We start from the raw sequence: 144,179 nt of genomic DNA on the forward strand, positions 1-144,179 counted from the left end.
GTTAATTCCATTGAGTTTTTTTTAGGATATTGTTGGCGGCTATTTTGTTCCCCATGCTTCTTCCCTTTATTTTCTTTGGTGATCTTCTGACTTCCCTCTCCTTTACTGGATTTACCCTTTTCGTCTTTTTGAATGATTTTTTTCCTCGGTGCTGCCAATATCTATGGCCCATATTCTTTTGACTTTTTTTGCTTATCTATTCCTTGTTGCGAAATATATTCCTCTGTTGGTATGTTTTCTTTGCTTGCCTCCCTGCTTAGCCTATCTAGCGATGTTGCAGTTGTTTCCGTAGCACCTAGACTTAGCGCGGAATTTTTTGTTGCTTAAACCATTCTAATCGGAGACAAGCCTATTTCCTTTCTATCCCTACATTGTTCCTTAGTATGCCCTATTCTTCCACATTCAAAACAAAGAAGATGAATTTTTTCGTATTCTATTCTTTGCCAAGCTTTGCCTACCAAACCTTAGTAATCAAAGGTTTATTCAGTTTGATTTCTATGCAAACGCGAGCATATATGCATTTGCTAATTTTGTCCGTCGAGTAATCGACTCGAATTGGTTTGCCAACTACCCTTGCGATTTTGTACAAGGCTTCTTTCTTATAGTATTCCACCAGAAGCTCTGGAAAACGAATCCAAACTGACATACTATGAAAACTCTCTGTTGATGGTCTGAAATTTGGCCTCCATTTAGACAACATGAGATAGTGATCAAGAAGAAACCATGGACCCCCAAATAAGGCTTTCTCTTGTAAGCTAAATCTAAAGAGATATACTCCTTTCTCCATTTCTATTGTTTCCAACCCCCCTTTTGGATTCCACATTCTATGAACCCTTTGTGTCATGAATTCTGCTCGAACATTAATTCTCAGGCATTTTTTTTTTTTTATCAATGTTAGTTCCCATGGCTTACGCAACTCTCTTTTCTTTTGGGAACTTCACTGAATTTTCGTGATTCGTATTATCATCCTCCTCATCCCATTCTAATGAATTGATCATGATTTTTCTTGCCTCTGGAAACCATTGCGATGATTTAACAACTGCCTTTCTAAAGCTATTGACCTTTGCTTCTTTCTGTACCTGGCTTAGAGACTCACCCCTCTATTTTGAGCCAGTTCCAATTGCTACAAGATTTTGGTTATCTATTATCCTCGTGTCTTGAGCTTCCCCTTCTACTCCTTTCTGCGTGAAGTTGCTCAGTTCTGCTTCCTTTAGGTGGAGTAATTCCTTACTCTGCTCGGATTCTTCTTCCTTCTCCATTTCAATATCCCTTACCCTTTGTATCGACTCTTCAATCAAGCTGCTGTCCCCTGGACTTGGACTTAAATGAGATGAGTCAACCTGCTGATCATCTAACTTCTTAACTGACCTCTGAACTAAATCTAGTTCTTCAGTCGATTCTATCTCCATATTTGATGAAGAATTCATTGACCTAGCTAACTGAACCTAATGATTACTACTTGGCGACTTAAACTTGACCTTGACGAACGACTTTAAAACCCAGCTAATGCAAATGCATTAGGATGGAAAAGCTAAAAAAGAAAGAAAACGCTCGCTCTCAATTAGAAGGAAGCTCTCGGAGCCCCAATCACCAAGGTGACGGGGTTATTCTTCGATGACTAAGCTTCTAGAGAGGGAGAAAAAACGAGTTAAAATGTATTGTAGTTAAGCATGATTGGAATATAGCAATAAGTTTATTAAATTTGTGTTCATAATATCAACCTTATTTTAATAAGTGTCATAATTGTCCATTGAATCAAATTATGGCACTTATTTAAATTAAAGTTGATATCATGGGCTTTTTATCATATACGTAATACATTAGTAAAAACATGGATTTGATAATTCCAAGATCCATTTTAGTGCTTAAACATAACCAAAATAATGGGGTCAGGTTAGTTTGGGTTTTGGATCTGTATTTCGTTTACATTGGTCATTAGTTTTGGTTCAATGGATATTTCAAGTTTTCTAGAAATCATAAAGTTTTCGACAAATTGGATTTATTGAAGAAACTCGTGGTCTTATGGGCTTTATCATGGACAAGCACAATTCTCATGACCCCATTTATAATCTTTTTTTCCCCCTCAATTTGTGCCTCCACCGTAATCAAATTATGTTGGGTTGTGTCTGTGTTTGGGTTTGCTCTAAACGGATTAACTATCCTCCAACTTGAATTGACTTGTTTAGCGCTTGTTTGACATTACTTTTGGTTTTCAGTTTTCTGTTTTTTGAAAATTAAAAACGAAAAACAGGAAACAAGAAAAAGGTGTTTCCACTTTTCTGTTATCAGTTTTCAAAATTATCTTGATTTTAATATGTTACAATAATTTTTGATTCATTATGTGACATATATCATATACTTTTATAAAATAGAATACAGAAAAACAGAAAACCACAACAATGCCACACAAACCCTTAAGTTTTCGGGTTGTTGTTTGTTTGTTTTCGGGTATAGATTGACCTGATTAACCCAAAGCTTTTTAAATGATATTTTTGAAGTATTAAATGGGTTTAACTTGAATTCGTTGGACTTGTTATTTTTGAGTTGAATTGAATTTATGGGAAAAAGAGGACTATGAAGGTGGTGAAGAGCAGTAGCGAGGATACGAAAAGAAGCACAACGACTAAACACTGCCATGAAGTGAGAAAATAGAGGTTAAAAAAAAATTTAAAAAATCAGAACAACCGTTACAAACCTAGGTTATTTGGATGTAATTAATTTTCGAAGGCAAGTTAAATTGAGAACAATTTTAAATCGGCTAGGTGATTAATGATTTAAGTTGAAAATCTTAAGATTATCAGTTTTAGGTCTGGTTCAAGTTGACCCTATTAAAAAATTAGATTGCAAAGAACAACTCAAATTTGTTATTTTCAAATTAGTCTTATAATCCAATAGGATCAACTTTTTCCACCCTTATTATGCTACATCTTAGGACTAAGAGGTTAATTACATGATATCTCAACATCAATATCCAATGGTTAATTAATAACTTGTTATTTTAGAGGTTAATTACATAATATTTCGATACCATTATCCTACACTCAACAAACAAACAAGTCGTCCTCAAGAACAACTTTGGTCTTATTTCCTCAATTAAACTGATATATTTTTTTTCTACAATTACTGTTTATTCATCTTTTTTGTTCGAGCTTAAAGACAATTTAAATATGTGATCTATTGTACGAATGACCTTAATCTCAAGCATTGGACAAAAGTCTCTTATTGGTATTTAATTACTCGTTTGACAGAATATTAAATCAAACTTAACTTCGAAGTTTAAGCACTACATTCTAGAAATTTGCTTCTAAAATAAAATGGTGGCAAACATATCACATGTGGAACCAAATTATTCATTCCCTTAGTGGGGGAAGAGATTTTTTAGTCTTCGAAATGATCAATTTTTTTTTTATCATAAATATGAATTAGATTGTATGACTTCAAATTAATCCTTTCTATTTTTGAAAGCTAGTCAAATCCTTAAGCTTTTCAACCAAGATTTAATTATAATTAAGATAATGAAAAAAAATTTAGGCAGTCCAAATTATGCATGAAACCTTCAACGACTGCCATATCACACCACTCATTTGTTTACATGTGTCCCATCTCATTCCTTGAAGCAACATACCATATTTGGATTTGCCGTCATTAAGTTTTTCTTTGGGATCAAATTAATTAGACATTAATTGTTAAGATTTAACATGATAATTATAGCCGTTTAAAGACAAATTAGAGTGTCATTTTCATTGGTAACTGCAAGTATTTAACCGCACTTTACCATATTCTTAGATTTATTTATTATTTATTATTTATTTATTTTTTTTATTTTTTAAAAAAGTACAAATTTCTTTAAAATTGATGGCATAGTCTTCAGGATTTCGACAGACAAGGTTAAAGTACTTGTCCATATTATAAGATATAAATAAAAATGATAAAGACATTGTTTGAAAATATGGTGGGGTACACAACGCTTTTCTTTTTGCCTAACTTGTCTTTTTATCAAGCAATTTCACTTTAGTTAGTACAACTTTTATTCTCTATTAAGTGTCAATGAATTTATGATTTTTTCTATCTTGTCATTTACCAACAAAAATGAGAACCCTAATTACCTAGGGCCCAAAACCTTGGAAAAAAAGAAGTTTCTTCATGAATTATGACAAGTTGACAACTAGATTGAAGTACAAATTTACCAATGGAATATATATGATCGTTTGTGTTTTATGGAAGATTTAAGTATGTACCCCTTGTATGATGTGTGCATGTGTTATGCCATCGTGCGACCGTAGGTGTATAATAGAATTTGCATAATACTCCCTCAAAAACAAATTGAATCTCCTTAATTAATGAAACTTAATAGGAAAATAAATTCACTTGAAAATTCGGCAAAGTTGGTGTTGTGTTGAGATAACTATTTTAAAGATTAAATTTTTGAATAGTAGGGTTCAAGCTTAACTAATTGAGCGAGGATTATGAAGTAGAGGGACAAACTGTCCCTCCATCTCCCCCAAGAGTGACATGAGTTCGATCCTCACCCCACCCTTCATGTGATAGGGGGGGCACCGCCGGTATCTTATACTGTGTAAAAAAAATTAAAACTCGTAATAATTAATAAGCACTCTATTAGTCTAGTATTATTCTGATTTTATCATATTATTCTTACATTAACTCTTCCTTACGGCAATTTCTTTTGTACGCATGCATGGTATTCTAGGTTGTGTACTTTTTATGTTATTTCGATGTAAACTTCTTATTATTTCAATTTGTATAACACCAAGTTTAAGCAAAATAACCTCATACTTAGAAAGACCGAGTTAGTCTTAAGTACTCCTTGAGTACCATGGCATGGTACTCCTTGGGTACCATACTATCATGTTATACGCGTTATTATGTTAGAATCATGAGTTATTTGGATTGAATTTATAATATTTTGCTTAACTATAATGTTATTTGCTTAAACATTGTGTTATTTATTATATTAGCCTTTTGTTATTTTGTTTAAACATTGTACTATTTTAGTTTAAATCATATAATCTTTCAACAAGATAGGATGGTACTCCAGGAGTACCTTGTAAGGGTTTCTTAAAATCACTGAAAATAAATTACACTCATTTGACAAATCATTTATATACTTTGTACGTATTACTATATTAGTTGATCCGAGTCAAGTTGTGCTGAATTATTTAAGGGCTCCTTTATTTGCTCTGAATTTTTTATCATCCCCTTTCCGAAAATAATTCGAAGTATATCAAATTATTTCTCATCATGTCTACTGTATAAGGAGCAAAGAGGTACTTAATGGTCAATTGACTAATTTATAAATTTAAAGAGGTCACTTGAGTTGGGTCATCGTTAACTTCAATTGAGTAAATTAGTAATTTTTAGGTGAGTAAAATTGTAATTTGTCCTTTTTTTTTTTTTTTTTTTTTTTTTTTTTTTTTAATCACGCCAATTTTATAAGAAATATAATTAAATATTACAATTATTTGCTGATAATATATTTGAGAGGATTCATTATAAAAAAGAAAATTCTAATAGTAAAATAAAATGGCGAATAAAAGATACTCAAGATTTAGTATTAAATCTCATTATAAAAAAGAAAATCCTAGTAGTAAAATAAAATGGCAAATAAAAGATAATCAAGATTTCATTATAAAAAAGAAAATCCTAGTAGTAAATAAGGTAAATGAGATCATTGAGATTTCATTATAAAAAAGAAAATCCTAGTAGTAAATAAGGTAAATGAGATCATTGTCACCTAAACTAGGTTAATTAAATAAGATAATATCTACTAGTATACACTAAGAATCCTCAAGCTATGAATTCCCTTATCCATTAGGAAATACAACTATGTGGAATATTCATGAAGTGAAATCTTCAATTTAATTTGTTCTATTCAATCAAAACAACTAAATTCAAGAAATGGCCCAATCAAATTGGAACATCTTTAATTTTTTTTCCTTTTTTTGTCAAGAAGATAGAGACATGTATGATGTACTAATCCTTTGGGCAACTCCAAGCTAATTGACACAATATTGTACTAACTAAAGAATTGGTCCAAATGGTCCCAACCCACCATGATGTAATCCAACATAACATTTTATAATTACAAAATTATATTTTTTAAATTGGAAGGACAAACATGCATCTCATTTAGTCATTTTCTCATATTAAAAGCAAAATAATGTTTCTAATTTAGTTTAAGAAAAGGGACATGACAAAATTTAAGTCAAATACAAAGAAAAAATTCACACAATTTTTTTTTTCAAATCAAACCTTAGAAAAAAGTTTTTTCAAGAATATAATTTGAGAAATTTTACATTATTAGTATATTATTATTTATTACACGTACAATTCACAAAGAAAAACAAAAACTTTCCTTCTTTTCTCTCTTATTATATCCTTTCTTATTTGGATTTATTAGGCGAAAATGATAGTCCTCTCACTTTCATAAAGCCACTTGTTTATTCAGCGTCTCATAATTCTTTTAATTATTCCCCTTTTGAGTTCTTATCTGTGCTTAATTTGTAGTAAAGGCAAATGATGTTAGTATCCACTTGGTCACCTCCACCTTAGTTTGTCCGAATGAAACACTCAAAAACTTCTACTTTAAGTTGGAGAAACACGATTAAGCTAGCTAACAATTTGAGGATTAACTTCTTGTTACTTGTAACATTAGTGTTAGCATTTTTGAGGTCTAATTAAAAGTTGATATGTTAAAGCAAAGGAATTTGGCTTTGAGTATCTTCTTGTTTGCTTGTTACACGAAAGTTAAGATAAGTTGCTAATGTGAAAAATAAAATTGAAAGTGGATATAAGGAAAGAAATGTTGTAACCTAAGATGCGGGAAATCATAAGAGAAATACGAAGTAATAATATTAACGTGATGACGATAAAAAAAAATAAAAAATAAAAAAAAATAAAAATCTAGCATTTATGAAGGCTTTAATTATTTTTTTATTTTTTATTATTATTTTGACATGAACCTAACTTTTAGTAGGTTAACGAAGGGATATCTTCATCAACTCGCTCCTTCTCTCTTACAACCAACGATTATATTATAGGATAAATTATCTTCAATTCACTTCACTTGTTTCATCTGTAATGGTAATAATTAGTTGTCTTAAAAAAAATATGGTAAAATTGATACTTTGACTGATAACATTGAGTACTTAAATAGTTGGATATCATGTTTTTGGTTGTTTAACCACGTGATCAAAAGCAGAAGCGAAGGCCAATTAATTAACCTTACAAAGTATGAATTACCAACATAGGTCGGAACCTTGAGTAATGGCATAATATTCCCATTACATGCCATAAGCTCATTAGATATTTGGAGAACTCCACTCCATAAACAAGTATATACAATAATACATCATAATATCTACTATCAAGTAGCTCAACATGCATTGAATATTCAAGCATCAAAATCTAAATGTTCCAAAAAGGTCCAAATAATGTCACCTAGCTCATCCAAATAGCATATAATTATATTAATAATAATATACTAAAATTAAGAGTACTAAAAAAAAGCACCAACTCATCACAATGTTGTTTGTCACCTAGCTTAAACATTACTCATCCATAAGTTTTGTTAAATCTAGTAATAATAACGACTGGTCATCTCACCAAGAAATGACATATATAAACTTGATCCAACAATTATTTAATTTAATTAAGTGATAAATTATAAATCCACGTCATTCTCGTAATATGGAAATAATGAACCAATTGATATTATAAAGATCTAGTGGATGGAAATTAATCTGGTGGACCAACTTTAATGTTAAGTTTCAGCCGTATTAATAGTTACAAAATTGAAAAATTAAGATTCTCGACAAACTATGCTATTGCCAGCAATGGAGTAGTAATGTAGTATAAAGTTTTACAGATTTTTGTGTGCTCAATTGATAAATTTCCTAAGGTGATGTATGTACTTCGTGTTTAATACATTTGGTTTCAAATCTTTCAATACCTATCTGTATAAATGGACCTTTGCATTTACTCGTACTATTTAATAAGTTGATAGGGCCATGTATGCACGAGAATTTCGTGCTTAATACTAATCCTTATTAAATTTGCAACTCGGGGTTGATTTTCAATCGAGTAACTTCGAGTTATATAGTTTTGGCCCTTTTGAGTTGTAGAGCCAATTTGAGTTAATTTAAATCAAGTGCGTTGAGTATGAATCAACTTTGTAAAGTGTGATGCCATTAGAAGCAAAGTTTGCAAAATTAGCTTGATGAGCTCTTAGACTTGTCTCGATCAAAGTTTAGCTCAAACTTTTATTGACCAATTTAAAGATCTTGTTTTGAGTTAGAAATTGATTTGAAATGAGAAGATCTCGAAACGTCTATCTCTATTAAATAACTTATTGATTCTTATATTTCATTTATTTATTTTCACTACAAACATATTTAAGCATAAACAAAATTAATATACATGTTAAAAAAAAACGACTTAGCTAAGCTCAAGCTCGAACTGTCTAGGCTTACAAAACTACTAAGCTTAGCTTGAAAATGAGCTTAAAACCTTGGGTCATTCATACTCGTTAATTGAAGTGGAAAGTTACACATGGGTTGTGCATTTGGTCACTCCCATTCATAGCTTTGTGGAAGAAACGAAAATGTGTACCATAAAGCCACAAGTGATCCGCAAGAACAGGCAATGTGATCGACTGAAATTGCTTGTATCGCGATCACTTTTGGCCTCTTCTGCGGCCGATTTTTTGATTCAATGAATTTCAATCACCAGGACCACCCACCACCTGTTAGCTTTTCGAAACTATTACCAAAAGAAACCACACTTGACAATACCACATAATGTTTATCAAGATGAAAATGACTTGTTACCTTGAGTACAAAACACAATGTCAAATACAAGCACAAAATATAAAATGTAATTGTAAACCAAGATTGATGAAAAAGGGGCCGGGGTAGGGAGAGCGTATCATCTAATCTCGAAATCGTGTAGGCTAAACCCATTGCTGACTCAAGGACCCCTTCTCAGCTCATGCCACTACCTCAAAGTAAATATGTTCAAATTTAATCTCAATTTAAACCCTGCTTCTTTTTAAGTTTGGACGTCTCACAAAGATATATAAATCAGTTAGGTGGTATAATTATAGGTATTGAGACATAAGATGTAACAAAGTGGCCTGAATATAAGATATCAACTGCTAAAGGATAGTGTTTAACAGAATTAACACAGTTATCTGTTATCTCTATTCAAATATGTTTGCGACACACACGTTGACTAGCACACTTTTATTTGTAACATTTAGCTAGAAAGCAGAGACATTAACTCACCTTTGGCCATAACAAGTAAAAAAAAATGCACATACCAAAATCTTTTCCTTTAAACAATCTCGTCTTATGCACAGTAAATCGAAGTGACAATGGTGGTTAAATTGTGGGCGCTTTAGAGTAGAGTAGACGAGGTAAATAGAGAATGGACCAACTGCTGCACTATGAGAGGTTCAGAGACGAAGATATTTAGACGCTAAAATCTCATTCCTGTCTTTTTCATATGAAAACTCCCAAAACCATAACCATCCTATTATGGTGGGTCTGCTTTCAACAAGCAAAAATACCTGCACCCATAATAGCCGTTGAACGTATTCAAAAAGCTAATACAGCTGCAACTCGATCTGCCAATACGATAAAAATAAAAAATGACATTATACTTCATCCGTTTTGAAATAATTGACATAGTTACATCAATCAATCTCACACATGCTGACTATAAGGTTGACCAGTAATACATAAAAATAAACATAAGTAATTAAGTAAAAATAACAAAAAGATGGTAATAATACAGAGTATGTATTAATACTAATTTCTTGTCCAAAAAAAAAGTATTAATACTAATTTAATAACATTTTACATGATAACAATTGTGGGTTTTTTATAGTAGTTGCAAGAAGATTATATAGATTTGTCATTTGTACATATATATGATATACTCTACAAATGAGTGAGAAAGCTTCCTACGATAACTGGCCCCATTGGGTTTAGATAAGCCATCATTAAAAACCTTCTATTAGCATGAAAGTGACCATAATAATACTTTTTTTTTACATGACTGACTATATATCCCCAAACATGTCCTCTTATACAAGACTAAAAAATATTCAATTCATATATGATCATAAGTACTTGGAGTCGAGAGTGGAGTTGTTTTCACTTATTAAAAGAAAGATGATGATGCAAGGAAGAGAGCCCTCCCCAGAAGCAACAGAAGCTGATATCGAGGTCGAGCCCTTAAGTGGCGAAGAAGAGCTACCAACTGCAAGGAAGAGAAGGAGTAGGAACAAGAGGAGGTTTAGCGACGAGCAAGTTAAGTCACTTGAAACTATATTTGAATCGGAAACAAAGCTTGAGCCGAGGAAGAAGATGCAAGTGGCTCGAGAGTTGGGGCTGCAGCCTCGGCAGGTGGCTATATGGTTTCAAAACAAACGAGCTAGGTGGAAGTCGAAGCAAATTGAGAAGAACTACAGAGTACTCAAATCCAACTATGATAATCTAAAAGTTCGCTTAGAAGGCATCAAAAAAGAAAGAGAGTCCTTGCTAGAACAGGTATCTTTGCTTCTACTATCTAAATTTTCAGGTATATTCTGCAGTAGAATATGCAGGACTAACAGTTTAATTTTCAACAGTTGCAGGAACTACGTAGTGTATTAGAAAAATCGCATGACAGAAAGAATGGATGCAAGGATTTTGAAGCCAACGACCAAGATATGAGCAAAGAAAATGGTGAAATTGTTGCAGGGATAACAGCAAGATCAAGTAGCTTACAGGAAGAAATGGACAACCAAGGGGCACTTTACTCTGACGATGATAAAAGTGGAAACATAGCGTATTTGGGACAGGAGGAGCCTGAACTGCTGAAAGTAAGCGAGCACATAGATGGTTCATTGATATCACCAATGAAATGGTGCAGCTTTGATGCCGGGAGTCTCTTTGACCCGACAAGTACCACTTCCCACTGGTGGGATACCTGGACCTGATGCATCTGTTAAAAAAAAAAGTGACAGGAAATGAATGTGTTGAAAAACTTGCTCCTTTGATTGGAGATGATAACAACGAAAGTTCAGATGGCATTCAACCAAGGCCCTGATTCTTAGAAGGTAACAAGGGATTACTTACCTATAGGTAGCTTGGCGATGCCACTGACAATGACAAAAATAAGTGCAGTGTTTTGTTATTTATGTGATTGCATGATTGTGTGAGCATCTCGATGTCTGACTGAGATGAGAGCTAGTTTGTAGAAAACATTTAGAATTCAGTATGTATAGATTGTAAATTAGTTATATGTTTTTAGACAATAATTCACCAATTTTAGCATGCATCTATAAGTTTCTTATTTATTTGCAACAGTTTAAGATACAGAGATGATACTATACCTCAAAGTTCACAGAATTCTCAGTTTAGTCCACAATATTCAAGTTTCTAATGCAAATAGAGCTTACTTATCACAGTCATCAGGAGCCTCACGTACAGACGACTAAGAAAGTTAGCACAAAAGTGAAGCACAAAGTGAGACATATCTTAGATTCCTGATCAATCTACTAGGAAATTTATTTTATTAAAAGACAACATGATCACACAATCGCGAATAGGGAAAAAAAAAAAAAAGTACTTTAATGAATATCATGAATATCTTCTCTAAGGAGAGTACTAAATAAAATAACCCATAGACACTAAAGAGCACTTAAGGTCTTTCTCTTCAAAATTTGTCAAAAAGTTTCCTCAAAACATTAACCTCCGATTTTTATGGATTTCAAGCAACTGAAGCAGAACAGAGGACTTTTAGTCAATGTATGATATCTTCATGATCTCATCATGATTTGTATGTCATTCATTTCACATTTTCACAGTCCTCAGAGCCTGGGTGTGCCTATACCAGAAATTAATATCATTGATCACATTAAGGCGGGAACTAGGATTCGAGCAAAAATGAATGAAGTGTGCTATAAATGCATGCTGGTAGAGGACTAATTCCTAGAAACTCAGCAAGTAGCCAACTACTTATGAAAGTTTGAATAGTAGTATGCAAGATACCGCGAAACACCAAGATCGTGCCTCCATATAGTAACACAGGAAGGCATATTCCAAAAGCAGTATCATGTCGCAGCATCTTTCTAGTGCAAGCATATAAAAAGCTAAATAAACACCAACTAGCAGGATCAAGCAATTTTCTATATCTATAACTTCAACTTGCAATATTCTACTCTAGAATTTCAATTTATTAATGTGACCTTTCTATACATAGACACATAGTCTGAAAATGATCAACTTTAGGATCCTTAGTCAATTTAATATAAACTATGTCAAATTTACACACTCAACTTCTGATATAAGAATTCTATAAGGTTATTTGTAGCTAAATCAGATCCATTCGAATATTAAGAAGTAATACAATCTCTAACAACAGAAAAACGGATTTTATATCTTTGCAATAATGAACTTCAGCTAGATGAATGGCATACAACAATGCAGGAGGTAAATCAATAGTAGCACCAAGCTAAAAAAAATACTTGTATGAAAAACGGGAATAAAGATTTCTCATAACATTTCATAGGTAAAGTTCTTTATAAACCTATCTATAATTCAGCATAATGAGATGATGCAAGCTTAAATTAGCTCAATTTACCAATAATATGAAATTATGAACTCCAATTTTGTTACAATACTAAATTATACCTACCCATGTTATGAATTTATGATTCAAAACTTAAAAGTTCCCAAATCATCTTAATAAGACAACACGTATTTAAGTGGTCCGATAGATATTCAGGATCAACCATCTAAAATACTACCTCTGTTACATATTATATACAACTTTTGAATATTTAATTTCTCACAAATAATACCCAAAAGTTACAAATAATATGTAACGGAGGTAGTATTACGTCTTACCACAATTGTTTGAGTTACCACCCGAAGTAAATAAAATAACAAGATACACTGCAATCATCTAAAATACCACCACAATTCCGGATTTATTTTTCCCACCTCCCCATTTAAAAAAAAAAAAACTCCAAACCCATGACCCATCCCCCAATTGATAATTAAGTGCTGGAATTCATACGTTGAAACTTACCTATACTAAATATAACTAAACTCAAGAAATTGATCAAAATAAAGGGACCCAAAAGCACTGACAAATCAAAATAGTAAACACACAATGGATTAGGTAATATGGGGTCCTTAAGAAATTAAAATCCAATACTCGACTAATTAAAGGGGCCAAAAAGCAATTAAGGGGTACAAACACAAATTAAAAAAGTGAAAGCTAAAAATAAACGTCATTAGAATCAAGCAAGTGGGCAATTAATTAAAGTTACTGTAAATTTAAGATTAAACAATTGACCAACATTATTATCAATATTAAAGCAAGATTAGGTTTGGAATAGCAAGAAACAACAAACAAATTGTTAAAAATTAACAAAGGAAAAATAAATACCTTTGAAATTGATAATGTTGTGTTGGCAAGATGATAGTGACTGCAGTTTACTGTAATTTAAGATGATAATTTGCACCACATAATTTGAGACAAAATACGGAGTACTTCATTTCATCTTCTCACTGTCGGTGGAATCTTTCAAAATTAGAACCTCAATATTTAAACAAAGTACATATTCATATAATTGTAATTATAATCATACATCAGACAGTTTGGCCGAGTGGTCTAAGGCGCCAGATTTAGGCTCTGGTCCGAAAGGGCGTGGGTTCAAATCCCACAGCTGTCAATTTTTTTTTCCCTTATATATTTCATTATGGGATATTTACATGGAATATTTCAACATATAAGCCCAAACCCATACTATACATAATAAGACTAAAAAAAAAAAAGAATCCATACCATAATCATTTAATGGATCACTATATTGTGTGACAAATTATTATATATACTCACATATCAATTGTACTTAAGGTCCATACAAAGCTAGTGCGAAGGAGATGGTACAAAATTTATCTTGGGATTTTGTGGCCTGGTCAATATGCTCATATGTTCGGGACTTCGGATTTTTGTATAGTTGGATAGCCTTACATAGTTATATAATATAACGAAACATAAATGTAAGAATAGTATAAAAGTCAAACTAAATGACTAAATCAAATAAAAATAACAGAGGAAGAAGTTTATATTATCAAGTTTACAAAAATAATTGTACTAAACCATTTGTTGGGCTTGATCCATTATAGAGGATAAAGTCAACCTGTCCAGTTGACTTGGGAGGCCCAAAACCTCTCTTCGACATGTGGAACGTTGAACCTCCTATAGACTATACTCAATAGTTTACCAAAACAACAAAAGCGATATTTTTAGAGTGTACATTGCAAATTTACAATTTCTTGAGTTTTACTAAAATGTTAGCTAAAATTTACAACAACTGTCAACAAAACCATAGAAAATTGCATGGTTTACCTTTAACTTGCTAAAATTGAAGTTTTAAGTAACTTTGAGACATGAAAGTCTTAAAAAAAAAAAAAAAAAAAAAAAAAACTTGCAAAAATTGCAAGTATTATTTAAGACATAAAAGAGACAATGGTTTGCCTTCAAAAACTTACTAAAATTGTGTTTCAAAATAAAAAAAAAAAAAAAAAAAAAATATTGCTAAAATTGCAGAGTGTATTATTTAAAACATAAAAGAGACAACGGTTTGCCTTCAAAAACTTGTTAAACTTGCGTTCTAATTATGCTTTATACTTCGTATATGATTACTAACTCGTATAATTATCAACATATTTATTACTCACACTTAGGAATACAATTAATACACATACATACCCGCATTCTACTTTGTATAAAGATCATAAATAGTAAATAGTATAGTTGTACTCCGTAACATTTTTTTTTCTTGGCATATCAAATCATAATTATTATAAGACCTAAAGATTTTTTATCCAGATAAATTTAGCTTTCACATTCCCTCTAATTATTAAAATTGAGTTAACTTTTCTGATGAATAAATGTAGAAGGACCTGAATTATTAGCTCACTCTAACTTACCAAATATATACTTCAACTTTTGGTAGGTTAATGAAGAAATCTTCATCAATTTGCTTCTTCTCTTTGGCAAACAACGAAAGTACAAATTATATTCGATTCACTACACTCGTTTTATCTGCAATTGTAATAATTAGTTGTTTTACAAAGATATGTGGTAAAATTACTAATCAACCGTAAAGTCTAATATGACGTTTTTAAAATTACTAATATCACACCTAAAGATGCTAATTACACACTTATACATAAGGTGACGCTGTATATAAACCGTAACAATGCAAGCAACAACTACCTGGATCTGCTTCTTCTCCCTCGATCTCTCACTTTCTCTCTTTCTCAGTTTCTCCTCCAAAATATCAGAGTTCTAGAGAGAAACAAACCACGTACACTAAAAGCATAATCACACTTAAAACTCGGCACGCGAAATTCTTTTTTCTTGTCAAAAGAATACAACACTATATATTATGGTAAATTTTCTGGTTCTTATTTATGTTTTAAAGATTTGATGGTATATAATATGATAGATCAAATTGTGATGAATTTGAAATGACTTTTTTTAGTTCATGCATGATCAAGTCAATATAATGTTAATTAGGGCATGGAACAAAGTGGGAAATATTTTTAAATTATCTAAATGTATGGCCAATCAGAAGAATACACATCATCTTGTACATATTTTTAATCATATCATGCATGGGTAATGAAAAGGAATTTAGTATTGGAGAGTGACTGTGAAACTCTAATCATATCATGCATGGGTAGTGAAAGATTTTAACGACAGTACAATATATATACGTAAAACATTATGCAATATAATATTCCATCTAACAAATTATAATCACTCTCCACTACTAAACTCCTCGCATCACATTGTACTGCTAATTTGAGACCAAGAGCCATATCCATCACATTATATATGTACATTATTATTTACATACAGTATTATTTCTTAAAACAACTAGTTTATAAATATTTGTATTTTTAGAAATGAGCTTCTTCACTAATACTGCGGCCACCCTTGCAATGATCATGGCTCAGTTAATTCTAGCCATGATTGCCCTATTATATGCGTACATCGCGGAGAAGAACTTTGAGTTACGGGATATGGTTGCATATTGTATGATTATTGCAACCATATTCCTAGTACCATCGGCTATCATTTCTGAATGGTAAAAACATTTCAAACTTTCTTTTAATCTACTTTCATTTTGTATATTTATTAAGAGTATTCTATCATTAATTTTTATTTCTTTTTTGTTGCAAATTTTCTTTTTCCGTAGGAGAAAGAATCCCCAAGATCGATCTAAACTCACTTGGAAAGTGATGGGATTAGGTTTCATATGCGGCTTGCTTGGGTAAGTTGGTTTATCTCTTTTATACAATTGTGTGTGTATATATATATGGTTATACAAAATAAGCAAAAAAGGGATGTGTATATATGTCAAAAAAGGCCCAACATGCATATGAGCATATCTTAATTATTTTTTAATAAAATTGGTTTCAAAAAATAAAATTATTTTTTAAATTAAATTTTGGGTCATAATCCAATTTTATTTACATACCCAATCACGTAAATAAGAAGAATAAAGTAATACATTAAGAGAAACGCGAATGAGTAAATTACAAATTCTATATACAATTATAATATCAATAAAAAGAATTCGATCGACTAACAACATTTGTAAGCCAAATTTTACAACATTTTTTTTAATACATTGAAGGGCGTGAGGTATCATCATTTAATTATTTTTGCAAGTTCGTTGTTCAAACAACTGAAAGTTTAGAAATAAGATATACTTGTAATCGATTAAATTAGCAAATATACATTTCTCTAATACAAATATATATTTGTCGTGAATTTTCATAGGCGGTCAATAAGTTATAATACTTATGTGAATGAGCTTGAAGATGGTTTCAAGTACTAGCACAATTGCAGTATTAAACTTGTACCCCCGCCGTTACATTTGTAATGGCAGTTCTAATTAGGTATCATAATTTAGTTAGGTTCCTCTTTTAACTTTTGCTTAATTTGATCCCTCTTTTAGTTATTATGATCATGCATGTTGAATAATAAATTATAATGACATCCTTTTTGTTTGTTTGTAAATATATAGGGTAGAAAATTTACAGCTTCAAACTTGGGTAGGTCGATCAAAAATCGTCTGGATTTTGATCGCCGTATCTAGAACCATGATCCTAAGCTTTTGCAAGGGTCATGTAATCCAGATTTGGCCCTCCGCGGTTCAACACAGTGAACACCCTCGAAGTGATCATAGTCCCCTGCACCGAAGCGCTCATGCTGGTCAAGGAGTCAAGGAGATGCGGGACATTAATATTGGGTAGAAAAGTGAATTATTTGCTGATTTCCTTCCTGCAGATATTTTACAAGTGACTGATTCCTTTGAACTTACAACTATCTTAATTATAAAGTGTATATAATCATACAGTGTTATTTGTTGGTTAGATGAGCTTACTATGTATGTATAAAGTAAAGTCATACAAAGAACTCCCTATATTACTTTTTGGTCAGATGAACTTGTTATATACTCCGTATTACGTATATTTTGTTTATCTAACTTGAAATCAAACTTTTGTTTATCTATATGACTATATCTATCTATGAAATTTGTTGAATCCCATTGTAGCCCACTTATGAGTGTCCCACATTGGAGAAAGAGGAGAGGTGGTTCCACTTTATAAGGTAGAGGAGTAACTCCTACTATTGCCAATTGGTTTTAGTATGGAAGCTCCAAAGCCTTGTATGTGGATGATAGAGTATAAAACATATTCTTGGGCCTCAACCATCAGCTTAAGCTTTTGGTTGAGATGGTCCTCTAACATGGTATCAAGAGCCAGCGTGACACAAAAGGTCACGGGTTCGAATCTCATCCACCCCCCACTTTCAAGTGGAATATTAAGTGTTGGGTATGAGGGAGACCCATGCTGCATCCACACTTCTAGCCCAAACGGGCTCTCGTGTGAGGGGGCGTGATAGAGTATAAAACATATTCTTGGGCCTCAACCATGGAGTTGTTCCCCGACCAACTGAGCAAGTAGCATTGATGCTGTTTAGATACAAGGATCTTCAAACATAACACTCTAATCCTTATTATACTATTTGTGGTAATTAAATTTTTTTTAAAGGCAATTTTAAGTAATTAAATCTAATTATACTTCGTATTTCATTACTAATTTAATATTCTTTGTTTTTTTGACAAAATAATTTATAGGGGGTTTTTGGATCTGGAATAACAATGGTAATTACAAATTGGTGTATAAATAAAGAAAAAAGGGCCATTTTTTGTTTCCATTTTTTCTCCGGTCACACTCTTCGTCGTGGGCTTTTTTAGTCCTCTCATCCTGGATCAGAAATTATACATTGGAAGGTATGTTTACACATATACTAAAATTTATCTCATTTTTTAATTTATGTATTTTAATTGTTAATTGTAAATTTCTTATTTATAGCAAACTAATCATCTAAAATTAATATTTTGCAGCTTCATGGGGGCCATAATAACTGTTGGTGGCGTTTACATTGTCCTGTGGGCTAAAAATAAGGAAGAAGCTGATCAAAGTGATTTGGAAGTTTAGGAATTGAAATCTCGAATTTATTTAGTTTTGGTACTTTAATGTAATTTAGAGATGTATTTTAGGCCCCGAAATCATGAGGATATGTTTTTATTTGGTGAATGTCTGCATAACCTTTGTTCTTAGAATAGATCCCAAGGAGTGCCTAAAAGTTATTATTGACTTAGCATTAGTGTTATATTAGACACAAAAGAGAGTAGAACGAACAAACATTAATGGAATGAATGCATTGTCAAGTTGTGTTGTATAAGCATCAAGCAAGCCACTTGCTATCACCAACAAGAGAAGTAATAAGCTCCAATTCTTCACAATTTTTCAATCACTCAATTAGCAAATCTGGTATGGTTATTACTTATTAGTACTTTAGTAGGTCCACGCATTGTCAAAGATTGATTAATAACAGCTTATCTTCTTTTTTTTTATTTTTTTTATTTTTTTTGTGTGTGTTCTCACCTAATTCAATCCATTGGGCTAATCCAGATTTGGGGTTTTAGTTTGGGTGGTTAGGTTATTATCCCCTCCCAATTGTTGTTGTGGCCTTGTGGAGGATCGAACTCGAAGTCCTTCATACCAAGTACAACTCCAATTACCATTGCACCAACAAAGCAACAACCAATTGGTATAAGTGTTTCATAGCTTATCTTGTAACCTTATTAACAATACAAAATCAATACAAACTAGTATGTATCCAATAATCCAACATATGCAAGAAGCCGAGAAGCGGGAGGAGAAAAGAGCACTGAAAGAATCTGATCAAAACATTGGGCTTAAAATATTTGGGGTCCTTTTTTTTTTTTTTACAAAAATATTTGGGCCTTGTTTTAGATATATAATAAAAACTTGCGTGTAAATCTATCTATACTTTATTTGGGGCCTTTTCCTCAAGAAAAAAAAAAAAAAAAAACTTTGGTCTCTAAAATTTTTGGGGCCTTCTTTTAGACATATAAGCTTGCATGTTGAAAATTTAGAGGTGCCGGGCCGAGTTCTTCATATCTTGTATTCAAATCGGAAAAAAAAAATAGCAGGCTTTTTGGGCTTTAACAAAAAAAATGAGTTTTTAGGCTTGCTCAAGCCTGTTCTATTTTCGGATCAAATTAACAGGTCGTACCGACGTTAATCACCTCTACAAAAACTGTACTTTTTATTTATTTTATATTTTAAAAAGTGATTTAAAAATGTTTATGTTTATGTGACACCCTCGCTACGTCATCTTTCAGTTATGAGCATATTCTAGTAAAAAATGTTTATCACGATATTTATACTCATAAATCACAACCACTATAATAATATGCATTAGAAGTCTTACCATCTCATCTATTAATTAGTTATACTTTTATACTCAACTCATAAATTTATATATCGACTGGAAATCAAAAATATAATAAAGAATTAACCAATCTATTTAATTACAAGTGTTCAAAGTTACAACCCGGGGCCACACACTAGTTAAGCTTCATACTCCGGATATTTTTTGGATGGTAATAAGGAGAGTGATCCTATCAGGCTAGAATTCTTTCACAGGTCCTTTCAGTCTGAGTTAGTGAGCTAGATACTTTAAAGTAAGGGGGAAGAATAAAGGAATCTCCTAATCCCCCCCCCCCAAAAAAAAGTGTCTCTAGTTGAGTTTGTTCCGCTCCAAAGTGCATCTAGAGAAAGGGAATATCAATGAAGAGGTTGTCATGTTGTGGGATCAAACTTCACAACATTATTACATATTATTAAATTTTCTTTATTGTCCTATTTAAATAACGAGATCTTGTTTGTGTATGTGAATGATAATTACATATTATGAATTGATATTGAAACCTAAAATATTTTGAAATATTAGTTGATTTTTGTTAATCTATGATGTTCTAATATGAAATATGTAAAGCAATTATATATTCTTTACTAATGTCATACTACTATAAACTTTGTATTAGGAGCTATTAATAGTTCAAGGAAAAATAGCAATATATACATGCGATAATTTTAAAAATAATTTACACTTACTATTTGATACAATATCACTAAACGCATACAATGATGAGAAAAAATAATTGAGTTAAGCATAAAAGAAGGACCTTATTTTTCATATTTTTCACAAGGACCTCTCACTTTTTTTTTTTTCACCTTTAAGGACCTAACATTTACTTTTCGATAACAATTAACAACAGTTAACCCAAGTTGAGTTAAGCCTTGGTTAATTGAACACATATACCCCACGTTTTTCTTCCTCACTATTTCTCTCTCCTCTTCCTAAACCCCTTCTCCTCTGTTTTTTTTTTAATTATTATTTATTTATTTATTTTTAATTCACAACTTTGTTTTTCATTTTAACTTTCAATCTTTCATTGCTTTATTTATGGGTAGCAGAATTTATTGCCTGTCTTTGATTCTTCAATCTTCATTAATAACTTTTCAATTCTTTCGACCGTTTGTAAACTAATTGAAAAAAAATAAGTAAATTTTGTGAAAAACTACCTGTTATAGTCCAGAATTTGCGAGAAACTACCTATTAAAAAAATGTTGTAATTGACTACCTAATTTTTGAAAAATGTTGTAATTTACTACCTTAGGCCGGAATATGAAATTTGACCAAAATTGTCCGCGTTGACTATACTCGAGGATTCTATCAAGTGAATATCTCCCAATTCTCGAGGATAAGATTACATTAATAAAATCCTCGAGTAAAGTTAGAAATTCAAAAAAAATAAATAATTAAAAAAATTTAAGACAATGACCATCAATCTGTTCATCATTGAAGAGAGACTGGATGTTCTTGTTTGCTTATGAATCCTTGTACATTACTGGCATAAATTTTAATGTCCTTAGACTCCTCACTAAACAAGGCTGCTAATCTTAATCTTCATTGTTTGACCAATCAGGAAAAAGAATTTTATTGAAGGTTCAAAGTCTTCAGTCTTCACATTATTGTGAAACCAATAAACCAAATTATATGGATGTCATAATCTGCAGGTTTATCAGCTAGCAAAGAAGACTTGCATTTTGATGTCAAAAGCAGAAACTTGGAGATTGTTGTGGGATGTCTCTTCAAAATCATCTGTCATCTGATTGTGTGTTTTGTTAATGCAGTAAGCACTAAATAACATGATAGTTACCCAGATATTTAGAATTCATAGCTTAAAGGCAATTATGGAGTAAACTTGAATCAGTATTTTGTATACCAGTATATGTATTCATTCATCTTACAACTTGATTTTTATTACAGTCTCAGGTATTAATCGTACCATAAATTATTTTCTACAGATTCAAGAAGGCTTTCAGCCTTGTATAAATAAGTATTTCATAAGAGTAATGAAAATTTTATTTGAGTTTATTTTAATTGTTACATCTTGCAAACTACTGCCCGTCCATTCACCCCACTAGCACAATTCATGCTAGCAAGATCCATGGTCTGGATGGAAGTCCCTTCCTGACCGTCGTAAAACCTTGAAGCCAAACAATCAGTGGCAAAAATGCTACTACTTGTATACTCCTTGTCTCCTCCCATAATTGGCAGGCTACTCCCATTTCCACTCGACTCACGTAATCAACTAATCATCCCTATAAGTTTTTCCTAACACACCATCAACCCTGTTAGTCAATGAATAGAATTTGAATCCAAGGTCAAGATGAGCATAGCAATCCTCATCGGTTATGTCATATTGTGTTTGCCTACCCTTCACTTCCTCTTTGAAATGTATTGTTGCATGCTTTACTCATTGCTAATACATTTCATCTCACTAAAGCATAACTCAAGGCACATATATATGCAAGATGGTGCTTCTCCATCAAGTTTTCCACCTACATGCATTTGATGCAATCTACCACCTCCAACTCTTTGGACTTTAAGACCACCTAAAGCCTACTAAAGAAATCAAGAAAGTCAAGAAGGAAATCTCAAATTGCTGAACAAAATCAATCGTCACTTATTTCATTATCCTTTTCATTTTACTACAATAATTATTATTACTAACAATACTAATCATACTCGGCTAATAAGTGATTTGGGGAGATTAACCCAACAAAACTTACTTCTACTGTTACCGATGTAATGTAATTAGTGTGGCGTTAGCAATTGTGGTGTAACATATATGCAATACAAGTAATCAGGTATGCATTGTATATAATTTAGTGGGCATTGCTAAGCTTTGTATATGGTTTTGCTAAGCTTTGTATATGGCCTTTAGTTATTATGTGTGTTAACCTTTATTTTTTTGGTAAATGAGGCAAAAAGTATGGTATTCTTTCAAGAACAGTGGAGGATCAGTGCTCTAATTGTAACAAATGGGGTCATTCACTGTATATTATTTACACTCATCATAAACAAGGGTCGATTGCCTTACACATGGGTCTTCAACGCTAATGATTGTCTAGATTTGATTTGGCAGATCATACTATTTGCGATAATTATTACTATAAACTTTTGTGCGAAAAAATTAAGTAAAATATCTATTTATTTATTTATTTTGGAGGAAAAGTAAAATAAATTTTTAAAGTAACTATGTCTAAATATTTTTCATTATTAATTCTATTTTTTTTTATAGGAGGTATTCGGATTGGAAATAAATATGGTCATTACATATTGATGTATCAAGAAAACATGACCATTTTTTGTTTCCATTTTTGGTCTGGTTACTCTCTATGTTGTAGCCTTTTCCCGCCCTCTCATCCTAGATGAGATATTATAAATGGAAGGTATATATATATATGGTCATTACAAATTTGGTTGATAATACTATTTGCGAATTATTATTATTTATTTTTGTGTGAAAAAGTTCAAGTATAATAAATTATTAAAGTAACTATATCTAAATATATTTAATTATTTTTCTATTTTTTTTATAGGAGGTATATTTGGATTGAAATAAATATGTTTATTACAAATTGGTGTATCAAGCAAAAAGTAAGGACCCTTTTTTGTTTCCATTTTTGGTCCGGTTACACTATTTGTTGTAGCCTTTTTAGCCCTCTCATCCTAAATGAGATATTATATATCGGAAGGTATATATATACTACTACTATCTATATCATTTTTTATATTTTCTAATTATTGTAAATTTCTTATATATAACTACTTTTTTTTTTTTTATGCAGTGTCATAGAAGCGATAATAATTGTTGGCGGCGTGTACTTAGTTTTGTGGGATAAAAATAAGAAAGAGGTTTATCAGAATGATTTTGAATGATTAGTTTAGGAATTGAAACTGTAGCCTGTTCAAACGAAGAAATGTGTTTTATGAAACTATTAAAAAATTAATTAACTTATTTTTAACATGTAATTAATTGTATTGTTACTCTGTATTTAAAGAGTGAAGGACCTAAATTATTTTTAACTCACTTTTATTGAATGAATTAGTAGCACCAATGTGTAATTAATTAGTTGCTCTATTTGTAATCATGAAATTTTAAAATGGTACGGATAAATAAGCAGCATGTATGTAGATAATTAAGAGTATCCTCAATCTATACTCTCATTTTCTCAAACTCTCTACCAATATGAGCATCTTTATGGGCTACTACATTTCTTCATCTACATATATGTAAAAAGGAAAATTGAGAACAACAAAGGCTTGCTAAGTGGAAATATCACTCACAATATATCCAAAACCAAGTTTTCCTGTTTCAATCAAATAAGAAAAAAGCTTAGGGTATGTTTTGTTCACCGACCATAAAATGTTTTCCTTTAAAAACTTGAATGACATGCATACGCATATATATCACGCATTAATTCCACAAGAATAAAATAAAATGATATGTACAATATGTGTGCAATATATGTGCATTATGAGTATATATATATATAATTTAACGCTTGTTTATGTTTTGGTGATTTTAGTAAATCCTACCCAGTGATATGATTGAAAAAGCAACAACCATTTAACAGTGATTTTATATATTGATTTTTGGGTAAACATACTTGTTCTTTGTTGTGCCCCTTGTCTTACAAATATCACCCTTTTCTACGTCTCTCATTGAATTGAGGCCACCTCCGTAGACAACAATAGCTAGACTTGGGTTTAGTGGTTCCCAAGAATTGTATGTAAAAAGGGACATCCACAAGAACCCTAAGCATCTTTATAAACATTAAACTACCAAAAAAAACCCTAAGCATCTTTATAAACATTAAACACCACTAACCACCTTATAAACAACCCCAAACATCTTGACAAAACCCCTTAATACCCTAAAACAAACCAATAGAGAGAGAAGAGAGTTGGTAGCGGTTTTCCCCTTTTCATACCTCTAATTGAAAACCTAAATTAAGGTAAATAAAAAAAAATGAGGAAATTAACAATCAAGTTCATTAATTTTAACAACTTAACTGCCTCAAAATTAGGTTAATTGAGGTTTTTTGCAGCAATTTGAGCAAAAGAAGGGAGTTTACCCCTTCAATTGATCGAAGGTTGCTAGGAACAATAGAGGAGAGAGAAAGTCTAAATAGAGGGGATAGGGGAAAAAAAGAAAGAAAGGGGTTTTTTCAGGTGGGTGGTAATGGAAGGTAGGTTTTTTCAGGTGGCTGTGATGACATTTGGGGTTGGCTAGGTGGTTATGAGGAGAGGGAAAGAATAAAGGAAAGGTGGGTTTTAATTCTGAGCGAACATGTGACCCTCTTGTGAGGGTCAACGTCGAAAAATCAGATCAATCTCATAAAACTAACCTAAGGTGTTATTATCTCACAAAAAAAATTATAAGCTGATTTTTCACAACAAAAGTGTTTTAAAAGATGTTTTTTAACCCCTTTTTTTTTATAAAAAAAAAAGTGATTTTTTTAACAAATTTTCCTTTTATTTACTCCCTATTTTTAATTTTTATCTCATTCCATTCCGACTTTTAATGATCTCAATCCTAATTCTCAACGGCTCATCTTTTCTATCCTCAATTTCCCACCACATAGTCATACATACTTGGCAAGAAGAAGAAAACAACAATGGCACTCTGTAGTCACTCCACACTAACAGCATCAGCAGCAAAGATTCACACCAGATGTTTCAGCGCTTCAAAAGAAACCAACCTTTCAAAACCCTCTTTGAAGCTTCCCCTTTTCTGGCCATGGCAAAAGGTAACTTCTAATCTAACTCTTTAATCATTCAGACCCACCAAGTGTTTGATTAAATGCCTAAGAGAATTTTATTTTCCATTTTTCTATGAAATCTAGGTCAAAGTGGGCCCTCTTAGTGTTTCTCCAATGGGGTTTGGTACCTGGGCATGGGGGAATCAACTCTTGTGGGGTTACCAAGAATCAATGGACGATGAGCTTCAACAGGTTTTCAATCTTGCTGTTGATAATGGCATCAATCTTTTTGATACTGCTGATTCTTATGGAACTGGGAAATTAAATGGGCAAAGTGAGAAGCTTTTGGGCAAATTTATTCGTGAATATAAAGGTAAGTTTGTTTATGTTTTACATTCTTCTTGTTGGGGTTTGCCCATTTATGTGGATGCTTTAATTGCATTTGTTTTCGATGGGACTCGATAATATCTACGAGAATGTTGTGCATTGAAAGATTATGTGGTTATATTGATGTTATATCAGTGCTAAAATGAAGAAAAATCTGTGTGTATGCAATATTATGGATATGATGCATCCCTTTGAGATCATCAGCTTACCACAGGATTGAATGAGGATATTGCTAATTGTGTTTCGAAACTTAACCGGAGAAGGCCCTGGAAGCCCACCTGCTTGCTATGACAATGGGCCAGCTTGCACTTGCAATTAGATAGGAGTATCATACAAAAATGATGTCGTATAGTTTGAAGTTGAGGCTCTATGGAAGGCATAGAAAACTTGTAATTATGCAAGTGAAAACGGGGATTGATTGAATTGGTGCTGTTAAAGGTTAGATAAGGAAGTTGCATGACATACTAGTATGTTAAAGCCACACTTGTATGTGATATTCGTATATCTCATAAATCATCAGTGATTTTTTCAGGATGATGTGGGAATAATCAATATAAATAAGATCAGTCATACTATAATGTAGACACAAGAAATCTTTAATGTATTGAATAGACCATTTAAAGGTTGCTGGAAAGTTGTATCTATTTCATTGAAGAATGACTAGAGTTTGCAATTGGCTTGTTTTTAGTCCCCACTTTAGGCATTTTCTTAATTATACAGGGAGGATTTGAGTCATTTGACATACATGAAACACACTGCTCTTGGGAGAAAATTTACAAACCATGATAAAGCCTATCAAGAGGGGGGAAACTCATCAATTGTGAGATAAAATTACCTAGTAATCATTAGCTTATAAATCAAGTAAATTTATGCTGAAATCAAAAAAAGAAACTAGTAAGTTATGTCACCAAAGTAGCTGATAGAAGCCCAAAGTAACCTGGAATAGAAGCCTTCAAGGAGATAGAAAACAACTAGGGTGTTTCTAAAGGAAATTTCACAAGATACCACTTTTATGTTTGCAAAATACACAAGTTACTCATCATATTTTACTTAATGTAGTATATAATCCTACTTATAAATCATGCAAAATGCATGACAAAACGTGACTATCTATTTGCATTATTTATCTTTTTTGAAATAAATCTATATGCATTCTATGTTACTTGGACTCTTCATTTTACTTTAAGTACCCGTGTTGGACCCTCGACACTCAAACATGGGTAGGACACTTCATTTTAGTTCAAAATTATGTAAATTGTTCCTTGAGTAGCCGTGTTGGACTCTTGGACACGTACCCATGGCTATCCGAGTCCGAGTATCATATTATGCATTAATTATTTTATTTGAAACAAATCTATATGCATTATTTGATAGAAATGAAAATTAAATATTAAATTTATAGTCAGATGTGTGTCACACCACTAACTTGATAGTTTAACTTATTCCGCATCATTATTAATTGATAGAAGTTTGTATATGTATGTGTAAATTTTGATAGTAGAGGGGGTGTATAAGCATTGGTGCACAAAGCTAGAACATGAAGTATATCCTGTGAATAATGTGAACTTATTCATGAAATCTCTCTGTTTTGAACATTGTGTTCATGTACAATGCAATTTCGTCTTTTAATATGCCATGGATTGTTACAGTATTGTTGTCTTTACATTAATTAATATTTGAATTTTAAATCTGATAACTCCCCAAAGTAATTAGGTCACTTCATAAGGTTAGTGATTTAGTGAATGGACTAAATGAGCATAGATGTATTAAACAGAATCAATCAAGATATATATATATATATATATATATATATATATATATATATATATATATATATATATATATATATATATATATATATATATATCTTCGTGGGTTAGATTATTTGATTGACAAAGAAAAAAACATCAATCAATCAATCAATCAATCAATCAAAGCCTTAATCCCAAAAGTGGGGTCGGCTAACATGAACCAAATTTGATTATTCCGTGTAGTCATCAACATAAATCTTTCTCCTCCATCCCTTACGATCCAAAACTTCATCCTCACGTAAATCCATGCACTTCATATCCTTCCTCACTCCTTCCAACCAAGTCATCTTTGGTCTCCCTCTTCCTCGTTTAATCCCTCCATGGTCCCACTCTTCCACTCTTCGCACCGGTGCACCCTCGGGTCTCCGTCTTACATGTCCAAACCAACGCAGACGATTTTCCCTTAATTTATCTACAATGCCCGCCACACCTACTTTCTTGCGAATAACCTCATTTCTGATTCTATCTCTTAAAGTGTTTCCACACATCCACCTTAACATGCGCATTTCCGTAACCTCCATCTTTTTAATATGCTCTTTCTTAGAAGCCCAACATTCTGTACCATAGAGCAACACTGGTCTTATGGCAGTCCTGTAGAATTTTCCCTTCAACTTTAAGGGAATGCTGCGGTCGCATAACACTCCCGTGGCCGCTCTCCATTTAAGCCACCCTGACTTAATCCTGTGGGTCACGTCTTGATCAATGTCACCATTCTTCTGGATGATCGACCCTAGGTACTTAAAACATTCACTCATGGTCAAATCCTTTCCATCCAAACTCACCACTTCATTGCTTGTCCCCCTCTGAGTGCCAAAACGACATACCAAATATTCAGTCTTACTCCGACTTAGCTTAAACCCTCTAGATTCCAACCTTTGCCTCCATTGCTCCAACTTGACATTAACCCCATCCTTAGTCTCATCCACCAAAACGATATCATCTGCGAACAGCATACACCATGGAACCTCATCTTGAATTGGTCTAGTTAATTCATCTAGAACCGTTGCAAAAAGAAAAGGGCTTAATGCAGACCCTTGATGCAATCCGATTGTAATAGGGAAATCTTTTGTCAACCCTCCGCATGTCCTCACATTTGTTGACACATCCCGATACATATCCTTAACTAGGTCTACATACCTTCGTGGGATACCTTTCTTCAACATTGCCCACCAAAGTATCTCTCTTGGCACCTTGTCATATGCCTTCTCTAAATCAATAAAGACCATATGAAGATCTTTCTTCTTTACCCTATAAAACTCCATCATTTGTCTTATCAAATGGATTGCCTCCATAGTAGATCTCCCAGGCATAAAACCAAATTGGTTATCTGAAATGCTTGTGCATGCCCTCAACCTTTGTTCAATCACCCTTTCCCACAACTTCATAGTATGGCTCATAAGCTTAATTCCTCGATAGTTAGAACAATCTTGAGCGTCTCCTTTGTTTTTATAAACCGGGACCAAGGTGCTCTTCCTCCAATCTTGTGGGATCCTTGTAGCCGTCCATATCTTGTTGAAAAGGTTTGTTAACCAATCAATACCAATCTTACCCAAACACCTCCACACCTCTATCGGTACCCCATCAGGGCCAACCGCCTTCTTAGGTTTCATCTTCCTCAGAAAATTTAAGACTCGACCAATGATGAAAATTCATTTTCAAAACATCTTTCATGGCCGGTGATATGCTTTCTATCTATCTACTATTATTAAAATGGAATGGACTAAAAGCTAAACATAAATATAATACACTTAGCATGTTAAAAATGAGGTTTAATGTTAAAGTTTCAACTATTCCAAATTTCCAATAAAATATCATTAACAAAAATATAGATAAATAAATAAATAGCTACAGAAAAGAAAAACTAAATCAAAGGGGAAGGAAGTCCTTGGTTCCCAAATGATGTGATGAATAAAATTGTTCTTCACTCCCACAATTAACCCTCAAAATATATTCATTTATCTTTCTCAAATATATCTTCCCAAACCCTCCCTTCCCCTAATTTTTCCCCTTGGTCCCAATATTCCTGCTTATGAATTGAATATTTCCTATCATCTAGGAAAGAGGAATTATAAGGAGAGCAAGTACACTATAAATCTTTAGTGTTAATCGTCTAATGGTTAATTATTAGCTGAGTTTTTCTTTCTACCATCTTTGCACAAGGAATTATTTTCAAGATAAGAGAAATATAAAGATTTCTAGTATTATAGAACTGAATAATTTTTCTTTCTATCATTTAGCAAAGAGGAATTGTTAAAAGGGTAAGAACACTATATTGTTTTCTTAGTCATTTAGTTGTCTATAGGATTAACAAGCTAAGTTAAAAACGATTACTCCAAACTCTCAAGATAGAAAACATATACAGTAGTTGTACAAGTCGTATAGGATTACTAGAGACATTGATTGGTGAGATAGTGGCTGCCTACCTATATGAAAAGACTAGACTGCCATGCATCGAGTACTCGTTCATTCAGTTGTATTGTGGACCCAATAATTGATTTGTGAATTGTGAATTGTGAGTGAGTGGAAGGCACTATCCACCTAGCCCCCAAGTGGCCCCCCTCTCGGAGTAGGACACCCTTAAAGATGCTTCAATCATTCAAATACACAAGCAAACATTCTTCATCATCATTTGAAATTGGCATTTAGCTAGCCTCACACGCATTCTTGCTTAAACTTACCCAAACAAACATCATTTTACATGCTTTCAGTGTTCTCATGTTCTATTCTCAAGTACAATTAAGACTACCAGATGAAGCTAGACTTCGTGATCAAGTACTCCCTCTATCTACAATTAATTATCACGTCAATAGTGTAATTTAAACAAGTAATATGACAACTAAATTCTGATACAAGTAATATCATTATAGAACATCAATAACATCATAGATCAGCATTATACTTTCATCAAAATGATGCTTAAATTCGGTTTGACGGGCAAACAACTCTGCATGCCCCAAGGGATGCAATTATACTTATGGCATAAAAATAGTCATCCCACTGTCCAATAAGAGGAATTTGGTTCTAAGGAATTCTCAACTCTATATTAGCAGCCTAATGATAAGTTTCTACATGAAAGTTGAGTGTGTATTAGAATGTGGCTTTTAACACAGCAAACAGGCATATTCCAAGAAACCAAATCTATGAATAATTCTTGTTTGGTTAGCTAGAAATTCCATGGACCCACTTAGCCAATATCAAAACATAAAGAGACAAGGATAGGTCATTCAACATGGGAACTTCAAGTGGGGGATTCAAACTGACAAAAAAGCAAAAAAATGGACAAGATCCTTTCTCCTGCAGGGTACCACAAGATCATGTCTCTGAGCAAAGTTTTAGCATGTGGATTCATCTTAATTGGAGAGACTAATAGGGAGAGGGATATTTTTTTTTCAAAAAAAAAAGTGACATTCAGCTAAAATATGAATGTGATGGGGTTCTAAGACAAAGAATTTCTAGTGACATTCTATAGATGCCCTCCCATCAAAATTTCTTGGACCAAGATTAGATTTGATGCATATATATCTGGGAATTTGCATTTTTACTCAGGCTTTGGTGGTACAATAAAATTAATAATAATAAAGTTTGCCTTAAAAAAATATGTTAACTGATGATCTATCTTATTTGTTGAAGATCCCAACCAAAATCGACTAATATATGAACTCTCTACTACCAAGATTAGATTTGGTCCATTATAACAGAGGAATCTGCACAGAAACAGGGTTTTTTATGTAAATTAATCAGCATCACGAGCTAAGCTAAATTTGCTTTGGTTTGAAGATCCCAACCAACATTATGGGGCAAAAAGAAGATGAAACGTTGATCCATGAAAAAATTCCCTAGTAACATGACATGTGACCTTGGGTACATTCCTAGGCAACATGTCATTTTAAAATAGATATCATTGTAAAATACTATGGTGCATGATGATTCTTTTTAGGACCTAGTAAAGTGGAGGAAGAACAGTCAAAATTAACCACTATGGTCATTGTTTTAACAAATGACTCTCCTTTTACAAGAAAATTCTGAACAGCATTGGTTGTTCCCTAGTCTGATTATTATCATGCAGTAGAAGTTTCTACATAAATATTGTCAGTAAGTGCTAAGTTTTAAGGAAAAATGTTGTGAATGTCTTGATTTGGCTTAGGTCCAAAACTTAACTAAACATAAATACTTGTATATATTTTTTGTTTTAAAAAAAAAGGTAAATTAATTCTCCCTTCCGCCAACAAATAATAGTTATGTACAATTATCATGACTCGCAATGACAATGTAGAGAATGTGAATATTACAACATAAACTAAGCATAATTTCATAACCCAAATTGGAGCATGCTACACAAGGAGCATTCAAATGCATATGCAAACAAAAAAATAATCATTTATTTTGGTTTTGGATTATCCACAAGGTTAAACAGAATTTCTATAAATAGAAAAGAATAAAATTAGCTTGAAGTACCTCATTATTCACTAGACAGCATGTAGTAGCAGAACCCACAATTTGGTAGATAATGAATCAACTTAGAGTCTTGGAGATGTGCCATTTTTCAAACAATATTAGTCCAAGCATAATTATTGCCCTGGGATCTACCAAAGAAAATAAAGGAAATAAAGTCATCATACTGCTGGATTGTCTATACCTTATCTGAAATGAAACGGCATATCCAGTTAAAACACACTTCAAATCAAAACTGCACAAAAATAATACTCCGTACTAGCTAAGCTTCGTGCCAAGAAATTAAAGCATACCTAGCTAGATATTAGGACACTCATCAATCAATTCTTAAACATTCAAGAATATACATATACATTTTCTCATAAACATGTTAAGAAACCTGTCCGAAGTAAACTTGGACAACATAATATGTGTTTCCTGAGGATTATTGAACCCAAAATCTCAAAGCAACAAAGCCTAGGAGAAAAAATAAAGAATTTCCAGGCAAATTCTCTTTAGTGCATGGAGGTATGTACTACAAGGACAGAGTTTTATTTATTTTTAACTTAAATTGTGCCAAAAGGAGGGCAACATTCGAGAACATGAAAGATACAAGCTAGAAGCCGGAAAGACTGTAAAAAAGAACTAATATAACAACGCCCTGTTGTTGTACTGAAGCACTTAAATTTTAACTTCAAGGTATGAAATTTAAGGCTCACGCCTATAAAAAATAGAAGGATCAGAGGAGCTCACTCTAAAAGGGGAAAGATGGTTAGATCCATGGACGAGCTAATGCAGAAACAACTGGAACTAATAAAAAAAAATGGACTATGTATCTTGCTGGTGCACAACCTTTAATTGTGTTCTTTCAGTTGTATCAGATAGATTCTAAGTACACCGTATGTAATAAAAAGCCTCATTTTCAAGAACATTCTTTACATCCATATGATAAAAGAAGCTGCAGATGTTTATGTTCCTTTCCAGTTCAAAAATTATCGTAGAATGAAATGGTTGTGTAAATGGTGAGTATGTACCAGTTGAGTTCTGTTTCCCTTTTTCTTGGTAATTACTAATTAATACGGCCAAATTAAGAATTTTGTAGAGCCTTATCTTAATTTAAGGCATCCAAATGACATCAGTTCATGAGCATCAAAGAAATGAACCTATATACCAATACTATAGGCCAATAGAACTAAATATGAATTAGACATTTTTTAAACACTAAACAATTTGAAAAATCAGTTTAACTGTTACAAAACAAAAGATGGAATGAATAACACTGTGTTTGGCTTAGTGTGGATGTGTGTGATTAAAAGCATGAAGACAGCATCCTATACTTCCAAAGTCAGAAGTTAATTCAAAAACACCAAATAATTAGACTCTTTGCTTAGATTCTAAGAAAATCACAATAAAATCTATCATCCCAGCACAAATGCACAATTAGTGGATAAACAATAACTTGAAAATTTGGAGTTCGATAGTTAATCAATTCAGGTTAATTAAGTTCAAAAAACAGTGATTCAGTGCCATTCCTACAGAACTCTTAACCCCAAAAAAGCACCAATTATGCAGTGACTGAATCCACTACAGAGCATTGATCAAAGTCGCATCACCCCATTCAGAACATATCATGAGCTAGAGACATAATAATCAAACACCAAAAAAAAGAAATGCACTAAAAAGTAGTCTTATTTGCGCTAAGAACATTCAAATACACTACAAAATTATACTGTCAATCATCCAACAGGTACACTTAAGCAGTTAGGCAACCCTTCTACAGACTGCAAAAGAAAGGACAGTCTACTTCTCTGTTTCCATCACTTCTAAAAGAACAAATGTTTCTGATAAGCAATTGCATTTTTTTTTCTAGGCATACATGTTGCATCTGAAGAAATTTGATCATGTACATGCTCAACAATTCTTTCAGTCCACACAATACAAGTAACATGCACAGGCACATATTTCAAGGCATGAGCTAGTAGCTAGGAGACCAAAGCATGCATATGCAAATTATTTGACAATACATCAAATCTTGAAGATTGATTCCAAGATTCTATGTATTACAACATGATTGGGGTAGATTTTCAAGTTCTAAGTAGAGATATTTGGATAACATGCTCTAATTAGTACAGTATAAGTTATATACTCCCTCCTTCCTACTAAAATTGTCCCATATTCTAAAATGAATGTCCCATTGAGTTTGACCCATTCATTTGACGATATATTTTAAATACAAGGAAGAAAGAGAAGCCATTTTCGACAACTCATGCTTCATTATAAGATGGTTGGGCATCATTTGCCTACTCAATGAACACACATTTTACTACATTAGAATTTCACAAGTTTTCAATAGCTAACTTTGCAATCTTCACCCAACATATATTCCATCCAACAAACTAACCAAGAACACCTCAAATAAAGATTAATACTATGTACAAATGGTCCTTAACCCAATCATTAGTAGTCTCGCATTGGAAGTGAACACTCATAAATTAGATTCAACAACATACATCATAGGCCACAAATCATCTTCCTGCCAAGTCTTTAGATAATGAAACATTCATCTTAACAATGCATAAAATAAATCAACTGAATAAAAGCTAGCACAATGCAGTGATGCACAAAATTCAAAACACATCGATGATCAGAAATCAGTGCGGAGTATGAATTAGGGTTTTGGAATCGTTCAAATTAATCGATGCATTTCGAAACAATCAAATTGCTCAAACTGGTAATTAAAAGAGGAATTTTACCGGAAACTTACAAGAATTAAGATTTAATTTATGAAATTAAATGATAAATTTACGTTTTGGTGGAACTGACCTAATTCTGATGAAAGCTACGATTGATTCAAACCAATTCGCGGGTTTCTTCGGAAACGATAAAATATTTAATTTCCAAATAGAATTAGAAAAATGATTTGCCAAGTTAGAGAGACGATATCAGTAGCAAGACTAGGAACGGCGTCGTTTTAGATTTCTTTGTTTTTTCTAGGGAATTTTCTTTAGGTTCATCGAGTAAAGGGTTAAGGGCAATGAAAAGCCAGAAAAAATCATTTAGGGCTTACAGTGCGGTAGAAGTTGGGCTGTGGCCCAAGACATATCAGAGTTTATCAAGGGTCTTATTGTTATTGATGATAAGTACCAAGTAGATTAGGTACGTACTATTATACCAACCTACCATTGCATTGTTCCCTTTTTAATTTACATACTTCACCATTTTTTCATATACGTAGTTTTAGGACAAATTGGATAAAGTAATAAAATATTACAATGGGGTAAGTGGAAGTAAAAAAAATCTAAAATATAAGGACAAATTAGAAAATAACACCACAAAAAAGCCGAAATTTTAATTTTAACACCATCAAAAAAAAAATTATTATAACACCACAAAAAACTTAAAAACCTGATTTCACCACCAGTTATTAACGCCATCCAAAAAACCGTTACTGGCCCCACATTGTACACGTGTCAATTATATATTGGTTTAAAAAAAGGGATTAAAAAAAACCTAAACTCTTAACTCGGCCACCACCTTCACCACCGGCGCCGGTTCTCCCTGGCCCACCGTCTTCGCTCTAACGCACACTGCCGACTCCCCTTAGCCAACCAACGAAAACCAGGCCAACCCAACCCAGCTGCACCACCTGAACCACGCACCGCACCGTACCCAGCCTTAGCCCCGATTTGAAACACCTTTTTCTTGTTTCTTGTTTCTTGTTTCTTGTTTTCTGTTTTTGGTTTTTAGTTTTCAAAAAAACAGGAAACTAAAAACAAAAAATGATGTCAAACAAGCCCTAAGTTTTTTTTGTGGTGTTATAATAAAAACTTTTTTTTGGGTGGTGTTATAATCAAAAGTTTGGTTTTTTTGTGGTGTTATTTTCTAATTTTTTTAAAATATAATTACGTTGATTTTTTGTCCATTCCAAGCTCAATTTTGATTCTTAAGGAATAAAAATAACCCCTAAAACTGTGTGGCTGAATTTATATGTGGTTGGTCACACCGTGTGGCAAGACTTACTCGAGGTATTCGATCATAAATTATTTGAGGGATGTGGTCAGGAGTTATTCGATCAGGGATTACTCAAAAGGTAACTCGATCAGGGGTTACTTGAGGGGTTACTCTAAAGGTAACTACGTCAGGGGTTATTTGAAGGGTTCGGCCTGGTGTTACTTCATCAGGAATTACTTGAGGAAATACTCCGTTATGAGTAACTCGGGTCAAACCAGAGACCAAAGCCCGGCTCGACAAAATTAACCCCAACCACACAAAAAAATCCTCTTGTATAATACGATGTATAATCACATCAAATACTTTCCTAAAAAAAATCAAATACTCCGTATTATATCCTAATATTTGCGTAAAGTGTTTGAGAAGGCATACAACATAATTAATTGTATTATCTTAATTATCTTAATATCTCTAATATGAATCTTTGATTGACCATCAACTTACTTTACCAGGTTAACAAACTGGTAAACTTCCCATCATCACTTGTTCTCCTTTGTCAACAATCTTTTACAAATTGCAATTGCTTTGCCCTCTTTACCTCTTTACCTCTCTTCCCTCTCCCAAACCAATCTAAATTGCTCTACAATCGAACAATAGGAGAATTACAGTTCAATTTTCGAATACCTCATTTCAATCGGATTTCAATTCCAATTTCTAGGTCCAAATGAATTGCGAAGTTTGCCAACTCAAAGAATTGGTTTGCATCCTTAATTTTACTCTATGTTTTCTGATTACTCTTTCAATCGTCGATTGTACTAGTATTTGATTTTTTTTTTTTTCACAATTTTGTTGCAGGAAGTAGAGCATTTCGAAATTAGAGAAGTTTTGCGATGTAAGATTACCCCTTTTTTCTCTGTAATTGGCTTTTGTTACGATATTTATGGTTTGCAGATGATGATATTAATCTGTAATTGCAATCAATTAGCAAATTGTCAAGTAATTTTGGATTAGATAGGTTTTGATTTTCTACGGTTGTTAATTTCATAGCTTTTTTGCTGAATTGTAGTTAAAGTATACGAAGTAGTATACTCCAATCCTTATTTGTTGGATTATTCTTGTTGAAATTTGATTTGCCCTAGTTATCTCAATGTCCTAAAATCCGAACTTGACTGCTCTTGTAATTCCAACACTTCAATTGACTTTGTTTTTGAGCACCTCGGAAAAAATTAAAGAAATTGGCAGTGGATTTTCGAATATTGACTAAGGTTACGATGTTGATTGTCACTTTTAATGTGCATTGTACACCTTGACACAACTAGTCTGAGTAGAGTATCTTGAAATTTAGTTGGTATATTGCTATTTCTAATAAGTTTACTCGAAGATGATCAGAAATGTGGATTTTATTTGGTCATCTTTTTTTTCAATGAACTTTTATACTAGTGTAATGGTAATTGGTTCAAGGTAATTCAAATTATATCGTGAAAACTTGGAATGTGTTTTACCATCTCGTGAGTCGATTTCTTTTTCATACCAACTTATGGCCTAATCATTCATTGAAATTATATGCAGGTATACTACATACAGTTATGTTCCATAGGGCTCTAGGCCTTGTGCGGCCTAAAGATGTCGATTTGGAACTTTTTGACATTACATACGTGAGTGGTCTCAAGTATTAAGTATTAGTATATGATAGATAGAAAGTAGATGTGTTTAGCTGTAGATTCCATATCTTCTGTGGCAGCCACTCTTCAATACTTACTATGCTGTTATATTTAGTTTAGTTGTTTTCTTTGGAAAAAGTTGCTGCAAATTCATCCATTGAAATCTTTTGGACACATGAATACAACATGTTTACTTCAAAGTTCTCTAATGTTACCCAAGCAGTTGAATCACATAATTATATTTTTGTAGGTCCAATGTGGAGATGTGGAACTGGAAAAGAAGATAGATGAGAAGATTGATCAGTTCATTTCTTGGGTAGAGAAGCACCCTAATAAAAAAAGTCAGGTGAGGTTTATGCGCTGACTTCTTATGAATGTAATCTTTAACTTTCACTTTATATTTGTCTACAATTTTAGTGTATGAATCTTGTGTGCTATCTTTGTGCATTGAAGATCTTACTTTGGTCTTTTTATTGTATCAATATAATATCTGGGTCACTTCTATGTGCTTTTCACAATACAATACTACCTGCCCTCCTCGTACGTTAAGCCATTCCTTTTTATGGTTTTTTTTTTTCCCGCATTTGGCTATTTTATTTTATCCTCCTGGTTAAATGTTGGACTCAAATTTTAGGAATGAGTTTACTTTGTATCTAAAGTATATTGATTTGGTGGTAGTTGAAGTAAATAGTAGAGTTCCTTGAAAAGAAATCATTGTTTATAATCTTTTGCCTTTATCTGGAAAGTTATCACATTACTAGTTTAAATCACAAAATTCATACAGACAACTGTTCCATGGGTGGCTTAGGGGGTGGTGGTGGGGGGAGGAGTACAGCCAGCACATCTTAGTGAGCATGCCATTACTCCTTAGTATATGTGGCTTTGTCAATGTTGTTGATATAGTATGTCATAGGTAATCTTACCTCCTCGGTATATGTGGCTGTGTCAATGCTGTTGATATGGTGTGTCTTAGGTCTCCTTTCCATACTACACAATTCCCAAGGTCTTAGCTTTTTTGGTTTAATTGGTGTTGTACAGATATGTTTGTCTTTCTACGAAGTAAAGAGCAACAAGGCGATATGGTTCTCAAACAAAGTTGAACGTCTGTATTGGGAACAATGGTACATCAATCTGAATGTTGCTCAACATCACAAACCAACCTCTAGCAAAACTCACCACTCCAAAGTTATAGACTCTGGTTAGTTTGTTAGCATGCTTGGATGATTGTGTTTGCTCCTAGAGATATCCCCTGTTTTTAACCTGTTATGAATGATTTTAGAGGGTGCATCCGAGGAGAGAAGTGCTCGTAGGGCTGCAATTGAAGTGTCACTTCGGGAGGTTCTCTTTCAAATAATAAAATTTGTAAATGAGAAAAAGGATCATATTCCTCCCATTCCAAGTCGTGAAGGAATCTCATTTCCCTATGAGATTACCATCCCAAGGTGTGGCATCTATACCCTTTGTGGTTACTCTCATGTTTTCGTGTTCAATCTCTCAATGAGAGCCCACTTGGTGTTTTCTGCTCTTGAGGATTTGTTTAAACACTAAGCTAGCTGTTTTTCTATTCCTTGCTTTTTATGTTCTTATTTTTTTTGGATTCCTGCATTAACTTTATAATGTGAAGTAGTACGTTGTGAATATGGTTCGAAGCTGATTACGGTTTTTCTCCAGAAGAGCTTAAATGTGTTCATATTTATTTTTTTTCTACCAAACTTGTCTTTGGATGCTAGTGTGAAAACTGGAATTGATTGGATGAGTTGTATTCTTGTATACAATTAAACATGAATTTAAATCTAACACTTTCATGCATATCCATGTTTGACACAATCACCCAAGTCTGAAAAACATAATTCTTAACTAGTTAACTGTATGCATAGAGCAGTACAGTAAATCTCATCATCTCTGTATTCAGCTCTTTCCGATTCTTGTTATTCATGTTCACAGGTCACCATATATCATGACTAATAGACTGTACTAATGTAATTCTATTTCATTCAGCTCATCAGACACTACGTTTGGGATGGATATGATCAAAAGGATGCTTCAAACAGGCCATCCAACCATGCTTAGCTGACAATTCAATGGTAAATCAGTTCATCAGAAAGATTTTAATCTGGTCAATCTGGAACAGGATCGTTAAAGGTGACCGGGATTCATGTCTTAAGTGCTCTACATCTGTAAATAGTGCCTTCTTGTTTTCCCCTCTTCATATCTCACGTTTGAGTAATTCCCTACTCTTCTCTGTACTACAATCCTGCGAAGGTTAAAGTTTCGGCAACTTGCTTGTTCATATCTAATCTTTATGCATATAAATATATAATGTCTTGTCCCTACTCTTTTTATTGTTAACAAAATTTATTTTTCTTATAAACCTGTATCAAAATCTTCCTTTCTCCTTTTCTTCACCTCATGAGAAGTTTGTCATTGCTCGAATCTTGGCAATGTACTGTAATAATTTGATTTTGATAAGACAATTTAGGACTTTAGGGTAGGATAGTTTCATATTAACATGGGTATTGTTTAGTTGACACGGGAAATGAGTTCCCATAGGATATTTATGTCATGGGAAGTAATCCCTTACCCATTTCCTAGAAATTGACTTAAGTTTGTTTGGTTGATAACATTTGAACTTAAATTTTCTAGGAATTGATTTTCCTTGTTTTATTTGTTAGCTTGATATTTTTATTTAATTTACTCGTAATAAAATTGGGGAGAAAGAATGAGACTAAATTATTAGTGTGAAAGAAAAATGCAAGTATGCGGTATGCCCCACAATAATCATGGAAAATGTGACCAAGGTGGGGGGCTTGGTAACCGTAAGTAATTTCTTATGTTTCATGGGTATTGAAACTTTTATTGGAATATTCATTTACCCTAATTTGTTGATTTTGAGTCACCAAACAATCCATAGGGACAACGAAGTAGTTAAAGCTTTCCTGTCGGTTTTGTGACTCTAAACACCAAATATTCTTTTTCTAGTAATAGAATTCTCCCTATCTTTTACCTCTAATCAAACAACACCTATGATTATGTTAAAGTATGTTATGTTGTAAGAATCGCACCAAATTATCTTCTTTCTGATCTCACCAGAAGTTATTGTGAAGTGGTTACATTCCGAAGTTGGCTTATATAGTGATATAAGACTGATAACTGATAATGGCCAGCCAAACAAAGAAGGGTTGGTCAACACACGCTCTCTTTCACATTATTGCTTTGTCTTATTTCTGTAGAGTCGTTGACTAGTTAATACTGTTATTTTCCGCGTTTATTTCTGTAGCTTTCTACGGCGTATTCAAATAATAACCATCCTCATCATCTGAGAAAGTTGAGTATAAATTGGTATTTTCCATTCCAAAAACTGCAAAAACTAAGAAAACAAAAAGTTACCTATTTAAGTAATTTATAATCAGCCATATATATTCTTATAAAACAAAATCAATCAAGCTAATCAAAAAGGGGATAAAGAAAAATGAAGCACTTTGTACTAGTGCATGGGACCTGCCATGGAGCCTGGTGCTGGTACAAGCTAATCCCTCTATTAAGGCAAGCGGGCCATCAGGTTACAGCCGTTGACCTTGGTGGATGTGGTGTCCATGCTCGGCCGCTAAGTGAGATTGTAACCATTGATGACTACGTGGAGCCTTTGATGGATGTCATGAGGTCCATTGATCCACAGGACGATGGTGGTGATAAGAAGGTTGTGCTTGTGGGACATAGCTTTGGTGGAATCGCAATCTCTATGGCTATGGAGAAATTCCCAGAGAAGATCCTTGTTGGTGTTTTTCTGTCTGCTTATATGCCTAATTGCTCCTCTCCTCCACTTACTCTCGTTCAAGAGGTACGCTTTCAATATTCTTCACTATGTATCTAAATATGGTGCTCATTTGCAGGTGTATGGCAATTATACTACAGTATAGCTGCCAGCCTAAAGTTCAAGTTACTGAAGGAAACTATCTCTGTGTTACCTTCTTACACTGCTCGTCATGCCTAAAGTTCAAGTTACTGAAGGAAACTAACTCTTTATTTGGAGTCAAAATTTGATACAAATATACGATCCTACTGTGCTCGTACTAATCTGTTTTATCATTCAACAGACGTTCAAGAGAACACCTTTGGAGGGGTTTTTGGACACGACATTCAGGTTTGATAATGGTCCAGAAAAAGCAGCCACTCATCTAGTTTTTGGTCCTAAGATTTTGAGCACTAAACTCTACCAAAATTGCCAGCCTGAGGTAAATAATCCCACGAACTTGAAGTAATAGCCAAGTGCCATACATATACTATCGTACTTATATGTGTTTTCTATTATTTCGAAGTATCAAACTATGGTACCCTGGATCCATTTTAATTCTTACCTCATCGTGTCTAAAATATGTATGACGTTTATGGCTAATTGTAAGGTTAAAATGAATGCAGGATATAGAATTGGCCAAAAAAATGGTTAAGCTAGATGGTACATTCAGTGAGGACTTAGCAAAGGATTCATTATTTTCGGAAGAAAGATTTGGAAGAGTGAAACGAGTATTTGTTATTTCTGAAGAAGATGAACTAATGAAGACGGATTTTCAAAACTGGATAATTAAAAATAGTCCACCACATCAAGTGAAATCCATACCAAAAGCTGATCATATGGTAATGTTGTCAAAACCTCAAGAACTATGCCTTTGTTTGCTAGAGATCGCTGATATATATTGAGCAACAACTTCACATTTCAAGTACATAGTTCGATTATATCCCAGCCCTGCACCCATAGGGTTTTCAAGCAATTATAATTTACATTTATGTGATTATTTATTAATGATTGTAATTGTGGGTTGATCTATTAGAAATAAAAGGCATGTTTAAGCTGTTATGCAATCTTGGAGTAAAAGTCTTAATGAAAGAGCAGATTTTGATTAAGAACAAGCAGTGATTATCAAACTGCACATGTCGGGTGTTTAACATGCTCATACAGTCGAGAAAAGCCTATTGGCGTACCTTGGATTCTAGGAACAATCGAGTTTACTCCGTATGATGTCTTAACACCAGCCGCGATAGACTTTAGACCATACTGCCAGCCAAGAAAGGTCTTTGGTTGTATGATAAACTTAATAAACGTTGTTGTTGTTTAAGATGCTTTCACACGCGTTAAAATCGCATTTGTGGACTAGCTATAGCCTGTAGGGTTAATCAACTGTTCAGCGTATTCAATTCATATTACTATATCAAATCCTTTATCCCCCGATTAAATTTAAAAAAATATGCAAACAAAAAATAGTAAAATATAAACATAAACGATTTGTCAATTTAAGCTAATGAAATTGACTCTTTCTTTGGTCATTCATGTACAATTTGCCAATTTGCCAAGATGGTTTGATTAAGATGTGTATGAACTAACGTTCTACCTGCGACTTGAAAGGAACGTTATGTTGTGTGGACTTGTGCGGCTTGATTTTAAAGGCCAAAATTGGTGGAACCCTTGTGTTTCCTCATACAGTAATATTTTATGTGGACACAACAAAATCAGAAATCGAAATATGTATTAATCAATCTATCAAACGTTAAACTTAGGGTCTGTTCTCATTGACTGAACTCAGCTGAACTGAACTGAGCTGAACTGAACTGAAATGAATATTTTATAAGAGAAGGAAATTAGCAGCGGAGCTGAACTGAACTGAAAATAAAATTATGAGAACAGGCCCTTAGTATCAAGGATTTATTAGTGGAAATAGATTTTAGAAAATGTTTATTTCAGTGTTGTTATTAATGGAGGCTAAAAATGAGGAGAAACAACACTTCGTTTTAGTCCATGGGTGTTGTCAGGGAGCATGGTGCTGGTACAAGCTCATACCCCTGCTTGAAAATGCAGGGCACAGGGTGACTGCACTAGATATGGCAACTTCTGGTGCAAACACGAAATGAATTGAAGACGTTCACACCTTTGAGGAGTACGACAAGCCTTTGTTAGAGTTTATGGCATCGTTGTCTGTCGATGAGAAGGTCATTCTTGTTGGGCATAGCCTTGGAGGAATGAACATTGCCTTTGCTATGGAAAGTTTTTCTCAAAAGATATCAGCTGCTGTTTTTTTAGCTGCTGTTTTACCAGACACTATACACCAACCATCTTATGTTTTAAATAAGGTAATTAGTTGATTTTAAGTGTTGTTGTACTTATTAATTGAGTAGATGATAATGTACTTTGGATTGAAATTGTTGATTGTGTGCTTTAAGTTTGCTGAATTGATCCCTGAAGAAGCCATGTATGACACAAAGTTTTGGACATATGGTTCACCAGAAGAGCCCTTGCAGCAACTCTGTTTGGACCCCGATTTGTGCAGTTCCTCGCTTCCCTATCTCCTATCGAGGTATGAACATTTTTTTTTTTTTTTTTTACCTCTGTCCGGATTTAGTAGTCACATATACTGAGTAATACTCAATGTATGTTCCTATTTTTTTTTTATAATCAATATAAGAAAAAAGTACAAAAATCTAATTTAATTATGTGGTCACATCATAGTATCTTACTAGGTGATAAACAATTAATGTAAAAATCTGATTTCTAATACTTCTTACTTTTTTTTTTAATTTAGCAATCAAGCTGGTTGAACTATACAAATAAATTAAAAAATTAATTATATGGCTTTAGCTAACAGACAATTATGACCGAATAATTTTTTTTATTACTTTGTATTTTATTTTATTTTATTTTATTTGGAAAAGTCTTCTCTCGATCTCAAGACTATATATGTTTTGAAGAATTTGTTGTGCAGATGTTTAGTGTCTTAGTGATGGTGTTTGGTAGAGCACAACTGGTAGTTGAAACAGTACTTGAAGACTTGAAGTAGTTATAGGAATAAAAAAAAAAGTATTAAAAAATTAAGTGACATTTCCGAACCCCAAGAGCTAGTTTTGCGATGAGTAAAACCAAAAGGACTCAAAGATTGCGAGGAGTTTTTAATGATCTCTTGTTAACATTACCCATAATAACGTATTACTCGTGGTATAACACTATTCTTTTTATAACGTAGGGCTTGTTAACATTTAATGAGCTGAGCTGAGCTGAATTAAACTGAACTGAACTAAAATTAATATTTTATGAGAGAGGGAACTAATAGAGGGAACTAATTGAAGCTAAACTGAACTGAACTGAACTGAAATTAAGTAAATGTGAACAGGTCCGCTGGTCCGTAGTGTAACAATGCTATGTAAAACTCATGGTCATATAGATAAGCAATTTTAAGTTATATAGTTATGGATTTATGAGCTAGCAATGATTATGTTTGCGTGTACTTTTTAATAATATCTTGTTGATAATATTTATAATTTACCTATAACTTGTAGACTTGTAGTATAACACTCTTCCTTTTATAAACATAATGTTCAACCGAATATTTCTATGATCACATTTCTATAATTAATATCTATAATTGCGTACTCTTAAGTTTATATAATTGCAGGATTATGAATTAGCATTGTCAAAGCAAAAACCATCGTCATTGTTTCTTCCGGATTTAACAAAAGAAAAGAAATTCTCGAACAATGGATTTGAAAGTGTTAGGCGAATTTATGTGATAAGCAAGGAAGATGAAATATTATCACAAGGAAGTAAGCCACAGCTACTATGTGACTGCCTTCTTGATATCGCTATACAGTAATTCACTTTAAGATATATATTCGGAAAATAATGGTATATTCTTGATATTAGCTTTGATGTATAAAATGAAATAAAGTTTTTTCTACCACCTTTTTATAATTTTTTTTTTTTTTTTTTTGAAAGACCACTGCGGGAAACTTAATTTATTAAATCAAGGTCCGCCAAAGTTTGTAAGCTTTGAGCAAAAGAGTTCGATAATTGAATTGCTATTGTTATTGTTAAAATATATAACTTTTTTATTTATAAATTGCCACAACTAAACACATTTAGTCCATCAATTCGATAATTGAATTGTAAGCAAAAACAAAAACAATTTTATTTTGATGGTAAATTGTGTCAAAATTGAACAAAAAACTTCTTTTTTTTTTTTTTTTTTTACCACCTTAACAAATTTTGTTATATTTTATAACCATTTAACAACCTTCGTCCATGTATCTATTAAGTGGTAGCAAAATTGAAATCAAAATAATTTAAGGTGGTAAAAATTCATTTTACAAAAATTATGGTATTGAAATTCAAAACTCTATATGTTAAAGGTGGTAAAATTAAAAAAATCTTCATATGGCATATGCTTAATTATGATTTATGAAGTTTCACTTTCATGAGCAATAACTATCATTCTAAGATACTTCGTAACAATAACTAATGGAAAATGATTTATTTGACGATAAATGATTAGTGGGTAGATACCTACTTCGTGGATAATCATCTTTTTATACCAAGCAACGTCTTACCAATTAGTTTAATTTAGAAATATCGTCAATAAAATCTATGTGGGCCGGCCATTGTTAAATGTTGACACATCATTAGATTAGATGAATTAAATATAGTATTAAGCTATCATCTGGACCCCCCCCCATAATAATCAATTTTAATACTCTGTTAAATTTGTCAGTCTAGTCAAATTGGAGGATCGTGCAAAAGACACACGGAGTAATGGAGTATTTTAGTTTTGTCATGTTCGCATTTTAAACTTTTTTAAAGGTGTGTTAGTTAATATTATTCATTTGTACTTATTTATTTTATCTAAAAAGATGTAAAACTAGAAATGGATGAAATAAGTAGAAATGGAACCTTAAATGCATTTACTTGAATTTATCTAAAATTATTAGACCTTATTGTATACAAGTAGTAATTAGACGAGCTAATGAGAATTGATCTAACTCCTAAAACTAGGAGAAAAGCTGTAACCATTTAAGCTATCCCTTTGTTACTGATTAGGATCGAAAGGATGTGAGGCGACTTACTGTGCCACTGTACCAAGAGTTCTACCTCGTGCATTTATATTCTTTTGTTGTACTCGTATGTATTTATGATCTAACTTGCGGCAATAAAGTGTCTCTCTTTTTTCCCTTCAATTCTTTTCGCATTAAAACAAACCACTAATAATTATGCTTAGTTGTAGGGGCTATATATCAATCTATCATTGATTAAATGCAAATCGTTATTTATTTAGTTAGTTCGAAATTATTTCTTGATTGTGACTTTGGGAGAGTACATTTATTTATTTCAAACATGTACTTAACTAATTTTGATATCTGTAATACTGATGTTGTACGCTTGTCTAATATAAAAATGTGACAAATATCGATCTTCGGTCCAATTTTTTTGCCTACATAAAGTACTCTGTGCATTTCCATATTCCATACGTAACTAAAAGCATACACCTTTGTTGTTATTAGTAAGAGTCAAAACACACACACAAAAAATTAGATCGAGTGAGAATGGGAGACGAATCCTCTTGCAAGAAACATTTTGTACTAGTTCATGGAGCAACACTAGGAGCATGGTGTTGGTACAAGGTTAAGCCCCTACTTGAGGCCGCCGGTCATCGCGTTACTCCCCTAGACATGGCGGCCTCGGGGATTAACCATAAAAAGATCCATGAAATCAAAGGTATGCGCGATTATACCGAGCCATTGATAGCGTTTTTGACATCTCTTCCTAAGGATGAAAAGGTTGTTCTTGTTGGGCATAGTCTTGGTGGGATAAACTTGGCTTTGGCTATGGAAATGTTACCTCACAAGATTGAAATTGCTATTTTTCTCGCGGCTTTTATGCCTGACTATGTCAACACTCCTTCTTTCATCTTTGATCAGGTAATTTTCCATCCTTTTAATTATTTCGTGACAAATCAATTACAATTTTTACTAAATTCTGTTTGAATTATCCTATATATATATATATATATATATATATATATATATATATATATATATATATATATACTCGTTCAAAAAAAAATTTATATATATGCTCGTTTTCATTTTTATTTTTTCACAGGATCAAGGGTAATGGAGGGAGTGTAATTTTCTTAAAAGTTACAAAGTATATGTTTTTTATATGACAAAAGGTTTTTAAAAAAATGAAACTTTGGATATAAAGGTCAATTTATATATGAGAAAAATAAAAAGGTAATGATAATATGATGATTTAGGGCACTGTTAGGGTATTCTACATGAGAAAAGTAGGGTACACTATGATTAAAAAGTAAAACAAAAGCACAAAAATTAAAAATAAACACGATATTTTGAGACACCCAAAATAAAATACAGATACTATATTATACTTTAAAAGACGGAAAAAATAAATAACAATAAAAAACAGAGAAACTATTATGGTCACAACTATTTTAGAATTGATGGAGTAGCTAAGTTTTTTTATCGCCTTGGATCGGATTTAATGAAAATACTTCGATGATAAGATGTTGGTCCATAGTTAAAAATATTTTGTCCTTTTGCCAAGTCCAATCATAAACATTCGAGACAATTCTCTTAATTTATCATGTGAGTTTGTTCAATTCTATTTTTTAAACATGAGGTACATGTGAGTTTGTTCATCTCGGAGAATAATCAAAAGCATGTAGTGATTTCCCTATTTAATGAAAGGAACCAAAAACTAAAAGATTTAAGTTGCACTGATTTCCTTATTGCTAAGTTTTTAATTTGATTATTTGTTGTTTTATGTGCAATTCTGAATGTCCCAAGAAAACAGGTTCAAAGGGCAAACGACATAGCAAGAAGATGTCGTTTTACTATTTCTAATTATTAGTTGTTTGTTTGTAGTTGCTTTTGCTATTGTTAGAAAAATTAAATAAAGAAAGAAAGAAAAAAAAAAAAAGGAATTTTGTTGAAGTTTGATTAATGGAGAACTAACTTTTGGTGTTTTATGGCATTGTGAAGTTTGTTGCACAATTGCCTGATGAAAATTATTGGTTGGACACGGAATTCAAGAACACTGGTGATCCAAAGGAGACCCTCACGACAATGTCATTTAGTCCACAATTCATCGCAAAGCTTTCTCATCTGTCTTCAATTGAGGTAATCCTAACTCAACCTAAATTAGAATTTTTTATCTTGTGAATATGGGATTTACACTTTTAAAAAGACACCAATGTATAGCAATTATCGCATTAGATGATCTAATCAAATATTTTTGACATGGTCGCATTATAATTAACTATTTACCTTTATTTCTTTTGGCTAATTAACCATCTAAACATCATACCATTTTTCCTAAAATTATGTTTGAAGCGTTACTATTTACTAATGCACTTGATTTTATTTGGTGGACTATTATAAGGACTACGAGCTTACTATGATGTTGAAAAGGACATCGTCGCTGTTCCTTCATGATGCATGGAAGCCAGAGGCGAAGCTTTCAAAGGAAAGATATGGATCAGTAAGGACTGCTTATGTAATATGCAACGAAGACAAAGGAATATTAGCACCTTTTCAAAGGTGGATGATTGAGAATCATGGGGTGAAAGAGGTGAAGGAGCTTAAAGGCTCGGATCATATGCCAATGTTCTGCATGCCAAAACAGCTCTGTGACTGTCTTCAGGAGATAGCCCTGAAATAATGCTCACAAATGATTTCCAAGACTCATATTTTTCATTTGTTCATTTGCTTTGTAAAATAAGCTACCATCGACATTTGGTATGAATTCATGTTGAATGTTTATCTATTATCATAAACTATTATTTCTTTATCATGTTGGCTACAAAATAAGTTCAAATATTGATACAAATATAACAATCAATAACTAAAAACTACAAAAAGTGGAGTATATTTTTAAAATATACAATTATGTTGAAATGATTCTAACAAAATCTACCAGTAAACTAGAACAATAAAAAACAGATGAAGTGCGAAATATCTCATTGTCGGCGGTGCAAGCCTACACGAGTCTCGAATCATACTTCAGCGGCTTATGCTCACACTCACAATCTCACAGAAGTCCCATTCCTATACTCCCACTTATCTCAATAGAGTCCCTACAATATATTGAGCATATGACTCAAAATTAATTTGGATTGAACCTTACGTAGCCACATACGGATCCTCAATATTTGCAGGATGGACCATAATCAGATTCACAGGCTGGACCCATCTTCATATTTAAATGGGTAGATGTTATGTTAAATTTGGGCCCACTTCAAACTAAAAAGGAAAGGATTCATCTGTTTATCTTTATTATTGCTGTTTCTTTGTTAATTGTTATTAGCCTCGCCGCCTTGCTGTCAAACTCCAAGAGTCCTAGTAAACATTAATAACACTCCTATATTGCCAGATCGAAGATATGTCCCTAGATTTTATATTACAATGAAAATTGACAAGTCGGTAATGAAGACAAATTTTCCAACTAAAAAACAAAACAATAAAAAAAAACCTAGGTTCCGTAGAAGGTAGTGCAACTAGTGCTTATATGGTATAAAAATTATATCATTCCTCTCCCTCCACAAACTATGCCACAGTACAATATACTTTCACCGAAAATCATTCGACAACGAAATAATACGAGCAAAAAGACTATCTTCATCTCAAACTACTATAAAGTCGTCCTATATTACTTATGGAATACTTCATTTGTCAAAACTACTTTCTATAATGACGCATTTCTCACTAACTACTCCGTAGTTTCTAATTTCTACTAAGTCAATTAACATGATTTTTTAATCTGCTGCGAAAACACAAACAACTTTCCACTTTCCTCTTATTAAAAAATAACAAATAAAAAATTATTTAAAAAAAAAAAAAAACTTTCCACTTTCCAGCCCAAGTAACCTTTGTAAAGACTTTCGTGGTCGTGGGAGTTAAAGACATAATCTCACTGATCTATACAAAAACCCTGAGCAACTGGACTATGAGTCTAAGACAACACACACAAAAAAAAAAAAAAAAAAAGGAAAAAAAAAATAAAAATAAAAAAAGGAAAAAAATAATAATTTTACGACCAAACAAAACCTAACTATGAACATCATGACTAAGGGTCTGTTCTCATACGTTTATTTTCAGTTCAGCTCATAATTTCCTTCTCTTATAAAATATTCATTTTAGTTCAGTTCAGTTCAGCTCAGTTAAGTTGAGTGCAGTCTATGAGTTTAGGCCCTAATAACAGAAATTACAGAAAATACATAACATAGATCTAAATGAAGACCCTGAAACCTTGAGACAAATGACCTACAAGTCTGCCACACCATGTTCACAGAATTACAGGCAAGTGCAAGTTTCGTACCAGCAATTAAGATGCAAAGATTATGCTAGACATTTCAAGTACCAGTTTTTTGGTGATTTCAAGTGCAGAGTCCATGGTTGCAACAGCTAGTAGCATTAAAGAATAGAGGCTTTTTATGTGGCCTTTAAACAGCCACCACTGGCCACTAAAAGAGTGGAAGAGCAGGAAAAATTGACGATTTAGGCAGACAGCCAAGAAACTTCCAAGAGATGGACTGATAATAGCCGTATAATTTCAAGTATTGACATACAAAATATAAGAAAACTCGATCATTAACACATCGAGAATTGAAGAATACTGATATTTTTTTTTTTTTTTGTACAAACAGTGATAAAGCTCAAGACAAATGGTGTCGAACATAACTAGCTTCAAAAGTGTTCTAGTTCATGGCTGCAAAAGTATTGCACCTTCAGAAGAAAAATGGAGGCTACAAAACAGGGAAGACAATTATTCTAGTTCAAGGCATGGGGTATGGTGCTGGTACAAGCTCAAAGCCTTGATAAACAAAGCAGAACATAGGGTAACAGCCCTACAAATGGGCCACACAGCCTCTGGCGGCAACATAACGCCAATGAAAGAGGTTCACACCTTCAACATATCAAGAGTATAATAACTTGATTAATAAGCCTTTGGTATCCATGGCATGATTGTCCAATGGTAAGAAGGTAGTTCTGGTTGGGCACAGCAAAGGAGGAATGGATGCTGCAGAGCTACCGTTCCCATGGCAAAAGCCCCGAAAAAGTGTTCAGTTGGAGTTTTACTTACTGCCTTTGTGCCAGATATCATACACCACCATCCTTTGTTTAGGAGAAGGATTTAAAATAGTGCATCATAGTGGATATAGAAATAATATTTTTTTTTAAAAGCTAGAAGGATTTCTTAGTTCTTGCTTACATACTTCAATATTGCTGAGTCGGATCCTGAAGAATTCTAGTTTGACACACAATTCTAGACATACCAACATGGCGACATACGACTCCCCAGATGAGTCCTTGGCATCAGTGCAGGCTGGGGTTCAATTTATGCACACCCTTCCTTTCCTGATTCTATCAATCCTACATCAAAACCAATTGCAAATTAGAACCCTGTATAAGGTAATTCCATAATGAATTTGATGAAAACTGTAACAAACTTGATCCTAATTCCTACAGCATAACAATGCATTAGATTTTTTTAAGAAGTTGAATGTAACAAATATTTTAAAAAGTTACAAAGAAATGCCAATAAACTTAATAGGACTACTTAACAAATCATATCTTACTTCTTCATAGGAACTTTAAATACTTAAATAATGCACAGATTCTGGCTACATGAAAACTAAAACCAGCAAACACTATTCAAAGTACGTCTTATCACATCAACTACACTATTGGTAACATTGTCGTAACTTTACTGGCCTAATTTAATAAATTTAACATCTGTGGAATTTACCACAACAGACTCCTGAGGATAGCTAACATGCACTCTTTTGCGGGGTCACTCCAAAATCAAAGACTCTGCCGGAACCCCACTTTCCAAACCGGAATAATTTATACTTAAACAATTAACAAATGACTTGATTCTGGATATGAAACAGTTGTCCACCTCTTGTAAATGGATGTTAACATATAACTTGACTTGCACTATTTATCCACAACAGGTTAACAAGGGTTAAGAAACATGGCAAATTATTCTAGATGAAGACATTACATCACTTCATAAGGTTGATTGTCAAAATAATGCCAACATCAATAAATTATAAACATGATAAGCATACAGAAGTCACCATGTAGTTGAATCCACAGTATAACATCAAGAATTCTCTAACGTGGCAAGGTGATAAGTCCTATAAAATACAAATTTTAAAATGTCAATACTATTGATCAACGTTTATATGAGGACATGCTAGCAGCAAAAGTTTCTCCTCCCATCCTAAAACGTGATGGAAATAGAGAGTAAATGACTTAAAGTTTCAAGAGACCCTACCTTTGTCACAATCAGCATGGTGCCTACTGTAACAAACAATGTCAATAAATATAATTTTGACAGGATGCTAAGGAAAAATATCTAAATAATGCATCTATTCCACTCAAAAAAACTAGCATACCATTATTACCACAGCACGCACCGAGAAGTTGAAATTTGAATACAGTCCTCCCACCTTCCAAAGCTTGAAAGGTCTAAAACTCTAAATTGCTTAAGCATGAATATACTTTTGTGCCATCACCTTTCAGGCATGAATTACAATGGATAGCAATCTTGAGCCAAACAGTAAGCGCAACGAAAGAGATGGCATGACAGCCAATTCCTCAAATATAAACTTATCCATCCAATTTTTCCAGGAACATCAAATTCTGCATGCAGCTTGACCATTTACAAATGAAGAAAGGGGTTGCACATCAATCGAACACAATGCCTTTCATTCACTCAGCCTTAATAGTCGTAAAGTCTAAACAAGTTGATCACAGAGCTCCTCGAACCTAGATAGCCTGCAAGTTAATAAATGTTGCTTAATCTACTAAACTAGTTAACCTGAATTCAACAAGATCTAGCCAAAGGTTATTTAGCACAGAAATTTTCAGGACAGTCACATTTCCAGGTCACGAAACCTAAGGGAACTCAAGATATAGCATTTTCTTTGAAAGACCAGCAAGTTTCCCCCTTTAGGGCCTTAAGAGTTGCAAATTGATTATACTTTATCAAAATTATTTTAGTGAACTAAACTAAACAGTAAAACCTCCCTTTTAAATCATATATAAAAGGGGGACAAAGAGGAGCAATTTAAGAGCTCCAGAAAGAGTATAGTGGAATTGTGCTAGCACTAATACCGTCTCATTAGAACTTCTGGATTATATGGAAACAACTTCCTCCTATGAAGCTTTCTCAGGGCACTTTTGAGAGAAAGCAAGCATCCTTTAGCATCCTCAAATTGTAGGCTTTCACTCCTCCCCAGATTGCACTCTAACTGGTTTTGCTCAAAGGCGAGCCTACTTTCCAATGGAGTATCTATCTGCCCAACAGAAGAGTCATCGGGAGATGCCCTTCTTTTCTTGCAGCCCCTTCGACAAATATTTTGGTAAACAAGACCTTCTCTAGCAGAATACTTCAAAAACAATACCCACGAATCACATACAATACGCAAGCACCTGAAATAAAATACTCAATTCACAAAGTAAGATATCAACTAATATCAGTTTTTATTCAAGCATGCGCCTGTTGAATTCCTACTTGTCACTCGGATATATCTCCAATCTTACATTCATACACATACATTAACAAATAGCAACCAAGGAAACATGAAATCAGGCTACAACTTGAACATACTCAATCTCGAATCACAAATAAATATAGTCATGATAAGTAGTTGGTACTCGAGAGTAGAAAAGACGTCAGCTAGCAAAACACTTGCCTTAAAAGATATTCAGCACACTTTCCACCCATATCTTTTGAAATAAGATAATCAAGAAGCAGTTGATGATCATATTGCAGCTGCACCAAAAAAAATTCTTTTGTTCATAACTCATGACAATAATGCTGCAGGAAAAATTAACAACTCTTTCTATCAAGATTGAAAATCCATATCTGAACATTACATGACATAATGAGCAAAATGTTATACTGATATTTCACGATTTGTTTAGAATATACTCACTTCTGCAAGGAATACATGAAACAGAAGCAAAGGATTAAAAAGGTTGGAGATGTGAAAAAGAATGTTCTCCTCAGTGACATGACAAGTCCTTCCCTCTTTGGAAAACCTGATGCAAATCAAGAATTCTTATACAATTAGTTCTGAAAACATTGTAAAAATCAGCTTGCTAACTAGAACCAACATAGTGATAAACTGAAATGTAATTAAACTTACAGTTTTTCAGCCCATGAAGGTATAGTAAACATCTGCAAGAGTACTTCAAATAGAATATCATCCTATGGTACACAAGAGAACAAAATATAAATGGCATAAGATTACAGCATTAGAAACCCTCTTCCTAGGCCCTAAAACCAAGAAATTGGGGGAATGGGGCCGGGGTATACAAGAGCAAGTAGTAACGTGTATCTAGACGACACATTGCTATCTCTACCAAGTTGGTGTGAATAACAATCTCTATTACTCACATACAAAGGCTCCAAAATTCCTTGTATGATAGCAGATGGACTTTGACACTAACGATTATTTAGAAAATGCTACAAAGAAAGCTAGAAAAAAATACATTGCATATGAAACAATAGTAGTTATACTAAACATGTAAAACCAACCATGAATCAAGACTCCATAATCACGTAATTTGACTTGAGAAGGCACCTTAAAAGAAGAACAAACCTCTTGCATGTAAAATTTGATGAAGGATGAAGCAAATTTGATGCACTTATCCAATTTTATCTCATTTTCGGTCACGATAGAAGGAAAGTGAACTTGAAGCCACTCATAGAGCTGAAGTAGCCCCTTCTTTTTGGCAAAGCATTCTTTGACTATGTTCGTATCAAATACGATAAATGAGCTTGGCCTTTCACAGGTACATTGGAAGTCATCTGTTTTTGGGAGGCTCATCAAGCTCAAAGAACATCTTAGGAAAAGAAAAATAGCTCTCCTTTGTAGATGGTACGAAGACAGATGACATAATTCCTGGTCATCAAGAGACAACAAAAAAGGAGAGCCTTCCAAAGTATCACTCTGACCACATGCAAACTGAGAGATGGAACTTGTGAGTAAATCCTGATAGTGTTCATGAAGGAGTTGCAACCACAGAATGAGAATCGAACAACCTAGTTGCATACTCAAGCTGAGTTTTACCATCAACATCTGTTCAATACAAGAAATAATTTACGTTAATGATAAAGCTAGAATGAGGAAAAAAAAATGTATCATTTAAAGGAACAAGCAAAATATACAAAGGCCCTTGTAATTTTGTAATATTCTCTTTTCTTGTTTCCTTGAAAATAAGTCACTTATCACAAAACATTAAGCATTTTATTGTGATGCTCAATGGGAAACTAATAAGGAACATTAACAAAGGCTTGGCAGTAAAAAGAAAAAAGATAAATACAAATCCATACCAAAATTTTGTGCCGGAAATATGGAAAGATATGGCTCCATTCTTCAACATGACACCACACTAGCAATCTAGGAACAAGATCATTGATCTCATTGAGAATAGCAGATTTATAATGAGAATCAGCTCCATCAGTAGAGCCTATAAGATCAACTACCGAGCAGAGCAGCTGAACAAAATTTCCCATAAAGAGGATTTTTTCTGCTGCCTCTCCATAAGAACCCCCAACTTTGGTTTTGCTGTGGGTGCTGTCATGGTGGATTACATTTAGTAAATCCCAAGGAACATTCGTCAGACAATTACTCAAAGAATTGGAGAATAATTTCACGAGTTCATCATCATCTGTACCCTTCAAATGTTTTACAACCCCCCTTAAAATTCGTAAAATTTCAGCTACACCATTCCAAGTTGAGTTCTTCAAAACAAGTTTCATGTTTGATACAACAGACTTAGAGTTGTCAGCTTCAGTCGTCAAGGATTGTGGCAAATGTTGTACGATATTACTCATTGCAAGCTCAAAGCAAACACATAACAGGTGAATAAACCTGTCCCAGTTGTCTCCCTGTTACATACAGACTACCAACCAATAATTTTCAGAATAATCACATATAACTGATATGTTGCACAAAAATTGCATTAATGGACCATACGTAGGATAGAAGAAACTCAGAGAAGACCAGAAATATGTTGCCCACCATATGACGAACATATTGACTCCTGGCATTTAGTAATGAAACCTGTCAATTAAATTAATAAATTTACATTGTCAAGTCAAAATCATCAAATGAGGCCACGAGCTAGAACAATTCTAAACTCAAAAGCACATTCCTTGTTGGATAATAATACAAACTCCGTTCGGAAATTGTTGTCACATTATCCCAACCAATCAAAGATTTTTTACACGATTATGCAAAAATAATCTTTGTAATAGTTGTCGAACCAACCCTTTGTTCCTCATCCATCTCAAATGAGGAAATATAATGTATAATCCACCATGATCAACACTGAAATGTACTGTGTGCAATGATCTTAATATGTGGTTAATGTTGTTACTCACTTACTCCTACTATTACTTAATTGACCATTTGACCCAAATAAATATAACAAGTAAATACAATAACATGTTCAAAATTTCATAAACTCAAAAGAATTAGGGAAAAAAAATACCAAATTTGCAACTATCTTAGTTAGAATTTCGTCATCTCCACAACACGAATCGGAGCTCCGACTGTCACTACTGCTACTGTCTTCTTGTTGTTCATCAGTCCAGCGTCGAATTAGGTTAAAAATCTGAAAATTAGGGTTATAAATTAATCAAAGAAAATATTGAAAATGATGCGAGAATTTGTTGAAGACCTCACCTGAGAGAGAGAAATGAGAAGCTCCTTCTCTTTTTCCGTTGTTAATGAAATCAGCTCCAATTCCAGCAAAATTGATCAATGAATTAGTAGAAAGATTAAAGCTTGGTGATGAGATTATGAAGAAGATAAAAGAAAAGAGGAAACCCTAGAAATCGAAATTCATACGGTGAAAGGACGAGGAAGGAAGTTGTTGATGAGAGAGAAAAGGCGCGAAAAGTAGGAATCGCCACCATCTGACATTTTTCCGACGACTATTTTGTACTACAACGATACTTGGCTAAAATCTTGTCCCAGTTCGTTACTATTTTGTGACTGCGCTCTAATAGTTGCAAATACTCCCTCCGTCCCAAAAAGAACGACCCATTTGGCCAAAACTTTGTCCCAAAAAGAATGACCAATTTGCATTAAAACACCACCAATTTACAACAATATTTGTGCAAAATTAGTTTCCCCATATAAAAATTTCATTTTCCATGTTATTTTATTACTTTCTCTCTCTATTTTTTTTACAAACCTCATGTAAATTTATCTTTCCAATATACTTTTACTTCTTTTTACTCCCTCCGTTTTTTTATATGGGTGTTTTTTTTTAAATGCATCACTTCCTTATTTGGAAACTTTATACTATATTTTATCATTTCTCTCTCTTACTTTAAACCTCACTTAAATTATTTTATCATTTGTCTCTCCTCTATAGTCCCCACTTATATAATAAAAATATCTACTCTCCCTCACGTTTGCTTGAAAAGTAACGACACATATATATTATATAAAGTTGTGTCTTCAAACATGAAGACAACGACCTAATAAAAATATTAGACCTTAAATTTGTACTTTTACAATCTTAAGTGTTCATAATAAAACTAAACAACCTAATGTTGTTTAACCATGATGTCCTTGATTATATTTCTCAAGGATGTATAAATACCAACTACAACAATTACTATACTTGGAAGTTAGAACTACAAGCAACATGATGAACACCCGGTCAATAAGAACAAAAGATCCATTATATTGTTATCACCAGAAGAACAAAAGATCCCGTGTTATATAAAAATTCATACAAATAAGAAACAACTAACCTTAATTTTAAGGCCGAACGAACTAACATCAACAACTCACCCACTTCATCTTTTGTTAAAAAAATAAAAAAAAATAAAAAACCACTTCAATATTAGCTACTATCTTCCGCTTTAAGAAGCCCGGCCCGTCTTGTGTGTGGCTGGCACACACCGTGTGACCACTCATAAAATATTAAAGTAACCTCTATAACACTGACTAAGTAAACCGTAACATTGATCGAGTAACTCCTATAACACTGACGAAGTAACCCTTTTAACACTGAATATGTAACCCCTATTACACTAACGAAGTAACTCATATATTGGATGGCGGCCACACCGTATGGCTAACCACATATAAGACTTTGTGATTCCCACTTCAACTTTCTGAATTTCATATCTTCGTTAAACGCTAATTTAATATGAGTACGAGTAACCAAAATATACGACACTTGTAAGACTTTTTCACGAGGAGAATTCTTATGGTCTCTTCACTTCATCTTAATTTCAGTTCAGCTTTTTATTTCCTTCTCTTATAAAACATTCATTTATAACCGGATGGCTTTAATAGACTTGATCACATAGGTTGAGGTTAGTAGATTTCAACACTTAATCAAATGTTTTTAACTAGTAAGAAAGGTCTTCACGTCATCAACGAATAAAACAGTGTCACAGTCAGATATTGTACGTCTGTGCCATTGTTTTAAAGTGGCTACTTTTATGTCCGACTTAGTGTAAACACAAATTTTGAACATGATTTAACAGGAACCAAAAAAAAAAAAAAATGGAACTTGATCGATTTAACAGGAACCAAAAAAAAAAAAAAAAAAATTATGTTGTTAATATACTTATGAACATGATTTAACAGGAACCAAAAAAAAAAAAAAAAAAATTAAAAGGACTATTTTAGGAAGTAGGTTTCCAGGCCTGGGTTAATTGCAAGTGATACTTGCTTGTTGCAGTGCAAGGAATCTATTTAATCCTATAATTCTTGATTCTGTTGCAATTTCTAATATCTTTTTGCTATGTTTGTTGTTGCAGATGGTTCCTTGTGACGATTCATATTAGTTGACCCCAAATTATTTAGACAATTTGAATCATCATAGGCATTTTCTTAGAATTAGCATCTAGAGGCCTTTATGCCTTGAAAGATTTTATATATAATGATAATACTACTCAGTAGTTTATCCAGCTAGTGACAACCCTTAAGTTCTAACTTCACGATTAATAACCTTTGAGAAACTATAGAATTGTATGTGCTTTAGTGCCGCAAATTGTCTGGAATCAGAGAATTTATGTTATATGATTCTTCTGGGGGATATATCAGGTGTGTGTTTGATCTTTTAAAGCTATCTCTATGTATCTCAAATTCAATAGAACGAGGACATCTGACAATGAATGGTTAAGGACTTGTTATTTGTTTTTATGGGCTCACTGTTCACCATGTATTCTTGGTTCTTGTGGGTAGAGCATGTGTAGCTAACCTCATCTAGTGGGAAAATGGATAGTTTGGTTTGCCTATAAATTGGTACAGTTTTCAATATTTGACCATAATAATGTCTATGTTTTTTATTGCCTTTTTATGATAAATTTCAATAGGCTAAATTGTGAATGCCATAAAATAAAACAACATTTGACATGCTTTTTCTTTTTTCGTTCTTTCTTTTTTTTTTTTTTTTTTCCTTTCTCTTACAGGGAAGAAAGGAGTGCAGGATAATATTGTAATTGCAACAAAGTTTGCTGCATATCCATGGCGATTAACTCCAGGACAATTTGTGAATGCTTGCAAGTATGCCTCTTGTTCTCTAAGTTACCCCCCCCCCCCCCTCCTGGGCGGTTTAGTTTGAATGAATGGAAAATTATGGGTATCTGATTTCAATTTAATTAAAAATGAATCTGCATGAGCTTGAATATTTGAGATTATGTTGATAAAAATAACCTGCGTACACATGCTATTAAAGTGTTATGATCTTGAAATACTGGAACTGATAGTCTGATAGTGTTTGATAGTCTGATGTTTCAGGTCTTCTCTACATCGAATGGAACTTGAGCAGATTGGGATAGGGCAACTACATTGGTCAACTGCAAATTATGCTCCATTGCAAGAGATGGCTCTTTGGGATGGATTAGTAGCAATGTATGAGAAGGTTATGCTTCATGATGTGGAGCTCTTTCACTATGCCTCCCCCTTGCCCCTGACAGCTATCATTCCAAGAAGTTCAATTGTGCTGCATACTTTTTTAATTTCATTTTCATTTGTGAACTAACTCTTCTGAGTTATGATGGCATTATTAGCTATAATATGATATGGATTGTGGGATAATCTTTGACTGCAGGGGTTGGTTCAAGCAGTTGGTGTAAGCAATTATGGTCCTAAGCAACTTGAAAAGATTTATACATATCTCAATAATAGAGGAGTCCCTTTATGCTCTGCTCAGGTACACAGCTTATGACATGATCAGTTTTTTTTTTTTTTTTTTTTGGTGCATTTATTGAACAGAATTATCAGACTAGCAAAGGTTTTTTTAGGCGATTTCTTTTTGAGTGTGGAGATAGCTGCAATATTTGTTCATGTGAATTGGGGCAGGGGGTAAACAAGGTGCATTTTCATTGCCAATAATCATCTGGTCAAGCTCTGCTGATCTTTGCATTTTGCTTCATACTTGCAGGTGCAGTTTTCTTTGTTAAGCTTGGGAGATGAGCAGATGGAGGTCAAAAATATGTGTGATTGTTTGGGCATCCAGTTAATTGCATATAGTCCTTTAGGGCTTGGGATGCTTACTGGAAAATATACTCTTTCAAATTTGCCAAGTGGGCCCAGGTACATCTCAATTACCAGTTGATCTCTTTAATTTTGCCCGTGTGCATTGCGGTTCATGAGTTCATCTGATAAGATAATTTCAATAAAACAGGTCCCTGCTGTTCCGTCAAATCCTCCCAGGACTGAAACCTTTGCTGCGTTGTTTGAATGCAATAGCTAGTAGGCGTCAGAAAACACTGAGTCAAGTATGTTTAATTGACTCCTTTTGGCCACTGCTTGAATTGATTGTAGTGACTTGCTAATATGGTCAGTATATGTCACATTAAGTATGATATTTGATTTGCCTGAATATTTAGTTGCCTATTTTAAGTTGCTTAGATTGTATTGGCTTATTCAGAATCTTTGTTGTGGTTTAATATACCATGAAGCGAAAAACAGGGGAGTATGGTAACTGGTTTCTTCGAGTTAGCTCTTAGCTGTGGTTCCTTCCCTGCTTTCCTTCTGAGAGACCAGAGTTCAACTTTCATTTTCTGGAAGAGGGTTTAAGGGATGTGTTAATGTATTGGTAAATATATTTGTATATATTATTTAGTCAAACTGATTATATCCTTTGACTAAATAATATATACAAATATATTTAACAGGATGCCTTACCACTATCTGCCTATCTGATGCCTAGGCATGGGTATAGGCCTTCCTTAATATTAAAACAAAAGTAGACCTTGAAGCTACAGTAATTATGCTCTGATTATTAGCACATTAATTCAATAATATTTGGTTAAAGCATAATTGTATAAAAGAAAAGGTGACATTATGCCTGTGTTGGAGATTTTTTTTATTTTTATTTTTAATTTTTGATTATTATAAAATCAGTTTCAACTGGTTTCTTCCCTCCTCATCTCCGGATATGATGATTAGACATGTAAGCTTTTGGGAGAATTGGGCTAATTAATTACATTTTACTCTTGCTTTCTTAAAATTTGAGAATAGCAAGTGCTTTGCTAGCTGCCAATGTAGACATAAATTGAGATGATAATATTCTGTTAAATTTGTACTCCTTTGGTCCCATAGTAAACTTTCGCATAACACTTTGCTTAAACCCTAATTTTCCCTCTATGATCAACTAACCAATTTTAGAGATGACAAAAGTCCACTATAAAGTCCTGGGACAGAAGGAATAGAATCTGATGCTTTGTACGAGCTTGTGTTGTTGCAAGACAAGCTCTTGAAGCTGTCAAAAAAAAAAAAAAAAAAAAAAAAAAAAAAAAGACAAGCTCTTGAATACATTGATTTAGGCATCAATTTATCGAGGGAATAGTTTGACAGTTAGTAATCAGAATAATGCCATAGTAGCCTTTATTTTTTTCTCGAGGAAAATAGAACTAATTGAAGAGAGCAGTGAACATTGTACATTTTTGGTATGAAGTTTAGTTCTTTATATAAATTTATTTCAGAACATAATTAACTTGACATATGAATTGGTGGAGTTTGAAAAACATATTCAAAGTAAATCAAGTTTACTTATTCTTTTCTGACTGAGATGATAGAAGAACTAACTGAGATTGATGTTTGGGTATAATGTTTCCATCACATTGCATATGAAACTTTGAAAGGTATTAATAGTGTTTACGTGACTAGTTTCTTGTTTGCATATGTCTTTTTAATCATGCTCAGCTCCTAATTTTGCAATAGTCAGCAGATAGCAATTAACTGGTGCATCAGCAAGGGTACAATTCCCATACCGGGTGTCAAAACTATCAGACAAACCCATGAAAATTTGGGTGCACTTGGTTGGCGTCTCAGTAAGGATGAAATAACTCAATTGGAAGATGCAGCACTCCAATCTCCTAGAAAGATGATCCAGAATGTATTTCAGACCAGGTAAAATGACTTGGAAGTATGCTTTTGGCATTTTGATCAATTGACAGTTACTTCTTTTAGCTTATGAATAAGCTCTATAAAAGTACGACTTTTCAAGTATTCTTGACCTTTTGAAACTCGCAAAAAGTCCTTTTTGTGAATAACATATTTCTCATCTAATCCTACCCCCATCTCTAAATAGCACTTCATATTTATTTACTCCGTATTTTTTTTACTTTCAACGATTTGGCTTTTGTAGTTTGTACTTTTCACATTTCCGCTTTGATTTATTTATTTATTTATATTTTATTTTATTTTATTTTTTGTTACAAATACCTATATAAAAAGAAGGACTATTATGTACAATGTCATTGAAATTGGTTTAAAATATTAGCTTTTTAAAATTAAGGTTAATAAAAAAAGTAATTAATGGTCAAAGTTTTATGTTAATAAATGTGGAAGCCAAAAACCAAAATGGTACGATTTTTATAGGCCTTATCAAAATATGATCTATATAGTTGTATCTGTGACATTTTTCAATTCTGTCATTGCAACTAGTTCAAGAGAATCCTTAAAAAGCTGCAGTGCCTTTTACTCAACCTCCAATGTCTCTTTGAATATTCAGGTAATCCCAATTTCTTGCTTGCAACTACATACATGTGAAAGTTCCAGAAGATGATACCCTTCATGTTGATAAAGGTAATTCAATTCAATTATGGGTTTTTATCAACATGTGAATTCTCTTTTCTGATACTACAAGTCTACAATTAAGTTCAATTTGACCTGTTTGGTAAATTTCAAATGCTTGTTAAGAGCTAGAAGATGATGAATGTACATTATATCCTTGCTATACGTTCTTACGGTTCTAAAATATTACCTGAGATATTCTTACCCGTTCAGATAGTAATATTCACTTGATAGAATCCTTAAGCACAGTAAGAAATTCAAAAAAATAAATAAATAAATAAATAAATAAATGAATAAAAGAGAGAAAGAAAGAAAATGACCATCAATCTGTTCGTCATTGGAGAGAGACTGGATGTTCTTGTTTTTCTTACAAATCCTTGTACATTACTGGCATATATTTCGATGTCCTCACTAAACAAGGCTATATATCTTAATCTTCGTTGTTTGACCAATCAGCTTGGAAAAAGAATTTATTTAAGGATCAAAGTCTTCACATTTTTGTGAAACCAATAAACCAAATTATTTGGATGTCATAACCTGCAGGTATATACCTCGTAGTCCGTATATATTTAGGGGGCTATCAGCAAGCAAAGGAGACTTGCATTTTGATGTCAAAAGCAGAAGCTTGGAGATTGTTGTGGGGTGTTCTTTGAAATCATCGATTGTGTGCTCAAAATAACCTCAAAGTATTATTACTCTCTTATGTACTCATAAAACCATAGTTACCCAGATACTTAGAATTCTCGGTTAGAGGCAATTATTGAGTAAACTTGAATCAGTATTTTATACACCAGTATATGTATTCATTCATCTTACAACTGGATGATTTTTATTACAATCTCAGGTATTAATCGTACCATTAAAAAAAAATTTAAAGATTCCAATAAGGCTTTGCCTTGTATAAATGCTTCATAAGAGTAATGGAAATATTATTTGAAATTTCCATCTTCAGTTTATTTTTTTGTTACCTCTTGCAAACTACTGCTCGTCCATTCATCCCACTAGCACAATTCATGCTAGCAAGATCCATGGTTTGGATGGAAGTCTCTTCTTGACCGTCATAAAACCTTGAAGCCAAACAATCAGTGGCAAAAATGCTACTACTTGCATACTCCTTGTCTCCTCCCATAATTGGCATGGCTACTCCCATCTTCACTCGACTCACGTAATCATCCCTATAAGTTTTTCCCAACACACCATCAACCCTGTTAGTCAATGAATAGAATTTGAATCCAAGGTCGAGATGAGCATAGCAATCCTCATCGGTTATGTCATAGTTGTGTGCCCTAGATTCTTCATCGGTAATGGGTACTACTTTGGCTGTGATATGAAGTTTTCCTTGGACTTGGATGATAATACTATTGGTTTCACTTGTCCTTGTTATGATGACTCGTGGCGTTGTGGTGGATGACCATCGAGAACCTTGAGTTTCTTTCAAGAATATGGGCTCTCCATCAAAGGCCAATGAGAGGCTGTCTTTGGCATCATTCCATTCAGAAGTCTTTGTGGCGCCTAAGAAGAGGCGATGGTTGTCGAACAAGATTCCAATGGATTGGACCCATGTGAAGTCACGACTCATCTTTTTATTTCTTTTTCCGATGAAGTGTGCGTTGATGTGGAGATTTGGGTCGCTTACAAGGCAAAAATCTTCATTCTTCTTACCATGGAAGTAAAAGGTAATTCCATCTCCTCCTATGAAGCGAGGGTCTTGACACACTGCTCCTGGATAGTCACAATCTAAAATGCACAAATATATAAAATTAGTTACCAATTTAAATCGATTAAACATGATAATAAAGAAAATAATTTAACTTTTACAATCAATAAATTAACTTTAGGATATAAACTACCATTCCTCATGTGTAGTTTCAATATAAAGTGTAAGGTGTACTAGAAAACTTACTGCAAACGGGCTTGCAAGTGACACAATCAACTTGACAAGAAGTAGGGCAGCTCGCTGGGCATACATGCTCTTGGTTATAACATTGGTTGTAGTCCTTGTTCTTGCATCTAACTCTCTTTCTAGAATTATGAGAAGTAGGTGTTGGTGAGGTTGATGGAGTAGGATATTTAGATGGCGGCGCCCCTGATGATGACGATGATGATGAAGAAGAGGAGGAGGAAGAAGAGGAGGAGGATGATGATGATGATGATGATGATGAATTATATCCATTATTAGAACCGGATGTATTCGATGGTGGTGATGTAGTAGACGGAGTAGGAGATAATATTAGAGGTGATGTTGGTGTTAATGGGGTGGATGGAGTAGGATTTGGTTGGGGTGATGATGATGGCGGGGTTGATGGATTAGGTGGAGAAGGTTTTGGTGAAGATGGAGTAAGAGATGGTGTTGAAGGAGATGAAGAGTTAGGAGATGGTGATGGGGTTGAAGATGAATGGTTAGAAGAATTAGATGATTCTCCTGATGATGAAGACGATGATGAAGATGAGGATGATGATGACGAAGAAGATGAATTGTATCCTGAATTAGAAGAAGGTGTATCTAATAAAGGTTTTGGTGGGGTAGGTGATGATGGAGTAGGAGGAGGTGATATTGAAACTGGCGATGGTGATGGCGAGATTGGTGTAGACGAAGAGGGTGTTAGAGATGGTGGCGTACGAGATGGAGTTGAAGGTGATGGAACTGTAGGTGATGTTGATGGAGATAGAGGAGAAGATGGCGGATTTGATGAAGCAGGAGATTTAGATTGTGATCCTGATGATGAGGAGGAGGAGGACGACGATGATGATGATGATGAAGCGGAGGAGGATGAGGATGAGGATGAGGATGAGGAGGAGGTTGAATTATGTCCTTCATTAGATTGAGTATTAGAAGGAGAAGATGTGGCCGATGGAGTAGGTGACGGTGCTAAAGATGGAGATTTCGTTGATGGTGGGGTTGATGGAATATTAGGAGTTAATGTTGGTGATGATGAAGATGGGGGAATTGATGGAGATTTGGGAGGTGATGATGGAGTAGGTGACGATATTGAAGGTGGTGGAGATTTAGGATATGGTGATGGGTTCATCGGAGTATGAGAATTAGACGGTGTTTTAGATGACGACGACGATGATGATGAAGAGGAAGAAGCTGAAGAGGATGATGATGATGATGATGAAGAGGAAGAGGCAGAAGAGGATGATGACGAAGATGAAGAATTATCTCCATGTGATGGAGTTGAATGTGCATTTGTCGGAGATGGAGTAGGAGAATGGTGTGTTGGTGGTGGTGATCGTGGGGTAGATGGGGTATCATGAGCTGATGTTGGTGGTGACGATGGGGGGATTGATGGAGATGGTGATGGATAAGGCGATGTTATTGATGGTGGTGGAGATTTATGAGATGTTGATGGAGTTGTTGGGGTATGAGAATTAGATGGTGTTTTTCCAGGCGACGACGATGATGACGATGATGAAGAGGAGGAGGACGATGAAGACGAAGCGGAAGAGGAGGATGATGATGAAGATGAAGAATTATCTCCATGTAATGGAGTTGGAGATGCAGTTATCGGAGATGAAGTAGGTGAATGATGTGTTGGTGGTGGGGGTGATCGTGGGGTAGATGAAGATGGTGGTGACGATGGGGGAATTGATGGAGATGGTGATGGAGTAGGTGATGGTATTGAAGAAGGTGAAGATTTTGGAGATGGTGATGGGGCTATTGGAGCATAAGAATTAGATGGTGTTGTTCCAGATGACGATGACGACGACGATGATGACGATGAAGAGGAAGACGATGAGGAAGAGGAAGAAGAAGAGGAAGAGGCAGAGGATGATGATGAAGATGAAGAATTGTCCCCATGTGATGGAGTTGGAGATGTAGTTGTTGGAGATGGGGTAGGTGAATGGTGTGTTGGTGGCGGTGATCGTGGGGTTAATGGTGTATTAGAAGTTGATGTTGGCGGTGAAGATGGAGGGATTGATGGAGATTTTGGAGATGGTGATGGAGTAGGCGATGGTATTGTAGGTGGTGGAGATTTAGGTGACGGTGATGGAGGAGTTGTTGAAGTATTAGAATTAGGTTGTCCTCCAGAAGATGACGATGACGATGATGATGAGGAGGAGGACGAGGAAGAGGCAGAGGATGATGATGATGACGACGAAGATGAAGAATTATCCCCGGGTGGTGATGGAGTAGATGGAGTTGGAGAGGCAGTTATTGGTGGTGGTGATTGTGGTGTTAATGGAGTAAAAGAGGAAGGTGGTAGTGGTGGTGAAGATGTATGAGATGGTGTTTTCGACGGGGGAGTTGGAGTATGAGAATTAGATGATGGTACCCCGGATTGTGGTGGAGATTTAACCCCTTCATTTTTAGCCTTAGCATTTTCCTCGTCTCCTGCTTTCTTACCACCATTTTTATCTTTATTATTTTCCCCACTTTCGTCCTTGGTATCTTCTCTATCACCCTTGGAATTTTCATCGTCTTTGTTACTCTTCGAACCATCTTTAGATGATGGTGATGACAATGGCGGTGAAGATCCTTCTACGGTAGGAGGTGTATCATATGTCGGTGATGATGATCCTTTATTAGATGAAGGTGAATCTTTGCTATCATCATCTTTTTTTTTACCTTCTTTATCTTCATCAGTTCCTTTTTTACCACTTTCCTTTACATGGACTCCTTTTTTATCATCTTTATTCTCCTTTTCCTCTTTATTACCGGCCTTTTTCTTATCATCTCTTTTCGTGTCACTATTTTTGTCATCTTCTTTTTTCCCACTTTCATTTTTTCTAGCTTCTTCTTTATCATTTTCACCACCTTTTTTACCATCCGAATCTGAATCATCTTTAGATGACGGTGGTGGTGATGATCCTTTGGGATTAGAAGGTATATCATATTTAGGTGATGATGATCCTGCATCAGACGAAGGTGAATCATTGTCATCACCGTCTCTCTTTTTATCTTCTTTATCTTCACCTGTTCCTTTTTTACCACTTTCCTTCACATCGACTCCTTTTTTACCATCTTTGTTTTTTTCTTCCCCTTCATTACCAACCTTTTTCTCATCATCTCCTTTTATACCACTATTTTTATCATCCCCTTTTTTCTCACTTTCGTCCTTGTTATCTTTTTCTTTACTTCCTTTGGAATTTCCACCGCCTATTTTACTATCCGAACCACCCTTAGGTGACGATGGTGGTGCTGACCCTTCAGCAGTAGAAGGTGTATCATATGTAGGTGGTGATGATCCTGTATTTGATGAAGATGAATCATTTTCAACATCTCCTTTATCATCTTTTTTGTCTTCATCGACTCCTTTTTTACCATCTTTGTTTTCTTTTTCATCTTCATCACTAGTTTTTCCCTTATCTTTTGCTTTTTTACCACCATTTTCATCATCTCCTTTTTTCTCACTTTCATCATTTTTATCTTCTTCTTTACCTCCTTTAGAATTTCCACCACCTTTTTTACCACCTGAACCATCTTTAGATAATGGTGGTGATTGTGAATTATATCCGGGTGGAGTTGGTGATGATCCCACATCTGTCGAAGGTGTATCGTATGTAGGTAGTGATGATCCTACATCAGACGAAGGTGAATCATTTTCAGGCAGGGATGAGGATCCCTTGTCACCATCACTTGATGATGATCTAGAAGAACAAATTGGCTTGCATGAAGCACATTCTACTTCACAACTGTCTGGACAAAACTTAGGACAAACATGTTCCAAGTTATAACACATCTTGTACTTCTTGATCTTACATGATGCTCTTGAAGGATTTTTGGCAATTCCCGGAGGAGTAGTTGCCTCTACCAACATGCCCAACAACAAAACAAAGCATCCAAGATAAAATATCTTGGATGGTGCCATTTTCCAACTCTAGCTATTATTAAAGTTGGAAACAGGTTTAATGCAAAAAGTTGTAGTTTAAGAAGGTTTTAGGGTAGATGATATTCATACCCCAAACAAATTACTGTTATATAGATGTGTAGGAACTAGTAAGTCAATGTTCATAATTTTGAATTTGTATATTCCTAAGATTTTGGGTAAAGTAGTTGAATATATTTCTTGAAGTTATAATCCACATGCATCTAACATACTTACATTTATGGCTATCAGAAAAATAAAAGATTCCTGATATGCTTTTGTGTGTATCTAAAGTGCAAGTTTAATAATTAAATAATTTTTAATATAATAATTAATTAATTAATAAATTTGTGTAATATATTATTCTGTTTTTTGTAGTGAAACACAAAGTGGGAGCAATAGGATTGTAGAGAACACTAAAAAAAACAAAGAACTTTGATTGTTAATCCTGTTATTATGCCGCTTTTTTCATTTTACAATTGGAATCACTTTAATGTGAAGTAAAAAAAAGGGGGTATTTCTTTATTTTGACATGCAGCAAAAGCGTACTTTATGTGAGAATAATAAAATTCAACCAGAATAATGATGATTATGTATTAATGAAGTTGTTTAATTTTTTTTTAATGAAGTTGTTTATCATATAATTACGGTTTTGAGAATTTAGACAAAAAAAAAAAAAAAAAAAAAAAAAAAAAAAAAAAAAATCGAATATTATGAATAGTGTAATTTGAGGATTAAGAAAAAAGATGCTGATTTATTATGTTACAAATTGCTTAGTCCGTACTCCCTAAATATATCTAGGCCTCTAGTGCTGTATTTATGGAAGAAGCCACATTAAGCAAGAGAACATTCATCTTTACAGCTATGATCAATTGGTATAGAGGAGCTGAATTGAGTGTCACTTACTCACTTGGAATGATTGCTACTAGCCTACTACACGAGAAGTACTTAGATTGCTTGGTTTGGTTTGGTTGAGTACACTAGTTCCAATTATACAACGGATGGTTCTTGGGGCTCGGTGCAACTCTATATCTTACCGACCCCTCTTCAAGTCAACACATGCAATCTTGTTAAGCAAAATGAGCTACTACGTTAAATTCAGCAAAAATAATTTAAAACGATCAAAAGTAATTTAAGTAAAAATAATTATATATAAGCAAAAAAAAGTTTTCCAATAAAATAAGTATTTAATTTTAAGAAAAAATTCTTTTAATAAAGTGAGGCAAATTTTAGATACAAGTATATACATATTTGTATCAGTTTAAATCAACAAAAAAAATAATTGTAAAAAGTGAAAATCAGTTGTATTCAATTATAATTAATAAAATAACAATTTTACTCATCAATAATTTGTTTCATCGATAAATATGAGTTTAATCAATGGAACTAAGTTTTGATTATTTTAATCTATACGGAGTAATAATTAATTTTGTTTGATGAAAGTTAAATTAATAAATTGAATAGTCTAAGTTAATTTCAACAAAAGTAAGTTGATGAACAAATTTTGTTGTTGTTGTTTTTGTTGTTGTTGTTGGGGGTGGGTGGGGGGCATTAGACATTCCTCACTTTCAGTATAATCAAAGTGTTAATTTGTTGAAAATCTTGGCTTGAATCTAAACAATATTTATTGTAGCACTATAATTAAGATTGAATTTAAAAAAAATAATAAAAATAAATAAATAAATAAATAAATAATAGCACATTCAATCCTTAAGGTTAGGTGATTTAATCCACACTAGGGTCAGTTTGATCAAAAGAAAAGATAATAAAAAGGCAAATAATTGAAAACACCATACTCATTTCAAGTTTGCTACCACAAAAATTAAAATTTTATAAAAATATATAATAATAATTAAAAAAAAAATCTCGACTAATAATAATAAACTCTACTAAACCAGCAAAACATCTCAAAATTTTCATGCTAGCAAGGATTAAGGCCGTGAGATAAATTTCACATACATGTGTCATAGTGTTGTAGTGTCAATTAGCTCATTACAATTTTGGGTATTGACTACGTAATTGTGTATTGGTCCTATTTTTCTTCAAAATCTTGTTAATTAAACGTGGATAATTTATTAAACATAAAACGAATGAAATTCCTCTAATCACCTCATCCTTATCTCCCTTTCCAGCTTTCATTTGTCTTTTTTAGGGCTGGCTTTGCAAGTTTATGTGATCATAGTAAAACCATTATCAATGCCATTTCGTATACCTTACAATATAGAATAAGACCAATAAGTTATCTTATTTAGAAACATACGAAGTATATGTTTAGTCTATAAAACCTTCAAATGTAACTTCTTGCCAAGCCAAGACGATCTGGTCACAAGTTTTCATGTCACAATGGGTCATAAAGTTGTCCCTAGCGCAACGACGAAAGTTTCTTTAGTACTACAACCCAATCGAGAAGGCATGGGAAGTTACAAAGTATGTGCGTGGTGGTCTGCTACAAATCAATCTAACAAGCTGCTGGGATTATCCTAGGGGGAGGGATCATCACCACTTCCTGAAGCTTTGGAATGGGTTAGGCCTTGCTTACCCTAAACTAAAATGAATAAATAGATAAATAAATAAAACAAATGAAGCTTGCGTGATCATGCACTAATGACCTGTATTTATTTATTTTTTTTTTTTTTTACCTTACTGAACTATATGAAAATATGTGATACATGCACATTTAAACCCCGTCATTTATCACATGATTTGAAATTGATCCAATACAAACAAATCCGAAATATATATGTGACTAATGCTGAAGTACATTTTTGTAAGGGAATATTGAAATACATATTAAGATACCTATCATAACATGTAAATTATCGGTAAAAATTTTATTCAAACAAACTCAAAATCCAACCTAAATCACATCATATAAGTCTGGAATAGTTGACATGATCAAACCTTATTGTTTGTCACCACTAATTACCTTGCCCAAAAAAAACTTAATTTATACTAAGAATTGTGGCCTGTAATTAATACACACAACATATGGTCATATACTCTAATGTTAAACAAAATGATGAAAAGTATTGTATTAAAGTGAATGTAGAGTCACCTTACAAATTGATGAATCTTAAATAAAATTCAAGACTTAGCTTTAAGCCTTGTACATTGACATTATTAATGATTTGATCTTAGAAATCTATAAATTTCAAAGATCTTAAAATTATGTTGATGAATTATCTCTTGCAAACAACACCACGTCCACTCATGCCACTAGCACAGTTCATGCTAGCAAGTTCCATGGTTTCAACTGAAGTCTCTTCTTGTCCACCAACAAACCTTGAAGCCAAACAATCGGTGGCGAAAATGCTACTAGTTGCATACTGTCTTTCTCCTCCCATAACAGGCATGGCTACCCTCATATTCACTCGGCTCACATAATCATTCCTGTAAGTTTTTCCTAATACACCATCAACCTTTCCGGTCAATGAGTAAAATTTAAACCCGAGATCAAGATGAGCAAATCGATCCTCATCATTAATGTCATAGTTGTGTACCCTAGATTCCTCGTCGGTAATAGGTACAACCTTAGCTGTGATCCTAAGCTTTCCTGGAATTTCAACAACAATGTTGTTGGTTTCACTAGTCCTAGTTACGGTGACTTGTGGCATAGAAGTGGATGACCATTGAGAGCCTAGAGTCTCTTCAAGGAATATGGGCTCTCCGTCAAAGGCCAATGAAAGGCGGTCTTTGGCATCATCCCATGTGCCGGTCTTCCTAGCACCAAAGAATAGACGGTGGTTGTCAAAGAGGATTCCAATGGACTCAACCCATGTAAAGTCGCGGCCCATGTTTGCATTTCTTTTTCCTATGAAGTGTGCGTTAATGTGGAGGTTGGGGTCGGTCACTAGGCAAAATTGTTTATCTTTCTTGCCATGGAAGTAGAAGGTGATACCGTCACCTCCAATGAAGCGAGGATCTTGGCATACGGCTCCTGGATAGTCACAATCTACATTTAAAAAAAAAAAAAAAAAAAAAAAAAAAAAAAAAAAAAAAACACATAATTAGTAGTCAATACAATAATAAGTGAACATGTATAAATGTATGTCCAATATAACCTTAATGTTGGACTAAATTTAAAAAACTGGCATATTTTTGTAGCTAGTGTATGTAGTGTGATATGTATTCTTTAAAGTAATGTAATACTTACTGCAGACAGGCTTGCAAGTGACACAATCAACTTGGCACGAAGTAGGGCAATTAGCAGGACAAACATGCTCTTGATTGTAACATTGTCCGTAGTTCTTGTTCCTGCATCTAGCTCTATTTCTAGAGCCAGCGTTAGAATTAGGAGGAGTGTAAGGTTTAGGGGTGCTAGGTTTAGGGGTAGAGGGTTTAGGTGTTGGGGTTGATGGGGTAGAAGGAGTCGACGGCTTAGGTGTGACTGGTGTTGGTGGGGTGGATGGTTTAGGTGTTGGTGTTGAAGGTGTTGGGTAATATATCGGTGTTGGTGGGGTTGATGATGAGTTATGGGAGCTTGATTGTCCTCCTCCTGCAGCCGAGGAGCCAGATGCTGCTGCTGCGGCAGCAGCTGCAGCAGCAGCAGCAGCTGATGATGCTGACGATGTTGATGATGATGACGCTGATGATGTTGCAGACGATGCTGCAGACGATGCTGCAGATGCAGCAGATGATGCAGCTGAAGATGCACCTGAAGATGATTGTGACTCGACCACAGCAGCCAACAACAAAGCTAAGAACCCAAGATAAATGATCTTGGGTAGAGCCATTTTTTGTTGATTCAAGTCTTGCTACTCTTAAGAAACTTATGTATTAATGTTGTAGTATGAGAAGAAGACTTGATGAGTGATATAAAACACAAAACCAACTACGGCTTTTATAGATGTTTAAGCGTTGACTGTTTACTATTACATTACTAAGCTAGTAATGTTGGGTCAAAAGTTAAACATATTTCTTCAAAATGAGTCATAAACTTACACTTGCGTAGTTGCGTTTATTTAACAATACGCTTGGAAATAAAAAAATTTAATAACAATTAGCTCATAATTATGATTTAGCTTGTATTAATCAAAAGTTCATAAATTTTTTAAAAAAAGATTGTTAATATTTCTGGCATAGTTATTGTACAGTATATTAAATTAGAATCCAAGGAAGAGATGATCTGTTTCTTTATTTTGACATGAATGAAAAGCTTCCTTTACGAGAATAACAATTTAACCGATATGATGCTTAATTTTGTAGTTATTATATAGTTCGTTATGTTGAGCTCAGTGATGATGCAGCCATACAAGTTGTAGCCAGCTTTGAATAATGCAATTAAAGGAAATACTACGAGAATTAATTCTAGACTTTAGCTCTATAATGGGAGCAATGAAGAGGTGAAATTAAAATCCATGGTGCTCAATCTCTCAATTTCAAGTTTTGACATAGCATTTCGCGTATCATTTGCACTATAATTAAAATCTATTACTTTCTGTGTTCTTTAATACTTCGTAATTTCGTATATATTTGCACATTTTTGGGCTTTAATTTATAATAATCAAACTCTTTTTTTTTTTTTTAAACTATACATGTGATTAATATTAATATGATACCTTGATATATACATGTCTTAATATATATATTTTCAAAATAAATAGTAATTTTTTATAATTTTTACTATTACTCCTTATATGTTAAAAAATCATGTTTAAAATTATGCATTGGTAAATATAAATTTCAAATAGAGTAAGGGTTTGTTCACTTCAGCTTATTTTCAGTTCAGTTCAGCTTGGCTCGGCTTCAATCAGTTCATTTCAGTAAATGTGAACAGGCCCTAAGTGATAAAAATACAAATGAAGTAAACAAGAATTATGGTAGTATACAATCGTGAATACCGAGTTTAATCTTATGTATCTTCAAATCTGAGGTAAATAAAAGGCATAGGATCAATTCATAATGCCATAGTGAATAGTGAGCTTAATCATCTGTATTTACATATATATCCGAGAAAAATAAATGGCATAGGATCAATTCATAATTTCATCGTTGGCCTCTATAAATTATTAGAGGCTATATGCAACGTGGTTGCTTTGTTTGTAGTTATGCGTACCAAATTTGCACAGCTCTAATTCCATTAACGACCAAAGCTAAACAGTAAGCTTTAATCACTACAAAGGTTTCACCCTTGACTCACAAGACTAAGTACTGCTTTTTGCAAGATGAAGCATCATTCTAGTCATCACACTATTCACTCTTAAGCATATCTTTTCGCTCATACCCGTAATTGTTTGATAATCAACTTCACACATACATTAGAATCATTTCATGATCAGTTGAATTATAAATCTGTTTCTACTTGTCAAAATAAAGAAGTAGCCCCTATATATCTTCCTTCAAATGTAAGTGATTCCAATTTGTATAATGAAAAAAAAGCAGAACTATAGCAGTATTAACAATCAAAGGTCCTCTATGTTGTGTGTTGGTGTGTGTTTACACTTTAGACACTTACAAGCATAAACTCGTAATCATTAATTTTAGATAATCACGATCAAGCCGTTAAATGTATCTGATGTAGCTACATGCATTTTGTTCAATGGTGGATACATTTGTAATACCTATTATGCCTTAGTTACCGCTTCAAGAAATATATTGTATTAATTTAAACTTTTGACCCAAAATCTTAGGAAGATACTAGTGATTAAATACTAAACAGTCAACGCCTACTACAATATAAAAGCCGTTGTTGGTTTGTGTTTTATATCACTCATCAAATCTTCATTCTCATACTACAGCATTAAAACACAAGTTTCTTACTAGTAGCTAGACTTAGAATCATCAGAAAATGGCTCTACCCAAGATCATTTATCTTGGGTTCTTAGCTTTGTTGTTAGCTGCCGTGGTCGAGTCACAATCATCTTCAGGTGCATCTTCAGCTGCATCATCTGCCGCATCTGCAGCATCATCTGCAGCATCGTCTGCAGCATCCTCAGCAACATCATCAGCGTCATCATCATCAACATCATCAGCATCATCAGCCGCTGCTGCAGCTGCAGCAGCAGCTGCTGCCGCAGCAGCAGCATCTGGCTCCTCGGCTGCAGGAGGAGGACAATCAAGCTCCCATAACTCATCATCAACCCCACCAACACCGATATATTACCCAACACCTTCAACACCAACACCCAAACCATCCACCCCACCAACACCAGTCACACCTAAGCCGTCGACTCCTTCTACCCCATCAACCCCAACCCCAAAACCCTCTACCCCTAAACCTAGCACCCCTAAACCTTACACTCCTCCTAATTCTAACGCTGGCTCTAGAAATAGAGCTAGATGCAGGAACAAGAACTACGGACAATGTTACAATCAAGAGCATGTTTGTCCTGCTAATTGCCCTACTTCGTGCCAAGTTGATTGTGTCACTTGCAAGCCTGTCTGCAGTAAGTCATACTATACTAAAGAATACATATTACCACTACACAAGCTAAAAGCAAGATATTGCCAACTATAAATTTGTTCCAACATTAAGATTTAAAGTTATATTGGACATACATTTATTAACTTATTATTAGTAGCTAGTAGTAGCATACACATTATGACTATTTTATAATTTTTGTTCAATTTAGCAGTGTTCAGCTCATTTAAATTGTACTAAATTACTAATTATATGTTTTTTGCATTGTAGATTGTGACTATCCAGGAGCTGTGTGCCAAGATCCTCGCTTCATTGGAGGTGATGGTATCACCTTCTACTTCCATGGCAAGAAGGATAAACAATTTTGCCTAGTAACTGACCCCAACCTCCACATCAACGCACACTTCATAGGAAAAAGAAATGCAAACATGGGCCGCGACTTTACATGGGTTGAGTCCATTGGCATCCTCTTTGACAACCACCGTCTATTCTTTGGTGCTAGGAAGACCGGCACATGGGATGATGCCAAAGACCGCCTTTCATTGGCCTTTGACGGAGAGCCCATATTCCTTGAAGAGACTCTAGGCTCTCAATGGTCATCCACTTCTATGCCACAAGTCACCGTAACTAGGACTAGTGAAACCAACAACATTGTCGTTGAAATTCCAGGAAAGCTTAGGATCACAGCTAAGGTTGTACCTATTACCGACGAGGAATCTAGGGTACACAACTATGACATTAATGATGAGGATCGATTTGCTCATCTTGATCTCGGGTTTAAATTTTACTCATTGACCGGAAAGGTTGATGGTGTATTAGGAAAAACTTACAGGAATGATTATGTGAGCCGAGTGAATATGAGGGTAGCCATGCCTGTTATGGGAGGAGAAAGACAGTATGCAACTAGTAGCATTTTCGCCACCGATTGTTTGGCTTCAAGGTTTGTTGGTGGACAAGAAGAGACTTCAGTTGAAACCATGGAACTTGCTAGCATGAACTGTGCTAGTGGCATGAGTGGACGTGGTGTTGTTTGCAAGAGATAACTCATCAACAAAATTTTATGATCGTTGAAATATATATATATTTCTAAACTCGATCAATACTCATTAATAATGTCAATGTACATGGCTGAAAGTCATAAAATAATTCAACATTATTATGTTATTTTGTAATAAGATTGTAACATGACTACATTTACATTTAATACAATATTTTTCAATATTTTGTTCAACATATAAATATAGTCTTGATAGCTATAATCGACCTTGAGTCGCCTAAAATGGCTAGAGCGAATCAGCCCTAGAGCAAGCCATCATCAGAATCAAAAGACATACCTGTTCTATTAGATTAGTACAGAAAACTCAAGGGCTCGGCAAAATTTGGATACACATGCTACCATTTCAATTTCATTGACACTAAGAAAATTACTGAGCAATTAAGTTACAATCTTAAGTTAATCTAATTCATCATCTATTGAGAGTGATCAAGGATTCCTAAAAATGGCAAAAAATAAAACAATCACATAAAAATAACAGATTAATAAATGCAAATTGTCTTACTAGTATAAATATTCAAAAACCAATGGCAACAAAAATTTCTGTTTTCTGGACAAATAAGACTACCAAGGAAGATGTACGCCTTATTTAATAGATATAAATATAGTAATACTACTAGAACTAAAAGAGCCAATGTTTTGGAACTAAAATGAATAAACCCCTACGAGCCATAGTTAAACAGCTTAGACCGAACACGGAAATCGTTGCCTGAACATTGCCTGCAAACAACTGGTCGCTCTACTTGATCTTCTTCTTTGGCCTCAACTGCAAACCAACAGTGAAATTTTCAGTTTCAAACCAAACAGCCATGAAATCAAGAATAAGTTTTAGCTGAACGGCTAAATGTAGCAACAAACCTGGTTGCTGTGGCCACATTTCTTCTTCCTGCAGTTAACAGCACGAGGATGCAGGCGAGCATAGCACCTAGAAGATTTAAGATCAAATTAATAATGACACATAGGTCATATAAAGCTGTAGTGCTGGAAAACAGAGCGCCATCAACCGACAAAAGACACTGCTATGACCATGACCAGAGCTAACATTTTGGAGAACAATTGCATGCAGATCAACAAGAAATATCTAATTGTAATGCAACTACTCAATGTGGTTTAAGATAGAACTCTCAATCCATTACATTTCGGTTATGAAAACTAATCCTAATTAGCTTATTCTGGTTAGGAAAGCTAATCCTAATTTATAAGCAATTTGAACTCATGTTAACCATAATAGTTAATGAACCAAACACCATATAACTATGCTCATGACCCCATGAATTCAACCAAGGCATTAGTTTAAAATCTACTGTTACTATGCTCATTGTTAGATTTATAGAGCCTGATTAAGAGGATGCTCCATTAACAAAAGGAGACTGCACACAAGATAATATCAATAATGCCAATTGCAAAACCTCCGCCATTAAAAGCATATTTTAAAACACAAAATTAAGCATACTTACTTGCGGCAAATCATCTTGTCTTGGTTGAATTTCCTAGCCAGGGCCATCAGTGAAGGCTCAATAATTCCACCACGGAGCCTCAGGACCAGATGAAGGGTAGACTCTGCAATTGCAGAGCATTTAATCAAATGATCCAATATACGAATAGAAGTATAGCAGAAAATCAATACAGAACAAGAAACAAATTAGATAATACTAAGCATGATTAATATGAAATTGGCTTGGAAGTTAAATTGAAGTACGAAGTATAAATATAATTTCTATGAGAATCGAGGTGTAACCATTTCACTATGTTAGGCACGCCTATATATAATCACAAGAATTAAACTAATAGAAAAAGGGAAAGCTGTAAAAGCAGAGCAACTAACCCTTTTGAATGTTGTAGTCAGCAAGAGTGCGGCCATCTTCAAGCTGCTTTCCGGCAAAGATCAGCCTCTGCTGGTCTGGTGGAATGCCTGTTGCAAAGAATATCATCATTATCACTCTGAATTGATGCATCAAAATTCACTAATGTGCATAAATTAAGAAGCTAAGACGCACTATTAACCCATAATTTCAATATATATCACATCCAAAGCCCGACACACTTACAAAAGCTACCTATTAGATTTAACACATTCAATGGGTGGAAACTATAAAGATAATATACTGTAAAAAAATCAATTGGCCATACACAAAATTTTAAAACACAAGCACACTAAGATCAAACTGCAATACCCTAATTTCAAAACACTTTGCCAATGTCATGTGAAATCAACAAAGATCAATAGTAAAATAAATTCCAAAATAAATGTAAATAGTAAAATAAATGTGAATCAAATTAAAGAAAACCAATTTTGATAAATTTTCAAACTTCTACGTGCTAAAACCTTAAAGATCACACCTTCACTGTAACCCACATCAAATTTCAATTACCCACTATATAAGTTCCATGGATAAGTACTTAAGCGATTTTCCAATTAAATTTATTATATTTATAAAATGTCAAAATTCAAATTTAAATTACCAACTTCAAATCACGATCAACCACAAAAAAAAGTTGGGATTGAAGTTTAAACTCAATCTCAATTGCATAATTTAATCACAATTGTTCAAATTCAGTCATTAACCGCTCAAAATTCATCACTCACAAATCAAATAATAAACTAAATTATAGCTGTCAGCCAAGAAGTTCAATTACAAGCAGATTAAAGTTTATATTCAATCTCAATTGTTAAAATTCAATTATCACCCATATCAAAATTTAATAATCAATCAAATTCCAAATTAAATCAAATTCCAAATTAAACTAAAGCTTTCAGCCAAATTAAACAAGTAACAACTATAAAGATCATACCTTTATAGTCACACACTTCAAATTCCAATCACCAATATATAAAATATCAAAACATAATCAAATCAAAGCCATAATTCAATTGTCAATCAACCAAATTCAACACATAAAATCCATAAAAATTAAAACATTTATCATCAAAATTCATTCACCCACAAAATCGTAATTGAAATAATAATCAAATCAAACAATACAATCGAACAAAATCAATCACCCACAAAATTGAAATTCAAGTTATAACAAAATTAACCAATACAAACCAGCAAAATTTATCAACAAAAGGTAAAAATTTAAATTAAACCCATCAAAAATTATACCTTCCTTGTCTTGAATCTTAGTTTTGACATTGTCAATAGTGTCGCTTGATTCAACTTCAAGGGTGATGGTTTTCCCAGTAAGTGTTTTCACAAAGATCTGCATCTTGAATGACCTTCCTACCCTCTCGTTAAGAATTCTCTCTTTACTTTTTTTCTTGCGAAATTATGAGAAGTGGAGGAAGGCGATAACTTGTTTCTGAGGAGTGAGTTTGGGTTTTATAGTGCTTGGGTTCAAAAAGATAAAATTAGGGTTTTTCCGATTTACCGGGGTATAGGGTTTTCGGAAGCTCTTTGGAGGGGTAGTTTGGTAATTGCACATACTCTGTATTATTATTTTTTTAAAGTTAAAAAAAAAAAAAAAAAAAAAAAAAGGAGCACATACTCTGCTTTGCGTATACAAGGAAAACGCATCGATTCAGGAAAAAAAAAATTAGAAGTGATCAAGGTTAGCCTACCCTGCTAGCCCAACCCGACACGATTTTGGGCAGGATTTTTCGGCCCGAAATTGTGTGGCCAAGTCCAAAAAATTATTTTTTGGGCCGGGTTGGCAATGCGTTTTTATGCAATTTTAATAGATTTTTCGGACCGACTCGAAAAACCTGCACGACTCGATCATTTTTTGCGGTTTTGGACACAAAAACTCCGGCCTCAGAATTGGACTTGTTTTTTTTGGCTTTGGCCCGAGTCACCAATGATCACCTCTAGGTTCAGTATACTCTCTCATTATCTGCATCTTGATAATGTGTAATTGTATTGACTACTCTAACAATAGCCACCTAGTGAAGTTGGGGTGTGTAGCTTCTGAAAGGAAGGCACTGTTACATTTCAAGGACAATAATGTTACTTTCCAAAACAAACATGCTTCGTCTTCGTGGGAAGGCGAGGATTGTTGCAGTTGGTATAGGATCAAGTGTGATCATACTACTGGCCATTTCATCCAACTTCAACTCCATGGCAAGTACTTAGTCGCCTCGGTGGATGAGATTGGCCCTAGAAACAACATTTATGGTTTTTTGTTTGAAGCTAGAAATATGGAGTCATCTTTTCTATATATTTGGTAAGTTGAATCATCTTAAGCATTTGGACGTGACATGAGCTTCAACAATTTCAATAATAGCTAGATCCCGAAATTCTTGAGTTACATGAAGCAACTCGTGTATCTTAATCTGTCATCCTGTTTCTTATATGGAAATAAATGTTCCTCATGAGCTTGGTAATCTCACTAACTTGCAAGTCCTCAATCTATCACTTAGCTATGATTTATTTGTTCATATTTTGAAATGGGCTTGATTTAGATTTACCAATTGCAAACAAGATGATGCAATTATAAGCCCAAATCAAATTAAGCACAAAATAAATCATCCTTAAGTGATACATCAACTTGCAAGTTAGTGAGATTGCCAAGCTCATGAGGAACTTTTTCATATAAGAAACAGGATGAGAGATTAAGATACCTGAATTGTGTCATGTATCCAAGAATTTTGGGATCTTGCGATTATTGAAATTGTTAAAACTCATGTCCAAATGCTTAAGATGATTCAACTTTACCAAATATAGCAAAGATGACTCCATCTTTCTAGCTTCAAACAAAAAATCATAGAAGCCGCAGGGCCAATCTCATCTGATCCACTGAGGCGGCTAAGTACCTGCCATGGAGACAAAGTTGGACGACATGTCTAGTATTAGGATCACACTAGATCCTACGTCAACTGCAACAATCCTCGCCTTTCCACGAAGACGAAACATGTTTATTATGGAAGGTAACACTGTCCTTGAAATGTAACAGTGCCTTCTGTTTAGAAGCTACACACCCCAACTTCACCGGCTGGCTACTGCTAGAGTACCCACTACAATAACACGATATAACAGTTTTCATAAACAAAATAAACAACAGAATTGTAAAAAAAAAATAATTCATTGATAGTTCTCTCAAATTTTATTTTATTATTATTATTATTATTATTATTATTATTTATTTTTATTTTATTTATTTTTTTGTGTGTGATTTCTATGCATGCAAAGTCATACTACAAGTAAAGTGGAGAAAATTTTTGGAATTTAGAGTGATAGATGCAAAATGAAATATCTCCTCAATACACTTTTATAGACAAGCCAACTCTCTCTCTCTCTCTCTCTCTCTCTCTCTCTCATACTCACAAGGACACAAACTTACTTGTTTAATTACCGTGTTTGAATTCTGTCAATGATCAAACCAATCAGCTTCAATTCCTCCAAATGCTTTAATTACTTAGTACTCCGTGCATTGTACTATTGTCGACGAAAAACAAACTTTTACAACCTCTAATTTTTTTAAGTGCATCTCTGATATTGCATTACTCATATTCATATCCAAACTTTGATCAAGTATATATATTACTCATCTGTTTTGTAATAATCGTGGAGAAAGTTTTTGAATTAGCCTCAAACAACGCATATGGGTGGTCCCATATTGATGATTGACCGATTGGAGAATTCTTTTGAATTTGGCTAATTGGCCAAGTACTCAGAATTACTAGATTTAATTTGGTAAAGCAATTATATGAAGTATTGTTTGGGGAACGTTGATGGATTTTGTAAAAACTAGCTAACCTCTCTAACACGACAAAATATCAAAGAAATGAGAAAGAAACATTCCATCTTCTTACAATCTTCACAGAGAAGTATGTAACAATATAATGGATCAAGTTCAACATAATTCTTAGTTGCTTGAACCGCGTTAGAGCATCACTCTCAATAACAACCTTTTTTTTTTTTACCAAGTACTACAACGCTCTCAATATATCATTCTAACTATCCAAGTCTTTTTTTCTTGCTTAGCCTTGAAATTGCAATGATACTTGATTTATAGAGCACATTGTAAATAAACCCGTTGCTAGCCATAGCATCCACAAGCTCGTATAGTCGTACTTGGTGTGCTGCAAATTATTTATGGACAATTGAGATGATACTAATAAGCAATTTAAAAATGCACGATACATGAAAATTATAATTTAGTAAAAACAGATAGGATGCTACACAATAATTGAACAAGAAGATCCGTCTATGAACTGAGGCACGCACCAGGTGATGATGAGATTGAAGCACCGTATATGGATAGAAGAGGCAATTTCAAAGAGGCACACTGAGGTGCACGCCACTTTAAGCATGTTAGCCCTCAATTCAACGCGGAACCATGCCTAGCTAGGCATAGTATGACCCGTATTGCCTCAGTGCGCCTTATTTCTAAACAATATGCTATGAGAGATAACAGAAATTCAATGATATGAATTCCCTCTCTTCAACCAATTAAGGTGTTCGAGTTGAAATTAAATCTCATAGTTCAAAACTTCACACTAAAATGGAAATGAGCTTACTTAAATATAAAAGGGGTTTAAAGTAGAGGTGTCAATTCGGATAACCGGATGGAGTTTGGGTCGGGTCTGTTCGGGTCGGGTCTGCTCGGGTCGGATATGTTCGGATCAAAATTATCCTTTTAACTCGGATCGGGTCGGATCGGGTCAAATTCGGGTCATGGTCTATCGAGTCCGGGTCGGATATGGGTCGGGTCAACTCCAGATCGGTTCACTTTCGGTTCGGATAATTTTGGATCGAGTTCAAAACGGGTTTAACCGGATAACTTCGGGTCGGATGAACATGGGTCGGGTTGATTTCGGTTCGGTCAAGTTCGGTTTAATTAAGATAAGGTTGATCCGTTGATTCATTAATTGGTCAGTTTCGATTCAATTCCTTTTTGTGTTTGGCTGGATTTTGGTCGATCTGACCAAATTCATATCCAAATAAGGTTATTTTTAATCTAGAGATATTATTGAGTTTTTACCTTATTATTGGTTCGATATGATTATTAATTATGAAGCACGAAGTTTTAGTTTTCTCATTTGATCAAGTTATGTATAATTTTTATCTTAAAGGAAAATTGAGATTGAATAATTATCGATAACTTATCATACCTATATAAGTGAGACCGAGCTAGTGATATATTGATGAGTAATAATAGTTACATATGGTGATATATACAAAATAGAATATCAGTTTTTTAAGGTTATTACAAGGTTACAACTCTTCATCAATTGTACAATCTTGCGAGGTTATGAGTTCTGTACTATTAGTTTAGTTTATTACTAATTCAATTTGTATAAGATATTTGTTATGGTTGTTAGAATTACTTTATTACTAATTCAATTTTTATATTAAAAACTTGACATTATACATAGTGATAGTTAATTGTTACTATGTACATTCTTTTTATTTAAGCATAAATTATTGCATAGGTATGTAGTGTGTATATAACCGTACGATGTATAATGCCTATAATTCTAGGATAATGCACAGTCGTAGAGGAAGTAGTAATGAAGGAAATGTTATGTATTTGTAAATACATAACAACAATTAAAATATTCTAAAAACACATGGTAAAGAGAGAAAAAAGGAGAGAGATAGGAAGAGAGAGCTCTTTATATGGACCCCACCTACTTTTTGGTTAGATTGTCTCACTTGATGGGTTTGTAGTAAACTTAAGACTCTAGACTATTTCTTTGTAGTAAAAAAGTTAACTTATTAATAATTAGTAAATATATAGTATAAGAACTTGACTAAAAAGGTCAATAATCAATTATGGTCGGGTTAAATTCGAATCGGGTAAAAATCAAATCGAGTTAAAATCGGGTCGGGTTAATAACAGTTCGGGTCAAAACAGATCGGATCTGATCGGTTATTTGTCGGGTCAATTTCGGATCGGGTTGAGCTCGGGTCGGGTCAAATCGGTTCGGTTTGAGTTCAGGGCGGGTCAAATCGGATTCGGGTTGAGTTCAGGTCGGATCAAATCGGTGCCGGGTTAAGTTCAGATCGGGTCAAGTTCGGATTCGGGTTGAGTTCGGTTCGGTTACAGATCGGGTTTGGGTCTTGAATTTCTCGGATCAAATCGGTTCGGTTACAGTTCGAAACGGATAATTTTTTTCGGGTCGGTTCGGGTTTGACACCTCTAGTTTAAAGGCTGGACTATAAAACCTTGTTAGTGCTCTTGCAGCGGAAATGTGGCTTCTACTTGATAATATGAAACCAATACCTCACAAAGATAAATAATATTTTGGGATAAATAAATAACCACTATGAAGGTAATAATAAATATAAGAAAAAATAAACTTTCTTAATTCTAATAAACTTTGACGTGAATAGAAATGATTGAATTAATTTTCAACTTACAACCTATGCATTATATAATAACTTAATGATAAACAACGAATGGCTGAAACTATTTTATCTAAACAAATAACGTAGCATGTTGTTTGCAAAAATACTCTCCTTTCATTTTGCCATCATACCCACATTTCTCTCCTACAACATCTCGTTTACATTCAATTTATTTATATATTGTCAAATTAGATAAATATGTAATATGGTTAATTAATTTTAGCCATATATTCCCACAATTCTCCACCTCGTTCATAATTTGAAAAACATTCAAATTTTGGACGAACAAATTGCGTTATCCTTATCCGGTTGCACCATTTTACAATGACTACCTACGTACCCTCGACCGGGATCAAATCAATCGTAGTTCCATTTATTTCTCCATGTAATGTCTAACATGGGACAATATTTAGCAATTCCAAACAGTGTTGGAACTTGATTCCCGAGACAACTTTGGTTAACATGTCTGCAGGGTTCTCATTTGTATGCACCTTCATAGAGAAATACTACCTTCCTCTATGATATCCCGTACAAAATGATACCTGACATCTATATGTTTGGTACGAGCATGATGAACCTGGTTCTTAGCCAAGTGAATAGCACTTTGGCTATCACAGTTTAGATTCACACTATTCTGTTTCAACCCCAAATCATCTAGAAGTCCCTGCAACCACAATGCTTCCTTAACTCCTTCTGCCATAGCCATATACTCGGCTTCTGTCGTAGATAGAGCCACCGTAGCTTGTAACATTGATCGCCAACTAACTAGAGCACCATGTATTTTAAACACATAACCAGTAGTAGATCGTCTTCTATCTAGATCACCGGCATAATTCGAGTCAACAAAGCCACTTATTTGATATGTATCTCCACCAAAGCATAAACTTGTGTCAGTGGTACCTTTCAAGTACCGTAAAATCCATTTCACTGCTTCCCAATGTGCTTTACCTGGGTTCGCCATGAACCTACTAACAACACTGATTTCTTGTGAAATGTCTGGACGTCTACACACCATAGCGTACATTAAACTGCCAACTGCACTAGCATAAGGTACATTATCCATGTATGCCTTATCTTCAGCTATAGTGGAAGATTGTTTACCAGAGAGTCTAAATTGTGGAGCCAATGGAGTCACCACTGACTTAGCACCTTTCATTCCAAACCTATCAATAACCCGCTCAATATAGCCTTTTTGGCTTAAGAACAATTTTCGGCTTGATCTCTCTCTTTTAATCTCCAAACCTAGTATTTTATTTGCAACGCCCAAGTCTTTAGTCTCGAACTCTTCACCGAGTTGAGTTTTTAACTTATCTATCTCCACCTTGCCTTTTGAAGCAATAAACATGTCGTCTACATACAATAGGAGATAAATATAATCACCTCCGCGAAGTTTGCGAATGTATACACAACAATCGTAATTACTTCTGGAAAAACCTTGTTTTAACATAAAAGAATCAAATCGTTTGTACCATTGTCGAGGAGATTGCTTTAATCCATAAAGTGATTTCCTCAAGCGACATACCTGATTCTCTTTACCCTCAACCTTAAATCCCTCAGGTTGATACATATAGATTTCCTCATCCAAGTCACCGTGTAAGAAGGCCGTCTTCACATCGAGTTGTTCCAGCTCAAGATCTCCATGAGCTACAAGACTCAATAGAACCTGAATAGAAGTATGCTTTACCACTGGAGAAAATATCTCATTGTAATCAACACCTTCTTTCTGTGCAAATCCCTTGGCCACTAACCTAGCCTTATACCTTATTCTATCTAACTTGGAAGGATCCTCTTTTCTTTTATACACCCACTTACAACCAATAGCATTCTTTCCCACGGGTAATGGGACTACCTCCCATGTCTTGTTTTTATGAAGAGATTGCATTTCTTCTTTCATAGCAACCAACCAACTCTCGCTATCCTTGTCTTTGATAGCTTGTTTGAAGGTGACCGGCTCATCATCCTCCACCGAGAGTGCATATTCTACCAAGTTTACCTGCCCGTAATGCCTCAGAGGTTTGTCTGGCCCAAACTTCTGAACTAATTTATAATTTCTCTTTGGCTTAGTGGATGCCAAAGAATCCTGCTGCTGTTGTTGTAGTACATGTGCATTTTCCTGCTGAATCTCCTCATGATCCAAATCATCCTCCTCCTCATCTTGAGAAACACCAAGATGCTCCACCTGAACATGGCTAGAGTCTTGTTGGTTTTTAGATTCTCTTTCCACCACTTGAGTATTTATGGTCATTCCAACATCACCATCCTCAGGCATCATAGCTTTCGATAAAGCTACCATAGATCTTTCATCAAAGGTCACATCTCTGCTAATTACAAATTTAGAATCTTCTACACTCCAAAGATGATAGCCTTGAACCCCTTTTGGATACCCCAAAAAGATTGCTTTCTTGGCTCTTTCGTCAAGCTTATTATCCTTAACATGATAATAAGTTGTGCACCCAAAGACTCTTAGTCTCGTGTAATCTGCATGTTCCCCTGACCACACCCTATAAGGTGTGTCACCATCTAAATAAAAATGTGGGGATCAATTTACTATATAACAAGCTGTAGTAACCGACTCCGCCCACCATTCTTTGCCTAATCCAGAATTAGAGCGCATACACCTTGCCTTCTCAAGTAGTGTACGATTCAGTCTTCCCGCGACTCCGTTCTGTTGTGGTGTGTCTTTGACCGCCCAATGTCTCACAATGCCTTCCTGATCACAAAACTCCTTGAAAGCTCCTTCTGTGTATTCGGTACCATTATCAGACCGTACAGTTTTAAGCTTTCGACCTGTTCTGTTCTCAACGATTTCTCTCCATCGCTTGAAAATGTCGAATACCTCATTCTTATGCTTAAGAAATAAATCCAAGCATATCTAGAATGATCATCAACAAATGTAACAAAATACCTGGAACCACCTTTGGAAGAAACTTTAGCCGGACCCCAAACATCTGTATGCACATAGTCTAACAATCCTCTGCTCTTGTGCTTGCTGGTAGAGAACTTCACCCTGTGTGCTTTTTCATACACACAATGCTCACAAAATTCTATTTATGGCTTCTTCATGTTCTTCAACAAACCTTGTCCACTAAGCAATGATAGACCCTTTTCCAACATATGCCCAAGGCGCATGTGCCATATCCTCGTGCATTCTGTTTGGTCTTTACTTCCACCAATTCCAACTGCTAAATTACCTGTAACAGTTGTCCCCAAAAGAGGATAAAGATTACCATGACGAATTCCCTTCATCACTACCAAGGAACCACGAACAACTTTTAAAACTCCATTCTCCAAGACTATTTTTGCAACCATTTTTCTCTAATAAACCAAGAGAAATAAGGTTCTTTCGTAAATTTGGAATATGTCTCACATCCTTTAAGGTTATTATTGTTCCATTATGCATCTTGACTCGGATAGTACCTAATCCGACAGTCTTACAAGCATGATCATTTCCCATCAAAACAGTACCACCATCCAAACTCTGGTAAGTTGTAAGCCACTTCCTGTTTGGGCACATATGGTGTGATGCACCTGAATCAAGCATCCATTTACCGGATATCTCATTGCATTGTTGTGAAACTGAGTAACAATAATCATCCTCGTCATTTGAGACAAAACTAGCTTCTTGTTTTTCATGTTGTTTTTCTCTAGAGTTGTCGTTGTTGTTCTTCTTGAATATTAACCTCTTTGGGCAATTAGCTTTAAAATGACCAAGCTCGCCACATTTGAAACATGGTCTTTCCGCAAGAGGTCTAGATTTTGATCTAAACTTTCATCCCTTGCCTCGCCCTCTTTCATTAGTCCAACCTTTGTTTGCAAACAATCCCTGAGCTTGTTCGTTGTGTTCTCTTCCATTACCAGACATCATTCCGCTTGTAGCAACCTTTCGAAGGTCATCCGCTAAAAGCGATGTTCTAGTTTCATCCATGGTTAGAGTATCACCCACAAGTATCAATGTTTGAACCAGATTTTCATAGGATTTCGGTAATGAAAGCAATAACATGAGTGCTTGGTCTTCCTCATCTACCTTCACGTCAATATCCTTCAAGTCTGATATAATCCTATCAAACTTATTAATATACTCCCGGATTGAGGTGCCTTCATCCATCTTGCATGTATACAATTTGGATTTTAAGTAGATCCTATTTGTTAGAGTTTTTGTCATAAAATTAGTCTCTAACTTTGTCCACACTCCAGCGGCTGTTGCTTCTTCATTTACCAAGAATGCAACGTCCCTCTCAAGGCATAAGATTATAGCCGCTCGTGCTTCAAGATCTAACTCTTCCCAATCCTCATCCTTCATATCCCCGGGTTTTTGTTCTTTTCCTGCTAATGCCTTATGCAACTTTTGTGATACAAGCAAATTTTTCATTTGCATCCTCCAATAGGAAAAATCATTTTTACCATTGAATTTTTCGATTTCATATTTCCCAACTTTAACCGTTCCACTAGTAGATGCCATTATAATTAATTTCAAAATCAAAAAAAAATTTACCACTTAAGATTTTGACGTCGGCTCTAGTACCAATTGTTAGAGCTCTTGCAACAGAAATGTGGCTTCTACTAGATAATATGAAACCAATACCTCACAAAGATAAATAATATTTTGGGATAAACAAATAACCACTATGAAGGTAATAATAAATATAAGAAAAAATAAACTTTCTTAATTCTAATAAACTTTGATGTGAATAGAAATGATTGAATTAATTTTCAACTTACAACCTATGCATTATATAATAACTTAATGCTAAACAACGAATGGCTGAAACTATTTTATCTAAACAAATAACGTAGCATGTTGTTTGCAAAAATACTCTCCTTTCATTTTGCCATCATACCCACATTTCTCTCCTACAACATCTCGTTTACATTCACTTTATTTATCTATTGTCAAATTAGATAAATATGTAATATGGTTAATTAATTTTAGCCATATATTCCCACAAACCTTAAGGAAGTTTAATTTTCCATGTTTTTGGTTCAACACTAGAAGTTCCGACGTGCCATTATATATATCCACTGTATGACATTCAAGCTTACATTATCCCAAATATTGTGAAATATAGAAAATATCAATGCATTATGCATGCATCCATGCTATACTATATCAAGTGCAACTGCAATAAAGGATCCACCATCTAGTAGGTCAATCCTATTTTGCTCACAAGCCTCAATACGTCTAATAGGCTCCTCTGGCTACCGGGACAGCGCGACGTGGATTAAATGAGTAGTCATACTTGGTTTCTCATACCATACATTGTTATTATTGGGTAGGGTAGCTAACATGGATGTTAAATGTGTAGTCATACTTGGTTTGTACTCCTTTATGATAATTATCACCCATATTTATCTACATCAAGTGATCAAGAGAAACGTACTACATGTTCCACACTTACGTAAATATTTAATATGCCCAAAATTAGGCAAACAAATTGTTTGAATTTATTTGTGTATATGTAATATATATTAAGAAAAAATCCAAAATACCATAACACAACCGCAACTACTTGAGAATGCGTCCACTTGAATTTACCTATCATATATATATATATCTATTCATGAAAACAAATATCAAAATGTTGAGCCTAAACAATTGCCATCTATCGACCACAAGATCGAACATACATGCAAATAATAGATGAATCAAAAACCTAAAGTTATTCTACCAAATTTTAATAAAAAAAAATAAAATAAAAAATCCAACTTTAGCATTCACTGACTTGATGGCCTCAATACAAGGGCTGTTCTTTGCTAAGAAAAAGGTTATATATGTGAGATATCTTAAGCCCATAATTCACAATTTCTTCCATCTTAGTGGATTGATTTTAATTTTTCTTTTTTTTTTTTAAAAAAAAAAAATAAAGGCTTCCCAAACTTTTGCCTCGATCAAATGGTCCTTTATTACAAGAATTAATAAGACTACAATTATAAGCTTGTTTATGATATTTTTAAGGTACGTATTACTCTTACTTTTATTTTTATTTTAGATGCTTGATATTTAAGTTAATTTTGTTTATACGAGGTATGTTTGATTAACTTATGATCAATCTCGATATACTAACCTTCAACGCAAAAATATGATTTTGTACAATACAAAGTTCAAGTTAGCAATGTGAACAAATGATCAATTAGAAAACCTTCAATTATCAATGATTTATTTTTACTTATTTGTGCGTTACTTTCAGCATGAAAAGAGCTTCAATGGAAAAAATTGAAGTTCATAAGGGTGCAGCTGATGTTAACATATTTGACTCTCAAGATGAGATGGCTACATCATTAAGCAAGTACATTGATGATTTGTCAAAGAAATTTATAAAAGAGAGAGGTGTTTTTACTATCGTTTTATCTGGAGATTCTTATGCCAAAACTATGAGGTAACTAAATTATGATGATATGAATATTATTGAAAAGCTTGTGATACATTTTAAAAATCACACTAGTTGATCAAAAGACATTGAATAAATAAAGTTAAAAATGATCAATTCTTGCAATAATAAAAGAACGGAAGAATATATCTTATATATATCTGACCATATATTATTATTCAATTTGATTTGTTAAACACCAAAATTGAAGGAATATGATGGAGCCATCATCTTCGGTGCGTAGATTGGTCAAAATGGTATGTATTTTGGGTTGATGAAAGGGTTGTTCCCAAGGATAGCTCGCAAAGTAACTACAAGCTTGCATACGATGAATTTCTTTCTAAGGTATAATAACATGAATTATATATTTATGTTGTCCTTCATTTTATTTTACAACTTGTATTTTTCATAGACTATATCTTTGAACTCTCTCAGGTACCAATCCCTAATGATCATATAATTTCTATCAATGACGAACTTTCACCGGAGGCAGCTTCAGTTGAATATGAATCACGTCTCAAACAACTAATGAAGAGCCATGTTATTGTAACATCAAATGATACAGGTTCCCCAAAATTCGACCACATTCTATTAGGGTTAGGTTATGATGGACATATTGCTTCTCTTTCTCCAAACCATCCTCAACTAAAAGAGAACACAAAGTGTGTTACTACATTATGGACTCCCCCAAACCACTACCACAAAGAATTACCATGACATTTCCGGTGATTAACAGTGCTTGAAATGTTGTTTCCGTGGTTACTGGTAAGAAAAAGGCCAAAATTGAGTATGAAGTGTTTGATAGACATCAAAGTTCAGCAATGTTACCAGCTAAATTGGTTTCACCTAAAGGAGAATTGAAGTGGTTTTTAGATAAGGAAGCTGCGTCGATGATGAATATTTAAGCATGTTTTAGTACATGACTTGAACATTTATACTTGATAGCATGTAATGGTACATACTATCTCCGTTTTATTATGATTTTAATATTTTTTTCACAAAGTTTGTACTTTTTTTCTTTACATTTGTACTTCATAAGCCTATTTATCAATTGACCAAATCTCATGTTACCATTTATAACGTACTGCTTAGTTTTACCCCCTTGGCTCCTTCCCTATTCATACAAGTCTAAATTCTTTTTAAACTTCTTTTTTTTCTTTTTTTTTTTTTTTTGTTTTGAAGGGAAAATTATCTTTAAACTTACTTCATAAGCAGATGGAATTTTTTAGGTTTAGGAGTGTCTACCGAGTAAAATCGAAATTCAATCCAATTCAAATTAAATAATTTGGATTTTTGTATTGGATCGAATTGATATTGAAAAATCGAGATAACCAAAAAACGGGTGTATTTTAAGGGTTTGTTAAGTTCAAATAAATTACAACTAAAAAGAAATGCCAATCTTTTAATTGTGAGATGACAAACCTTACCACTATACCATACTTTGCTTATGTTGCCATTATTGAACGTAGAGGTGCAATTGTATTTGTAATTTTATACCGTAGTTTTTTAATTTGCGGGTATATTCGTATATGTGTAACTAGGTGAAACCTCATACAATGCACGGATATTGACTAATTATAATGAAAATATAATTAGATATTAAAAAACTAATCGATTGATCAGTATTAAACCGTATGAAATACAGTTTGTATTAAAAATGAAATACAGTTCGTATTAAAACAATAAAAACATGAGAGAGAAAATATTTAAATATGTAATAGTTATAATGTACAAGTCCATATTTTAGGAAGTTTACTTTAGATTTTATATAAAATAAAAGTCATAATCTAAATGCAATCTTTTTTTTAATGTAATAATATTTTTTTTAGAAAGTAATTTTGGCGGAAATTTTTTTAATAACGCATTGACAAGTGTCCTATTAGATTCGCTTTTAGTAGTATGTAATTGATTGATGATTGATTGATTGATGCGAGTATCCAAAATCATGCCTTCGAAAAACGCTCATCTTTCCAGCGGTTCAAGTGATGCAATCCGCTGTTTACCAAATCAGCTACTTGTCTATTCAAACCTTCAATCCGCTCATTAACAACAAATGGCATCTTCATTTCACACACTCTCCCACTCAACAACAACGCAAACAACCCCCATTAGATTCTCACAAATCAATCAATCTCCCCTAAAAACCCCACTAATTTCTTTCCCTGTAAAAGCTTCAAACTTTCCTCTCAAATTCCCAGCAATTTCAATCTCAAAAAGCTCCTTAAATTTCACACCAAAATCAGCTTTAATGGCGAAATCTGAAAAGGGTTATTCCAATGTCGATATTTTCGATTCTGAAGAACAAGTTGCCTTTGAATTAGCAAAGCTTACTGCCAATTTATCAGATCATTTTGTCAATGAAAGGGGCGCTTTCACTGTTGTTGTTTCTGGGGGTTCTCTCATCAAATCTCTCAGGTAATTTTGACTTTCTTATAAAAAAAAGATTTAATTTTTTCAATGTTCAATTTAATGGGTATTATTATTGTTGAAAATTAGGAAATTGGCAGAACCTCCATACTCGGATTCAATTGATTGGACGAAATGGCATGTGTTTTGGGTTGATGAGAGGGTTGTTCCAAAGAATCATCCTGATAGTAACTACAAGCTTGCCTATGATGGTTTCTTGTCTAAGGTATGTTTTTTTGTTATTTATTTGAATTATATTTGCTATGATTGTATTATTAATTTATAATGTGTTTATACTTTTGATAATGAGATATTTGGTCTTGTTGTATTTGGAAGTTTTATGTGCTGTTTTCCTAGTGTTATTGCTGTGAAACCTGTGATTAGAATGAATCAGGTATAATCCTTTGCTGTGGCTAAGGATTTTGTTGTAGGGTTATAGAAAAGAGAAGTCGGGTTCGGGTTGATGTTGTAGAATGATAAAGCATGATTTTCTATGCAATGCACTTGCTTATTTACAGTAATAAATTTATCAATTGGTCTGAAGCTAAGTTAAGTTTTGAGGTTTACATTGTGTCATAGCACCCTTTTTTTCACTGACTGATAACATAACCGAATTCAGCTAGGAAGAATGTTGAGAATTCGACTGCTATAAGAGTAATATGACGTCTCTTGTTGCTTTAAAAAACTCCACGTTGTAGTAGATTTTTAAAGTCGAAGTTAAATATAATACAAGAATACCGCAATTAGTTTTCAGTCATAGCCAAAATCGAGATCCATTGCTCTTGTAGGTAGAGATTTCCTTTGAGATTTCTTTTAGAAGCTGTCAAGCAACCATACTGTCACTTTTTTTTGGAAGGGTTATTCTGAAGAACAGTCAATTGTAGGTTTGTTGTGTCCTTATTGGCTATTGACTTATTTATAATACAGAGTGCTTCATTTCATTATTGTTTTTCTCTAGAGACCTTACAATTCTTGGTCGCATACTATATTGTAGAACTGCAAAACAGAAATCGACTAAATTATCCTTAAATTCTTATGGGGTTTTAGGCAAACTGTATATCGGTGGGAGTTGTCCTCATTAATATACCTTGGATGAAGTCTGCTCAATTGACAACTCAAAGATATTGGCTTAGATAAGTTAGATTGTTAGAAGTATTATGCTTGTTCAACATTAATCCTTAGATGTAGCGTAAACTAGAAAGGAGCTTTTTAAAAACTCTATAGTATGATGAATGAATAGCTTTTTGTGGTCAATGCCAAATTATAACCAGTGTGCTTTAACTCAGACAGGATGAAAGATTGTCTAACACTAGCAAATTCTCTTGTGCCAGAAGAAGAGAGAGAAGAACTTACACAAAGGCTTGGATTTGGCTTGCCTTAAACTAATTATATTAATGAAAGATCTATAATTAGAGAAGATAATATAAATGGGTTGCAGCTTGTACTTATTCCACTAATGAAAGTGCAACAATTAAGTTAGAGAATGCTGGAGTTTTTTTATTGCTACCATCAGAATAAATTAAAAGATATTTTTTTTTCTCCATAGCCTTGGCCAACAAACCAAGGCTTGCAAGGTTAGTGCTTATAAACCGTTACAGATTTGGAATATTGATTTGAAAGTTTCTGTAAAATACATGTGATGCAGTTAAATATGATAACACTCGTAGACTCGCAGTACCTATTAGTGAAGGGAATTGCAAACTTACTATTTTCCTCAGGTAGATGACTGCATATTGTTGATAAGTATTGTTGACTTGGTGCTTATAATTTGTTGGCTCTATTGTCAGCCCGTACTTTGAATTCTTTGTGTCTTTAGCAAATTTTATTATATTAATTAGATTTATGTTCAGTTGCTCATTTGCTGATTTTGATCTTTTTTAATCCATTATTGTGTTTGAGGGAAAATTTCAGCATCTTAAGCAAATTCAGATAGATGATAGCTTGGCCTTGTGTGTAGCTTCCTTGTTATCTTTGAACGTAAATGTATCTTGCATGAGAATTAGGTATGATAAAGTCCGCAAAAGTATTACAGTTAATCAAGCATTAGAGATGAAACTGAATCAACTCCTTTCAAAGCTTGAAGAGAAGCTTAAAACCTCTCCGAGCCATTCACAAGACTAGCCAATAACTTTCGTATAACAATTACAAGTCATGTACACACTGCGTGCACTCACTGTTGTCTCACCCAGTCACTAATTCTCTCATTTTTGTGTTATCTATGAACATAATCTTTAAACAATAGCCACACCCATGCACACACACAGCCTACCAATTTGTTGGTCCAGGGGCAGAGCAGAGGAAGATTTATGAACCCAAAAAAAAAATGAAACATATATGAAGTTTGTAAAACTGATTACTATACATTTTCTATATATATATGGGTAGGAACTTGTAAGAAATGTAAGTATATAGTCAATATAGCAGTAAGTTTTCTTAGGGATAGATACAATTCTTTGTTGGATGAGAGGCAGAGGAATTCTTATACTTTTTGCAGTGGATTTGGCATAAAACTATAATCATTTTAATTACTGATGGTTTAAATTTACTTCTAGTATTTTGCTAGTCATGCTGAAGTATCAGGAACATATACAGAACAGGAACAGGGTTTAGCTGTAATTGATAAACTTGTATTTTCTTTCCTTGTGCTTTGCTGCTCATTGCCTTCTATTTTCCCAGGTTCCTATCCCCCCTGGTAATGTCTATGCTATTAATGACTCACTCTCAGCTGAAGGCGCAGCTGATGATTATGAAGCTGGCCTCAAACAACTGGTAAAGACAAACATATTAGCAACATCACCAACAAGTGGTTTTCCGAAATTTGATGTCATGCTCCTCGGTATGGGTCCTGATGGACATGTTGCTTCTTTGTTCCCGGGTCACCCTCTTCTCAAGGAGAGTCAAAGATGGGTAACCTCTATCAATGACTCCCCGAAACCACCACCAGAGAGAATCACTTTCACCATCCCTGTAATCAATTCCTCGGCCAACATTGCCCTTGTAGTTTGCGGAAGTGGAAAAGCAGCAGTTGTGAAGACTGCACTGAGTGGAGACCAGAGCTCTGACATGCTGCCTGTTCAAATGGTGTCTCCTGAAGGAGAGCTGAAGTGGTTTTTGGACAAGGAAGCAGCTGCAATGTTGTAGCTCTCACCGTGTCTTTAGGTAAGTCAGAAGTATACCTACATAGGTGAGACCTTGTATGTTGTATTTGTTTATCAGAGTAAACTAATTTTGCAGAATAAAATGGTGGGTATGCAATGAGGCTTTGTATTTGGCGTAAATATTCTTGACAATTCTATCTTGTATGCTTGTACTAGTACCTCTCCCTCTCAGAAGTTTTTAATAATAATAGCATCAGTTTACATTCAATGAAGCTTCAATCATCAAATATGGAGTGATATCTATTAGCAAATCGGCAAACACAACTAATAAAATTAACAGACATGATTATATTGCGAATTTTGAATTATGTATGAATTAGATAGCTTTTTGGAATGAATCAGATGCAGTTATTATATATTTTACAGTTGATTTTTGAATTAGTTTTCTCTCAAATTACTTCATACAACAATTTGTAAATCAGATAATAGCTAAATTCCTTTCTGAATTTGCTTGAGAATTAATCATGCAGCTCTAAATGAAACATGTGCTTAAGCCTTCCTAAAAAAAGTTGGAAGACGAAGTAGATGATAAAGAATCAGAACCTAAAAAAAGTCTTGTTTTCTTATGAAAAAAGAAATCTAAAACGCCGTTTTTATTAATTAAATTCACATGGGATTAGATTTTTGGATGATACTTCTCTTTGTCCCAAAGATTTTGAGATTTATTATTTATAGTTCCTGATCACATCATTCTAAGGCAGCAAAAAATAATTTGAAAGCTATTGTAAGCAATGACAATGCATTTACACAAGTGTGACTTTAGTTGCAAGTAAAGGAATACTTATCCATGCAAGAAAAAGCTTATTTTTCAATTACTCTTTTAGGTGATACTAATAGGTAAATTTCACCAAGCTAAGCTTAGTCTAGTGGTAAGATTGTCACCTTCCAACCTTGAAATTGGGGGTTTAATCCTCACTAGAGACACTTTGAGAGTGGGGATCCCTTACCCTTCCCCTCACTCTTAAAGTATCTGACCTGTAAATACCAGACCAAAAAAACCGTGAGAGGTACAGACGTACGTTGATCATTGTATTGTGCTTGTCTTTATACTTTCCACATAAAATCTATGTGTACATGTATTACTACTCTTCTATCACACATACACTCTTTACAAAATAAAAGTATTCGACATAAAATGATGGATTGTGTACAGTCAATATCAGCAAAAGAAAAAGCCAAAATATCTGAATTATTGTATGAGCAAATGTAATTGAAGCAAGAAAGTTTGTTTGTTAAACATGCATGCCTAAATTCTGTACGACATAATAGTTCCCTTTCAAATTTCAATTCTTATTATTACAGCAATTATTATGCCTTTCTCTGTTACTCATATTAATACACATAATTATTATTTTTTGGACTTATTTGTTTTCCTGAACATTAATTGTTAAATTAGGCATAATTTGTAAAGCAAAACAATAATTACTGAATACGCCTTACATTATTGACCATGAAAAAATTATAGTACTACGTAAATAAAAAAAATGTACTGAGTAATTGACACATCAAAATCACATTATTACAATAGCTTTTCCAGTTATCCTTTCTTTTTTCTTGTGAAAGGACCACTTCAACAATTTTTTCGAGTTTCTTTCTTTATCATCATGTGCATGGTATAACGTTAGAACACCTTGCTTAATTGAAAGTGATGATGCATATTGTTTGTTAATGCATATCGTTGGTTGTGAAAAGAGACAATTTCTCCATCTACCCTTTCGTCACATAAGGTTTTCCGCATTTATTGCAAATTTACTGATAAAAGAAGTACAAATTAAATCAAAAGGTTTCTTACAATTGTATGATTTGTATCCTTATGTATTTTAAGAATTCACACAATCTAACAATTAGATATTAAGGAGAGTGAAGAACTGCTCAAGTGGTTAGAATTTTCCTCCCGCTATCAAGAGATGGATCGATTCTCACTCCCACTCTCGTGGCTCTCTAATCACCAAAAAAATAGATAGTATTAAGAATATTGAATTAACAAAATTTAAACTAGGCAATTCTTTCAATCTTTGTTTATACTTACGAGGATAAATACTTAGGCCCTGTTCAGTTCACCTTAAAAAATAAATATTCAGTAAAAATAATTTCAGTTCAGTAAAAATAATTTCAGTTCAGTAAAAATAATTTCAATTCAGTAAAAATAAGTTCAGTTAAGTAAAAATAATTTCAATTCAGCAAAAATCAGTAACTCTAAAGAAGAAATATAATAGAGAATCGGTAAAAATAATTTCAGTTCAGCAAAATTAATTTCAGTTTAGTAAAAATAATTTTAGTTCAGTAAAAATAATTTAAGTTTAGCAAAAATAATTTCAGTTCAGTAAAATTAATTTCAATTCATCAAAAATAAGGTGAAATGAACGGGGCCTTACATGGAGATATTTTTTAATTAAGGTCCAATTTTCTTTTCCTTATTTTTGCCGATGAATTGAAATTATTTTTGCTAAATTAAAATTATTTTTAACTAAACTCATATGTAGTATTAATTTAACTGAAAAACTAAAATTATTTTTCCTAAATAATTTTTTTAACTAATTATCAATTATATTTGTATTTTAAAATTATTGATTTTTACTGATTAAGCACATAAAAAACTGAATTTGCCAATATTTACCGTCAAACAAAAATAACTTATAAGGACTTGGCAAGAGTTGACTTGCATACATACTACGTATTACATAGTCATATATCATGTAACAATACGCCAGCTGAATCCATGTTATATAATCAGTCAAATCCTTTATAATATATTAATATATAGTATTTGAATGAATGAAAAGACCTTGCATGTAGAACAGCTTACATATGAACAAATTATAGAAAAAACTCGATCAACGTCATAATATATACAAACAATTTGGTCGGTTTATACATAAATCCAGCAAGACAAGCTAGCTAAAAAATAAAGTAATTAGACATTTAAACACATGGTGTAAGAGAATAGCAAGCATAGTACTGTATATTATCCCACGCCAATTAATTTTAAATTAAGATTAATATTTTTTTTTCGAAAATAAGACTATTAATTATTTAAAAAGTATTATAATTAATAACACATTTTATATGCAGCTGGTCACATCATGTGATCGCTTGTTAAAAAACGGAGTAATTCCTATATCACTAATAGATAAATAACCACTATTTAGTGGCAGTGTAACCAATTATTGAGTAACCCTCACATAACAATGTACGTAACCCCTATAACACTAACCGAATAACCCCTATATTACTAAATAAGTAACCCTTATAACTATAATAGTGTAACCCCTATAGGCCTATATTACTAAAATACTAAATAAATAACCCCTACAACTGTAATATATAGTGACCCATATAACACTAACATTGTACGGCCATTCACATTTAAAAGTTAGTGTATTACTTTGTATTAATTAATTACTGATTACTAATTTAATAATTACTTTGTATTTATTATTGATTACAGTTTAATACGAAGGAGAGCATATCACTTGTTGATAGGTAGAGTAAGTGCCATCAGAACAAAACAAATATTAGAAAATAGAGCAAAATAGAAAAATTCAGCTAAAAAGAACAAAACCTTAGTCATCTTCCACTATCATCTTTGATCTTTTTCAATGTAGGATAATTAGTTTCCATCTCTATAATTGATTTTTTATTTTATTTTTTTAAATTGTTTAATGGAAAGTGTATGTTTACATGCTACCATTGAGGATTTGAGAGTATAGACTCAAAAAAAAAAAAAAAAAAAAAAAAAAAAGCAAACTGTTTTTAATAACATAATTATTGTAGTTCCACAATCTTATACCACCAGTATCTTCTATTTTCTTAAAAGATCTATGTATTGAAAAGCGATATTTTGATAGTTTTGAAACATATCTAACAAGATCTTGCATAACTACATTTTTCATTACGTAATTACATATAAATCACAACTGTTGGTGAGAAAATAGTACAAAAATATTGTAAAATTTAAATGTGACAATTCAAAACAAGAGAGAGAGAGATATACAATTATAACTTTAATGATAAAGCATATCTCTTGAGATACGATATATCAATATGTAGTATGTCCCAACTTTAATACTTTCTTCTAATTTACAAGATTTGTTACGTTGAACTGTAATTTGTCTCTAAATGTCCAATTAAGTCATCAAACTAATGTGAAGTTTATAGCTTTAATACAGAAACCGCTCAATTTGAACAAAATAATTCTCAATATTGGCCTGGTTGCGTGGATACAAGACCATACATGTCACACATTACATGATATGATTAGAGCAAGAAATCTATATATCTTATCAAATAATTTTTTTTTAAAAAAAAACGCTCCAATTCTCATTCTACTCTCAACGCTTCTCCTAAAGAAGTTATTCAACAACGTTTTTATCAAAGATATCAATTCAAATCTCAGCATGCCATAAAGTGCAGAAATCGACATAGATCAATGTTCTTCTGCAAACCAAAGATCGGAATTCAATTATGCTGCATGAACAAAATCATCTTCACATGGGATTTCATCGGCTTAAAAATGTATGTCGGGGTTATTTTTTTTCTTTAAATGTGATACACTGATACTTGATAGTATGCACTGATACTATCTCCATTTCATCATGAAATTTACATGTTTCCACAAAATTTGCATTTCTTAAGTTTATACGTTGCTACTCCCCCCCCCCCCCTTCTCTCTCTCTCTCTCTCTCTCTCTCTCTCTCTCTCTCTTTCTCTCTCACTTTTTTTAAAAATATAGTATACTTTTTTTTTCTTTATATTTTACAAAGATGTTATGCGGACACTAGAGGTGATTATTGGACGAGCCACGCCAGGGCAAGGCCTAAATTTTCCGCGCAACCCTCGTCTCGGGCCAAAAGTTTGTGTCCAAACCCGCCCAAAAAAGGCGGGCCGTGTGGGCTTTTCGGTCCATTTCAGACCGGGCCAAAAAATGAACTAAATGTGCATTAAAATGTTTTCCCAAGCCCGTCTTTTTTTTTTTTTTTGAAAAATCTTTCGGGCCAAAACAAGCTACCCAAAATCGGGTCGGGCTACATATGATCAGCTATAGCAGACACATATTGGGCCCCCACAATGGATTAAGACACACATTAGTCATTGATAAATCAATCTCACCACTTAGCCTTGATCTCTTCAATTTATTCAAACAAGCTAAGAGGTACACACAAGAAATTAGAAGGAAAAAAAAGAAATTAATCGATTCCTGCCATCAACCTAGAATCACTAAAAAAATAAAAAAATCAATCAGCCATTTCTATCAGGAGATGTGAAACTAATAATACAAATAAAATATTTTCTAAAAGCATGAGAGAGAAAGAACAAAAAAAAACCCATAAATGAGCAAATTTTTAGGTAGAGTTTTTCCCAAAAAAAAAAAATTAAAAAAAAAAAATCAAGAGCGGTTTTAATTTTTTATGGGGAGTCAGAACCATTGAAGATATAAATTAATGTGGAGGAAGTGGAGTAGTTATGATAGATAATCATTTTTTAAAAATAAAATAATTCTTAATTTTTAATTGTAGATAAGAGACGTAATTTTGCAAATTGAGAAGGACATTTTGGGAAAGAGCAAATTTATCACCCAAGAAGCCCTTTCTCTTTATAGAGTACGAGTACTATAGATAATAGAAAAAATTGCAAAAAACCACATTTTATAACACTTTTTATAAACATTTTCTTGTGAAAGCACACCTAAAACCACATTTTTTATTTATTTTTTTTTTTGCAAAATAACACCTTAACCTGGTTTCTGGTGTTTGACTTGGTTTTTCGACGTTGACTTTACACATGTGGGTCATGTGATCTCATAAAATCATCTTCCTTTATATTTTCCCCTTTCCCTCATCAACACCACCTCACCGCCACCACCACCTCATTGCCACCCTCACCAACACCATCTTACCTAATAAATCCACTCCCATGAAAATTCTAGCCTGTTTAAATCACCCCCATCCACCTCCTCACTCCCTTCCTCCATTGAAGCCCAATATTGCAAGCACATAAAAAAAAATTGAATCAAAGACCATATTGGTGGCATACTAAACACATTGGCCCCTCGAAATTACTGCTAATTTCATCATAACACACATTGGTGAGCATAAATTAGTCCCGAAATAGTAACCTAACTTTTCAATTACAAACCCTAATTTATGAAATTTTGAAAGCCTAACAAAATTAATATGCAACTTCATTAATTAAACAACTTACTAGCCTCAAAATTAGGTTAATTGCAGCAATGGAGCTCAACAATGGAGTTTCCTTCTTCAATTGAGAGTAATTGAGGCTTGGTTGGAAGAATACAGGGGAGAGAAAGTTCAATTAGAGGGAAAAAGGGGAAAAAATTGAGAAAGAGGGGTTTTGACCGGACCACATGCGACTCACGTGAGTGTCCATGCCTGAAAACCAAAGTCAAACAACGGAACCAGGTTAAGGTATTACTTCGAAAAAAAAAAGTGGTTTTAGGTGTGCTTTCACAAGAAAATTTTTATAATTTTTTTTTTCCAAAAAAAGATGGTTTTTTTACAATATTTCTTAGATAATATGAAATATTTAGTAAAAACAATTTCATAAAGTTTAGCGGAAAAAAAAAACGTTTAATTATTATTTTTTAAATTGATGAAAATAATTAAATTCACCAACAATAAGGCTAAGACATTATAGATAACATTAATATTACATAATTATCATTTATTACCCCACCATCTTTTTTTTTTTTTTTTTTTTTGAAAGAATTACCCCACCATCTTTCAGAAATACTTGCGTGGACCTGGTTCACAATAATATTATTGTGGACCCGAGGTTTATACACACGTAACTGACATTATATTGAACATAGTGACCTTTATTTTTAACATAGTAACCTTATTTTTAACATAGTAACCTTTATTAAAAGTTGTATAACGTTTAATACTATTGTGAACTTGAAATACGACGTTATTACCCTAATTTTAACATAGTGACCTTTATTATTAATATTGACCTTATAAAATATTTCATTAAAAAAAATTAACCTCTTATAGCCTATATTTAACCAAAATGATTTTTATTTTCAACATAGTAACCTTCATTTTATTATAGTGACTTTTTTTTTATTAATAAAACAACCATAGTTTCTCTAATGTTAGTGGTTCACAATAAATTAGTGTGAACCAGGTTCATTTAAGAATTTGTAACCATCTTTTTATCATGAGTGGATGGAGTAAATTTTTAAACTAAATTCTCCTACATTAGAAATTGTCAAAAATAATTAAGTTAACGGGTAAATAGTTGGTATCCCAACTACATCCAAAAATTCAACCAAAAAAAAAAAAAAAAAAAAAAAACAATAATACTGAAATGGTAGAATGCTAAGAATTCTAGAATGCCAAGAATCTTTCTAGTCATCCTTTTGATCCTTTCTCCCATTTTCTTCCTCCTTGCAATCCCACTCTCTCTCCTCCATAGAAAAAGACAATTTTATAATTAAGACGAATTAAAAATTGCAGAAAATCGAGAGAAAGGAAAAAAAAAAAAAACCCAATTTCATCATCTTCTTCATCAAAACTACTGTAAATTTGTTGCAGAAATCCGCCAATTTTGGGCAATTTGAAAACTACCCTTTTTTTTCTCTCTCTCCTCCAATGCTGAACAGCGTTCCATCTTCGAGCTTACACAGTAGCATCGGTGGACTATTCCTGTTCTTAAGGGGCGGCAATGGCGGCCAAAATGGCGGCGGCGCTGCTGTAGCTGTCGCTGTTACTGCCGTTGCTGGTCTCGCTGTATTTGCCGCCATTGCTTATACTCGTAGGTAAAATTTTACTCTAATAAAACCTCCCCCAATTTTTTTTGGTTTGTTTGTGTAATTTGATTATTATGAACCCTAGATTTAGTTGTTGATTGATGTTTAGGAAGATCCTCAGAAATTAATTTGTTTCTTCTTTTTTAGGGGGAGGGTTAGGGTTAGGTTAGAATTAGGGATTTTTTTCTGGGTTTTGTGTATTTATAGTAGATGAAAGCTCTTAGACGAAGCCATACTTGTTCTTCTTCTCCTTCTTCATCGTCGAAATCATCCCCATCATCATCTAATTCGAAAAAGCATCATTATTCACCATCTTCATCATCATCATCATCATCGTCGTCGCCGTTGTCGTTGTCATGGGTTCATTTGCGATCGGCTTTATTCGTTGTTGCTTCTTCCTCACCGGCATCTTCTTCTTCCCATCGGTGAGTTTCCCTACTCCCCTAAAAGCTTCCATTTTCTCTCATTTACTGAGGAACCTCACTATTCTCTTAGTTTTAGTTTATCAATTGTACTTTAGAATTCTAATATAGTTATATCTTACTCATAATCATGGATTCATGGTATTTAAGTTGTGGTTATCTCATGTCTTGATTTGATAGTTATGAATTTACTATATTGGGATGTTCGGAAAAGATTGCTTCTCTTTTTAGATTAGGAATGATCTATGATAGTAAGGATTGTTAAAACTTGTATTGAGTGGTAGGAAGAGATTGGGAATGATCCAACTATTACAAAATTACATCATGAAGCATTTCTAATTAGGGAGTTTGGAGCAATGTTACAATTGTTTCAGGTGGATGAGTGACTTTTTGGGAGATAACCATGTCTTGATTGGGTTGTACTCTGAACTTGGGTCTTTATTAATGTTTATGGCTAACTAGGTTCCTCTTTTGGTCTGTATAATTATGTTTTTAGCACGTTCTTTATGGATTAGAAAAGTCTGAAATTCGTTTAATGGAGGTTTAGTGTGATTATGTAATTTATTTTAAATCGACTAGTGATATTTTATTGGTTTTTTAAGTGAAAAATACTAGGGAATCACTAATTACTAAAGTTAGTTGTAGTAAACAATATGGATGGGAGGTGATAACTTGAAAGGGACTAAAATTAGTCAAGTGGTCTAATAATGTGGATGGGAGAGTTTAGCTTGGATGGGTGATTTAGCTCGTAATTGTGTCATACAGTGTTTCAGGTATTAAATTTATTGTTTAGAACAGTTAAGGATATTTAGTCTTCTGCCTTAAATTGCTAAAATTAGTTCACTAAGAACTGGAGTGCAATAGACCTAATTCCAATGCACATGTTCCACATTTTGATAATTTCTACACGGGGAAGAAAATCGCTGGGGAAGAGAGAAGGGGGGGGGGGGGGGGAGATTTTGTAGTAGATTTATATGATGCTTGGAAGTTGGGAAACATTATGTGTACCTTGGGTTGTCTACATCATGGAGTTGGATTGTTATGCTGCATATGCATGTCTTAGCTGTGGATACTACAGGCTTCATGTTTGTAATATTGGGCATATATATTTTTGAATGCTATACTGTGGTTTAATACATGCTTTGTATATTTCTTATTTCTAAAGAAGTTTGTTCTATGTATTCCCTTGGATAATGAATATATATTTTTATTTTTTTTGCTAGTGGTCAACTTAAGTCACCATGGTCTCGCAAGAGAAGGAAACATCCCCTCACACCACAGCAATGGAGAAATTCGTTTACACCTGATGGGAAACTTCAGGATGGTGGAATACAGCTTTTGAAAAAAGTTCGAAGTGGAGTAAGTTATTGTATAAATGGAAATATGCATTTTCATGCACTTTGTATGAGCTTGAACATAAAAATTTGAATCTCCTTTGACTACCTATTAATCTAAAAGTCCCAAAATTATGATCTATTTGTCTAGGGTCTTGTCTTCATGGCCATATCAGACACCCTTTGGGTCAAATTACTGTATCTTAATTCTTAAATGGTAGGATTCTGAATGTTTTATTTGGTTGTTTAGCCTGTATTTTTTTATTGCTATGTCTGTTTTCTTTAACTTTTTCTAGGGATCATTTATAATTTGTCTCTTGTAGCCAATCAATACCCTCTTGTTGTCTTCTTAATTTTTAGTGATGGTCTCTTCGTTTATCGACTGATTGAAAGAAACTAGTAAGGTGTCTTTTGGAGTAGAATATTATTGCACTTAAAAAATTTAAACCCTTTAAAGTTGAAAGGTTGAGAACTTGAGATGCCTTTTTGTCTCCAAATGTCATGTTTCTCAATGTTTCTATAATTTCTTGATGCAGGGTATTGATCCCAGCATCAGAGCAGAGGTTTGGCCTTTCCTTCTTGGCGTGTAAGTATAGAGGACATTTATATCTCCTCCATAGCTTGGTTGACATGTTTTTTTACGCATACTTGATCTCTACAGTTATGTGTTAGCTGTCCACCGAATTTGTGATTGAACAAAGGAATTAATCATGGTTTCTTGGCATTTGTTTGTACAGCCTGGTTAAACTGTCTACTTACACATCATTCTGCTGCAAAATCCTTTATACAGTAATTGAACAATGTTATGTAATCATGAGACTTACCATGGTTCAGGACTTCAGGCAGTCTAGTTGACGTTGTTGTGATCCCCTTGTTTTAAATATAATTCTCCTAAATCTTGTATCTGATTTATGCATATCTCTTGCTATTTTTAGTTAAGCACTTGATATATATGATACATCTATTTGAAAGCCATCGAAAAGCCAACAAAAATGATGTGCATTTTTTTCCCTAACTATAAGAGATACTTAGCTCATGTTAGAAGCCTTAGAACAAGTCATAGATTGCATTTCTAGGTCTTCAAGTTTGTAGTAAAAGCATATAAGAACTGCCTTTTGTCTTCTGTGTGTTTGATGGATTTAAAAAAAATCTGGAGAAGACAATGGGATTAGTAGTCTAGCAACTGTCAGCTGCTTAGATTGTGGAAAGATGTCTTGGCTTAATGCGTAATTGCAACTGTTTAATTGTTGAAAAGTGGATCACTGCACTCTTTGAAAGGCAAAGGGAGTGGGAATAGCTTAAGGGTGGGACATTAGGTTGTTTTTTTGACTTCCATACTTATAAGAAAATCAAGAGAGTTGTTAAATTTATGGGTAGTGGTAAGAAGAGTGATATAGCAGAGACATACATATGTGCTCCAAATTTTGAAGTTTTTTGGTCCACTGAGACTTAAAATGTTTGTCTGAGGCGTAAGCTGAACATGTGAAAGTTCTAATCACCACTCGTTAAATTTTTTATCATTAAGACAGACTTGGATCTTTTTTTTAGGGTAGGGATTCTGAAGAGAATAACGACTGAATTTTCCCTTTATGTTATTTATTTATTTATTTATTTTTCGCTTTGGTGATTTCTATTTTGCTGTGTTTTTTTTTCTAACTTACAGCTACTAAGGCTTGGTGTCCCCTGCTTGTATTCCTTACTTTAATAGAAATGATAAGGTGGAAAAGTGCTGAATTTTGTTCAGCTTGAAGTTTCTGGACACTATTAACAAGACAACTCCTTAACTAAATTTTGTTGCTTTTCGTTCGTGCTGCCCATTGTTTCCATTTTAGCCTAGTCATCTTCTTTCAAATATATGTTGTTTGTGTACATCACCAATTGCTTGTGGTGCTCTTTTGGCCTCTGTAATAGAAATTATGTTACTGAAATTGCAGCTCTTGTGCCCATGGCTTCATTTTTTTGATGTATATTAGCAATTTCTTGTATGCTGAGCTTTTTAAATATTGTTTTTTGTACCCTATTTCCTTAAACCTAGATTTATAATCTGGATTCTCTCAGGCTTATATTATTGGCATGATGGCACTTAAGTTCATATTACTTTTTTGGCATTTATATTATTTAACTGTGCCTGTTCTTATCAAATTGATCGTTTTTTTTTTTTTTTTTTTTTTTTTTTTTTTTTTTTTTTTTTTTTTTGTTAAGCAGCTATGATTTGAATAGCTCAAAAGAAGAAAGAGATCTGGTTAGAAATACAAACAGGTACTATAATGCTATCAGTACGAGCATCTTTCAAGAGATTCATTAGTCAGTTTACTTGAGTATTTAGTTTTGGTGTTTGTGTATCCAGAAAGGAGTATGAGAAACTCAGAAGACAGAGCAGACGACTACTGAAACAAACTGATGAGAATTTACTGAATAGCCATGGGAGTTGTTTGAGCTCCAATTCAGAGCCCAATTCACCTGCCTCAGAAGATGTTGTTAGTGCTCGCGAGTCCCTCTCCAGTGAGAAGGGAAGTTCTGATCTTGAGTTTTCAGAAAATCATTCCAGTTCAGTATTGGATAGGACTAATAGCTCCCAACGGGTCACAAGTTCTAGTCCTTCTGTAATCTGCAGTGATTCATCTGACGTGGAGTCATCTGTAGATGAGCAATTTGATGAAGTTTCTTCTCCATTTGACCAAGAAAATGACGCTGATGCAGTTTCAAAGGATGATCTTTCCCCTTCTAAGACAAATCCACAGTCTAATGTCTGTCGCACTGAAGATTTTGCTAGTTGGCAGCGCATAATTCGTCTTGATGCTGTGCGGGCCAATGCAGAGTGGAAGGACTATTCTCCTTCTCAGGCTGCAGTATCAGAAGATCGAGCACGTCGTTCTGCTGAAGCTGTAGGACTTAAAGATTATGACCACCTTGAGTCATGCAGAATTTACCATGCTGCTCGGTTGGTAGCAATACTTGAAGCCTATGCTATCTATGACTCAGATATTGGTTACTGTCAAGGCATGAGTGATCTTCTTTCCCCAATAATCTCAGTAATAGAGGAGGACCATATGGCATTTTGGTGCTTTGTGGGTTTTATGAAGAAGGCTCGGCATAACTTTAGGCTTGATGAGGTGGGAATTCGTCGGCAACTTAATATTGTGGCCAAAATTATAAAACACAAGGACTCTCATCTATATAAACACTTGGTAAAGCTCCAGGCAGAGGATTGTTTCTTTGTGTACAGGATGGTGGTTGTCTTGTTTAGGAGGGAGCTGAATTTTGAGCAGACACTTTGCCTGTGGGAAGTGATGTGGGCTGATCAGGCTGCACTTAGGGCTGGGGTTGGCAAGTCTGCATGGAGCAGAATAAGACAACGGGCTCCACCGACTGAGGACCTGCTGTTGTATGCTATCGCTGCTTCTGTGTTGCAGAGGAGAAAACAAATTGTAGAGAAGTACAGTAGCATGGATGAGATATTGCGGGAGTGTAATAACATGGCTGGACACCTTGATATCTGGAAACTCTTAGATGGTGCACATGATCTGGTAATGACTCTTCATGATAAAATTGGTTCAACATTTTAAGTGATGGTTGCTTCATATCGGTCTTTCTTCCAATTTGGGCCTAATCTGTTGTTGTAGCACATGGTATAGGGCCGTGATTGAAAATGTATGAGCCTATGGCGAATTTCTGTAAGCTCTCATCTTGTGTAACTCGGGTCTTTGATTTTCCCTATATTTCGAGGTGGAGAAAAATAAATTGTTCGAATTTTCTAATTGAGAAATTTTGCAATTTAACTAACTGCTCTGTTTGGTCTGAAGGAAAACATATTCAAAGGAAAAATGATTTTCCATGGAAAACATGTTCAGATCAAGGAGAAAAATGGAAATTAGTTTTTGCATATTGGTCTTTCTTCATGTAAGGGCGGATTAAGGGATTGTATGAGTGAAAGATGAAATTTGAAATAGGTAGGAAATTGGGGCTTTTCTTGTAAAGGTAAAATATCTTCAAGGACATGTTTGGATTGAAGGTGAGAACAAGGTGTAGCTTCTAATAATTGCCCATCATAAGGTTATTAACTCTATCGTTCTTATCTCTTTTATACTAAAACTAGTATACTACCTTTACCTTATTCCTTCTACAAACCTCATCCCATTAATGTTATTAATTCTACTCAACAGTTTTACTTTTTTTCTTTTTTTATTTTTTGAAAAACGTATTTACTTTTATGACCCCCTTAAATGTTATCTACAATTTAATGTGTAGCTTAATGCTGTAGAAAATTCACTCTTTTTAATTGTAAAACCTCCTATAACTCCGTGCATTTACAACTCTAACATTTAAAAAAAAAAAAAAAAAATGAAGGGAGTAATATTTACGAAAAGATATATATAATGATATTAATGAAGAAAATTGCACTTTGGTATACGTCAAAAGTTAAGTCAAAGTATAATTGCTGAAAAAGTTTGACTATTATACGAGATTGATATAATATTACAGTATATATAGTTACAAACTTCTGGTAACAAACTAACAAATTAGTGTAAGCTTATTCATACTACATTTGATGTATCTCAGTAATGATCTTTGACTGATGTGCATCAGATGCTTACAGCTAACTCATAAATAAATTTCTGAATCTGTTGATCTTTAACACAACTTGAGCGCACAAGAATTTCATGATATTATCAACACGCCAGAACGCAACGTGTCTCCACCCTGGCACGAGCGCTAAACTTCCAACCACTCCCCAAAAACCCCGTTGCAAAACCGAGAAATATGACGACATAGAGTTCCACCTCTTCATGGTCATCAACCTCCTCTTGTTGGCTAGATCCTTGTTGAACACCTTGTTTGATTTTGCATTTTTTCGGCAATGCATCTCCACATAAACCCGGATTGCCAGCATAAATCAATGATGGGTCATCAAGAGTTTGGAGTTGGTTTCCTGTTGGGATTGTTCCGTGAAGCTTGTTGTAGGACAAGTTTAAGTGGCTCAAGAAATTCAACGCGGATATGCTTGGAGGAATTGTCCCTGAAAGCATATTGTTAGACAGGTCAAGGGACTCTAATGATTTCATATTACCAATCTTCTGAGGTATAATTCCTGTTAGATGATTGTTCGACAAGTTGAAGCCAACAAGTCCTGCTAAATTAGTAAGCTCCTCAGGGATTGAGCCTACTAAACCGTTGCACGAAAGGTCCAAGTTCACTACAAACTTAAGATTGGTGGTGTATTGTAGCTCTTGCCCTTTCAACACCTCCATGGTAGTTTGTTCAATGGGAAATGTAGGTGATGATGCACTTGAATTACGAGTTGTGGGAAGCAACACCATGCCGTTTAAGTTGCCAAAACATTGAGGAATGTTCCCGGTCAGATTGTTGCTTGCAAGGTCGAGGATTTGAAGCCAAGGAAGTGAGCAAAGTTGCACTGGAAGAACCCCAACAAGTTGATTTCCTCGTAATCTGAGGATTTGCAGATTCAGGTGGTTTTTTTGCACTGAATTTTGGCATGTCCCCTGATAGCTTATTTTCACCAAGATCTAGAATGATCAATCCTCTAGTCTTGTTGAAAGTCTTAGGAATTTTCCCTTTAAGTGAATTGTTGTTCAAATTCAAAATTAATAAGTTAGGAAGTAGTCCTATGGACTTGGGAATGAGCCCTGAAAGATTATTCGAGGACAAATTGATAGTATACAGTTGTTCAGAACTCCAGCAGTCAGGTATTGTACCTGATAGCATGTTTCTCTGAAGATCCAGCACATTCAGTATCTTCAAATGGCACAGAGAAGTTCGAACAAGGCCATTGTCGAGCACTTGACCTTGTGGGAGAGACCCCGAAAACAAGTTATATGAAAGGTCTCCATAAGAGAGCTCAAAGGATAAGTTTGTGATTGGACCTGTAAGATGATTCTGGGACAAATTTAGTCCAAAAAACTTCATGTTCCAAAACCATTCTGGCAAATCCCCTGAAATCCCTGTATTCGAAAGGTCCATGAAAATGAGCTGTTTTTGTGATTGAATCCATTGAGGAATCCGGCTTTTAATTCTACAGAAACTTAACTGAAGTTCATCAAGTTGAAACGGAGGCTTCCAGTCAGAAGTAAGATTCAAGATCAATGAGTTGAAGCGTAGGTCTAAACTCTTTAGACTAGAGAGGTTGGTGAAGTGAGAGTCTGACACTACGCCTTCCAAAAAATTCGATGAGAGGCTAATTCTCACCAGTGTCTTGTGCTGTTTGACAGTTGCGGGATGGTTCCGGTCAAGGAATTGTTTGACAGTTGCAAAAGGGTTAGAGAATGCAACTGTCCTAGAAAAGATGGAACATTGCCATTCAAGAAATTGTGTGACAAGTCTAACATTTGCAAGGATGAAAGTCCTTGAAGAGAAGTCGGTATGGTTCCATTGAGACCATTCCTAAACAGACTTAACTCTTCCAAGTATGGCAATCTTCCAATTGATGTTGGAATCAATCCAACTAATTTGTTACCTCCTAGATTCAACCGTCTAAGATTTCTCAAGTACCCCAACCAATAAGGCAATTTGCCCGCGATATTGTTATTGCTTAAATCCAACATTTCCAAATCATGTGTAGTACACTTGGAGAAATTTTCCGGAGGGCTTTCCATCTCTGCTTCAAGAACATCATTCCATGATAAATCCAATCCTTTGAATTTGCATGGATTCCCTATGACTCTCATGATTGCCATTCCCTCTACGTGGCTAAACGAGTTCCCCTTGAGGCTGAGAAATTCAAGTCCTCTGATATTGTTTAGCCAAAGAGGGATGTAGCCATCGAACATATTAAATGAGAGGTCAAGGGATTTGAAGGAGGTCATGTTGAGAAAAAATCGAGGGAGAGGGCTATCTAATACGTTCATGGAAAGATCGAGGAATTGTATCCTAGAAAGCAAAGTTGAATTGTGGAAAGCATGGGTTAAGTGAGCCTTACCTAGTCCACAGTCTTGAAGCCGCAACTTCACTAAAGAAGGAAGCCTCGCGAGAGTTGCCATAGCCTTGTTCGTTGGAGTAAGGTAGATGCCACTCAAGTCCAAAGACCGTAAGTTCACAAGTTGAGAAATCCAAACAAGATCACTATGGAAAGGCGGTCCATAGAGATTTGAGCTATCAAGGTCAAGTATCTCAAGTCTTGTAAGATTGCCGAGTTGGGGAGGTATAACCCCCCAAAAAGATGCCATAGACAAGTTAAGGTACCTTAAATGTTTGAATGAGCCAATGAACTCTGGGATTCGGCTTCTTTGAAAGTCATTGCCACTCAAATCCAAGTAGTTCAAGTGCCTCAATTCAAGCAAACAAGGGTCTAGCTTTTTTGCTTCTAACTGATACGGTGCTGCCATCAAACTTAGTGGATTGTCGATATTCCACACTGGGTTAGCCCTTAGATCAAGATGGTCTATGTAACCTGTAACATTGTTACAGACCACTCCTTTTCAACGACAGCAGTCTTTGCCAGTCCATGAAGAAAGACGATTTGCAGGGTCGCTAAAACTCATCTTGAGCAAGGTAAGAGCCTCTCGTTCTGCATTATGGCAGCCCAAGACTAAGGTGATCAATTGCAGGAGAGTAAAAAGAAATAGACTGTAATTTCTCATTGAAAATATTTTGTTTTTTGAGGTTTGTTACTGTGTTTTTTTTTTTTTTTTGGGTGAATATAATATTACAGGTTGTGTGGCATGTTAATATATAAGTGTAAAGGAGATCCTTTACCCAAAAGAAGGGTTTGAACTATAAACGCTTGTTAAGTTGATAACAAATTTTATAGTAGTAGTAGCAGCATCAGCAATACTGACCGCGAATAACATGTTAACACCTCTCACTGAAAGTGAAATAAAAGATTACTTAATGACCGTAAAGGCAACTGATCTTCTTAGACAAAGTCCTTAATCTAACCTTATTGAAATTGTCATGAATGTATTGAACTAGTCTTCAAATCACACGCGATTCATTGGATGAAATTGTCATGAGGGCCTCCCGTAACTCTCAATTATGTAAGCATTGGTTCTCTTCTTAAACTCATAAAAATTGTTTGTTTGATTGATAGCTATAGTCATGACTGATAATGTAGTAAATAAACTAAACAGTATACTTGGTCATCAAGTACTCTTTTCTCTTGTGCTCTTGCTACTTGAGGGAGTATCAACATAACATATTTTAATTCAAGACATCACCCTATGTATGCTATCGAAACTTATTCAATCAGAGCAAGTTTGAGATGAGATTATTTCACACCCTTAACAAGCATGTAATCAATAATGAATTGGCCCCTTAAAAGTACTCCAATTCCATGTCTTCTCAAGTTGTCCGTGTAAATGTAAATTACAATTTTTGAGTTTGATCGCAAATTGTAGATGTACTCGTATTATAAACTTAATGTAATTTACAAGTACAATTGATGATATGTGACACTAGCTATAATGAAAATGCAGTTATACACCCAAATCCAAAATTTCAACACCATAAAAGACATTAAAAATTAAATATATTGGAACACTTGAACAAAGAATAAATGAAAGACTAAAATTAAATATATTGGAACACTTGAACAAAGAATAAATGAAAGACTATATATTCTAAAACATGTATGTGGTGACATGGTGTATTACAATGAATGTCACTAACTTTAACAATGAGCACTTCATTAATTTAACTATGTCTATCACAACTTTAGAAAGGACTAGTAACACACCAATTGTAAAAAAAAATTGTTTCTTATAGTATCAACAAAGATTAAGCTAATATGTGTTAATTTTAAAGTTAAGCTTACAACGTGTTCATTAAAATTAGAAAATGTCAATTAATTTAGTTGATAAAAGGTTAAGACAATTTTTAAGAGTAGACTAAGGGCCTGTTCACTTCAGTTTAATTTCTGTTCAGTTCAGCTCATCTCCTAATTTCCTTCTCTCATAAAATATTCATTTAAGCTCTATTCAGTTCAGTTTAACTCAATTCAGTAAATATAAACATGCCCTAAGACCTTTATTTAATTGTTTGGTAACAAGAATTTTTGTGGTAGAGCCATTATTGCAGAAACTCTTTCAAACATGTAGTTGCACTGTTAAGCCATAATGTGTGTATAGCTATGGGCCGTGTACATATTACGAGCCCTAGTTTAATAGGTTGTATATATATGTGTTTATACACTAATACGAAAGACACAACACTATTCTCTCTAAACTCTCTAATCTGACATGGTATCGGAGCTAAACTCAATCTAAACCCTAAAAACCCTAATTTTTTTTTTTCCTACTCTATTCTCTAATCAACTCTATTCTCTATTCTCTAATCTCTACTTTCTGATTTCTATTGAACAATGGGTGAAGAATCGAAGACTGATCCCTCATCCCCGTTTTACCTAGGTTCGGGTGATCAACCCGGAAATCTGATTTCTCATGTCATCTTGAAGGGGGACAATTATTTAGCATGGTCTCGTGCGATTACTCTATCTTTGAAGTCTAGAAGAAAATTTGGCTTTGTTGATGGCACCATCTCCAAGCCAACTGAGAAAAAGAAATTGCTAGATTGGGAAACCGTCAATTCTATGCTAGTGTCGTGGGTTTTGCGTGCTACGGAGCCGAAACTCGCTGCCTCCATACCTTATTTTGAAGAGGCAAAGAAACTGTGGGATTACTTGGAGAAACGTTTTTGTGAGGCGAGTGGTCCTAGGCTTCAACAATTGCGTGCTGCCATAATCGATTGCAAGCAATCGAAATCGATGTCTGTGGAAGAGTATTACACTACTCTCATGGGTTTGTATGATGATCTTAATCGCTTGAAGCCACCACGCGGATGTGAATGTGGTAAGTGTGAATGTAACCTGGCTGCCCAATTTGACTTGGATAGGGAGGAAGAACGTTTGCACCAATTTTTAATTGGGATCGATGATGACAAATTCGCTCTGGTGCGCACCAATCTTCTTTCCCAGCAGCCCTCTGTATCTCTTGATAGAGCCTATCAATCTCTACTGCAGGAGGAGCGCTCTCGTGCTATTGCTTTGCCAAAATTAACAAGAACGATGCTCATGTTTTTGCTCTACCCCCTGATCGAAGGCCTTCTCAATCCACGTTTCGTGTTGACAAATCGAAGCTTTATTGCTCCCATTGTAAACGCGCGGGTCATGACAACTCGGGGTGTTTTATGCTTCATGGTTACCCCGAGTGGTGGGTCGAAAAATATGGTAAAAAAGGGGGGGGGGGGGTCAGCAAGGGGCTGCTCGTGCCTCTTCTTCTTCTTCTACTGCTGTTGCTACTGTGCCTCCTGCTCGAGCTAATGCACTCCTGCCCAACCCTGCTGCTGCTGCCTCTGTTTTACTCACCTCCCCTGCTGCTGCCACGGCTTCCAGCAGCTCCATGGCTGCTGCCAATGCCGTGGGCAGCCTCGTTAGTGGCCCGACTCTGCCTCCTAATGACACTCTTGCAGCTCTCTCCGAGCTACAACCTGAACATGTTCGACTGTTGTTGAACATGGTTAATAAACAACAACAGGACAAAATGACCGGTGAGCCTTTTTCTTTGTCTTGGATAGTGGATACCGGAGCTTCTCATCATGTTATCGGTGACGCCTCTTGTTTGATGGATGTACACTCTATTTCTCCTTGTCCTGTGGGTCTCCCGGATGGGTCTCATGCTACGGCTATGACTGAGGGCCGAGTTTTTTTGGCTGATGGAATCATTCTACAGCATGTTTTATTTGTTCCCCAATTAACTTGCAATTTAATATCGGTTTCTAAGATGATTGATGACTCACATTGTTTTGTCCAATTCACTGACTCTTTATGTGCTATACAGGACCAACTCTCGGGGAGCCTGATTGGAGCAGGTGAACGGATAGATGGACTATACTATTTCCGGCGAGTTCCTAGAGTATGTGCGGTGACGGACAAGGGTTCTTTCGAGTTGTGGCATCGTCGTATGGGGCATCCGTCGGACAAAATAGTCAAGTTAGTGCCTGCTATTAGTAGTAGTTCTAGTAGTAAATCATTAAATAAAGCTTGTACTGTTTGTCCGCAAGCTAAACAAACACGGGATAGTTTTCCTGATAGTGATAGTAGAGCTAGTCGTATTTTTGAAATGATTCATTGTGATCTGTGGGGGCCGTATAAGACACCTTCGTCTTTTGGTGCTCATTATTTTTTGACGATTGTTGATGATTATTCTAGAGGTGTTTGGGTTTATTTATTGAATGACAAAACCGAAGTTTTTTCTTCTTTTTGCTCCTTCTTTGCTATGATTAAATGTCAATTTGATGTTTCTGTGAAATGTGTGCGGAGTGATAATGGTACGGAATTCAAACCCATGCTTCCATATTTTGATACACATGGCATACTCTTTCAAACTTCTTGTGTTGGTACACCACAACAAAATGGGAGGGTAGAGCGTAAACACCAACATATCCTAAATGTGAGTCGTGCTTTAATGTTCCAAGGCAATTTGCCGATTTCTTTTTGGGGAGAGTGTGTCCTTGGTGCGGTTTATTTAATTAACCGCACTCCATCCCTCTTACTTGCCAATAAAACACCTTTTGAAATCCTTTTTAACAAAGAACCCAATTTTGATGAGTTAAGGGTGTTTGGTTGTCTTTGCTTTGCTCATAACCAAAAGGCTAAGGGTGACAAATTTGCACCTCGGAGTCGTAAGTGTGTATTTGTGGGTTATCCTCATGGCAAGAAGGGTTGGAAGGTGTTTGACCTGGAGACGGGTGATATTTTTGTGTCACGAGATGTTAAATTTCATGAAAATGAATTCCCATTTATGGATAATGTTGAGTCCAATGCTTCTCATGAAAATGCCGAAAGGTTGTCTAATATTGATAATGTGGTCGATGATGATTTCTTGGATGATCTAGAGCAAGTGCTCGAGCTTGGTGAGCATTCCTCGGATCACCCCCCTCATGGCAGCCCCCTGTTGCGTTCCCCACCTCGTGGCAGCAGCACGCAACACTCCCCACACCTTGCTGCTGCTGCCCCAGACACGGCTGCTGCTGGCAGCAGGAACAGCAGCCCTGCCGTGGTTGCCCCTGCTGTCCGCAGCCCCCCTGTGGTACCCTCTGCCGCTGCCATTGTTGACAGTCCGGATGGTGGCACAGAAGCCACTCCGGACTCCTCTTCTTCTACCTTGGATCGTGCTCAACGTCCCCGTCGTGCCCCGGGTTGGCATAAGGATTATGTTGCACATTCTATCTCTAGTCCATCTATCTCATCTCGTTCATCGTCTCCTCCATGCTCCTCAGGTACTCCCTATCCTTTAGCACATTTTGTGAATTGTGATAAATTTTCTGTGCGACACCGTGTTTTTATTGCAGCTGTTGATACTATCACTGAGCCCCGGAATTTTAATGAGGCAATGAAACATCAGGGTTGGAGAGAGGCCATGCAAAAAGAAATTACTGCTCTTGAAAATAATGAAACTTGGGTGATGGCCAAATTGCCTCCGGGAAAGAAAGCCTTGGGATGCCGATGGGTGTACAAGGTCAAGCTTAATTCTGATGGTAGTCTTGAGAGATTGAAGGCACGTCTCGTTATATTTGGTAATCATCAGGTTGAGGGTATCGACTATAACGAGACTTTTGCTCCCGTGGCGAAGATGGTAACTGTTCGTGCCTTTCTTGCGGTGGCTTCTGCGAAAAATTGGGAATTGCATCAAATGGATGTCCACAATGCCTTTCTCCATGGTGATCTGGATGAGGAAGTTTATATGAAGCCCCCACCTGGTTTTCATGGTTCTGAACCTGGTTTGGTTTTTCGTCTTCAAAAGTCCTTGTATGGGTTACGTCAAGCACCACGTTGTTGGTTCTCTAAATTGGCCTCTTCTCTGAAAAGGTACGGGTTTATACAATCGTACTCTGATTACTCTCTTTTTACTCTGCAAACTGGTTATATTCAACTCAGTGTTCTGGTGTATGTGGATGATTTGATAGTATCTGGTAATGATTCTGCTGCAATTTCTTCATTCAAATCATATCTGAGTGCCTGTTTTCATATGAAAGATTTGGGTGTTTTGAAATATTTTCTTGGCATTGAGGTTGCACGTAGCCCGGAAGGTATATTTTTGTGTCAACGGAAATATACTCTTGATATTATTGCAGAGTCTGGTTTGCTAGGGGCGCGTCCTGCAGGTACTCCTATTGAGCAGAATCATACTCTGGCTAAATCTGAGTCTCCTCTTATTTATGATCCTGAAATGTATTGTCGACTTGTGGGCCGTTTGATCTATTTATCTTTCACGAGACCGAATTTAGCTTATGCGGTTCATATCTTGTCTCAATTTATGCAACAACCGCGTCAGGATCATTGGGATGCCGCTCTTCGTACAGTGCGTTACTTGAAAGGATGTCCGGGCCAGGGAATCCTTTTGAGCTCTGATTGTGATCTTCATATTACAGGTTGGTGTGACTCGGATTGGGCTAGTTGTCCTTTGATGAGACGTTCTATTTCTGGTTGGTTGGTGTTTCTTGGTGCTTCCCCTATCTCTTGGAAGACTAAGAAACAAGACACTGTGGCTAAGTCTTCTGCGGAAGCCGAATTTCGTTCTATGTCTAAAACCACGGATGAGTTGAAGTGGTTGAAGGCTTCACTTCTGAGTCTGGGAGTTGCACATCCGCGCGCAATGAGTTTGTTCTGTGATAGTCAATCTGCGTTATATATTGCGCGGAATCCGGTCTTCCATGAGCGTACTAAGCACATTGAGGTTGATTGCTATTATGTCCGCGATGCGATTCAGGATGGTATTATTAGTCCGTCGTATGTCAAAACGACGGATCAACTAGCGGATATTTTCACTAAAGCTTTGAGTAAAACACAATTTTTGTATTTACTTGGCAAGTTGGGCATTTGTGATTTGCATGCTCCAACTTGAGGGGGGGTGTTAAGCCATAATGTGTGTATAGCTATGGGCCGTGTACATATTACGAGCCCTAGTTTAATAGGTTGTATATATATGTGTTTATACACTAATACGAAAGACACAACACTATTCTCTCTAAACTCTCTAATCTGACATGCACCATGGGGACTACCTTTTTGGAAAATTATTGTAAAAGAGAAGCAAATAACCATCTATCCATAAGGAAATTCCCCCCTCAAGCTAACAAGCCGATCACCGAATACCCGAAAAATATCATAGTAGGGAGCTAACACTCCTCGCCGATCAGCCAGTGCCCAAATAAACATCCATAGAAGCTAGGGAGCTCCTCGGGTTCACTAGCTAGCTGATCACCGAATACCAAAACAGTATCTAATTAATTGTCTTTGCTAGAATAATTAGGAAATTGTATAAACTTTATTCATTTTTGGTTAGAATAATGTGGGAAACTTGTGAAAATTATCTATGCAAAAGGCAATGGAATCCATGACTTACTAGTCAACAAGTCAAGTCCACATAATATCATAAAAAAGTTTTAAAAGTGGATATAGAAGATTAATTCCTACTTTCCCAAATAATGGAGGCAATATTTCAAGAAAGAGCTCATGGGAGTAGGTAGTTGTCTCCTTCGTTCTTTAACTTTATTACTCGCATTATATACTTAATTAATTAAAGACAAATGAGTAAAAAAATAGTGAAAAATTCTATAATGGTATTTTGAAATATGACAACACTATAATGTTTTAATGATTATGTAGCTCATAATTGACTTATTTTTCGGCTAATTTGGAGGAGTAGAGTACTCCGTATTAGGAAGCACTCTACTCTGTACCAAATTCATGTGTAAACTACCTTAGAAACCACCTTCGAAGATGCATTACTACCTTTTCTTAATGCTTTTAGAAATTCACTCTTTTTAAATACCCTTGTAAGCTTCCAAAATCATTATTAATGACCACAGCAATCCACCAAAATTATAAAAAATAATTTTAAAAAAAAAAAAATTATAGAGTGATCTCTAATAATATGGTTGAGGCTGTAGGAGCTGATTTATTGAAAGATGCTTCGGAGAAATTGGGTTCCAAGGCATGGAAGAAAGTCATATTTGCCAAGGACCTGAAAACCCACTTAAATGAACTTCAGGAACTTAAGTCAGCCATCAAAGCTGCACTTCATGGTGTCGATCCTTTCGAGGCCGGTAGCGATTTCGAAGGGTACAAGATCAACTTCCTTCGACGTGCACTTGATGTGTTGGAAATTTTTTTTGATGAGCAAGCAGCAAAAACCAAGCTGAAGGAAGTCATAGGTATGGGCGGATCTAAAATCAAAGCAGAGGTACGCTTATTCTTTTCGTCTTCAAACCATCTTATATCTCCCTTCAGAGACGCTGAAAAGGTCAATTCTATCAAGGCGGAACTAGGTAGAATTGCAAGAGTCAATGCGTTGGTTAGTCCAATAACCATTAAGTCATGTAGGAACCCAAATCAGGGGTGTATTGGCTACGACACTGGTCCTCTTCTAGATTCTGATATAGTCGTAGGGAGAGACAAAGATAGGGATAGCATAATTACACGACTCTTTTATGCCTCCAATGATATAGAGTCCTCAGTTGTCGCCGTTGTCGGTGTTGGGGGACTAGGGAAAACTACTTTAGCTCAGTATGTATATCAAGATGAAAGGGTGAAAAATTGCTTTGATGCACGGTTTTGGGTTTATGTCACTCCAAACTTTAGTGTTAAGGATTTTCTTGTGAAGTTTATAGCAATTTTAACTGGTGTGTATCCTGAAAATTGTGAGATGGCACAACTCCATCTTCAGTTATCACGCGCAATGCAGACAATTGTTGGGAAAAAGTGTTTGCTAGTCCTTGATAACTTATGGTATCAGGACAACTTTAGAGAAGTTTGGCTACAATTGAGGAATTTGCTAAAGGTTGGGTGCCTTGGGGCTATTGACTTCAAGATTCTCTCTACCACACGTAGTGAAGCAGTTGCCAATGTGTTAGAATCCGCCTCTTTAACTATGTATCCCCTTCCCTTTTTATTGTATTTTCCCTTATGTAATGTCTCTTAAGTCTTTCTTTTTACTTTCTAGGCTCTAGGGAGAATTATTGTGTTACTGTCATTCCAACGTTCACTTGTATTTCTCTAGTAATACTATATAAAGCTCTTTAGGGAGCGAATGGTTATTGAATCTAAGCTCCCTACCCCTTTGCCTTGCTTTAAGACTTGTGTTGTTGTTTAAGCCTTTATAGATATTGTGCTTGCCTTGTCTTGAAGCATCCCCCACCAAACTAAGAAACCTTCAAGAGACGCCTTTCCTCGTCGGTTCCGCTTGTGCCCGCTTTGAAGTATCGGCCGTCACAAGCCCCGACTCCGCACCCGTGGTTAACGAGTGCTCCTTGAGATACACTTGGTCCGTGTTGCTGTGTGCTCACGAACCTCTTCCGTTCTAGGCTTGCGTCTTTGTCCTCAATTGACGAGGGCGCGCCGCACGACCCGGTGTCAAAACATCCGGACCGTGACAGTTGGTATCAGAGCCAGGTTGCTCGAAAAATGGCTGACAACGAGACGCGAGAATATTCGTTGGAAGAACGACTTGCATGGCTTGAAGGCAAGTCGGAAGAGTGGGATATGTTGGGAGAAAGATTGCCCAAGCTCGAGGATATTGTGATAAAACAAGCCGAGCAAATAGAGAGGCTTGCTTCGACGGTAGATGGGTTGACGGAGCAGCTTAATTTTGTGCAAAGCCTTGCTGATGAGGCACAAGACAAATGTGCAACCTTGATGCATGCTCAACGAGGACTTGGGGGAGGCGGAAGTGCTAGAATAAAACCTCCCAAACCTCGGACCTTCAATGGCACGAGAGATTCGAAGGAAGTGGATAACTTCATCTTTGACATGGAACAATACTTCCGCATATGCCAGTTAGAGGACGGACTAAAAGTGGATACTGCCACGATGTATTTAGTGGATGACGCCAAACTCTGGTGGCGCACAAAGTACGCCGATATCCAAGCTAAAAGGACGTCGGTAGACACTTGGGAAGATCTAAAGAAAGAATTGATGGCTCAATTCTACCCAGAGAACACTGAGTTCGTGGCTCGCACCAAGCTTGCAACCTTGCAACACAAGACCTCCATTCGAGAATATGTAAAAGAGTATTCGGCGTGCATGTTGGAGATCCATGACATGACGGAGAAAGACCGGTTGTTCAACTTTGTGCGAGGCCTGAAAGATTGGGCCCAAAGGGAGATATGGCGCCAGAAAATTGATACCCTGTCAGGTGCTATAGCGGCAGCTGAAAGGTTGATGGATTACTCATCAGAAAGGGTGCCTACCCAGAAGAAGGGAAACATGGGGTCAGCTTCAAGTACTCCGAAGAGCACTAGTGGGAACTCTCAGGCTAGCTCGAACAGCGTAGGGAACAGATATAGGAGTGGGGGAGAGGACTCACGGAAGAGCGGAGTTGCGGCGTCCACAAACAAAGGTGGGTCCTCCGGCTCATCATCATGGAATAAACCCCTCACTTTCATACTCTGTCGCGGACCACATAAGTGGTTCGAGTGCCAACACAAGGCGGAAATAGACAACCTCCAGAAGAAGCTCTCCTCAATGTCCTCAGAACATACCAAGGGGGATGACAAAGAGGAGGAGGTGGTCAGTGAAGAAGAGCCCTCTAAGTTGGGGGCAGTATACTATATGTGTGCAATGGGAAAAGAAACATCCGAGAACAAGAGCCGAACCACCAGCTTGATGTACGTGGATGTCTTGATAAACGGGAAGAAAGCCCGGGCAATGGTTGATACGGGAGCCACTCACAATTTTGTTACAAAGCAGGAGGCAAACAGATTAGGTCTGAAGGCCGTGTATAGTGGAGGTCGAATGAAGACCGTTAACTCTGAAGCTCAACCAACTTGCGGGGTGGCAAGGAACGTGAACACGAAGATTGGAGAGTGGAGTGGGACTCTAGATTTCACAGTGGCAACAATGGATGATTTTGAGCTGGTTCTAGGGATGGAATTCCTACACACCAGTAAGGCTGTCCCGATGCCCCACCTAGGGTCCTTACTTGTGACAAGCCACCAGCCATGCCTCTTGCGGACACACACTAAAGCTGAAGAAGGAAAAGAGCTTAAAGGTCCCCTCCTCTCTGCGATGCAACTCAAGAAGGGGATTAGGAGGAATGAGCCTACGTTCCTCGCTACTCTCTCAATGAAGGATGTAGAGGAAGAGGGGGACGTCCCCGAGGTCGTGAGAGACTTACTTGGGGAATACTCCGATATCCTCCCTAAGGAGCTCCCGAAATCTCTCCCCCCTCGAAGGGCCATAGATCACAACATTGAACTGGCGCCTGGTGCCAGACCACCCGCGAGAAGTCCCTATAGGATGACCCCTCCAGAGCTCGCAGAGTTACGCAGACAATTGGATGGGTTGTTAGAAGCCGGATTTATCAGACCTTCCAAGGCTCCCTATGGTGCGCCGGTCCTTTTCCAGAAGAAGCAGGATGGTAGTTTGAGATTGTGCATCGACTACAGAGCTTTGAACAAGTTGACAGTGAGGAATCACTATCCGATCCCATTGGTGGCAGATTTGTTCGACCAGCTAGGAGACGCTGTGTACTTCACCAAGCTTGATCTAAGGTCTGGCTACCATCAAGTTCGAATTGCTCAAGGGGATGAGCCGAAGACGGCCTGCGTCACCAGGTACGGGGCGTTTGAGTGGTTGGTCATGCCATTCGGGCTAACAAATGCCCCTGCAACCTTCTGTACATTGATGAATCAAGTCTTTCACGACTATCTAGACAAGTTTGTGGTGGTCTACTTAGACGACATTGTCATCTTCAGCAACACCCTCGAAGATCATTTGGAACACTTGAGGAAGGTGTTCGAAAAATTGAGACAGCATCACTTGTTCGTGAAGCGAGAGAAATGTGCTTTTGCAAAGAAGGAAGTAAGCTTTCTTGGACATTTTGTAGGAGGAGGCCGCATAAGGATGGATCCTAAGAAAATCCAAGCCATTAGTGATTGGCAAGCTCCAAAGAACGTTTCTGAGTTAAGGTCGTTCTTGGGGTTAGCTAATTACTACCGCCGATTCATTCAAGGATACTCTGAGATAGCAAGCCCTCTAACGGAGTTGTTGAAGAAAGATAAAAAGTGGGATTGGTTAGAGAAACAACAAGGAGCTTTCATCAAGCTCAAAGAAGCAGTAATGAAGGAGCCGGTTCTAGCGCTCCCTAACATCAACAAGCCGTTTGAAGTTGAGACGGATGCGTCCGATTATGCCTTGGGCGGGGTCCTACTCCAAGATGGACACCCAATTGCGTATGAGAGTCGGAAGTTGAGTGATGCAGAAAGGAGATATGCAGCACAAGAAAAAGAGCTCTTAGCCATCGTTCACTGCTTGAAGGGATGGAGACACTACTTGTTGGGTTCGAAGTTTATTGTTCGCACCGATAACACGGCCGCTAGCTACTTCCTCACCCAACCAAAGTTAACGGGCAAGCAAGCTCGTTGGCAGGAAGCCCTTGCCGACTTTGATGTGGAGTTCACATATAGACCGGGAGCAAGCAACAGAGTCGCTGATGCCTTGAGTAGGCGTGCTGATCTTGCCGCAACTTACAAACTGGCCCCCATGACTGCAAGCAGTATTGCCACGTCGATTAGGGATCAAGTACGAGCTTACCTTCTAGATGATCCGATGACAACAACAATAATGAAGATGATTGAAGAGGGAAAGACCAGGCGTTTTTGGATGGAAGATGGGCTCCTCTTCACCAAAGGTACAAAACTTTTCATCCCGAAAGCCGGCGGGTTAAGGAAGATGTTGTTGAGAGAATGTCACGACACTTTGTGGGCGGGACATCCAGGTTGGCAGCGGACTCTAAGCTTACTCTCCATGGGGTATTATTGGCCTGGGATGAAGGACGATGTCATGAACTACACTCGGACCTGCTTGGTTTGTCAGCAAGACAAGGTGGAACGTCAGAAACCCGGAGGCCTCCTTGATCCCCTCCCAGTGCCGTCTCGTCCGTGGGAAAGCATATCGATGGACTTCATCAGTGGTCTCCCCAAAGTAGATCAATACTCAGCTGTAATGGTGGTGATCGATCGATTCTCAAAATACGCCACCTTTGTTCCCTTGCAGAAGGCCTGTGGTGTTGAAGAGACGGCATCATTGTTCTTCAAACACATTGTGAAGTATTGGGGGCTACCACAAAGCATCGTCAGCGACCGAGACACAAGATTCACGAGCATATTCTGGACTGAATTGTTTAAGCTAATGGGATCAGACCTAAACATGTCTTCGAGCCACCATCCACAATCTGATGGGCAAACAGAGAGATTCAACGGTCTTTTGGAGGAATACTTGAGACATTTTGTCAGCGCCAACCAGAAGGATTGGGTGAAACTCCTTGATGTTGCACAACTTTGCTTCAACGCCCAGAAGAGTACGACATCCAACAGAAGCCCTTTTGAGCTGGTAATGGGCCAACAACCTCTCCTGCCACACACCATAGCAACGTCCGAAGAGGGGAGGAGCCGCGAAGCACGAGAGTTCCAGCGAGAATGGCAACAAAATATGGAAGTTGCTCGTGCCTACTTAGAGCGAGCATCGAAAAGAATGAAGAAGTGGGCCGACCAAAACAGAAGGCCATTGGAATTTAGTGTAGGGGACATGGTGATGGTGAAAATTCTGCCAGAACAACTCAAGTTTCTTCGAGGAAGAGATCGTCGACTGATCAGGAAATATGAGGGTCCCATCCGCATCACCAAACAGATTGGGAACAGTGCTTACAAGGTTGAACCACCTACGTGGATGAGGATACACCCAGTCTTCCACGTTAGTCGTCTCAAACCATATCACCCAGATGCAGAAGATGACAGCCGCAACAACAGCAGTCGCGCCAACATCAGAACCAGGACGAGAACCTCCTCAGCAACCGAAGATTGAAGCTACTATTTCTTTTTCTTTTTGTGTAAGTTTGTTTGTAAGTCGACGAGGTCGTCGACGGCTTAAGTGGGGGAGGATGTTAGAATCCGCCTCTTTAACTATGTATCCCCTTCCCTTTTTATTGTATTTTCCCTTATGTAATGTCTCTTAAGTCTTTCTTTTTACTTTCTAGGCTCTAGGGAGAATTATTGTGTTACTGTCATTCCAACGTTCACTTGTATTTCTCTAGTAATACTATATAAAGCTCTTTAGGGAGCGAATGGTTATTGAATCTAAGCTCCCTACCCCTTTGCCTTGCTTTAAGACTTGTGTTGTTGTTTAAGCCTTTATAGATATTGTGCTTGCCTTGTCTTGAAGCATCCCCCACCAAACTAAGAAACCTTCAAGAGACGCCTTTCCTCGTCGGTTCCGCTTGTGCCCGCTTTGAAGTATCGGCCGTCACAAGCCCCGACTCCGCACCCGTGGTTAACGAGTGCTCCTTGAGATACACTTGGTCCGTGTTGCTGTGTGCTCACGAACCTCTTCCGTTCTAGGCTTGCGTCTTTGTCCTCAATTGACGAGGGCGCGCCGCACGACCCGGTGTCAAAACATCCGGACCGTGACACAATGTCATGGGCATCAATGACCCCTACATGCTCAGTGAATTGACTAGGAATGATAATTGGCTCCTCCTTCGACATTTTGCTCTCAAGCAAGGGCAAGAGCTGGAGCAGGGTGTGGAGGCACTAGGGAAGGGGATAACAGAGATTTGTCCGAAAGTTCCCCTTGTTATAAAGGCTATCGGATGCCAATTAGCACAGAAACACACAACCGGGGATTGGCAGGCCTTTAAGGTGAAATTAGCTTCGAATTCAGCCTTCCTTATGGAAAAAAGGGTTGTGCAAACACTGAAACTTAGCTACGATGATTTGGACAATAATTTAAAGCTTTGTGCAGCTTATTGGTCCTTGTTCCCCAAGGGAACACTATGTTCCATAGAATATATGGTGCGTATATGGATCGCTTTGGGATTCATTGAGCTCAAAAATGACATGAACTTAGAAGATGTTGGGGAAGAATGTGTGCACAACTTGCTACGTCATGGAATCTTCGAGCATGGGTATTTTGACAGTAGTATCCAGATGCATGACGTTATGCATGATCTCATGTTGTTGATTGGTAAGTCCAAGCATCAGATGATCGATTCTAAAACCATTGAAATTGCTGGAGGAATTTGCCATGTCTCAATAAACAAGGACAACCCAAACTGGGGAGTCCTATTTTCAGAATTCAATGGCAAGCAACTACAGTCAATCCTCATGGTTCCTTCTAATGACGAACAGTATGTTGATAGAGTTAGATTAGGGTCGTCTAGAATTAGGAAAATAGTATCTAGATTCCCAAACTTAAAGGTATTAGACCTACTTGACCAAGATATTGAGAAAGTTCCCGAGTGTATAAGTGAACTAATCCACTTGAGGTATCTCGATTTGTCACGAAATCCTTTTAGCAAGCTTCCAGACTCCATCACAAAGCTGGTGCATTTGCAGTCACTAATCCTTTCTGGTTGTTGGAATCTCCGAAAGTTGCCTAGAAATATTTACAAGTTGGTTAAGCTAAGACACCTATTGCTAAGAGAGAATGAACTCAAAAAACCTTCTTTAACTCGTATGCCCAAGGGGATAGGAAAATTGACCTATCTTCAAGAATTAGATTTGTTCGTAGTGGGTGATGAGGATGGTAACTCTACAAGTGGAACCAAGGGTGATGGTGTTGCGGCCAAGTTGGCAGAGCTCGGTTGTCTCAACAATCTCAGGGGAAGTTTGACCATAAGTGTGACTGGGCAGTCCAACAATTTTGGGTCCGAAGTTCTAACGGCACAGTTGGAGAAGAAAACGAGACTATCTTGGTTGACAGTTGAATTCTTCTACCCCGATGACGAGCTACGCTCATATGAATCAATCACCCTAAATATGGATGTAAGCTTATACTAATGCATGATCATAATGCATGTGTCTTGGTGCATGTTAGTGTTATTGCGTGTGGGTATCCTTTATTGTAGTGATTTATAATACTTGTTGCGCATGCAGGTACTACAGCTTAGCCTTGAGGATTCATGATTTGCAGGCAATTTGCCCTAGTCCCGAGATAAACAATTCTAACCTTATTGAAACAGTCTTCAAACACACGGCGATTCATTGTCCTGAGGACCTCCCGTAACTCTCAATTATGTAAACATTGGTTCTCTTCTTAAACTTATAAAAATTGTTTGTTTGATTGATAGCTATAGTCATGACTGATAATGCGGTAAATGAATTGAAGACGCTTTAATTTGATGGATCCAATTACTATACACTAAGTAGTATACGTAGTTATCAACTACTCTTGAGCTCTTGCAATTTCTGGGAGCATCAACATAGCATATTTTAATTCAAGACATCACCCTATGTATGCTATCGAATCAGAGCAAGATTGAGATGAGATCGATCATTTCACACCCTTAATTTGTTCAAAACTAACAAGCAGGGTCGGGGGCAAAGATACTATGTAATGAACTGGCCCCTTAAAATTTTCGAGTTTGATCAACTTTGCATATTGTAGAATGTACTTGTATTATAAACAAACGGATTATTTTTTACTACCTAATGGATTATTGGCAATTATAAAAAACACTAATTTTCTTAATTTAATGTAGTTGAATATAGTGGAGAAAGAAGAGTTTGATTAGAGATAAAACTATTTAAGTAAAACTGATGATACGTTACAATAACTATCATGAAAATTATTACTCTGAGAGTATACATTACTCATAGAACGTGTTCTCCTTCGGTTATAAGATAGAGCGTACAACAGGTCGATGTGATATACGTTCAAGTTAGAAGTGGGTTCGAGTTTCGATCACATTTTTATGTGAGGAGGATGTTCTTTCTCTCCGTATTAACACTACCTTATTCCTATTACCACTAGAGCTATCAAAAGTTGACCCGACCTGAAATATCGACTCAAACCCGATTATTATCCGACCCATTTAAACCCGAAAAAATGGTGAACCAAACCCGACCTGAAACCAACCTTAGACCCGAGTTGACCCGAGTTTGTGAGACCTGAACCCGAAAATGAACTGACCTGGAGATGACCCGACCCGAATGTAACCCGTAAATTATTGATCTGAATCGAACCCGACTTGAACCGAAATTGACCCAAACTCGTTTTAACCCGTCAAAACCCGAATTTAACCCGACTTGTTACTAACCTAACCTGAATTCAACCCGACTTGTTCCTAACCCGACCCGAATTTAACCCAACCTGTTACAAGCCCGACCCGAAATCAACCCGACTTATTATTGACCTGACCCAAATTCAACCCGACTTGTTTTTGACCCGACCCGAATTTTACCAGACCTATTACTAACCCGACCCAAAAATTCAACCCGATCTGTTACTAACCTAACTCGAAATCAACACGACTTGTTATTGACCCGACCTAAATTCAACCCAAATTGTTCCTGACCCGATTTCAAATCACCTTAAATGCAATTTAGATCACCTTATTATTGTTGATCAAAGCATTTTGTCTAGGGAGACCAAGTCGGTCCAGGCCAGCAAAAGAAAAGAGCATCATCCTCAAATTTAAGAGTTAAATATAGTATATATTTGTTGTATGTCAAAGAAGATAATTATCTTCCTAAATTATAAACTATAGTTCCCTAGTATATTGCCATATATATTATAGTCAAAGAAAATAATTAGCTTGATAAAAATGATAATTATCTATTTATAGTTAGTTGAACACGAATATGACCTGACTTGGAAATAACCCAACCCGATTGTAACCTGCAAATTATTGACTTGAACATAACTCGACTTGACTCGGAGAATGACCCGACTTGAAAATGACCCAACCTAATTATAACCCGCAAATTATTGACTTGAACCGAACCCGACTTGAACCCGAGAATGACCAGACTTGAAAATGACCCGATCTGATTATAACCCGCAAATTATTGACTTGAACCGAACCTGACTCAAACCCGAGAATGACCCGACCTGATTCTAACCCGCAAATTATTAACTTGAATCGAACTCAACTCGAACCCGAGAATTACCCTAACCCGTGAAAACCCGAATTAAACCCGACCTATTGTTCACCCGACCCGAATGTAACCCGACCTAAACTCGGCCCAAACTCGATAAGAAGTATGACCCAACGTGACCCGACTCATGCATGACCCAACCCAAACCCGACCCGCATAGGTTATGGAATTAATCCGAATTGACCTGACCCGAGTTGACCCGACCCACTCTTACCGACCCAAACCCGACCCGTTTACCCGAATTGACAGCTCTACCCGAAACCTCCAAAATTTCTTAAAAAGCGTGGATATTACCCTTAAATTTTGGAATTTTTTGACTTTTTTTCACCTGGAAATAAAAATTGCCGAAATGTTTACCATGGCCCCTAATACCCTCCGGGAGTCCAATTGGGTGGGTGGAATCATCCAATTTGCCTTTAAACAACCAATTTACCGGTTTACAACTTGCACCGATTTCATTAACTCAAGCTTACCACTGCACCACAAACGTTTATGACAAAATATAATGATCATATATGGATCCAAACGGCATTATATGACCACGAACATTTATGACAACAAATAATGATCATATATGTTTCCAAACGACATTATATGACCCCGAGATGTATTCCCTAGAATTTCAAGACTTTTCGACACCGGGCCCGAAGACTCCAAAAAATTTCAAAAAGCGTGGATATAACCTTCAATTTTTGAATGTTTTTGACTTTTTTACCCCCGGAAATAAAAATTGCCGAAATCTTTACCATGGTCTCTAATACCCTCCGGGAGTCCAATTGGGTGGGTGGAACCATCCAATTTGCCTTTAAACGGTAGATTTACCAGTATACAACTTGCGCCGATTCCATTAACTCAAGCCTACCACAAACATTTATGACAACATATAATTATCATATATGGTTTCAAATGGCATTATATGACCCCGAGATGTATCCCCAAAAATCTAAAGGCTTTTCGACAACGTGCCCCAAAACCTCCAAAATTTCTCAAAAAGCGTGGATATTAGCCTTTAATTTTGGAATTTTTTTACTTTTCTTCGCCCGGAAATAAATATTGCCGAAATGTTTACCATGGTCACAAATACCCTCCGGAAGTCCAATTGGGTAGGTGGAACCATCCTATTTGCCTTTAAACAACCAATTTACTGGTGTACAACTTGCACCGATTAAATTAACTAAAACATACTACGAACATTTATGACAACATATAATGATCACATATGGTTTTAAATGACATTATATGACCCCGAGATGTATCCCCTTAAATCTCAAAACTTTTCGACACCGGGCCTCGAAACATCCCAAATTTCACAAAAAGCGTGGATGAATTTTGGAATTTTTTGACTTTTTTTTCGCCCGGAAATAAAAATTGCCGAAATGTTTACCATGGTCCCTAATACCCTCCGGGAGTCCAATTGGGTTAGTGGAACCAACCAATTTGCCTTTAAACGGTCAATTTACCGGTTTACAACTCACACCGATTTCATTAACTCAAGCCTACCACGGACATTTATGACAACATATAATGATCATTTATGGTTCCAAACGGAATTATATGACTTCGAGATGTATCCCCTAAAATGTCATTTCTTTTCGACACCAGCCCGAAACCTTCGAAATTTCTCAAAAAGAATGGATATAAGCCTTCAATTTTGAATTTTTTTTTAATTTTTTTTCCCCGAAGATAAAAATTGCCGAAATGTTTACCAAGGACCCTAATACCCTCTGAGAGATCAATTGGGTAGGTGGAACCATCCTATTTGCCTTTAAATGGCCAATTTACCGGGTTACAACTTGCACCAATTAAATTAATTCAAGCCTACTACGAACATTTATGACAACATATAATGATCATATATGGTTTCAAACGGCATTATATGACCCCGAGATGTATCCCCTAAAATCTTAAAACTTTTCAACACCGGGCCTTGAAACATCCTAAATTTCTCAAAAAGCGTGGATTTCAATTTTGGAATTTTTTTTTTTACTTTTTTTCGCCCTGAAATAAAAATTTCCGAAATGTTTACCATGGTCCCAAATACCCTCAGGGAGTCCAATTGGGTGGGTGGAACCATCCAATTTGCCTTTAAACAACCAATTTACCGGTTTACAACTTACATCGATTTCATTAATTCAAGCCTACCACGAACATATATGACAATAAATAATGATCATATATGGTTCCAAAAGGCATTATATGACCCTGTAGGGAATATTTCAAGCATTAACCCCAAGCTTGAACCCCACTGTGATCATACACTTAAGGGAAGGAAGCTAGAGCAAAAGAGTCGCCAACAAGTTTTAGGAACTTGTAAACCGTTCACAAGGTGAAGATTACACCCCTTAACGATCCATGAGACCGTCAACTCCAAAAGGTCTTGAACCAAATAGGGTTCGGGGATGAGGGTACAAATCCAACCTAAAAGAGATTGAACCTGCCCTAAATAGGCCTCTACTTCATTCTTCTCGTATTCATGTGCGCTTTCTGACTAACATGCAACCAATAGGTTAATCCTAAACCTGTTTATCTATGTTGGTTGAATTTAATGCACAAGAAAATCTATTATTGGCGATCACTTGAATTATAATCAAATTAGCCTAAACAAGATTATTAATTATCTTATTAAGCGTGATTACAAGTACAAATTCCCTTTAAACTTGCATAAAAGGCGTGATCAAGCAATAATAAATAAGCATCAAGCAACATAATAATCACAATAATCATAACAATTATAATCATGTTAATAATAAAGCTTAAATATAATAGCAAGATCCTAGGCATGATGCTAACAAGATTAATAACAAATCCTAGCATGTCATTAAACAATAAAAATCAAAGCTTTAGCCCTAGCATGATACTAACATGATATTAGAAAAGAGTAAAAGGCACCCTAAACATGATACTAGAAAGCAATAAAGACATCCTAACATGATACTAGGAATTAAACAAATTTAAACATGCTTTCTACAAGAATAAGATTACATACTTTGATGCCTCGTACCTCTTTCTAATAATAAAATACACGCGTTAGTAACTTCAAGGAAAATATAAAATCAAACAATTAAATCAAATAATTGAAATAGAGTTTAGGGACCAAACCCTCAGAAATTATAACCTTTCACGTCTAGGGCGAAGGCAACTTCGAACTCGGCTAGGTGTGTCTAGTGCTCGTGAATGCGGAATTTTGTTTGTGAAAAGCTAGAGAGATGAGAGCATAGAGAGAATTGAATTGATTGATGATGATGATTGTGAATGATTGTGGATGAATAAAAACGGAGGTTCAGGACCCTATTTATAAGAAAACAGTCCGAAAATAGGTAGAATTTGATAAGGAATAAAACTCCACTCTGTCGCCGCAAAACCGACTTTGCCGCCAGGTGACAGGGTCTGTCGCGTGGCGACAAGGCTTGTCGCGTGGCGATAGGCCTGTCGTTTGGCGATAGCCTGGATTCCTACACACTTTCAAACACGGAGTCCACATACGAATCAAAATCGATTTATAAAGTCCGTATGAAAACCGAAATCGTATTTTTCATAAAATAATATTTTATTCCAAATAAAACTTATCAAAATATAATTATTAATTCTAATTCTATTAGGACTAAAGAGAACCTTCTAGAGAATTCTAGAAGACTATAATCAATTCTAATAACTTTAGGAATAATAATTAACATTGGGCCCTCCCCTAGATCATTGGGCTGCATGTAAGGATCAAACCGGGCCTAGTTTAGTATTTTGGCCATAACTTCCTCATTACTCATCGGAATTGGGCTTATAATATATCGTTGGAAAGCTCTTTGCAAGCCCCATCCAACTACACTATTATCGGACCCTTGTTATGGACCAAACTAAACTGGATTGGCTGTTTTCATAAAATAGAGTTGTTTTTCGAAAACAGAAAGAAAGAATTTTTAATAAAAACCAACCGCAACACTTGACCTTTCACACTTTCACCTCATTCGATTATCATTCGACGCAAAAGGTATTCATCACTGGGTTTGGTTTTGGGGAGACACAAATGGGTGTCTACAGAACCCGAGATATATCCCTTAGAATATCAAAAACCGGGCCCCGAAACCTCCAAAATTTCTCAAAAAGTGTGGATATTAGTCTTCAATTTTGGAATTTTTTAACTTTTTTTGCCCGAAAATATAAATTTCTGAAATGTTTACCATGGTCCCTAATACCCTTTGGGAGTCCAATTAGTTGATCGGTGGAACCATCCAATTTGCCTTTAAACGGCCAATTTACCGGTTTACAACTTGCACCAATTTCATTAAATCAAGCCTACCATGAACATTTATGAAAGCATATAATGATCACATATGGTTCCGAACGGCATTATATGACCCCGAGTTGTATCCTCTAAAATCTCAAGGATTTTCGATACTGGGCCTTGAAACCTCAAAAATTTCTCAAAAAGCGTGGATATTAGCCTTAAAATTTTGGAATTTTTTGACTTTTTTTCACTTGTAAATAAAAATTGCCGAAATGTTTACCATGGTCCCTAATACAATCCGGGATTCCAATAAGGTGGGTGAAACCATCCAATTTGCCTTTAAATGGCGAATTTACCGGTTTACAACTTGCACAGATTTCATTAACTCAAACCTACCACAAATATTTATGACAACATATAATGATCATTTATGGTTTAAAACAGTATTATATGACCCTGAGATGTATCCTGAAAAATCTCAAGGACTTTCGACACCGGGCCTCGAAACCTCCAAAATTTCTCAAAAAGCGTGGATATTAGCCTTAAATTTTGGAATTTTTTGACTTTTTTTTTTCGCCTGTAAATAAAAATTGTCGAAATGTTTACCATGAACCCTAATAACCTCCAGGAGTCTAATAAGGTGGGTGGAACCATCCAATTTTCCTTAAAATGGTGAATTTACCGGTTTACAACTTGCATCGATTTCATTAAATCAAGCCTACCACGAACATTTATGACAACATATAATGATCATATATGGTTTCAAACGGCATTATATGACACAAAGATGTAATCCTAAAATTTCAAGGCTTTTCGACACTGGGCCTCGAAATTTCAAAATTTTCTCAACAAGCATGGATCTAGACTTTAATTTTGGAAATTTTTTGACTTTTTTTTAGCCCGTAAATAAAAATTGCCGAAATATTTACCATAGTCCCTAATACAATTTGGGAGGCCAATTGGATGGGTGGAACCATCTAATTTGCCTTTAAACGACCAATTTACCGGTTTACAATTTGCACCGATTTCATTAACTTAAGCCTACCACAAACATTTATGACAATATATAATGATCATATAGGGTTCCAAACGGCATTATATGACCCCGAGATGTATCCCCTAATTCTTAAGGCTTTCGACACTGGGCCCCGAAACCTCCAAAATTACTCAAAAAAACGTGGATATTAGCCTTCAATTTTGGAATTTTTTGACTTATTTTCGCCCGTAAATAAAAATTGCCGAAATGTTTACCATGATCCCTAATACCCCCCGGGATTCCAATTGGATGGGTGGAATCATCCAATTTGCCTTTAAACGACCTATTTACCGGTTTACAACTTGCATCGATTTCATTAACTCAAGCCTACCACGTTCATTTATGACAACATAAAATGATCATATATGGTTCAAAACGGCATTATATGACCCCGAGATATATCCCAAAATCTCAAGCATTTTCGACACTAGGCGTCGAAACCTCATAAATTTCTCAAAAAGCATGGATATTAGCCTTAAATTTTGGAAACTTTTTTTCCGCCTGTAAATAAAAATTGCCAAAATGTTTACCATGGTCCCTAATACCCTCCAGGAGTCCAATTAGGTAGGTGGAACCATCTAGTTTGCCTTTAAATGGTGAATTTACCGGTTTACAACTTGCACCGATTTCATTAACTCAAGCCTACCACGAACATTTATGACAACATATACTGATCATTTATAGTTTAAAATAGTATTATATGACCCCGAGATTTATCCCCAAAAATCTCAAAGCTTTTCGACACCGGGCCCCGAAACCTCAAAAATCGTGGATATTAGCATTCAATTTTAGATTTTTTTGACTTTTTTTTGCCTGAAAATAAAAATTGCCTAAATGTTTACCATTGTTCATAATACCCTCCGGTAGTCCAATTAGGCTGGTGGAACCATCCAATTTGCATTTAAACGACCACTTTACCGGTTTACAACTTGCACGTATTTCATTAACTCAAGCCTACTACAAACATTTATGACAACATATAATGGTCATTTATGGTTTCAAACATCATTATATGACCCCGAGATGTATCTAATAAAATCTCATTTCTTTTCGATAGCTGGCCCCGAAACTTTCGAAATTTCTCAAAAAGCGTGGATATTAGCCTTCAATTTAGGAATTTTTTAACTATTTTTCGCCAGGAAATGAAAATTGCCGAAATATTTACCATGGTCCCTTAAACCCTCTAGGGGTCCAATTGGGTGGTTGGAACCATCCAATTTCCCTTTAAACGACCAATTTATCGGTTTACAACTTGCACCGATTTCATTAATTACCCAAGCCTACAACAAACATTTATGACAACAAATAATGATCACATGTGGTTCTAAACGACATTATATGACCCCGAGATATATCCCTAGAATTTCGAGACTTTTAGAAACTAGGCCTCGAAGACTCCAAAATTTCTCAAAAAGCGTGGATATTAGTCTTCAATTTTTGTAAATAAAAATTGCCGAAATGTTAACCATGGTCTCTAATACCCTCCAAGAGTCCAATTATGTAGGTGGAACCATCCAATTTGCCTTTAAACGACCTATTTACCGGTTTACAACTTGCACCAATTTCATTAAATCAAGCTTACCACGAACATTTATGACAACATATAATGATCATATATGATTCCAAACGGCATTATATGACCCCGAGATGTAATCCTAAAATTTCAAGGCTTTTCGACACCGGGCCTCGAAATCTCCAAAATTTATCAACAAGCATGAATCTTAGACTTTAATTTGGAATTTTTCGACATTTTTTTCGCCCAGAAATAAAAATTGCCAAAATATTTACCATGGTCCCTAATACCCTTCAGGAGGCAAATTGGATGGGTAGAACCATCCAATTTGCTTTTTAACAGCCAATTTTCCGGTTTTCAACTTGTACTGATTTCATTAATTCAAGCCAACCACGAACATTTATGACAATATATAATGATCATATACGGTTCCAAACGACATTATATGACCCTGAGATGTATCCCCTAATTCTTAGAGTTTTTCGACACCGGGCCCCGAAACCTCCAAAATTACTAAAAAAACGTGGATATTAGCCTTCAATTTGGAATTTTTTGACTTATTTTCGCTCGAAAATAAAAAATTTCCGAAATATTTACCATGGTCCCTAATACCCTCCGGGCGTCCAATTGGGTGGGTGGAACTATCCATTTGCCTTTAACCAATTTACCGGTTTACAACTTGCACTGATATCATTAATTCAAGCCTACCACGAACATTTAGGACAACATATAATGATCATATATGGTTCCGAACGGCATTATATGACCCCGAAATGTATTCCCTAGAATTTAAATACTTTTCGACATAGGGCCCCAAAACCTCTAAAATTTCGCAAAATGCGTTGATATTAGACTTCAATTTTGGAATTTTTTGACTTTTATTCGCCCGTAAATAAAAATTGCCATAATGGTTACAATGGACCATGATAACCTTTGGGTGAAAACCTGGCTAGGTGGAACCATCCAATTTGCCTTTAAACAGCCGATTTACCGGTTTACAACTTTCACCGATTTCATTAACTCAAGCCTACCACGTACATTTATGACAACAAATAATGATCATATATGGTTCCAAACGACATTATATGACCCCGAAATGTATTCCCTAAAATTTCAAGACTTTTCGACACCGGGCCCCGAAACCACTAAAATTTCTCAAAAAGCGTGGATATTGGATTTCAATTTTGGAATATTTTAAATTTTTTACGCCCGGAAATAAAAATTGCCGAAATATTACCCATGGTCAATAATACGCTCTGGGAGTCCAATTGGATTGGTGAAACCATCCAATTTGCCTTTAAACGACCAATTTACCGATTTACAACTTGCACCGATTTCATTAACTCAACCCTACCACGACCATTTATGACAACATATAATGATCATATATGGTTTCAAACGGCATTATATGACCCTGAGATGTATTCCCTTAAATCTCAAAGGTTTTTTGACATCGTACCCAACCTCAAAAATTTCACAAAAAGCATGGATCTAAGCCTTTAATTAATTTTGGAACTTTTTGACTTTTTTTCGCCCGTAAATAAAAATTGCCGAAACGTTTACCCTGGTCCCTAATACCCTCCGGTAGTCTAATTGTGTGGGTGGAACCATCCAATTTGCTTTTAAACGGCCAATTTAATTAACGGTTTACAACTTGCACGGATTTCATTAACTCAAGCCTACTACGAACATTTATGACAACATATAATGATCATATATGATTCCAAACGACATTATATGACCCTGAGATGTATCCCTTAAAATATTAATACTTTTCTACACCGGGCCCAGAAACCTCCAAAATTTCTCAAAAATCGTTGATATTAACCTTTAATTTTGAAATTTTTTGATTTTTTTGTCCGGAAATAAAAATTGCCGAATTGTTTATCATGGTTCCTAATACCATCCGGGAGTCCAATTGGGTGGGTGGAACCATCAAATTTGCCTTTAAACGACCAATTTACCAGTTTATAACTTGCACCGATTTCATTAATTCAAGCCTACAACGAACATTTATGACAACAAATATTTATAACATATGGTTCTAAACGGTATTATATGACCCTGAGATATATTCCCTAGAATTTCGAGACTTTTCGACACCGGGCCCCTAAGACTCCAAAATTTCTCAAAAAGCGTGGGTATTTTACCTTTAATTTTTGAATTTTTTGACTTTTTTTCGCCCGTAAATAAAAATTGCCGAAATGTTAACCATGGTCCCTAATACCCTCCAGGAGTCCAATTGTGTGGGTGGAACCATCCAATTTGCCTTTAAACGACCTACTTACCGGTTTATAACTTGCACCGATTTCATTAACTCAAGCCTACCTCGAATATTTATGACAACAAATAATGATCATATATGGTTAGAAACGACATTAAATGACCCCGAGATGTATCCCCTAGAATTTCAATACTTTTCGACACCGGGCCCCGAATCCTCCAAAATTTCTCAAAAAGTGTGGATATTAGCCTTCAATTTTGAAATTTTTTGACTTTTTTTTCCCCCGAAAATAAAAATTGCCGAAATTTTACCATGGTCACTAATACCGTCCGTTAGTCCCATTGGGAGGGTGGAAGCATCCAATTTGGCTTTAAACGACCAATTTACCGGTTTACAATTTGCACCGATTTCATTAACTCAAGCCTACTATGAACATTTATGAAAACAAATAATGATCATATATGGTTCCAAATAGCATTATATGACCCCGACATGTATCCCTTAAAATTTCAAGACTTTTCGACACCGGGCCCCGAAACCTCCAAAATTTCTCAAAGAGCGTGGATATCGATCTTCAATTTTGGAATTTTTTGATTAATTTTCGTCCGGAAATAAAAATTTCCGAAATGGTACCATGGTCCCTAATACCCTCCTGGAGTCCATTTGGGTTCGTGGAACCATCCAATTTTCTTTTAAACGACCAATTTAATTACCGGTTTACAACTTGCATGGGTTTCATTAAATCAAGCCTACTACGAACATTTATGACAACATATAATGATCATATATGGTTCCAAACGCCATTATACGACCCGAGATGTATCCCTTAAAATATTAATACTTTTCTACACCGGGCCCCGAAACCTCCAAAATTTCTCAAAAAGCGTGGATATTAGCCTTCAATTTTGAAATTTTATTTTTTTCGCCGGAAAATAAAAATTTCCGAAATGTTTACCATGGTCTCTAATACCATCCGGGAGTCCAATTGGGTGGGTGGAACCTTCCAATTTTCCTTTAAACGACCAATTTACCGGTTTACAACTTGCACCGATTTCATTAATTCAAGCCTATCACGAACATTTATGACAACAAATAATGATCATATATGGTTCCAAACAGAATTATATGACCCTGAGATGTATCCTATAGAATTTCAAGATTTTTCGACACCGGGCCCCGAAACCTCCAAAATTTCTCAAAAAGCGTGGATATTAGCCTTTAATTTTGGAATTTTTTGACCTTTTTCGCCCGAAAATAAAAATTACGAAAGTGTTTACCATAGTCCCTAATACCCTCCGGGAGTCCAATTGGGTGTGTGGAACCGTTCAATTTGCTTTTAAACGGCCAATTTACCGGTTTACAGCTTGCACCGATTTACCGGTTTACAACGACCAATTTAATTAACTTGCACCGAACCCGACTTGAACCGAAATGGACCCAAACCCGTTTTAACCCGTTAAAACCCGAATTTAACCCGACTTGTTACTAACGTGACTTGAATTCAACCCGACATGAATTTAACCCAACCTGTTACAAACCCGACTTGTTATTGACCTGACCCAAATTCAACCCGACTTGTTATTGACCCGACCTGAATTTTACCATACCTATTACTTACCCAACCTAAAAATTCAACCCGATCTTATACTAACCCGACTCGAAATTAATATGACTTGTTATTGACCCGACCTAAATTCAACCAAATTGTTCCTGACCCGATTTCAAATCCCCTTAAATGCAATTTAGAACGCCTTATTATTGTTGATTAAAGCATTTTGTCTTGGGAGACCAAGTCGGTCTAGGCCAGCAAAAGAAAGGAGCATCATCCTCAAATTTAAGAGTTAAATATAGTATATATTTGTTGTATGGTCAAAGAAGATAATTATCTTCTTAAATTATAGACTATAGTTCCCTAGTATATTGCCATATATATGATAGTCAAAGGAAATAATTAGCTTGATAAAAATGATAATTATCTATTTATAGTTAGTTGAACCCGAATATGACCTGACTTGGAAATGACCCGACATGATTATAACATGCAAATTATTGACTTGAACATAAATCGACTTGAATCCGAGAATAACCCGACTTGGAAATGACCCAACCTGATTATAACCCGCAAATTATTGACTTGAACCGAATCCGACTTGAACCCGAGAATGACCCGACCTGATTATAATCCGCAAATTTTTGATTTGAACCGAACCCGACTCAAACCCGAGAATGACCGACCTAATCCTAACCGGCAAATTATTGACTTGAACCGAACCCGACTTGAACCCGAGAATTACCCTAACCCGTTTTAACCCATGAAAACCCGAATTAAACCTGACCCGATTGTAACCCGACCTGTTATTAACCCAACCTAAACCCGACCCATACCATATAAGAAGTATGACTCGACGTGACCCGAATCAAGCATGACCCAACCCAAACCCAACCCGCATAGGTTATGGAATTAATCTGAATTGACTCGACCCACTCTTACCCGACCCAAACCCGACCCGTTTACTCGAATTGACAGCTCTAATTATTACCACCTCATCTCATATCACCACTTCTACTCACTTCATTTTTTT

At 35.2% G+C, this 144,179-nt stretch overlaps 13 protein-coding genes, 1 non-coding gene and 2 pseudogenes across 27 annotated transcripts; 12 read left to right on the forward strand and 4 right to left on the reverse strand.

The window, feature by feature from the left end:
* The first annotated feature begins 10,113 nt into the window (after positions 1-10,113).
* On the forward strand, positions 10,114-11,358 carry LOC145564281 (homeobox-leucine zipper protein ATHB-12-like). The gene is made up of 2 exons (XM_081624601.1): positions 10,114-10,571; positions 10,652-11,358. Exons 1-2 carry the CDS (start codon positions 10,194-10,196, stop codon positions 11,000-11,002), a joined length of 729 nt encoding a protein of 242 aa, XP_081480727.1. The 5' UTR covers positions 10,114-10,193; the 3' UTR covers positions 11,003-11,358.
* Positions 11,359-13,667: 2,309 nt separating this feature from the next.
* Positions 13,668-13,747, forward strand: TRNAL-UAG (transfer RNA leucine (anticodon UAG)). The gene has a single exon. It is a non-coding gene; the product is annotated as a tRNA-Leu (tRNA).
* Positions 13,748-25,302: 11,555 nt separating this feature from the next.
* Positions 25,303-64,534, forward strand: LOC145562669 (pyridoxal reductase, chloroplastic-like). Of its 3 annotated transcripts, XR_014094429.1 has the most exons (10): positions 25,305-25,643; positions 25,740-25,968; positions 60,134-60,227; positions 60,462-60,585; positions 60,775-60,876; positions 61,108-61,259; positions 61,351-61,444; positions 62,899-63,080; positions 63,685-63,758; positions 64,290-64,534. XR_014094429.1 is itself a non-coding variant. In XM_081623034.1 (8 exons), the coding sequence occupies exons 1-8, from the start codon at positions 25,512-25,514 to the stop codon at positions 63,082-63,084; spliced, it is 1,113 nt and encodes a 370-aa protein (XP_081479160.1). In that variant the 5' UTR covers positions 25,303-25,511. The 3 variants fall into 3 exon arrangements, 2 of the variants coding, with proteins under 2 accessions (XP_081479160.1, XP_081479161.1); XM_081623034.1 differs by lacking the exons at positions 63,685-63,758; positions 64,290-64,534 and having other exon boundaries at positions 25,303-25,643; positions 62,899-63,084; XM_081623035.1 differs by lacking the exons at positions 63,685-63,758; positions 64,290-64,534 and having other exon boundaries at positions 25,306-25,643; positions 62,892-63,039.
* Positions 36,629-40,344, forward strand: LOC145564282 (autophagy-related protein 101-like). The gene is made up of 7 exons (XM_081624602.1): positions 36,629-36,932; positions 37,031-37,067; positions 37,745-37,830; positions 38,087-38,182; positions 38,875-39,034; positions 39,116-39,278; positions 39,835-40,344. Exons 1-7 carry the CDS (start codon positions 36,900-36,902, stop codon positions 39,908-39,910), a joined length of 651 nt encoding a protein of 216 aa, XP_081480728.1. The 5' UTR covers positions 36,629-36,899; the 3' UTR covers positions 39,911-40,344.
* LOC145564283 (methylesterase 10-like) lies at positions 41,110-42,693 on the forward strand. Its single transcript, XM_081624603.1, has 3 exons — positions 41,110-41,674; positions 41,931-42,068; positions 42,253-42,693. The coding sequence occupies exons 1-3, from the start codon at positions 41,306-41,308 to the stop codon at positions 42,529-42,531; spliced, it is 786 nt and encodes a 261-aa protein (XP_081480729.1). The 5' UTR covers positions 41,110-41,305; the 3' UTR covers positions 42,532-42,693.
* LOC145562667 (salicylic acid-binding protein 2-like) lies at positions 43,296-46,833 on the forward strand. The gene is made up of 3 exons (XM_081623027.1): positions 43,296-43,956; positions 44,047-44,180; positions 45,273-46,833. The coding sequence occupies exons 1-3, from the start codon at positions 43,789-43,791 to the stop codon at positions 45,283-45,285; spliced, it is 315 nt and encodes a 104-aa protein (XP_081479153.1). The 5' UTR covers positions 43,296-43,788; the 3' UTR covers positions 45,286-46,833.
* Positions 47,021-49,459, forward strand: LOC145562666 (salicylic acid-binding protein 2-like). Its single transcript, XM_081623025.1, has 3 exons — positions 47,021-47,568; positions 48,652-48,789; positions 49,052-49,459. Exons 1-3 carry the CDS (start codon positions 47,194-47,196, stop codon positions 49,328-49,330), a joined length of 792 nt encoding a protein of 263 aa, XP_081479151.1. The 5' UTR covers positions 47,021-47,193; the 3' UTR covers positions 49,331-49,459.
* LOC145562668 (uncharacterized) lies at positions 51,173-57,654 on the reverse strand. 10 transcript variants are annotated; one of them, XR_014094427.1, is made up of 13 exons: positions 57,378-57,654; positions 57,184-57,306; positions 56,667-56,753; positions 56,021-56,578; positions 55,287-55,766; positions 54,831-54,892; positions 54,618-54,723; positions 54,375-54,454; positions 53,794-54,111; positions 53,073-53,454; positions 52,952-52,977; positions 52,752-52,811; positions 51,173-52,041 (listed from the first exon to the last, which is right to left on the reverse strand). XR_014094427.1 is itself a non-coding variant. In XM_081623028.1 (10 exons), exons 3-10 carry the CDS (start codon positions 56,712-56,714, stop codon positions 53,415-53,417), a joined length of 1,692 nt encoding a protein of 563 aa, XP_081479154.1. In that variant the 5' UTR covers positions 56,715-56,753; positions 57,184-57,306; positions 57,378-57,654; the 3' UTR covers positions 52,820-53,414. The 10 variants fall into 10 exon arrangements, 5 of the variants coding, with proteins under 5 accessions (XP_081479154.1, XP_081479156.1, XP_081479157.1 ...); XR_014094426.1 differs by lacking the exon at positions 52,952-52,977; XR_014094428.1 differs by lacking the exons at positions 52,752-52,811; positions 52,952-52,977 and having other exon boundaries at positions 53,094-53,454.
* An 8,133-nt stretch (positions 64,535-72,667) lies between the features above and the next one.
* On the reverse strand, positions 72,668-74,289 carry LOC145565525 (uncharacterized). Its single transcript, XM_081625499.1, has 2 exons — positions 73,710-74,289; positions 72,668-73,508 (listed from the first exon to the last, which is right to left on the reverse strand). The coding sequence occupies exons 1-2, from the start codon at positions 74,287-74,289 to the stop codon at positions 72,736-72,738; spliced, it is 1,353 nt and encodes a 450-aa protein (XP_081481625.1). The 3' UTR covers positions 72,668-72,735.
* A 2,054-nt stretch (positions 74,290-76,343) lies between these two features.
* LOC145565526 (uncharacterized) lies at positions 76,344-77,992 on the forward strand. Its single transcript, XM_081625500.1, has 2 exons — positions 76,344-76,941; positions 77,187-77,992. The coding sequence occupies exons 1-2, from the start codon at positions 76,344-76,346 to the stop codon at positions 77,957-77,959; spliced, it is 1,371 nt and encodes a 456-aa protein (XP_081481626.1). The 3' UTR covers positions 77,960-77,992.
* A 464-nt stretch (positions 77,993-78,456) lies between these two features.
* Positions 78,457-81,301, reverse strand: LOC145564285 (ubiquitin-ribosomal protein eL40 fusion protein-like). Its single transcript, XM_081624604.1, has 5 exons — positions 81,078-81,301; positions 79,796-79,882; positions 79,428-79,530; positions 78,829-78,895; positions 78,457-78,736 (listed from the first exon to the last, which is right to left on the reverse strand). The coding sequence occupies exons 1-5, from the start codon at positions 81,178-81,180 to the stop codon at positions 78,710-78,712; spliced, it is 387 nt and encodes a 128-aa protein (XP_081480730.1). The 5' UTR covers positions 81,181-81,301; the 3' UTR covers positions 78,457-78,709.
* Positions 81,302-92,465: 11,164 nt separating this feature from the next.
* Positions 92,466-98,401, forward strand: LOC145564286 (putative 6-phosphogluconolactonase 4, chloroplastic; annotated as a pseudogene). Its single transcript, XR_014094788.1, has 5 exons — positions 92,466-92,658; positions 92,868-92,974; positions 94,641-95,044; positions 95,126-95,261; positions 97,712-98,401. The product of XR_014094788.1 is annotated as a putative 6-phosphogluconolactonase 4, chloroplastic (transcript).
* Positions 98,402-105,643: 7,242 nt separating this feature from the next.
* Positions 105,644-111,834, forward strand: LOC145562670 (rab GTPase-activating protein 22-like). Of its 2 annotated transcripts, none has more exons than XM_081623037.1 (5): positions 105,644-105,973; positions 107,610-107,745; positions 108,257-108,306; positions 109,926-109,979; positions 110,068-111,834. In XM_081623037.1, the coding sequence occupies exons 1-5, from the start codon at positions 105,807-105,809 to the stop codon at positions 111,284-111,286; spliced, it is 1,626 nt and encodes a 541-aa protein (XP_081479163.1). In that variant the 5' UTR covers positions 105,644-105,806; the 3' UTR covers positions 111,287-111,834. The 2 variants fall into 2 exon arrangements, with proteins under 2 accessions (XP_081479163.1, XP_081479162.1); XM_081623036.1 differs by having other exon boundaries at positions 105,832-106,389.
* A 483-nt stretch (positions 111,835-112,317) lies between these two features.
* On the reverse strand, positions 112,318-115,315 carry LOC145565528 (receptor-like protein EIX2; annotated as a pseudogene).
* Positions 115,316-122,605: 7,290 nt separating this feature from the next.
* LOC145565529 (putative disease resistance protein At1g59620) lies at positions 122,606-123,652 on the forward strand. Its single transcript, XM_081625501.1, has one exon. It carries the CDS (start codon positions 122,606-122,608, stop codon positions 123,650-123,652), a length of 1,047 nt encoding a protein of 348 aa, XP_081481627.1.
* Positions 123,653-129,143: 5,491 nt separating this feature from the next.
* Positions 129,144-130,631, forward strand: LOC145565530 (putative disease resistance protein RGA3). Its single transcript, XM_081625502.1, has 2 exons — positions 129,144-130,490; positions 130,602-130,631. The coding sequence occupies exons 1-2, from the start codon at positions 129,144-129,146 to the stop codon at positions 130,629-130,631; spliced, it is 1,377 nt and encodes a 458-aa protein (XP_081481628.1).
* Positions 130,632-144,179: the final 13,548 nt, after the last annotated feature.

The sequence above is a fragment of the Chenopodium album genome, chromosome 10 (assembly GCF_948465745.1).
Source record: "Chenopodium album chromosome 10, dcCheAlbu1.1, whole genome shotgun sequence".
NCBI classification, from domain to species: Eukaryota; Viridiplantae; Streptophyta; class Magnoliopsida; order Caryophyllales; family Amaranthaceae; genus Chenopodium; species Chenopodium album.

Coding starts and splice junctions, on each gene's coding strand:
- LOC145564281 (XM_081624601.1), top strand. CDS start 10,194: ATGATGATGCAAGGAAGAGAGCCCTCCCCAGAAGCAACAGAAGCTGAT. Junction 10,572..10,651: donor GAGAGTCCTTGCTAGAACAG/GTATCTTTGCTT, acceptor AATTTTCAACAG/TTGCAGGAACTACGTAGTGT.
- LOC145562669 (XM_081623034.1), top strand. CDS start 25,512: ATGGCACTCTGTAGTCACTCCACACTAACAGCATCAGCAGCAAAGATT. Junction 61,260..61,350: donor AATTTGCCAAGTGGGCCCAG/GTACATCTCAAT, acceptor TCAATAAAACAG/GTCCCTGCTGTTCCGTCAAA. Junction 61,445..62,898: donor GTCAGAAAACACTGAGTCAA/GTATGTTTAATT, acceptor AATAGTCAGCAG/ATAGCAATTAACTGGTGCAT.
- LOC145564282 (XM_081624602.1), top strand. CDS start 36,900: ATGAATTGCGAAGTTTGCCAACTCAAAGAATTG. Junction 37,831..38,086: donor AACTTTTTGACATTACATAC/GTGAGTGGTCTC, acceptor ATATTTTTGTAG/GTCCAATGTGGAGATGTGGA. Junction 39,035..39,115: donor CTCCAAAGTTATAGACTCTG/GTTAGTTTGTTA, acceptor GAATGATTTTAG/AGGGTGCATCCGAGGAGAGA.
- LOC145564283 (XM_081624603.1), top strand. CDS start 41,306: ATGAAGCACTTTGTACTAGTGCATGGGACCTGCCATGGAGCCTGGTGC. Junction 41,675..41,930: donor CACTTACTCTCGTTCAAGAG/GTACGCTTTCAA, acceptor ATCATTCAACAG/ACGTTCAAGAGAACACCTTT. Junction 42,069..42,252: donor ACCAAAATTGCCAGCCTGAG/GTAAATAATCCC, acceptor AAATGAATGCAG/GATATAGAATTGGCCAAAAA.
- LOC145562667 (XM_081623027.1), top strand. CDS start 43,789: ATGGCATCGTTGTCTGTCGATGAGAAGGTCATTCTTGTTGGGCATAGC. Junction 43,957..44,046: donor CATCTTATGTTTTAAATAAG/GTAATTAGTTGA, acceptor GTGTGCTTTAAG/TTTGCTGAATTGATCCCTGA.
- LOC145562666 (XM_081623025.1), top strand. CDS start 47,194: ATGGGAGACGAATCCTCTTGCAAGAAACATTTTGTACTAGTTCATGGA. Junction 47,569..48,651: donor CTTCTTTCATCTTTGATCAG/GTAATTTTCCAT, acceptor GGCATTGTGAAG/TTTGTTGCACAATTGCCTGA. Junction 48,790..49,051: donor CTCATCTGTCTTCAATTGAG/GTAATCCTAACT, acceptor GACTATTATAAG/GACTACGAGCTTACTATGAT.
- LOC145562668 (XM_081623028.1), bottom strand. CDS start 56,714: ATGGTGGGCAACATATTTCTGGTCTTCTCTGAGTTTCTTCTATCCTAC. Junction 56,579..56,666: donor CTGAGTTTCTTCTATCCTAC/GTATGGTCCATT, acceptor TGTATGTAACAG/GGAGACAACTGGGACAGGTT. Junction 54,893..55,286: donor TCAAATTTTACATGCAAGAG/GTTTGTTCTTCT, acceptor TGTGTACCATAG/GATGATATTCTATTTGAAGT.
- LOC145565525 (XM_081625499.1), bottom strand. CDS start 74,289: ATGGCTCTACCCAAGATCATTTATCTTGGGTTCTTAGCTTTGTTGTTG. Junction 73,509..73,709: donor CACTTGCAAGCCTGTCTGCA/GTAAGTATTACA, acceptor TTTTAAATGTAG/ATTGTGACTATCCAGGAGCC.
- LOC145565526 (XM_081625500.1), top strand. CDS start 76,344: ATGGCTCTACCCAAGATCATTTATCTTGGGTTCTTAGCTTTGTTGTTA. Junction 76,942..77,186: donor CACTTGCAAGCCTGTCTGCA/GTAAGTCATACT, acceptor TTTGCATTGTAG/ATTGTGACTATCCAGGAGCT.
- LOC145564285 (XM_081624604.1), bottom strand. CDS start 81,180: ATGCAGATCTTTGTGAAAACACTTACTGGGAAAACCATCACCCTTGAA. Junction 78,896..79,427: donor GACAAGATGATTTGCCGCAA/GTAAGTATGCTT, acceptor TAAATCTTCTAG/GTGCTATGCTCGCCTGCATC. Junction 78,737..78,828: donor AATGTGGCCACAGCAACCAG/GTTTGTTGCTAC, acceptor GTTGGTTTGCAG/TTGAGGCCAAAGAAGAAGAT.
- LOC145562670 (XM_081623036.1), top strand. CDS start 106,175: ATGAAAGCTCTTAGACGAAGCCATACTTGTTCTTCTTCTCCTTCTTCA. Junction 106,390..107,609: donor GCATCTTCTTCTTCCCATCG/GTGAGTTTCCCT, acceptor TTTTTTTGCTAG/TGGTCAACTTAAGTCACCAT. Junction 109,980..110,067: donor CTGGTTAGAAATACAAACAG/GTACTATAATGC, acceptor TTGTGTATCCAG/AAAGGAGTATGAGAAACTCA.
- LOC145565529 (XM_081625501.1), top strand. CDS start 122,606: ATGGTTGAGGCTGTAGGAGCTGATTTATTGAAAGATGCTTCGGAGAAA.
- LOC145565530 (XM_081625502.1), top strand. CDS start 129,144: ATGGGCATCAATGACCCCTACATGCTCAGTGAATTGACTAGGAATGAT. Junction 130,491..130,601: donor CAATCACCCTAAATATGGAT/GTAAGCTTATAC, acceptor TTGCGCATGCAG/GTACTACAGCTTAGCCTTGA.